Source organism: Salmo salar, chromosome ssa16 (genome assembly GCF_905237065.1).
Source record: "Salmo salar chromosome ssa16, Ssal_v3.1, whole genome shotgun sequence".
NCBI lineage: Eukaryota > Metazoa > Chordata > Actinopteri > Salmoniformes > Salmonidae > Salmo > Salmo salar.
In genome coordinates, this window is record NC_059457.1 from 68686876 (window position 1) to 68831054 (window position 144179).

General features: G+C 42.5%; 4 protein-coding genes across 12 annotated transcripts; 2 read left to right on the forward strand and 2 right to left on the reverse strand.

Moving 5' to 3' along the window:
• Positions 1-1951: 1951 nt before the first annotated feature.
• LOC106574423 (gamma-aminobutyric acid receptor subunit alpha-5) lies at positions 1952-36367 on the reverse strand. 4 transcript variants are annotated; one of them, XM_014150304.2, is made up of 11 exons: positions 35389-36367; positions 34652-34736; positions 34343-34467; positions 32812-32879; positions 29806-30026; positions 24864-24946; positions 12991-13191; positions 10727-10870; positions 7435-7587; positions 5185-5396; positions 1952-4795 (listed from the first exon to the last, which is right to left on the reverse strand). In XM_014150304.2, exons 1-11 carry the CDS (start codon positions 35405-35407, stop codon positions 4769-4771), a joined length of 1338 nt encoding a protein of 445 aa, XP_014005779.1. In that variant the 5' UTR covers positions 35408-36367; the 3' UTR covers positions 1952-4768. The 4 variants fall into 4 exon arrangements, with proteins under 4 accessions (XP_014005779.1, XP_014005781.1, XP_014005777.1 ...); XM_014150306.2 differs by having other exon boundaries at positions 1952-4905; positions 34675-34736; positions 35389-36290; XM_014150302.2 differs by having other exon boundaries at positions 1952-4905; positions 35389-36289.
• Positions 8200-62539, forward strand: LOC106574421 (gamma-aminobutyric acid receptor subunit beta-3). Of its 5 annotated transcripts, XM_014150297.2 has the most exons (11): positions 8202-8706; positions 37115-37162; positions 38009-38100; positions 38239-38306; positions 45173-45393; positions 49509-49591; positions 51716-51853; positions 54352-54504; positions 57788-58035; positions 58206-58289; positions 58966-62539. In XM_014150297.2, exons 1-11 carry the CDS (start codon positions 8579-8581, stop codon positions 59320-59322), a joined length of 1620 nt encoding a protein of 539 aa, XP_014005772.1. In that variant the 5' UTR covers positions 8202-8578; the 3' UTR covers positions 59323-62539. The 5 variants fall into 5 exon arrangements, with proteins under 5 accessions (XP_014005775.1, XP_014005772.1, XP_014005773.1 ...); XM_014150300.2 differs by lacking the exon at positions 54352-54504 and having other exon boundaries at positions 8200-8706; XM_014150298.2 differs by lacking the exon at positions 58206-58289.
• A 13134-nt stretch (positions 62540-75673) lies between these two features.
• LOC106574420 (NEDD4 family-interacting protein 2) lies at positions 75674-84184 on the forward strand. Of its 2 annotated transcripts, none has more exons than XM_014150295.2 (8): positions 75674-76125; positions 79618-79798; positions 80151-80287; positions 80707-80794; positions 81218-81342; positions 82342-82408; positions 82631-82735; positions 82979-84184. In XM_014150295.2, the coding sequence occupies exons 1-7, from the start codon at positions 76096-76098 to the stop codon at positions 82732-82734; spliced, it is 732 nt and encodes a 243-aa protein (XP_014005770.1). In that variant the 5' UTR covers positions 75674-76095; the 3' UTR covers position 82735; positions 82979-84184. The 2 variants fall into 2 exon arrangements, with proteins under 2 accessions (XP_014005770.1, XP_014005771.1); XM_014150296.2 differs by having other exon boundaries at positions 75821-76125; positions 80154-80287.
• Positions 84185-117627: 33443 nt separating this feature from the next.
• On the reverse strand, positions 117628-121928 carry LOC106574419 (protein sprouty homolog 2-like). Its single transcript, XM_014150294.2, has 2 exons — positions 120947-121928; positions 117628-119516 (listed from the first exon to the last, which is right to left on the reverse strand). Exon 2 carries the CDS (start codon positions 119463-119465, stop codon positions 118419-118421), a length of 1047 nt encoding a protein of 348 aa, XP_014005769.2. The 5' UTR covers positions 119466-119516; positions 120947-121928; the 3' UTR covers positions 117628-118418.
• Between the last annotated feature and the right edge of the window lie 22251 nt (positions 121929-144179).

Below are 144179 nucleotides of genomic sequence, written 5' to 3' on the forward strand. Positions count from 1 at the left end.
ACAATTGCGACCTGGCCAAGATAATGCAAAGCAGTTCGACAACATACAAAAACACAGAGTTACACATGGAGTAAAACAACATACAATCAATGATGCAGTAGAAGAAAAAAAAATAAGACTATATACAATGTGAGCAAATGATGTGAGATAAGGGAGGTAAAGGCAAAAAAATGCCATGGTGGCAAAGTAAATAAAGTATAGCAAGAAAAACACTGGAATGGTAGATTTGTAGTTTGAAGAAAGTTCAGAGATAAAATATAAATAATATGGTGCAAAGGAGCAAAATAAATAAAATAAATAAATACAGTAGGGGAAGAGGTAGTAGTTTGGGCTAAATTATAGATGGGCTATGTACAGGTGCAGTGATCTGTGAGCTGCTCTGACAGCTGGTGCTTAAAGCTAGTGAGGGAGATAAGTGTTTCCAGTTTCAGAGATTTTTGTAGTTCGTTCCAGTCATTGGCAGCAGAGAACTGGAAGGAGAGACGACCAAAGGAGGAGTTGGCTTTAGGGGTGACCAGAGAGATATACCTGCTGGAGCGCGTGCTACAGGTGGGTGCTGCTATGGTGACCAGTGAGCGGAGATAAGGGGGGACTTTACCTAGCAGGGTCTTGTAGATGACCTGGAGCCAATGTGTTTGGCGACGATTATGAAGCGAAGGCCAGCCAACGAGAGCGTACAGGTCGCAGTGGTGGGTAGTATATGGGGCTTTGGTGACAAAACGGATGGCACTGTGATAGACTGCATCCAGCTTGTTGAGTAGGGTATTGGAAGCTATTTTGTAAATGACATCGCCGAAGTCGAGGATTGGTAGGATGGTCAGTTTTACGAGGGTATGTTTGGCAGCATGAGCGAAGGATGCTTTGTTGCGAAATAGGAAGCCAATAAAGGTTAAAGGGTTAAGATTAGGGTTAGGGCTAGGGGAAGGATTAGCTAAAAGGGTTATGGTAAGGGTAAGGGAAGGGTTAGCTAACATGCTAAGTAGCTGCAAAGTAGATAAAAAGGAGTAAGTAGTTAAAAAGTTGCTAATTACCTAAAATTGTCCGTAATGAGATTCAAACTCACAACCTTTGGGTTGCTAGACATTCTTGTTATACACCTACTCATCCCCCCCGACCAACCACCATACTTTTGGTTTTGCCTTAAGTAACCATCTGTCTTATACCAAACGCAACATATCTTACTAATTTGAGAGTCCCGGATTTACATTTACTATCTTACGTCTAGTCCATGAGACCAGGCTGGTCTGTATGCCAGTGGAATAATACTGTACAGAGGATTTACCTTTTGACGTCTCAGACCCAAGATATAATCTGCCCTAGTAGGAAATAGCAGCTTCCCATGTGTGGAGCAGGAACGCAGCCACAGAAGAAGAGAGAGGCTTATTTTTCCCTGGATGCATATTATAATCCCACACCAATTAGAAACAGGGCAGCAGGTAGCCTAGTGGTTAGAGCTTTGGACTAGTAACCGAAAGGTTGCAAGATTGAATCCCCGAGCTGACAAGGTAAAAATCTGTCGTTCTGCCCCTGAACAAGGAAGTTAACTCACTGTTCATAGGCCGTCATTGAAAATAAGAATTTGTTCTTAACTGACTTGCCTAGTTAAATAAAGGTTAAAAAAAAGCAAGCACCCATTTCTCCCATTATGCCAAGCTAATGCATTTGAAAGATGTTCATGACATATAAATACATCTGAATCAGGATGTATTCATCCAAATCCTCCAACCAGTAGACCAGTACCCCTGCTTTCTCACAGGTTTGATTCAAATAGATGGATTATACTGTGTAATACAAGTTGCCTGATATAGGCTACTGTATCGCCTATCTACATGCAACATGCATACACAGAGGATATAGGCTACTGTGACTGAAAACCATCTATTCTATTCAATAATTTCTCCCCTGAAAACAGAATATAATAATATGGTAAAAGGTGATTTCAGTGTACTAATTTAATCAAATAATGTACATACATTTATTGACACTTTTTAGTCACATAAGCCATTGATGCATCAGACACACAGACATGGGTGGTAGTGTATGCACTATGCTAAGCTACAACCTCATAGCGATGAGCTATCATGAGTTTTTGTCTCAGTGTAGCATTGCAATTTTACATTTCTCCCTGCCTGCTGACACGCACCCCAGCTGTCCACTGCATAGGAGCACCACCATTTGTCATCAGTTAGGGCTTAAATTGGAGGGAAACACACAGGGCTCCTGAATGGAAAAGCAACTTAAGCGGAACTAAATCCTTGACAAACAGATGTATGGCAGATGTGGCTGCCACAGTGACTGATGGGATGGAATCAGTCCTCTCTCTCCCTACACAACAGGACCTCATGGGCCAGTATTTCTATAATCCATCGAGTCATCAGTGCAGTCCCCTCCTCTCCTATCCTTTGCTGGTTGCTATTAGTGACAAGGGATAGCTCATACATGACACCTCCATGGGGTCATGTCCCATTTGTCCCATTAAGATGTACTTTAAGTCTGATTGGTGGATTTCTTTTCAGAGGGATGCTTAATTGTCAAGTGCTTAAAAAAAAAAACATTTGACTACAACCTCAAAGTATGTGCACATTGACACCAGTACAAGGAGAATAGTACACTTAACTAATTAATATACTGTATCTGACATTAAATTAAATAGATTTGATTTGCAATGGAATGACAGCATTTAATGATGTGGCAAGTGGCAATTTACTTTGTGAAAGTCCTTTATCTTGAAAACATGATTGCTGACATGCAAAACAATTTTGGGACTGTATCAAATGTGGACTAATGAAAAAATTACATACAAGTTTTTTTGGTGGATTATTCTTTTAACACAAGATGTCACATAGAGACATACAAATAAAGAGGTATTTTAGTCACTGTCTCTATATACATGAAGAATGTCTTTGATGCCTAGGAGATTTGAATATAAAATAATTAATAATGATACATGTACAGTTATTGCGTTATCTACAACATGATATTTTAATGAGAACTGTAAAGTCAGTGACATTTAAAGTATCCATCCGTCACCAATATTATCCATCATCATATCCATAATTATCCAGTATTTTCTCTCTGTACACATGCTGTGTCAACGAGTTTATATGATTCTCAGGAACAGCTTGTTTCATATCTCCATCTTTTACTGAAGTGGGGATTCTTTTTTCTCTCCAGTATGGTGGCCTTGAAGCACAAACTTATTATTTTGTGTTGAATCCATTATTCTTCTTTCTCTCTTTAAAAAAAGACACCGTATCTCGATCTCTTGAGTCTGTAACAAGAAAGTAGGTGTTACCACAGAGGCACCATGCCCCAGAGCCCTACCCACATGCTCTCCTTTCCGTACCCTGAACAAAGCGCTCTGGGCCTGGGGTGAGGGTGGGTGGTCAGTCCCATGTGGTTGGTTCTCTCTCCAGGGGCCATATCAGATAGTGTTTAACAGGTACAAGCTCATTATCCCAGGCTAATTAGATCCTAGCGGACTTCAGGGACTGGGGCCAATCTGGTCATGACACAATGAGGATAGGACAGCAGTGTAGAAGGGCTGTGTTCAGTAGGGCAAACTGCAGCAAAATGTTTTGAAACGGTAAATGAAATAAGTGTTTCTTATTGAACAAATCCAGGAAGTCCCTCCCTGTTTCAGTCCGTTTTCCCCCATTTGATGCCTAAGGAACACGACCCTGAAAACGGATCCTGTTACAGTACATGAGTTCAACCTTTCACAACAAAGGGCAGCACAAAACTTCTAAGTAGGCATCCACTCCCTCTAGCTTCGGGAAAACGCTTTCATTGCAATTGAAAAAGTCAGACCTTATAAACCAACCATTTTATAACTTGGCAATGATTAGAATTTTCCGACTGTGCACTTTCACCTAGGTTGATTAGACTGTATCATCAATTACATCACAGAGTTGTATCTTGCTAGCTTATTTGGCCTCTGTCTCCACAGTTAGACCCAAGTTTGTCAAAAATGATTCATCTGTACATTATATAGATAGAGGTAAGAAATAGTAACATTTTAAATTGTACAAACAGTACATGTGAGATGGGCAAAAATGACAAAAGTATAACAACATATGTATCCAATAGAGATAAGAGAGATTTGTCTGCAGTATTATACAAACTTTACAAATTGACTGGAAATGACACTGAAAATCATTATTCGCCACTTTCCTTACCATCCTAGCTTCCGATATCTTATTACTAACACAGCATGTGTTTCTCAGTCTCTTATTCTTCAAGATGACAGGGTTATAAACAACAACATCAATACCATGACAGTTTTCAATTCATTTGAGGCCAGGACAAATGTCCACACTGCAGCATTTCAAAATGTCCTTGTCGAGTTTCGCTTTCAAAATGCCATTGATTTTCACTTTCAAAATGTCATTGTTGAATTAAAGCAATATACAGTAGGTATAATGATGGAATATCAAGGCAAACATGGTTAGAGTATCTCTCTAAAAAGCTTCATGCAAATGACAGTATGAGAATTACAGAACCCATGACATCTCCCATCCTTTGTGACACAGTAGCATTTTCTTTAGCAGCTTGTAGGCCAATATGGTTGAAGGTAGGGTCGTGTGTTTGACAAAGACACTATGTTGGAGCCAATATGTTGACTCCTTTGATGACCGGTTCTCTGTTGAGGTAAGTAGCCCAGTACACTAGGTTAAAGGTTCCAAACAGGACAGGGAAAACAATCCGGGACATTTTGTCGATTTTGCTCACGCTGTTGTAGGTTTTCTTGGGGTCCAGGACTTCTGCTTCAGACGATCTTAGTTGTATGGAGGTGCTGTTGGAGATGGTGGAGATAGAGATATCCTTAGTGATGTTGGGGGTGTAGTTCACTCCTGCTGTACAGACATTGTTGGGCTTCTTAGAAAGCACCATAGGGTCCCTTTTCTGTTGAGATAAAACATTTAAAATGTATCATTTTAATATTTAATACGGTACTATTTGTGTTGGATGGATACAAATAGTCCATGTTACATGTAGACCCACACAAACCGGGCCTAAACGGTTTTTATTTTAACTTTACGATTTCTGTCAGTAACTATTATGCATGTACAGCATCAACGTTTCCATTACGTCATCCCAAAAACACAACCATTGCTCTCTATCACTTTTCAATAGTGTTTCATAGACAGTTTTCTAAATGGAGAGAGGGATACCTGGACTCACCTTTGGGTGCTGAGCCTCCATGGCCTTTTTGCCATCCCACGCCCAGCTCCTCTTAGTGAAATAGTTGACGGTGGCAAACTCGATAAGTGCGGAGAAGACGAATGCATAGCACACAGCGATGAACCAATCCATGGCTGTGGCGTAGGCCACCTTAGGCAGCGAGTTGCGAGCGCTGATACTGAGAGTAGTCATAGTCAGCACTGTAGTAACACCTGGTAGAAAAACAGACACGTCATGTTCATTAGGGCACACAGTGGAAAAGGGTTTCAAACGTTTTGCAACAGAAAAAATAAAATAAGAGTTTCTAATTGGACAAGGCCAGGTATTCCCTCCCTGTTTCAGTCCATTTTCTTCCATTCTCTGCCTAATGAACACTACCCCTGTATGATGAGTGAGCAACAGGTTGTAATATATTCTTTAGTATATGGGAATAGAGTGGTTAACATAATCTGTAGTGACGTGTGGAAGCTGTAGAAATTTTGGGATCATCAACTAGATTCAGCCGCAGGCTGATTTGTTATTGAGCGGATGGTCAGGGGGCCGGAACATAATTACAAATCATTTGTAGACTGCAAATTGATCGCAAGAAGACCAAACAATACTTCATTAAAACATAATCATAATCATTTCAAACCTTGCTTAAATTTGTATTCGATAACATACAGTATACACTATATACAACAGTATGTGGACACCCCTTCAAATTAGAGGATTCGGCTATTTCAGCCACACCCATTGCTGACAGGAGTATAAAATCGAGCACATAGCCATGCAATCTCCATAGACAAACATTGACAATAGAATGGCCTTACTAAAGAGCTCAGTGACTTTCAATGTGGCACCGTCATACAACAGCTCAGCCGCGAAGTGGTACAAGCTCAGCCGCGAAGTGGCACAAGCTCACAGAACGGGACCACCGAAGCACGTAGCGCATCCTAGGTTGCAACACTCACTACCGAGTTCCAAACTGCTTCTGGAAACAACGTCAGCACAAGAACTGTTCATCGGGATCTTCATGAAATGGGTTTCCATGGCCAAGCAGCCGCACACAAGCCTCAGATCACCATGAGCGTCAGCTGGAGTGGTGTAAACCTTCACGCCAACTCTGGAGCAGTGGAAACGCGTTCTCTGGAGTGATGAATCACGCTTCACCATCTGGCAATCCGAGAGACGAATCTGGTTTTGGTGGAGGCCAGGAGAACGCTACCTGCCCGAATGCATAGTGCCAACTGTAAAGTTTGGTGGTGGAAGAATATTGGTCTGGGGCTGTTTTCCATGGTTCGGGCTAGGCCCCCTTAGCTACAGTGAAGGGAAATCTTAACGCTACAGCATACAATGACATTCTAGACGTTTCTGTGCTTCCAACTTTGTGGCAACAGTCCTGTTTCAATGCCCCCATGCATAAAGCGAGGTCCATACAGAAATGGTTTGTCGAGATTGGTGTGGAAGAAATTGAGTGGCCTACACAGTGCCCTGACCTCATCCCCATCGAACACCTTTGGGATGAATTGGAATGCCGACTGCGAGCCTGGCCTAATTGGCCAACATCAGTGCCCGGCCTCAATAATGCTCAGGTGGCTGAATGGAATCAAGTCCCTATAGCAATGTTCCCAGAAAAGTGGAGGCTGTTATAGCAGAAAAGAAGGGACCAACTCCATATTAATGCCCATGATTTTGGAATGAGATGTTCAATGAGCAGGTGTCCACATACTTTTTTTGGTCACGTAGTGTATCTCTCTATTATGGGTGGGAATATTTTGGAATAGATTTTCAAAATTAAATTCACTTAGAGCTGATTTGCTGGTGTTTTTATGGTCTTTTATGTCCAACAATAAATAAAATAAGTATAACAATTTATTTATTTTTGCTCAGAACTTGGGGGGCCAAATGAAATCCCCCTGCCAGTTGGGAAACCCTACTGTAGACATTCAGGGGTTTTCTAGGGACAAGAGAAAGGTGGTCATCACCTGTGATGTCTATAATTGCCTGAAAATCTATTTCAAATTGGCATCATCATGAATGATATAGATAATTGCAGTTTAACCAGGTCGTTATTGTGAAAGATAATGTGTTCTCAATGACTTATCCGGCTAACTAAAGGTTTAAATAAAAAAAAATCTTAACAGGATTCATGAAAATTGTGATAATTGTATGTGTTGGGTGACGGGGCAACACATACTGTCCATTTTGAGTTGAAAGTACACTTTTAGTTAGAGTTGATTCAAGTGGTTGTGGTGCGGTCATACTAACCAAAGACGGTCCTGGCTGGTACAGATTCACGGTTGAGCCAGAAGGACACCTGGGACAGGATCACGGTCATGAAGCAGGGCATGTAGGTCTGAATGACAAAGTAACCAATCTTCCTCTTCAGGTAGAAGTGACACATCATGACTGTGTACTGTCCTGTTGGTTTAGAGGACAGTGGGACAAAGATAAATGAATTATTGCAGTGGTAACAATGATAGAGATGTACAGTAGAAAGAGAGAGTGAATCGCAAAGTCATCCTGCATTTTTATCTAATTGTATTATATATTTGATAATTTTATCGAACTTTATAATAATATGCATTTTTGTAATTTTTTTAAAATATAAAATATAAATATATATTTAAAAAACGTTATATAAAAAAACACATGACCAGGATGCAACAATCGCCAACAAATTTAATTATCTAAGAAAACAATTAATCAGATGAATAAAATATGATATAAAATGGCTTCGCTAAAATATGTATGTTACGCTCAATAATGTGACGGTTGCTGTGTGAGGTAAATGTGTTGTGGTAAAAAAGCGGAGAGAAAAAAAAAAACATATCCTGTTAACCAACTGAAGATTGCATTTGAAGCTTTTACAAAATCCTTTCTAGCTTCCCACAGCCGGCGCCTGATAAACTATAGAAAATCCACTGATGACTGCTGCGTTCTCCAGGCAAAATCGGATTTTTGTATCTCACTAATCCCCTGTAACAATCTGCATCCTGCCATCAGGGAAAACGCTAGCTCAGTCCTGCCCACTCACTCAGCTTGGCTCTGCTCTGCTGTGCTCTGGCCTCGCGCACTCGACAAGGACGCGACGCTACCAAATCTCCAGTGACTGACGGACAGATATCTACACACCTTAGCTCCTAGTTAATAACAATTCTCCCATGGGGTGTGATGGAGGGGGGCTGACCTGGTGCCCCATGGGAAGTTTGTGATTCTGTGAGCCAAACGGACGTAGGGCTAACGCAGGGACCATCATGTCTCCAGCCCCAGAAGCCCCAGCTAGCCGGCGTCTTCTCGGCCCACCGGGGAGACACCCATGACTCCCAGCCTCTCTCCGCCCCGAGCGACCGACCGACCGACCGACCGACCGGGGACCCGATCCTCCATCCGGACTGTTTGCTGTTGATGCATGGAGCCCGATGAGACTCATAGAGGGATGAACATGTACCTTTGGTGGATTTTACTGCACGGATTTTGGAGCGTTTATGGGGAACTTCCATTCATTGCAGACAATAACGCAGCCATGTTGGTCAACTGGTGAGTACTAAGGCAACGGTGGTCCCAGAAAGTTCTTGAAATACTTAAGAAAATTTAATTTACATGTAAATATGCAAATATAAAGAAAGAAGATTGGAATAGGCTGGGTTTTGGGATATGTCCAAAGGAGACATTGCATAAAGGCACACTGTTCTAAACCCAACTAAAGGACTCCATTTTGCAGGATAAACTATATTTCCCTCTTTTACCAAACAATGTACTATATCATTTTAGGGGTGTACGGTATTTATTTTCAGTCTGGTTTGCTGTAAATGTACTGTGAGGGGGTATAGGATGTCATGTCCCTAAACCGAGCTGTTGCTAATCTCGTCTTGATTTAGCCATAGAGGGATTGTAGCTAAGATTAGGCACATGCTAATTGAAGAACCACAACAGAACTGACCCACTGGATTCCCATCGGGGACAGTGAACTCTACAGACTTGGCCCTGGGCCAGACAGACGGCCTACAGCCACCACCTGACCTCCGCAGCTTCCATTTGTCACTGCTGGAAAGCAGAGAGGAGCAGGTGGAGGAAAGGAGATCCACAGAAACACACTTTTAGCTAGCGGGCCTACTGAGGTTCGGGGTCAGTCCACAAATGGACTATAGTTTACACTTATCAGTGGAAGCTTATAGGATCCCGCTGCCTACTTAACAGGCAGGGAGGGTTTTAGTTCTTATCCATGATCAAGGGAGATTGCCATGGAGGGACTGTCCTGCCTCTCCTCGCCTTTCATGGCCAAAGAGTTAAACGGCTGTGATGATGACTCTGACTGGGCTGGATGGTTTCTGCCATTCTACGCACAATACCAGGGAAATCCACACTTTTAATAGCCATTCTGCAGACAGCAGCCGAAGTGTATTACAGTTCCGCTTTACATAAGGGAATTAAGCCTTTCAGTCCCACGTGTCTTTGCCCGGGAGCCTGGGATGTCCAATCCCTGCGGGCGCTGTGATGTCGTCCTCTTATGCAAAAGCCTGATGGGACAGCCAACACGGGATTAACCCTTGACTCCCAGGGAGCTCAGGACAGGAATAAGTGAGTCCATGTGTAGCCTAAAGTGACAGCTGGCTACTTCCCTTCCTGCTCTTGCTCCTTCTCCAAAATATTTCCCTTCCCCCCCTCTAGCCTACAGTGAAGTACAGTGGAGTTCGGAGAAGTCAGACTAAAAATGACATTTGAAAGGAATAGGATACTTTCCCCAAAATATTAATTTCCCCAACGTAACCGTTAAGAGTCTACTGACCCACCTGTGCTTCAATCTAAGTAACGTAATAACAAAATCCCCATGAAAATCGGTCAGCTTAAGATAGAGATATTTGCATGGGCTGTGTCTTAATCCATTGCGTCCGCCTATGACGGCCTTCCGCACCTGCGGTGGAAGGTGGCCGAGCTATATCGGTGTTTGTCAGACCATGAGACATCCCGGTCTTCGGTTTGGCCTGCCAACTAAGATGACCACTCTATGAAAAGATGACTCTCTGTTTTGCTCTACTACCGCAACAAGTGTCACAGGACTCGTCTGAAGGTAACCCATACAATGAATGGAAGTATGGAGGTAGTTTTGTGCCGACAAAAATAAGGGGTTAAATATGTGTCCATGAAAACACAAATATTTCCTGAGCTTTCTTATGTCTCCTAGATATAGGACAGACACTTCAAAACCTTTATTTTTGCACTGTCTTCATAGTCATTTATGAATGTGTTATTCAATGCATTTCTATGCATTGAAAGGCCAAAATACAATATTTATATATTTATATATTTTTCATATTTCATATCTTTTCTATGTAGTAAAGGCCAAAATACAATATTTTATCAAACATTGTTTATATATATTCTTTGATACCTAAAGGGGTCCTACAATGCTAAATCAATGTCTCAGGCTACATTCCATTCCAACATCCATATGTGCATACCAATTAGAATGCATGCCGTAATACATTGCTTAATTCTAGGGTATGCTAGTGTGGATATTGGAAGAGAGCTGGGACAGGTTTTTGAGTATATACCTCACCTCGACTGGTGTAGATGTCCTCAGAGCCCGCGGTCTGGCCAATCAGGTGGTACTGGTTGAGACGGGATCCGTCTTCTGCCACCACGACAGACTTGGCAGCACCAGTTTGCCAGAGGTACACCACCTCAGAGACTGGATAGGCATCTGAAAGAGAGAAACAGGACACTGTGAGGATGCTAATGAGATATTATACAGGCCAGGGCACGTATCAGAACTAGCAAGTCTCAGACCAAAGTCATAGTTGAAGCTCAGATGTTGAGTCGAGCGACACTAGGATGAAGCTATTACTAGGACTAAACGTTCTCTTCTGGCAACACAATCGGAGGCCTATGTCGTGTACGCATTAAATGCATTATGGAAAAGGAACAGAACAGTTTGTTACTTATGTCCAGGACACAAGGTTCCTCATATCCTACTCTAAGTGAAACTACATCCTGGTTTTGGTGTCCTAGTTGATTTGTTTATCAAATGCAAAGTCTCAGTGCTTCTGATCCTGCTGTGTTAAGTACAGCTAGGCACCCATTGCGTTTGTGGATTATGTGGTGAATGGTTTTCTCTCTAAGAACAGAGCTTAAGAGACGACACGGCTATACCCAATCTCTTTGCCTTTTACCATAGTAGGACAATCCACCGGAAGCTGTACAGTATAGACCAGAGTAAGGGACTCTGCCAGCTTTGCCCCTCTGGGGGCTTCAGGCTTAGATTGAGCTGTGGTTGAGCACATGTTTGCAACGCAACACAGCTTGTTAATCACATAGCCACCCACAGTGGCTGATTGGAGCTGACAGTGTCGGCTAACACTGACCCCCAAGGTCTGGTCCAAATTACGCCTCTGCCACAGCAGAGAGGGTCATCAGGCATCGTGACATACAGAAAGACAAGGATGCATACGCAGACAGACAGACAAATGGGTAGACGGAGAGGCAGATAGGCAGGCAAGCAGACACACACAAACACCAGCTTCAGATTGGAGCCTACTAGTTTTTCGCTCAAATTGGTGATCTGTAATCAAATTCTTTCCCAATTAATCTAAAAGCGAATGATTTCTCTTGTCAGCTCTCTGTGTCGATTTTCCACCCTTAGGACATCATCCCTCTTACCTAGAGGATTACAGGAGGGTCCAGTGTGGAGCTCACTCTACTGGGGCTAAGCCCTAAAGACTCATGACATCCACAAGGAGTTGCATTGGCTCCTCTCCTGAAACACTGACTCAAGATAGAACACAAAGGCCTGCCAACATTTAGGATCTCTTAATAGGCTGTATCAATAGAACAGTCTGGATCGATCAGTAATACAAAGTTCAGGTCAGCTATAGTTTATTATAGCCAGATAGAGCATGTCAAATATGAACTATGAACCAAAATATGAAGATGAAGATTTTGGCGATCTGTTACAGCCAAAACCCCACTTTTTACACTACTCATGACAGAGAGTTATCATTTGAAGTACAAACATATCTAATTTTCTTTAAAAATGAATTAACAAAAGCATTGTTACTATCAAATTTCCAATCATCAGACATATACTATGTACATTCTACACTGAACAAAAATATAAATGCAACATGTAAAGTGTAGGTCCCATGTTTCATGGGCTGAAATGAAAGATCCCAGAATTTTTCCAAACACACAAAAAGCTTATTTCTCTAATTTTTTTCTCACTAATTTGTTTAATCCCTGTTAGTGAGCATTTCTCCTTTGCCAAGATAATCCATCCACCTGACAGGTGTGGCATTTCAAGAAGCTGATTAAACAGCATGATCATTACACAAGTGCACTTTGTGCTGGGGAAAATAAATGGCCACTCGAAAATTAGCCGTTTTGTCGCACAACACAATGCCACTATAACGACACAGGACAAGACCCAAATGCAGACAAAAGAGGAAGTTGGTTCGAGTTGCTGATATTTATTAATAGACTAGGGGCAGGCAAGAGGCAGGTCGAGGACAGGCAGAAGTTCGTAAACCAGGTCAGAGTCAGGTGGGTACAGGACGGCAGGCATGCTTGAGGTCAGGGCAGGCAGAAAAGGTCAGAACCGGGAGAACTAGAAAACAGGGACTAGAAAAACACACTGGTAGGCTTGACGAGACAAGGCGAACTGGCAACAGACAAACAGAAACCAACAGTATAAATACACAGGGGATAATGGGAACAAATGGGAGACACCTGGGGGGGTGGGGACAAGCACAAGAGAGGTGAAACAGATCAGGGTGTGACAGTAACCCCCTCTAGGGGCGCCACCTGGCGTCCTACCCGGGCGCATACCTGGTTGACCGGGATGCCGGCTGTGAAAGTCAGCGATGAGGGCCGGGTCCAGGATGTCCTTAGTGGGGACCCAGCACCTCTCCTCCAGGCCATAACCCTCCCAGTCAACCAGGTACTGGAAACTCCTGCACCGAGGTCGAACACTCACCAGGCGTCTCACCGTGTATGCCGGATGGCCATCGATGAAATGGGGAGGGGGGCCTGGAAACAGGAGACAAAGGGCTTTGAGACAAATCTTAGAAACATGAACCGTGGGATGTATACGGAGGGAAGCAACAGAACACGAACAGCAGTGGGACTAAAGATTTTAGAGATGGGAAAGGGGCCGATAAAGCGAGGGGAAAGTTTACGGGATTCCACCCTGTGAGGCAGATCCCGAGTGGAGAACCATACCCTCTGCCCGAGACGATAACTGGAGGTGTTCTTAAGCAGAGCGGACCGGGCTCTCTTCCAGGTACAGCGACGGACGAACATCTGGGCTGAGGGTATGCTGACCTCTTCCTCTTGCTCTGGGAAGAGCGGAGGCTGGTAACCCAGGGAACACTCGAAAGGTGAGAGCCCAGGGGCCGAGCAGGGAACGGTGTTCCGGGCGTAATCCACCCACACGAGTTGCTGGCTCCAGGTTGTGGGATGGGTCCTGATTGGCACGCTCCAACTGGCCGTTGGACTGAGGATGAAACCCAGAGGACAGCCTAGCCGACGACCCAATGATGAGGGTGCAGGTAAGTTGAAGGTAACTTGGGAAGGGGAATGAAATGGGCGGCTTTAGAAAACCTATCCACCACTGTAAGGATGGTGGTGTTGCTATCAGACGGAAGGAGACCAGTGGCAGGGATATATGGGACCAGGGTTGATGAGGCACAGGGAGTGGTTGAAGGAGGTCAGCCGGAGCTTGCCGCTGAGTCTTGTTCTGAGCGCACACAGTGTGGAGACGTCAGAAACCATAGTCAGCCATCAAAAACGTTGTCGAATGAAAGCTATGGTCCAGCGGGAGCCGGGATGACAGGTAAGCTTCGAGGAATGTGCCCATTCTAGGACTGGGGAGCGAGCCGAATCAGGGCCCCCCGGTGTCCGGCTGGGAATGCTGCACCTTGCGGACCAGGCTTTTGATTCCCCAGACAAGTGTAGCAGCGAGACAGGAGGTAGGGAGGATGGTCTCTGGATATGATGGTGTAGCCGCAGAACTATACAGGTGAGAGAGAGCATCAGGCTTAACATTCTTGGTGCCAGGGCGGTAGGTGATGGTAAAGTTAAACCAAGTGAATAACAGAGCCCAACAAGCTTGTGTAGAGTTGAGAATTTTGCCGGTGCGGGGATATTCAAGATTCTTAAGGTCGGTCCAAACTAATAATGGGTGTTCTGCCCCTTCAAGCCAGTGCCTCTACTCCTTCAGTGCCAACTTGACCGCAAGAAGCTCCCAATTACCAACGTCATAGTTCCTCTCAGTGGAATTCAGGCAATGAGAAAGGAAAGCGCAGGGGTGCAACATTTGGTCCTGGGCCGAACGTTGGGACAGAACGGCCCCACTCCAACGTCCAAGGCGTCAACCTCCACCACGAACTGACGGGACGCCCTGTCGGCAGCTTGGGACCATGTGAACAGCACCTTAGGAGAAGTGAGTGCAGAGAGAGGAGTAGCCAGGGTGCTGTAGCCCCAAATAAAGCAGCTGTAGAAAGGACTGTATCCCAGAAAACGATGCAGCTGAACTCTAAAGGTGTGTTGGGGCCAATCCTCCACCACTCTCACCTTGTCAGGATCCATCTGAACGTTCCCTTCAAAGATGACGTATACCAGAAAAGAGAGAGTGGAGCGAATGGAATTCACTCTTCTCAGTTTTCACAAACAACTGGTTCTCCAGGAGGCGCTGGAGGACTTGTCGGACATGCTCTTGAGCAGAACAGGAGCAAACAAGGATGTCATTGAGGTAGACAAACACAAACCGATTCAGCATGTCACAGAGCACATCGTTGACCAGGGCCTGGAACACTGCAGGGGCGTTGGTTAGTCCAAACGGCATGACCAGGTATCATAGTGTCTGTTAGCTGGGTTGAAGGCGGTCTTCCACTTGGCTCCTTCCCGTATCCGAACTCGGTGGTAGGCGTTCCGACGGTCCAACTTAGAAAAGATGGTTGCCCCCTGGAGAGGTTTGAAAGTCGAGGAGATGAGTTGTAGAGGGTAACGATTCTTCGAAGTGATATCATTGAGGCCCCGGGAGTTGATACATGGACGCAGGGTCTTGCCCTTCTTTTCCACAAAGAAGAAACCTGTGCCGGCAGGGGAGGCAGAAGGTCAAATGCTCCCAGCAGCCAGAGAGTCCTTAGTGTACTCCTCCATGGCCTTGGTCTCAGGGCCAGAGAGGGAATACAGCCGCCCACGAGGCAGTGTGGTGCCCGGGAGAAAGTCAATGGCGCAATCATAGGGGTGATGCGGAGGAAGGGAGGTGGCGCGAGCCTTACTGAAAACCTCCAGGAGGTCCAGGTACTCCGCGGAAACGGCAGAGAAATCCAATGCTTTTCCAGAGCCCGCAGTAGGACGTCCCGGGGCAGGCTGCGCCACTTTAAGGCAATGTGAGTGGCAAAACAGGCTCCAACCCAGGATAGAACCAGTGGTCCAGTCAATCAGGGGGTTGTGCCTCTGGAGCCATGAAAACCCCAAAACGACAGGAACATGGGGAGATTCAATATGTAGAAGCTGTATGGACTCACTGTGATTGCCCGACACTCGCATGTTAGTGGGAACCGTACTGTGAGTGACCCTGCCAATGGAGCGTCCGTCCAGCGCTCTGACCTCCATGGGAATGGAGAGGATTTGTATGGAGATACCCAGCTCAGATACTAGAGTAGCGTCCATGAAGCTCTCATCAGTCCCAGGTTCAATGATCACCCGGAGAGATTTAGACCAATCACCCCACAGCAGGATAACATAGATAGGGGTACAAGTAATAGGAGTTACAGTGAGGGAAAAAAGTATTTGATCCCCTGCTGATTTTGTACGTTTGCCCACTGACAAAGAAATTATCAGTCTATAATTTTAATGGTAGGTTTATTTGAACAGTGAGAGACAGAATAACAACAACAAAATCCAGAAAAACACATGTCAAAAATGTTAGAAATTGATTTGCATTTTAATGAGGGAAATAAGTATTTGACCCCCTCTCAATCAGAAAGATTTCTGGCTCTCAGGTGTCTTTTATACAGGTAACGAGCTGAGATTAGGAGCACACTCTTAAAGGGAGTGCTCCTAATCTCAGCTTGTTACCTGTATAAAAGACACCTGTCCACAGAAACAATCAATCAATCTGATTCCAAACTCTCCACCATGGCCAAGACCAAAGAGCTCTCCAAGGATGTCAGGGACAAGATTGTAGACCTACACAAGGCTGGAATGGGCTACAAGACCTTCACCAAGCAGCTTGGTGAGAAGGTGACAACAGTTGGTGCGATTATTCGCAAATGGAAGAAACACAAAGGAACTGTCAATCTCCCTCGGTCTGGGGCTCCATGCAAGATCTCACCTCGTGGAGTTGCAATGATCATGAGAACGGTGAGGGATCAGCCCAGAACTACACGGGAGGATCTTGTCAATGATCTCAAGGCAGCTGGGACCATAGTCACCAAGAAAACAATTGGTAACACACTACGCCGTGAAGGACTGAAATCCTGCAGCGCCTGCAAGGTCCGCCTGCTCAAGAAAGCACATATACATGCCCGTCTGAAGTTTGCCAATGAACATCTGAATGATTCAGAGGATAACTGGGTGAAAGTGTTGTGGTCAGATGAGACCAAAATGGAGCTCTTTGGCATCAACTCAACTCGCCGTGTTTGGAGGAGGAGGAACGCTGCCTATGACCCCAAGAACACCATCCCCACCGTCAAACATGGAGGTGGAAACATTATGCTTTGGGGGTGTTTTTCTGCTAAGGGGACAGGACAACTTCACCACATCAAAGGGACGATGGACGGGGCCATGTACCGTCAAATCTTGGGTGAGAACCTCCTTCCCTCAGCCAGGGCATTGAAAATGGGTCGTGGATGGGTATTCCAGCATGACAATGACGCAAAACACACAGCCATGGCAACAAAGGAGTGGCTCAAGAAGAAGCACATTAAGGTCCTGGAGTGGCCTAGCCAGTCTCCAGACCTTAATCCCATAGAAAATCTGTGGAGGACGCTGAAGGTTCGAGTTGCCAAACGTCACCCTCGAAACCTTAACGACTTGGAGAAGATCTGCAAAGAGGAGTGGGATAAAATCCCTCCTGAGATGTGTGCAAACCTGGTGGCCAACTACAAGAAACGTCTGACCTCTGTGATTGCCAACAAGGGTTTTGCCACCAAGTACTAAGTCATGTTTTGCAGAGGGGTCAAATACTTATTTCCCTCATTAAAATGCTAATCATTTTATAACATTTTTGACATGTGTTTTTCTGGATTTTTTTGTTGTTATTCTGTCTCTCACTGTTCAAATAAACCTACCATTAAAATTATAGACTGATAATTTCTTTGTCAGTGGGCAAACGTACAAAATCAGCAGGGGATCAAATACTTAATTCCCTCACTGTAGAAGACTCCCAGTATAGCCCATGGCGCCGGGCTGAACGCCATGCATGGACTGGGCACTGGCGCAGAGGAAGGCTCCGGCCCTGGAGCTGGGTTGGACGCCGTGCCTGGACCGGGCATCGGCGCAGAAGAAGGCTCCGGCCATGGAGCTGGACCGGACGCCTTGCCTGGACTGGGCACCGTCGCAGAGGAAGGCTCCTGCCCTGGAGCTGGACTGGAGGCCGTGCCTGGACTGGGCATCGGCGCAGAAGAAGACTCTGGCCTTGGAGCTGGACTGGACGCCGTGCTTGGACTGGGCATCGGCGCAGGGGAAGTCTCCGGCCATGGAGCTGGAGGTTCCAGACCGTTGACCGTCGCTGGAGGTTCCGGACCGTTGACCGTCGCTGGAGGTTCCAGACCGTAGACCGTCGCAGGAGGTTCCGGACTGTAGACCGTCGCAGGAGGTTCCGGACTGTGGACCGTCACAGGAGGTTCCGGCCTGTGGACCGTCACAGGAGGTTCCGGCCTGTGGACCGTCGCAGGATGTTCCGGACTGTGGACCGTCGCAGGAGGTTCCGGACTGTGGACCGTCGCAGGAGGTTCCGGACTGTGGACCGTCGCAGGAGGTTCCGGACTGTGGACCGTCGCAGGAGGTTCCGGACTGTGGACCGTCGCGGAGGCTCCGGACTGTGGACCGTCGCCGGAGGCTCCGGAATGGGGACCGTCGCCAGAAGCTATGGAATGGGGACCGTCGCCGGAAGCTATGGACTGGGTACCGTCGCCGGAAGCTCTGGACTGGGGACCGTCGCCGGTAGCTCTGGACTGGGGACCGTCGCCGGATGCTCTGGACTGTGAATGCGCACTGGAGGCCGAGTGCGTAGAGCCGGTACAGGTGGCACCGGACTGGTGACACCCACTTCAGGGCGAGTGCGAGGAGCAGGCACAGGATGTACCGGACTGGGGAGGCGCACTGGAGGCCTGATGCGTGGAGCTGGCACAGGTGGTACCGGACTGGTGACACACACTTCAGTGCAAGGAGCAGGCACAGGACGTACCGGACTGGGAAGGCGCACTGGAGGTCTAGTGCGTGGAGCCGGCACAGGTGGTAACAGACTGGTGACACAAACTTCCGGGCGAGTGCAAGGAGCAGGCACAGGATGTACCGAACTGGGGAGGCGCACTGGAGGCCTGATGCGTGGGGCCGGCACAGGTTGCACCAGACTGCTAACCGGATCCTCTGGTCGGATGTTGAGCAGAACACACTTGCACAACATCTCTCTCATCTCTCTCTCTCCCAACTTCCCCATTGCCTCCCTGATGGTCTCTGGCTCTTCAGGGCGAGTGCAAGGAGCAGGCACCTGACGTACCGGGCTGGGGAGGCGCACTGGAGATCTGGTGCGTGGAGCCGGCACAGATGGCACCGGACTGATGACCCGATCTTCAGCCCGCCTGCGTTGCCGCATACTCCTAGCCAACTCCATTCTCCGGTATCCCTCCTCACACTGTTCCATCAAATCCCAGGCGGGCTCTGGTACTCTCCTTGGGTCGACCGACCCCCTCTCTATCTCCTCCCATGTGATATTCTGTCACGGTTGTCGTAAGAACGAGACCAAGGTGCAGCATATGTAGAGTTCCACATCTTTATTCCAAAGTGACAAGACAGGTGAAACAGATCAGTGTGACAGCCACATATGTCTCACGTTTTGAGGGAGCGTGCAATTGGCATGCTGACTGCAGGAATGTCCACCAGAGCTATTGCCAGATAATTGAATGTTCATTTCTCTACCATACGCCGCCTCCAACGTCGTTTTGGGGAATTTGGCATTACGAACAATTGGCCTCGCAACCGCAGACCCTGTGTATGGCGTCATGTGAGCGAGCAATTTGCTGATGTCAATGTTGGGAACAGAGTGCCCCATGGTGGCGATGGGGTTATGGTATGGGCAGGCATAAGCTAAGGACAATGAACACAATTGCATTATATTGATGGCAATTTGAATGCACCGAGATACAGTGAAGAGACCCTTTGGGCAATTGTCATGCATTCATCCGCTGCCATCAGCTCATCTTTCAGCATGGTAATGCACAGATTAGGGCCTAATGAATTTATTGCAATTGACTGATTTCATGATATGAACTGTAACTCAGTAAAATCTTTGAAATTGTTGCATGTTGCGTTTATATTTTATGTAAAGTATAATTGCAACCTTTAGGGTAGTCAGTATCTACTGTCGGGATTTAGGAAAGCACTGGCTAGGACAGTACCTGCAGTCCAACAAAGAGAATTCAATCAAGTGCAGATGAAGGATTTACGTTTTATCAGAGGCGTTAACCTCATTTAAACTGAAACAACTAGCAAGCTGTTCCTCTCCTGAACACTGTCACTGTTGAAACACTGTTGGATATTGACATGAAACCACACCTGTCCTAAAAATAGAGGGCCAACATTCTGAGAGAAACCTCAGAAACAGCACCTTTCCTGTCTGCTATCAATTTGAGGCCTTAGGTCTCTTTAAGCATGCAGGGAGATGCAGAGGAAGGTGGATAGTGAGGAATAATGGGCCAGTCAGAACCATGGGGAATGAGTGGAGGTACAGATATAGGATCTTCATTTACTACAGCAGGAAAATAATCCTTCAGCAACAAGAAATTTGAATTGTTAATTGGATTGTAATTGACTGGCATTTTTCGTAAGTTAAAATCCAGTCTAAAATGAATTTCAAAGTGGAAATTACAAACGTCAGAAGCCTTTTAAATCCTCAAATACACTACATTTACAACCTCCTGCAACAGGTTGATCAAATTAATATCCTACATCTCTATAGATTCCTCAGCTTTTGTAGATGGTCTGTATATAAAATAGAAAAACACAAAGGCCTAGAGAACCAGGTTAAGAAAGGGATGAGCCACAGGAGCCTGGAAGAAAGAAAAGGAAACAGAGAGAGAGAGAACACTGAGAGAGAGAAAGAAAATGTGAGGGTGAGTCATGTTCTTCAAGGCTATACACTGTACCAGTCTACTTCATTTCTACTTCATTTCCATGTTCCATGCACATTTTTTTTCTATCTTTTATTTTTTTTCTAATTATGGATGAAAAGAGTAACTGTAGTTTAATCCCCCGGATGACAAAGTGTCTTTCTGGATTAAAGAAAATAATCAAAATGAGGTCCACTGTGAATGTTTCTAAGGACTAAACGAGCGTTTCTCCCAAGCTGAAGAAGGAAAATTAAAGGCATTTGTCATGTAAGGACTGTGTGTGTGTGTGTGTGTGTGTGTGTGTGTGTGTGTGTGTGTGTGTGTGTGTGTGTGTGTGTGCGCGTGTGTTGGGTGGGAAGAACAAAGAAAAAGAAAGTGATGGATCAATGTAAAGTGCAGTAACTAAGCAACCAAGCTCAATTTCATGTCATAGCAGTTTGCTGTAATACTGGTACTACTGGCCCATGCCTAGTGGATTGCTATTTACAGTCAAACTTCTTGGATGACTTTAGCCGAAAGCCAGGGCCAAAATGTAAAGTTGGGTGGGTTTAGAAGCCTTAAGGATAATGATGCGGGGAATACCATGATTTAGTAGTAGAGCTAAAGGATTTGGCAGACGGGGCCTGTCACATATGCCAACTTTACGGCAACCTCTTCCTGACTTTGAGATTGCACGTTACACACCCATCTATTACATAACATGAACATTAGGAGTTGCGATAGATGAATGAGTAAATTAATGAATTAATGGATGAATGAATGAGTAAACGAATGAATGAATGGATGAATGAATGAGTACACGAATGAATGAACGAATGAACAAACAAATGAACAAATGAAATGATGGACAGATTTGATATAATCTTTGTTTACATACTGTCCACACACCTATACATCTTAATCTGAAAACTTGAGCCATCTACTGTACCTGTGAGGAGAGTGTGCTAGTACATAATAGTAATAGGATGGTTTTACAGCATCTAAAACCCTCCTGTGATTTTACTTGACCATGGGAATAGAAAAGAGCTACACCGGGTATACAGCAATGCACTGATTGAGCCTTGCCTGTAGTATACAACCCATTTAAATCAGCTTCGTTTATCAAAAGAGGCTGTGCCCAGGTCCCAAATAGCACCCTATTCCCTATATGGTGCACTACTTTTGACCTGGGTCAAAAGTAGTGCACAAAATAGGGAATAGGGTGCCATTTGGGACGCATATGGTCCTCTGTACTCTCCATCTCTCCACTTCATACAGATAGCCTTGGGTTAGTAATGCATGGATGACAATAGAGAACCCAGCTCCTAAAAGCACTTCAGTTCACCACAGCTCTGATAGGTTGAAGACTGAGAGAGACTTGAGTGTCGTCATCATTCCACAGACTTCAATGACTGTTTATTACAACACTCTTGTAGATTATTTCTGTATCACAATATAATTTTTACATCAATTTAACCATTTTATGAATTTAGATGTGGAATAGTGTCAAAAGGGCACATTTTTGACCTGTGATGTTTTTTTGCTGGTGATTTCTATATTTTATTGTTCCTTGTAGTACAGTACACTAGTTATGAGTTAATCTTAAAAAGAGTGTCTGCTATCAATACAATGTAAGTCAAAAAGCATAAGAAGCAGATCCCATGTCTCAAATATGACGTTGCATTGACTCCCGAATTTCGTCTTAGCAGCAGCAGCATGATCAGGTCAGACATTTTCCATGCTACTCCACAGACCTATACAAATGTAGGAACTTCATTTGTTCCAGTTTGCTGTAGTAGGAAAATAATCCTGCAGCAACAGGAAATATAAATGATTAAGTGGATTATAATTAATGGACATTTTCATAGAGGTTGATACATTTTTCGTTAGGGCAATAAAGTCTAAAATTTCTAATTGGAAATGACAAACTTCAGAAGCATTTTTAACTCTCAAATAGACTACACATTTTAAATGTCCTGCAACAGTTCTCCTGCAACAGGGTGATCAAATTACAATCCCACATCTGTGCAAACATACACACACTCCCTCCTCCCCACACACTACCACATCCATCCTACTTATCATGAACATTATTTGATAAGACTTAGTTTTTCTGTGCTGCTTGAAAAAAGGTCAACTGTGGGCCAAGATACACTTTCCATCATCCTTCATATCCCCTGTGAGCTGGGCTGCACAGGAAAGCAGTTTTATCTGGTGGTGAAGTGGGATGTGTGGGTGATAGAATGAGAAATAGAGCCTGTGGTCACAGTGCTCAGACAACTGGCTATACTGTAGTAACTGTATCGGTACGCTCTGTATGTAAATTACTCAAATGCAAGTGTTTTCTGAGTGTCTGGACTTTTTCGTTAGGGCAAACCTAGTCTGAAATTTCAAAGTGAAATTCTAAACTTTAGAAGCCTTTTTAAAACTCAAATACACTACAAGTTTCCATTTCCTGCTTAGCAGAAAAATTCTCAGCAACAAAAGAGTGATCAACTTAAGATCCTACATCTGTAGGAGCAGTTCAATCAGCTGGGTAATCTGGCTATATACGTACTATGGTGTGACAAAGCCCAGGGTTTACTATAGTGTGACATGGCGTGAGGGCATTCCTATTAGCTTCCCTGGGACTATCCATCTGTGGTGTCCGCGTCTAAAAGGTCAAAGTACAGCTGAGCTATTTCAGGCCAGCACTTAAACCAGGCAGGCAGGCAGGCAACACCCATACCAACCCCCCCCCCCCTTGCCCCAACCCACATCACTTCAGGAGACTGTTAACATAACAGGATAAGATGCTTAGCCGCAGATGCTGGTGTGACTGCTGGATACCACAGTACAAAGCGGTTTCCAGTTCTGGAAGTCCTCTGGGTTTAGGAACTTAGGGTTTTCAATTTGAGAGGGGGTGGAGGGGTTTCAACTAACTGTTGAGAATTAGAGTAGCAGAATACACGGGGTGAAATTTCGAAACTTGGTTGTGCATAAGCAGTTTTTTTCTTGTTATGCCAGTCACTCAATTAGCCCATGTCAGCATAAAAAAAAGGTAAATAGTTCTAGCCAGCTTTTTAAACTTGTAGTAGTGGCGGCAGGTAGCCTGGTGGTTAAGAGTGTTGGACCAGTAACCGGACAGTTGTGGTTTGAATCCCTGAGCCAACTAGGAGAAAAATCTGTCGATCTGCCCTTGAGCAAGGCACTTAACCATAATTGCGGCTAAAAGCCACTCTGGATAAGAGTGTCTGCTAAATGACTAAAATGTAAATGTAGTAATCCTGGCTGAATTACCGACCAGGCACGAAGGGCCATTGATTTTGTTAGTCACTCTCAATCAAATATTATATTAACATGGCATAAGTCATTGCAAAATGTGTCAAATTTCTGGAAATGATCTTTAAAACTGCAAAGAATTTGCTCCACCCCATGGCAAAATGTGTAGAATTGCAGGAAATGATCTGTAAAACTGCTACTTTTTTTCTCTGCTCCATGGCAAAATGAGAAGAATTGCATAGAATGAGTTATAAAATTGCTAAATGTTCTCTCCGCCCCATGACAAAATGAGTAGAATTGCATAGAAGTAGTTATACAATTGCTAAATGTTCTCTCCGCCCCATAGCAAAATGTGTAGAATTGCAGAAAATGTGCTTAAAAATTGCAAAAGAAATTCTATGCCCCATGGCAATTGCAGGAAATGTACTTTAACTCTAACATTTTCTCTCCGCCGTCAAGAGGGGGGCCACCAAAATGTTTTGCCAGCGAGGTGTGGGGGCCCTCCAATCAAATCTTGCAGAGGGCCCCCAAAAAGTCTAGGGGATGGCCCTGCCTGACCATAGTCTGCTTTTAGGTCTAATTGATAAATGATAATACAACCCTGGGAGCCCTGGCGAGGTGGAACAGTAGGATAGCCCAGGTGCTGAGGCCACAGGCCACGTGCCAAGTTAGCAAAGGTAATTAAAGGCCTGGCTACCAGAGGTAATTAAGGGCCAGGTTACCAAAGGAAATTAAGGACAAGCAATTTGATTAAAGGATAGATAGACCTTTTGGCCCTCCACCTAGTTTAACTGAACCAGGTTTAGCTCCTCCGGTTTCAGGATTCAGGTCATTCCTTATTACAGTGCCGTGGTTGTGGCTGGATTCTGTGTTCTTTCCTTGTTCCATATGTACCATCCTACAGAATACTGTGCAAGCTCAATTGTCTCTTTAGAGGAATTGATTTGGCAGTTTACTGAGTTGGAGGTTTGACCAAGGTATAAATAGTGTTGTCATTGACTCATACTCAGATCATAAGAAGTCTGGGCCTAGTAATGTTTATACGTATGGGATCTGTGCCATTGTATTATTAGCGTGGCAAAGCGTAACACACTAAATATCAACACATGGAATTTTACTCACAGCTTCCAAACTTCAAAGGGCAAGCATGAGCATCCATTGGGAAGTCCTCCAACTGCATGGGACACTCCGCCGATATGGTTAACCTAGAGAAAGACACAAAAGATCAAGACAAAAAAATAACAAATCCCCTACAGATATACTACATATAATAATTCTGTTTATTTCAAATCCAGTGCCGCCATCATCACCAACATCTTCATCTCCAGTGCTAATGTTAGTTGCATAGATAGCACAATGCATGTACATTATAGGTTGTTTTTTCCCCCCTTGTAGTATTTCTGGACAAAATCACCAAGAATTCACCCTTATCCAAGCACATGGCATTACATTTGATTATACTGCCATCTTGTGGTGGTTGTATTATTTGTGAATTCCCAGCTGTGGTTCACTTCAAATCCCCCATGTACTGTACGTCAAGAGTGTATTCACAGAGAACATGTCCACAAAGTAACCACATATAGTGACACATGTAAACACATTGGTATAACAATGAAATGAGGCCACCATATGGACCCAGGTTGTGTTCACTTCACTGCATCCTTATTCAATGTTATTACTTTGCTTATCTTGTGTCAAAGACAGCTGACGTGTTTTAAGATCTTATTGGATCATACGAAGACCAACTCTGATTCTCATTGGTCTGTATTGTGAACAGGGAAGGCTGCCATCATGTGGTTACAAGAGAAACTGCAGGACTGGAAATTGAAGAACCTGATTTTCTGTCTCACAAGGAAAGTATATTGGTATACAGGTTTGATTAGCTATATCCTAATGTAGGTCCATGCATAGAGAGCTGCCTTTTTCCCTTACAAAATTAGGGCTACAAATTCCCCCTCAAATGACATGTAACAGGTGTCATCTATTCTAAATCATCCGCCTTACTCATTTTTTGGCATTCACAATTATTCACTTGCATTTCTTGTGTGATTAACATTAGGACATTTACTTGTTACATGTTGATGTCACCAGTGCACCTCAAAGTAATGAACATGGCAAAAAGACTGCACTAGTTTCTTAATATGCATATTTCCTGCATCAGAGGTACAGTTTGCTCTGGAAATAAGAATACTACATGATGTTCACTTGCTTCAACCTTTTCTGAAGGTTTCCGAAAACTCTGTTGCTCTCGGGCTAATGTTTCGGAATCGGGGGGTGAGAATGCAATCACATTTAGTCATTATCTCTACTGGAGAGAAGGAGCTTTCCCCTGATGTCGGGGATTCTGAAAGGCTGGGCCATGCAATAAATCTAGGTAGCGCGCTAATCTCTTTCCTGGTAATGGAAATACATTAGGAGACAGTAGTAAAACCAGAGCGATTAAAAGCAGAAACGTCCTGATGTTTCATTTCCTGAGTCATTGGGAAATCTATTACCTTTTTTAAATGATGGGCCCGATATCCGCTTCTTCGTTCACTCATCAGACTTTGATTCCTGTGACGGCGATGCCTGATCGTGCCACATAGTGCCAGGTCACATGGCTATAATGGGTTAATATGGTTCATCTATTTCTCTTGCATCTATTTATCTGGCATTAAGATTATTTCAGTGGGTGGTATTGATATGGAATAAATTATACTTCCTAAAATGATACCAGGAAGTCCTGATCTTTTCGTATGATTGCTAATGGTTGTCATCACTTTCTGTTCCTGTCTATTATGAATTCAAGGGTGAATATTTCATCTAACCTGCCACACATTGGTCAGTGTCCCATAACATACAAAATACAGCATCACAAAGAACAAATTAAAAGAAAATTGTCTGAGCCTACGTTACCAAGAGCTGGGCTGAGTAGAATAGCTGTGGCTTTTGTTACCTCCTACACACAGACAACAACAATAACCAAACCAGTAAAGGGCCATTTGTGAATCGTGGCTGGCTGTATTTCAGTGAGCGTAACGTTAGTTTTTCAGACACAAAGCTCAGATATTATCCTCTATAAGACTAAGCCTTTTGGTGAGGTGGGGAGGTTCAGCTAACATATGGAATTGTTTTAAGATGGTCATACCATGGATCATTTAGCTATTTGATTTGGAATTTTAGGACCCCTGTAGGTATTCCCCAAAAATATTTTAATTTGGTCTTTACTACTATAGCCTATAGAAACACATTGAATAACACTAATAAATAACTAATAAATAGCCAAACAGACAGTCCAAAAATAAAAGGTGGAATAAGATTTTGAAGTGTCTTTCCTTGATCTAAGAGATATAAGGAAGCTACAGTAAGGAAATACTTTTGTTTTTTGGACACATATTTAACCCCCTTTTTTGTTGGCACAAAACTAACTCCATACTTCCTTTCATTTTATTTTTTTTACCAGTTACCTTCAGACGAGTGACACTTGCGGATATCGTAAATCCAAAATGGAGAACACCATTGTATTTTTGAGAATATCTCCTTTCCATAGTGGGGTCATATTAGTTTGTAGCCCAAATCATTCAGATGCTACAGAGGTTTTCGTGAGAAGACTGATTTTTCGGGATGTCTCATGATTTGAAAAACGCAAAGAAACATATACCTAGCTTAAACTGACAGATTTGATGGGGATATTTGTATTATTATGTTACCTAGTTTGACGCACGAGTGCTTCAAGACTTCTTTGATCACGTGGACTGGGATATGTTCCGGGTAGCCTCAGACAACAACATTGACCTATACGCTGACTCGGTGAGCAAGTTTACTAGCAAGTGCATCGGTGATGTTGTACCCACTGTGACTATTAAAACCTCCCTAACCAGAAACCGTGGATTGATGGCAGTATTCGGGCAAAACTGAAAGCGCAAACCACCGCTTTTAATCAGGGCAAGGTGACTGGAAACATGACCGAATACAAAGAGTGTAGCTATTCCCTCCGCAAGGCAATCAAACAACCTAAGAGTCAGTATAGAGACAAAGTAGAGTCACAATTCAACGGCTCAAACACGAGACGTATGTGGCAGGGTCTACAGTCAATCACGGATTACAAAAAGCAAACCAGCCCCGTCGCGGACACCGACGTCTTGCTTCCAGACAAACTAAACAACTTCTTTGCTCGCTTTGAGGACAATACAGTGCCACTGACACGGCCCGCTACCAAAGCCTGTGGGCTCTCCTTCACCGTGGCCAATGTGAGTAAAACATTTAAACGTGTTAACCCTCTCAAGGCTGCCGGCCCAGACGGCATCCCTAGCCGCGTCCTCAGAGCATGCACAGAACAGCTGGCTGGTGTGTTTACGGACATATTCAATCAATCCCTATCCCAGTCTGATGTGCCCACATGCTTCAAGCTGGCCACCATTGTTCCTGTTCCCAAGAAAGCTAAGGTAACTGAACTAAATAACTATCACCCCGTAGCACTCACTTCTGTCATCATGAAGTGCTTTGAGAGACTAGTCAAAGATCATATCACCTCCACCCTACCTGAAACCCTAGACCCACTCCACTTTGCTTACCGCTCCAATAGGTCCACAGGCGACGCAATCGCCATCACACTGCACACTGCCCTATCCCATCTGGACAAGAGGAATACCTATGTAAGAATGCTGTTCATTGACCACAGCTCAGCATTTAACACCATAGTACCCTCCAAACTTGTCAATAAGCTTGAGACCCTGGGTCTCGACTCCTCCCTTTGCAACTGGTTTCTGGACTTTCTGACGGGCCGTCCCAATGTGGTGAGGGTTGATCCTCAACACTGGGGCCCCACAAGGGTGCGTTCTCAGCCCTCTCCTGTACTCCCTGTTCACCCATGACTGCATGGCCATGCACGCCTCCAACTCAATCATCAAGTTTGCAGACGTCACTACAGTGGTAAGCTTGATTACCAACAACGACGAGACGGCCTACAGGGAGGAGGTGAGGGCCCTCGGAGTGTGGTGTCAGGAAAATAACCTCACACTCAATGTCAACAAAACAAAGGAGATGATCGTGGACTTCAGGAAACAGCATCTCCACATCGATGGGACAGTAGTGGAGAAGGTGGAAAGTTCCTCGGCGTACACATCCCGGACAAACTGAAATGGTCCACCCACACAGACAGCGTGGTGAAGAAGGCTCAACAGTGCCTATTCAACCTCAGGAGGCTGAAGAAATTTGGTTTGTCACCTAAAACACTCACAAACCTTTACAGATGCACAATCGAGAGCATCCTGTCGGGCTGTATAACTGCGTGGTACAGCAACTGCTCCGCCCTCAACCGCAAGGCTCTCCAGAGGGTGGTGCGGTCTGCACAACGCATCAGGGTAGTGCGGTCTGCACAACGCATCACCGGGGGCAAACTACCTGCCCTCCAGGACACCTACAGCACCCGATGTCACAGGAAGGCCAAAATGATCATCAAGGCCAACAACCACCCGAGCCACTGCCTGTTCACCCTGCTGTCATCCAGAAGGTGAGGTCAGTACAAGTGCATCAAAGTTGGGACAGAGAGGCCATCAGACTGTTAAACAGCCATCACTAACATAGAGTGGCTGCTGCTAACATAGAGACTCAAATCTCTGTCCACTTTAATACATTTAATAAATGGATTTAATAAAGGTATCACTAGTCACTTTAAATAACGCCACTTTAATAATGTCTACATATCCTACATTACTCATCTCATATGTATATACTGCATTCTATACCATCTACTGCATCTTGCCTATGCCGCACAGCCATCGCTCATCCATATATTTATATGTACATATTCTTATTCATCCCTTTACATTTGTGTGTATAAGGTAGTCATTGTGAATTTGTTTGATTACTTGTTAGATATTACTGCACTGTCGGGAACTAGAAGCACAAGCATTTCGTCACACTCGCATCAACATCTGCTAACCATGTGTATGTGACCAATAAAATGTGATTTGATTTGAATAGACCTGACACAATTCCCCACACTATATTACAGGTACTTCCTATCCGTTCTATGTGATACATTTCTATCTGAAATAGTACTGAACAGGCACGTGGTTGGTACCTCATAGTGTAGAGCAGCGTCCCGTCATCCTTCAGTCTCAGTAGCTTGTTGGGCGTGGTCATGTTGTGGGCGATAGACTTTTTCCCGTTGAGGAAGAATGTGTCTGGGGTCCAGATGTTACTGGCCAGGAGGTTGTTCAGGGGCAGCATCTCCATGGGTCCTTTGAAACACAGGCGCTCGTCTTTCCAGCTTTGTCGGAAAAACACATCAATGGTGTATTCCTAAAGTGGAGAGAAGCATGGTGTTGATAGATGGTGATAAAACTCTGAGTCAAAACCCTTGGACACATACAGATCTGCTATTTTAATTTCATCCCTCTGACTCTGAGAATGTTCCTGTGCAGGAGGAAATGCAACGTGTAGTGTACCTGAGGTTTAAAAAGGTTTTAAAGTATTTCATTTTGTATTATTTTATTTTATTCGATTTTGTATTTTCGACTAACCCTACCACCCCTCCCCTAATTGGAGTAAACTAACGAACAACAACACTTAAGCTTCTACTTCCAACTTATACATGCTGTCTTCGGAAAGTATTGACTTTTTCCACATTTTGTTACGTTACAGACTTTTTCTGAAATGGATTTTTTTTTTTATTATCCTTCGCAATCAACACACAATACCCCATAATGACAAAGCAAAAACAGGTTTTTAGACATTTTTGCAAAAACAAATATACATTTTTTTTTTTTAAGTATTTACATAAGTATTCAGACACTTTGCAATGAGACTCAAAATTGGGCTCAGGTGCATCCTGTTTCCATTGATCACCCTTGAGATGTTTCTACAACTTGGAGTCCACCTGTGGTAAATTCAATTGATTGGGCATGATTTGGAAAGGCACACAACTGTCTATATAAAGTCCCACAGTTGACAGTGCATGTCAGAGCAAAAACCAAGCCATGAGGTTGAAGGAATTGTCCGTAGAGATCCGAGACAGGAATGTGTCGAGGCACAGATCTGGGGAAGGGTTCCAAAATAATTCTGCAGCATTGAAGGTCCCCAAGAACAAAGTGGTCTCCATCATTCTTAAATGGAAGAAGTTTGGAACCACCAAGACTCTTTCTAGAGCTGGCCGCCCGGCTGCCCAGCCAAACTGAGCAATACGTTGAGGTCTAGAGTTCCTCTGTGGAGAAAGGAGAACCTTCCAGAAGGAGAACCATCTCTGCAGCACTCCACCAGTCAGGCCTTTGTGGAAGAGTGACCAGACGGAAGCCACTCATCAGTAAAAGGCACATGACAGCCCACTTGGAGTTTGCCAAAAGGCACCTAAAGACTCTCAGACCATGAGAAACGAGATTCTCTGGTCTGATGAAACCAAGATGGAACTCTTTGGCCTGAATGCCAAGCATCACGTCTGGAGGAAACCTGGAACCATCCCTACGGTGAAGCATGGTGGTGGCAGCATCATGCTGTGGGGATGTTTTTCAGCGGCAGGGACTGGGAGATTAGTCAGGATCGAGGCAAAGATGAACGGAGCAAAGTACAGAGAGATCCTTGATGAAAAACTGCTCCTGAGTGCTTAGGACGTCAAACTGGGTTGAAGGTTCATCTTTCAACAGGACAACGACCCTAAGCACACAGCCAAGACAATGCAGGAATGGCTTCGAGACAAGTCTCTGAATGTCCTTGAGTGGCCCAGCCAGAGTCCGGACTTGAACCCGATCTAACATCTCTGGAGAGAACTGAAAATAGCTGTGCAGCAACGTTCCCTATCCAACCTGTCAGAGCTTGAGAGGATCTGCACAGAAGAACGGGAGAAACTCCCCAAATACAGGTGTGCCAAGCTTGTAGCGTCATACCCAAGAAGACTCAAGGCTGTAATCGCTGCCAAAGGTGCTTCAAATAAGTATTGAGTAAAGCGTCTGAATACTTATGTAAAAGTGACATTTCAGTAGTTTTTTATTATTATAAATTAGTAAAAAATTCTAAAAATCTGTTTTTGCTTTGTCATTGTATTGTATTGTAGATTGATGAGGGGGGAAAAAACAATGTAATACATTTTAGAATAAGGCTGCAACCTAACGAAATGTGGAAAAAGTCAAGGGGTCTGAATACTTTCCGAAGGCACTGTACATTTTACAGACACAATATATTTTACAATCTTTTGTTTGTTTTTACTCCTATATTTCCACTACTCTCAACCCCTCCCGTCTATTTCTGAAGACCATCCAGTTTGATTTCTATTTGCCATATATTTTTAACTGTGCTTTTTCACAACATTTTTGAACCTATGTACATTTTACGGACACAGTATATATTTACATTACTTATTTTGTTGTTATTGGTCCCACCCTTCAGCTCCAGTCAGCCCCTCCCATCTATCTCTTAACACCATCCATGTTGGATTTCTTTTCGCCATATATATTTCAACTGTGCTGTGATGTTTCACAAAAGTTCTGAACCTTTCTATCCTCATAGTTTCTACAGAATGGGTGATTTGCAAAGTCATAGTCAATCGATCTATAATATAATAATAATACTTTTTGCAAAAAAATCTTTAATTGACAATCTGTATAAACTATGAGAATAAAAAGGTTTAAAGTTAGCAATTTCCACCTTAAAATGTCGGACTTGATTTTTCCTAACGAAAAGTGTATCAACGCCCCCAAAAATGTCCGTTAATTGTAATCCACGTAATAATTCACATTTCCTGTTGCTGCAGGATTCTTTTCCTGCTGTGAGAAACTGGTCAAATTAAAATATTAAACTGTAAAACTAGTCCAGGACAACAACAACATAAAATACTAAAAGGAGATTGAAATAACGTTTCAGTCCAGGACTGGGTTTAATCTGCATCCTGGAATCTGGCCCATGATGTATTTCTTTATAATATATTGATTTATTACTCAACAAAAAAATATGAATGCATGCCATTATATGCGTCTAGGATAATTGCTGTGTGTTGTAACATTTACAGGAGGGGGTGGTGTTTCTCCTATCGCAAAGAATTACGTTAATGGATGTCATTGAAACGGTGCATAATGAAATGGGCTGTAAATTGACTCACCATTTCAGTATCTGAAACTGGGCCAAAGCTTGTGACAAATATATTGGTTTTGATCTCCGTGACCTTTTCTGTGGATAGAATGGAATGTGGAATATGACCGTGAACATGAAGAGACAAGGGACAGGGACAAATTCAATTTGCGAGTAATCATCATAGAGATTTCCATTTGAAATCCTTACAGCCTTCAATGACAGAAACCATTCTAAGGAAGTGAGTGCAGCTCTGTTCTCCAACCCCATTTGGCAAATCCATGTCGGATGTATCCATGTGTTACATTAGCGACATTATAAAACATAATTTAGAAGGGGGAAAAAAAATTTAAAAAATCACTGTAAGACCAAATCGGAGGTAGAGCATTTTCTTTTCTCTAAGAGATGCAGGATATTTCTATCTATCTTCCAGTGAACACTCTTTGACTCCCTCTCTCGCTCGTCTGAATACAGGTCTGGATCTCAAGGTTACTTTTTGCAGATGGAGGTGGTGGTCATGAGGGGGGCTGTGTGATATATGGCGTGTTGGCAGTGCAGTTCCTTCTCACTTAGGATTGATCTATTACTGTGATTGCTTTGCTCTTGGAACACATTCCAGTCAATGCAATTCTGTATATTAGAACAGTCTCTTTTATTTTTCTCACTGAATCCAAGAAGTCTAGCGAGTGTGATTTTACAGAGGGGGAAAATGCTATGCTGGATCACAAATTATGTATGAGGCTAAGCATTGGCATACTGCAGTTTCGCGAGCCCCCCCTCACTCCCCCCCCACCCAAGGTCCGATCAAGTTTAATAGCTTAGCTCATGCTATTCTAAACATTTTGCCATGAGACTGAGAGAAAATGCTGCAGTTTTAAAGCTAATTTGTTAATCTTTTTGCCATGGCTTATGATGTGTTCATATGCTATCTGGGGAAGAGGGGGGGGGGTTGGCCTCCAGGGTGCCCCCAACCAAAAGAAAACGCCTCAGAAACACCCCCCCTCTCAGTGCAAGTGAGGGGGTGTTTCCAAAACATATAGTTGGTCCCACGTGGGGTCACACAGCGCATCTCGGTATGGAGCGCACTATGCATTTATCGTCTCATCAGCTGGTAACTTTTTTTTCTTGTGACAGGTCAATTTGCTGCAGCATAACCTGCATAGCCTTTAGGCTACAGTAATATAATTGCATTAAATCAGTGCACACGCAGGCACTCTCTTAGTATTTCTCTTTCCCCATCAAATCCCTTCAAGTTGCAAAAGAACCAAAATACATTCAGTATAAATTCAAACAAAGACAAACTGTACATTGAAACAGAAACATCCACATTTCACACTGTATTTTGGTTATATAAATCTCCTGCATCAGCATGCTACAATGGTTCTGCTGCACCTGGCTTGAGTGTACTCTGAGGAAATGTAATGTCAAATAAGAGTATTAGTGAATGACATTTGCCCCAAGAAAATGAATACTGATATAATACTGTATTGTGATGTATTGCTTTGTACTGTAACCTCTAGTGATATGAGTTTGGATCAGAGTGGTCTGTAAGTATATGTTACCTCCAAGTCCTGGTCTGAGTCTGTTGTCGTAGCCGTCCAGCAGTCCGTCCAGTATCCGTGTGAAGATGGTGATGTTGTCATTAGCCTCTGCCTCTTTCAATGCCTCTGCTGTGGTCTGGCCAAGACTGGGAAAGACAGGACACCAATCAGGCTGGTTAGTTCCACATACTGTAACATGGAGACTGCTTGACAGGGCTAGTGTCGGTGTAAATAAAGCACATCATAGTTGGATATGTACAGTATATCTACTGTTCAAATGAGGATGTAATGCAGTCTATAGTCAGATTGGATGGTAAACGTTTCACTTACCCTACTTGACATGTAATACACACCAGCAAGAGAGAGATCCACATGTGTTTCATTGTAGAAAGACTGGGCATTTTGTCCTCTATGTCTGGAATAACAACATATAATCCACGATCAGTACTTTCAGTAGTATGTATCGTCATCATACTTCCACTCCTCCTTCCCCTTCTCCAATATACTCCTACACTATACTCCTACCAGACTATTATTACTACAGTACTACTAATACCATAGTTCACTTATGATAAGTACTTTGGTGTTATACTGTACCCCACCTTCCCCCAATACGCACACCTGACCACACACACACTCCCAACTAGCAGCCCTATAATGGACCTACAAGAGTAATCAGTAGGCTAACCTTGATACAGTAACTGTTTGAAACTGGGAATATACCAATCATGTCTTTCTACATTCCTGGCCCACGTCCCTGCGTGCATTCATTTTGCCCAATGCTAAACACCTTGTTGCAGCAGTATTATAACATCTCCCCATTTTGCTGCAACTGTTCGTGTTCGCAGTTGCATTGTATTGGTGATCCTCACTGCGTATGAATTCGCAGGCAGTGCAATAGGTTTTCAATGTAGGCTAATGATGTACCCTCGCTGTTCCCTTTCCCCAGACCCCCACCCCTCCCCCAACCGCCACCCCACTCATACCCCCCTAACAAAATAGGGAAGGAGGGTGGGGGTGCTTCTGATGCCATCCTCATGCATAAAAGAGGGTTGAAAATCATTTACCTGTAGAGAGAGCCATCATCTTGATTTAAATCCAGGTTAGAAAAGCGATACAAAACCCGCAGCAATGAAAGTCAAGGGTATGCTGCTGCTCCTTCAGAGGGATATGGATATACTCCGTTTATAGTTGCCACCGCAGGCAGTCTCGATCGTGTATTGTTCTCTCCTGATTTGCTTGACTGACTTCCTACTCATATCAAGCGGATGTTTGCGTCTTGTGCCGCCACCTCCTTCGCGCCTTTTGGAGATGAGAGGTTTTAATGCCGAGCCCTCATCTTTGAAGGTGACAACAACGTTTTTCGTGTTACATACCCTTGGTCTCAAGTTATTTGTCCACTCAGAGCGGACTAGCGGCCCGGCGCCCCATCTTAGTCAGAAAACACACTCATCTCCAGTTGCCGCTCACATGCACACACTGCAACGATTTGCTAACCGGTGCGTTATCATAGGTGCGACAGTGAAAACGATCCTCCAGGAACTCCAAGCGTCACTTAACTTTCCCCTGTTATCTTACTTGCCACTGTAGGCTACTCTAGCCTATGCATATTGCTGTGGTTAGTTAAAACGCCATCCTCTCCCGCAAGCTAATTAGCTGTCTAGTCGTAATCAATTGAATGAATGAGGGGCAGTGGGTTGATCCATCCAGAAGAAGAAAAAATATGGCTATATCCCAAGGACCCAATAAAACAGTATACCTATTCACCTACATGTCCAATTTTGGTCCTCTCTGTTTACCTTTTCTCTCATTCAGTGGGAAATGCGTCAGCTTTGTTGAAAAGAGAAGTACCGCTTATTATAGTTCTAATGCACATGGTACCGCTGCCTCCAGAGTACTGCCTTTGATTTCGATCCCGACCTATTATGCCACGATGACTCACCAGTCTAAGGTCCGTCAATGAGAATTATTACGGTAATGATTAGAGGAAATCGAGTATGAACGCACTCAAATATGAAAAGAAGGATCGTAATAAATCAATGTCTATCAAAAGGTGTGATTACACAATCTTACTGAAAAAAAAACGTTTTTTTTAATTATTTTTTTTACAGTTAGCCTACATCAAACAAAGTCGTTATACCAATTGCCATAGGAGGGTACTCTAACTCCATATTTTTGGACAGAACATTATGCTGACTAATCATATTTCACTCTCCTGTAGCACGGTATTCAATTTCTAAACCTTTTTACATTACAATCAATAGTTGACAGTTCAGTTTGACAGATCTATAATACGTGAATTATTTGCACCAAGTAGACACATGTTGCACTGTCTTCTAAATTGCAAGGTATACGTGAGTTATTTAAGTGGCGCTAAGGTGTTTCAGCCCTATGTTTGAACTGTACAGCTCCGTCCCCATAGCGCGTTCTGACCCTTCCGTAATTCCATCGGGTGGTGCTGTCCACGGTGCTGAAACAAACTTGATCCTGGTAAAATACTTATTCCTAAAGTACAATGCTTATCATATAAAGCACTTCCAGTGTTTGGGAAAGAGAGTATGCCAAGTGTGTGCTATTATAAGAACATCACATGGTCCAAAAACAATTTACACAGCAAAGCTGCTATAGCTACGCCTAAAACTAAATTGACCCAATTACAGACTTTACTTTGTTGTATGTTACCAGGTGTGAGTTATCATCGTATATATAAATCAGTCACCATGTGTTACTGTGCAGGTGTAAATGAAAGTGTTATACTGAGTCATATTTCCTCTTGTTTCCCCCCCCCCCCAGGAATGCAGTCGATGGAAACAAGAAGTTGTTTGCAATCTATGATACCAGGTAAGTACGTCAGTCAGTTAGACTGACAGTCCCCACGGGCTCGAGTGGTCGATTTGGATTATTGAATAGGACTTGTAGGCAGTGGCGGTTCTGGGGCCAGTTACATTAGACGTTATTGTTGTCATATCGTTTTCTTCACTGCATTTAGGCATTAGCAGGCAAAAGACCATGCTCATAATCATCATCGTTGCCACTGTCTAATAACGGATGTAAAAAAAAATGATATCAAAAATTAGTTATGTAAAAATTATTTCATACTCCACATTTAGGGGGGCCACAAGGGGGTCCAAAATTGTTGTCACCGGGGCACTACATCTATTTGGCCCATTATGTGAAATCGTATTGGGATTAGAACATATTCAGGTTTATAGTCAATTAGATGAATATCTGGAGTGAGAGGGGTTGGCTCCAATCCAAGCAAGTACCTGTACCGCCTCCACCGGTGGTGTCTTTGCCAGTAGCCTATATACATTTCAGTTAGGAGTATAGTTTCTTCATGTCTCCCGGTTGCATAGAGAGAGAGGAGAGAAATCCAAAATACGAGTGATGTCAAACCGAACAGATCTGAAGGGTCTGAAAAGCCAACGACTTCCTCCACGAGAACTTGCCAATGGAATAATCTGATTTGTAAACATATTGTACCGTTTTTGCGTTGCACGTTTTTCACCAAAACAGTAAGGAATGTGGGCTTTTCTGAGTGGAAAATTATTTAGTGTTCTATCAGCACCAGTGATTGTAGCTGTCGTGTGCTGCGCACAAAGGTGAGTGATTTCTCTAGTAAAAGTGTGACCGAAAAACGAACGTCTAATTTTGTAGTAAACGCTCTCCTTTTTGTTGTTGTTTCAGCGTGAATGAACCAGGGAACATGTCGTTTGTGAAAGAGACGGTGGACAAACTACTAAAGGGATATGATATTCGTCTTCGACCAGACTTTGGAGGTACGTTTTCAAAAGTGGGGCAAACATGTTGCAGCGTGTCCATGTTTACTATGCAGATTCGCTCATCTTGGGCTCATATTGCAGCCATTTTTCGAATTCACTGTCATTGTAAATGATACCATTGCATTTGCATTACAGGGGCCCCTGTTGCAGTTGGCATGAGTATAGATGTGGCGAGCATAGACATGGTGTCCGAAGTCAACATGGTGAGTGAACTCGCCCCCCAAATACTGTAAACATTGGGACTCACACAATTGTGCTTTTTGCTTTGCTCACTTTCATATAGTACTTGAATATGTTTCTCCTGGGATTCCGTAATGCGTAAACTTTCATTCAAAATCATGCAATAATGTCCTACAATTAGAGTTATTGTGTGCCTAACTATGTTTCACAATGTTTTTATTCGGCCAATATCACGTCAGATACCGGCCGCTGTCAATCAGACTAGTGCTGAAAACATATGGTCTACATTTAGGATGGCGGAGAGGTACTCTGTTCTCTTTTGTCAGTTGTCTTGTGTTTGTATGTGTGTTTTTACTCTAACTCAATTAACATTGCTGAGTCATTCTCCCCTTGATCTTGTGCGTCAGTTGTGCTAACTGTTGGTATGTGGCATTGGAAAGTGAAAAGTGCGGTATGTTCAGCAACTCCAGCACTTCAAAGAGGAGTATTAGAAGCTTAGACATGGGCATTCTCTCCCTCTCTCTCTATCTCTCTCTCTGTCTCGCTCTCTCTCTCAATTCAATTCAAGTCAATTTGCTTTATTGACCTGATGTAACAATGTACATATTGCCAAAGCTTACTTTGGAGATATACAATATTAACATAATTACAATAATAATAATCTACTGTCAACAGGACAACAGTAACAATGATAATCAAGGGTCAAAATAACCAATAACAATAACAATGGCATAGAGGACATGAGCAAGGATGGTTGGTCTGACAGACAATGTACCCCATCTTATGTCAGGCAGCAATGTAGTGAGCTGCCAACACATGAACTGTGTCCTCCCCTTACAGGACAGATAGTTTGTACTCATCAGAGAGGTCTTTGAAACCTTGAATATTTTTTTTTTTTCTCTCTCCCCAGCTCTCCCTCACACTCTCTCTCTCTTTCTCTCTCACTCTTTCTCTCGCTATCTCTCTCTCTTTCTCTCGCTATCTCTCTCTTACTCTCACAAGCTCTCTATCTCTCTCTCTCTCTCTCTCTCTCTCTCTCTCTCTCTCTCTCTCAAGCTCTCTCTCTCACGAACGTGCGCGCACACACACACAGGTACCTCGACACCCCCCACCCCCCACCCCCCACCCGGCATACACCTTTACCACCCCATGCATCTGTGGCTTGTCTGTGAATACACATGCCTGGGCTCAACTTCTTACAACTGTACCTGTGCAGTGTGTATACTGGAAAGTGGCGCAGCATGTGCACAGCAGCTGTTCGCGTCTCTATCAGAAATAATGATCTCTGGGCTGCTCCCTTATCTGGGACAGGCACTTCAGGTGAGAAGCCACTTTAGGACAGCGCCAACACATTCCAAGTTTCAACGTTTATTCGCCATGTGCACAGGATACAACAGGTGTGAAACAGTACAGTGAAATTCTTACCTTGAGAATGAGTGTTAATAATAATAATAATAATAATAATATATATGACAAATATAGATGACAAAAAAATATTAAAAAAATAACTATGAAGCGTTGCTGCACAGCTATTTTCAGCTCTCTCCAGACATGTTCGATCGTGTTCGTCCAGGCTCTGGCTGGGCCACTCAAGGACATTCAGAGACTTGTCCCAACGTCACTCCTGCATTGTCTTGGCTGTGTGCTTAGGATTGTCTTTTGGAAAACTCCAAGCTTGCTGTCATGTCCCTTTTACTGAGGAGTGGCTTCCGTCTGGCCACTCTACCACAATTGCCTGATTGGTGGAGTGCTGCAGAGATGGTTGTCCTTCTGGAAGGTTCTCGCATCTCCACAGAGGAACTCTAGAGCTCTGTCAGAGTGACCATCGGGTTTTTGGTCACCTCCCTGACAAAGGCCCTTCTCCCGCGATTGCTCAGTTTGGCTAGGCGGCCAGCTCTAGGAAGACTCTTGGTGGTTCCAAACTTCTTCCATTGAAGAATGATTGAGGCCACTGTGTTCTTGGGGACCTTCAATGCTGCAGAAACCTTGGGGTCCCCTTCCCCAGATCTGCGCCTTAACACAATCCTGTCTCTGAGCTTTACGGACAATTCCTTTGACCTCATGGCTTGGTTTTTGCTCTGACAATGTAATAGTGTAATAGTGAGCGGTAGCAGGATAAATAGATGCATACTAATGGTAATGGCAATAAATAATCAATGGACTGCAATGTAATGGAGTAATACATCTAATCAATTTCAATTTAGCACGGGAGCACAGAGAACAGTCCATGTCTCGGGTGGCTGGAGTCTTTGGCAATTTTTCATACATGTGACATTCTCAAGAACAAGACGCAAAAAGGAAAACACAGAGAGACAAATAGAAGAAAAAGATGAACAAATTAATTCTGATTTGCATAATGAGTGTTCTGGATGATGTTCAATTAAGACAAGTTTTGGATTATGTAATATTCATCCTGGAGGATGTTCAAGTGTCTCAGGACGCTGATGGAGGATCTGTTTTGCCCTTTAGATCATAATAAATGAGGTTATGTTGACACGGGGGACCTAAACCTGGATCAGCACTCCTCCTTTTCAGATACTTGACACGTACGGATCCTGGTCTTGTAGTGATTCCGATCATTCTAGTAAGCACTGTAACCCGACCAAGTAAACCATTCATGTGATCTGATCTTCCTGAAACCCGGGGACAGTTGTTTACGTTGGAACAGGAGGCACTTTTGTGCTGCGACAATGGAAGTAGCCTGTAGGAAATGTGTACGTGAGATGCTCCTCTTTCCCTTTGATAGAAGAATCTCTTTGAAGATAATATGTAGTCCCGTGGGGACTCTATATCTTTCAAATGGCAGAATTAGCTCTAAAACACTGGCTGGGCCTACATGTGTAGGTAAATACTGCTTTTGTGTATAGTCAGTGATCTTTAGTTAATAAGCTGTTCTCTCTCTCTCTCTCTCTGTGAGAACCTCAGTGATGGCGACATTTGCAGTTTGTCTTCCAAAGGGATGTTTTCTCTCTAGTCTTAACACTGCATGGAGGAGGCAGGGGAGAGAATGTCATAGCCGTAGCCATCAGTTACCATGGGAACTAGGGTAATTACTAGCACTAACTGTGTGACTGTGTGTTGACTGCACCCAGGTGATGGTATAACTTGAAAAACAGTATTGACCGAAGAAAATTGATGAACAATCTGAATGGCCTCTGTGCACTTTCTTTGTTATATTTCCGCAGTTAATTGAACAATAGATTTTTACTTAAATGACTGTCCATTTCAGGTTAGTTGAATCTCAGGCAACTGGAGAAGAAAGAGAAGAAATGCTGTAGGGTAGCTTCAGTCAAGTTGTTGTTGTGTGACACGCTTATTGTGTGTTGTGTGGAGGAGATGCGAACCCAGAAGGGACAGCAGAAATAGATAATGATTTGAATTCGCTCTGAGATAGCCCGAGTAACCAGCCGTCAGTACAAGTCCCTCTGCAGAGTGTGTGTGGGTGTGTGGGTGCAGAAAATCTGTCATATGAAGTGGAGATTTTTCCTCTCTCCAACTGTTCCTGTCATTACTGTTTGCTTTTCTCTGTGTCTATCTGAAGAAATCCTGCCCTATCTACCATACTGACCCTGGAATTTACATATAGGTTCATTTTAACGTTCCATCAGGGACTATGTGTAACCAGATGTCGAAGTGCACCATTATAACCCCTGTGAATATTGGCAGGTCTGCTAGGGGTTGTGAGGCAATTGGTCTCCTGAAGTTAAGGCCGTATTTCCCAGAGTGCTGTAGGAGAGTTAAAAGAGGAGTAATGGGGTTATGCTTCAACGCTGACCCCCACTCTATCATTTATGATTGCTATCGGACATGATTCTATCGATCCATGAAGCCAGGTCTCTGCAGTAGCATGATCCCTCTACAAAGTCTATAGAGCGCGCGTGTGTGTGTGTGTGTGTGTGTGTGTGTGTGTGTGTGTGTGTGTGTGTGTGTGTGTGTGTGTGTGTGTGTGTGTGTGTGGGTGTGTTTGGGTGTGTTTGGGTGTGTTTGGGTGTGTGTGTGCGAGTGCTTCCTTTTGGGCATGGCAAAAGCTGAAGATAAGTGCCCACATTTCCGGTGCAATGCTTTGGTCCAGCATCATATCATGTTGCTTGTGTCGGTGTACACAGGCAGCTGTTTATCCCTTCAGTCTTCTGTGTAATTCTTGGTCGCTTCCTGCCCCTTGGGAATCACTTGTAAATCCTGTATCAAGCCTTTTATCACCATTTTAATCCTGATTTATCTATCAAACCCCACTAATGCACATTCAGAGAGATCCATTGTTATCGCAGCCAAAGCTCTGTGTGTTTAGAAGCCATTAGTATCCATTACATCTCCATATACGGCTCTGGGTCTCCCCTCTCATAGTGTATGTAAGATCATTTCTGGGGTAATCAGCTCCTCCCACTAAAGGCCCTTAGACTAGAACAGAGACGATGCATGCTATTTTTAATATGCTGTTGAGGTTCACCACAGAAGTGGGAGAGAGGGTGATTTCCCGCGGTGAAAAATGGGCTTCCAGGAAGAAATCTCTTGGGGAAGCCTGTGGAACTGCTTTGAAAATGACCGACTGCGTCAAATGATTCTTTACTGAGTTTTGATTGATAATTGATGATCATCAATAGTATGCTGTTATTGATGGTTGCTATGGTTATTAAGGTGGCTATTATTTAGCTAAGAGACTTCAGTTGAGCTATGAGTGACATACTGTAGTTAACATGGAGAATGTTTGCGATCAGTCCGTCACAAACCGTTAGCTGACTATTGTCACTGACTTATAAGTATCTCCTTTGATTTATGTCAATCTGTATGATAATATATAGCTAAGGACCGTATAGAGGTTGTGTTTGTGCATACAGTACATGATGGCATGTGGGGACCGCACTCAAATAAGCCTTACATAGCTACTCACAATATCAGTTGGCATTGTATTGGCTAATGACCTTGGGGTCTACGCATAAATTCATCTTCCTACGAATGCATGATGTCACAAGGAGCCCATTTTGTAAATGCACTAAAAGTACACAGATTTCCGCCAAGGGGTGTGACCATAGAATTACGGACGTTGTTGGTGGGATGGGGCCGGTTCATAAAGAGTGGTTTTGTGTGAAAGCATGATCGTGATAAGCTAGCGGTTTGATAGTGAGGAGCATCTGTTGGAGACAGGGAGCAGATGCAATGACAAATGAGAATAGTAGGCTGCTGCGTCGGTCAGTATGCAGGGATCATCACACACTGTAGGCTGACTAGACGACGCCACCGAACAAGAGCAGGTTCAACTCCCACCAGGGATCTGCGTCCCAAATGGCACACTATTCCCTATACACTGCACTACTTTTGACCAGGGCCCACTACGTGAGGAACAGGGTGCCATTTGGGACGCGCCCAATGTCGTCAGTAACATTAGGTCACTAAATGAATTACAGAATGACAAAAAAAGTGCTTTCTTGGAGAACGTAGTAACAGTAAAATTACAGTAATATGGAAAACCATGACTGGTAAGTCCTTTCAGAGTGCGTTATTGAATGTAAATAAATGAAAGCCTATACGCAAGCATGCATGTACACACACACACACACACACACACACACACACACACACACACACACACACACACACACACACACACACACAGTTAAACAGTGCGCAGTAAACATGTAAAGTGTAAAGAGCCTTCCCCTCAGTCCTTCCAGGTTGATACGTTGAACTGGAATTGAAACTGCAGATTCCTCCTTTAAGGAGATTACCACAATTGCCACTGTAGCATGACAGCGTCAGTGTGATCAACTGTCTGATTCAGAGTCAGACTTCACAAGGTGAGCAACTACTCCTTTATTTGAAATGCTCTGTGATTGTCCCCGTGCAAGATTTATAAGACTTCCAAGGCAGCTGCGGCTTTGAATGCAGGGCCCGGCTACAGTGGTTATTTAAATCATTCATGCTCTTTCATGTAAAGACTTATCTAAAACTACATCCCTGACTGGTTTCCAATTCTCACCCCTGGAACACTCCCATCTTGAAATACCTGAAATAATCTCCAGGGACATCATTGAACAGCTGGTTGGAGGTGTAGAGAGTCATACATTTAGTGTACATTTTGTATCTCTTTATCCTAAAAACTGATCAAATGGAGGGAGTATGTGCCCCCTCAGTTTCAATTGGAATGACATCCTGCCTCTGGCTCCCCTCCATAGCGAGCTGCAAGGACTGAGTAGGCTGTGCACTGAAATATTGGACCCAATACCACACAATGTAATTGGCTTTAGTCAGAGACCATGTGGTTGGCTCCACTCATAACAGTGCTGCTGGCGTAGAGAGAGAAACACATTGCTGTCGGGTATTTTAGAGTGTGTGGCAGAGCCACTTGGACAGACTCCTGGTACAGCCTGGCCCTGCCTACAGTATGGCTGTTGTGTAATCACCATTAGGACTGTGGCTGAATCACACGGCCATGCCACACACAGCCATGCCACACCTCCTGCTGCCTGGTGGGAAGCCTTCTACTGCGGCGGCCATTTTGACACAGAGGGTCGGTATTGAGGAGGAGTGGAGTGGGTTGAGTGGGTCTGAGGGGAAATTTGGAAAACCAGTTTGGTTGGCATGGGGATGGGTCAGAGTAGCGTACTGTGTGCCACCACATTGCAACCTTACCCCTCACCATTCCGACAGCTTGTGACTGTAAACTCCTCATCTCTCCTCCCAAAATAGGCCTATCCACAATCATTCTCACAACTATGGGGTGCAGCCTCAAGAAAACACACACACACACACACACACACACACACACACACACACACACACACACACACACACACACACACACGCACACACGCACACACTGTATGTCAATCAAAAATAAGGAAGTGAATATACTACAGTATACTAACATCACCATATGTTAATCTCCTTCCAGGACTACACTTTAACCATGTACTTCCAGCAGTACTGGAGGGACAAGAGGCTGGCGTACTTAGGGATCCCACTGAACCTCACCCTGGATAACCGGGTAGCAGATTCACTCTGGGTCCCTGACACCTACTTCCTGAATGACAAGAAGTCCTTTGTCCACGGTGTGACGGTCAAGAACCGCATGATCCGCCTCCACCCGGATGGAACAGTGCTCTACGGCCTGAGGTGGGTTCCAAAGCAGTGGAACCAATGGGTTCTAGATGAATGCATCGAAGACTGAGTCATTTGAAGGGATATCACAATATTTTATTTGATTATTTTATAGTAATACATGCTGTATGAGCTGCTAGGTTTTTGATGGGTTTTTGAAGAAGTGGGGCATTCCCACTCCTCTCTTTTCTGTCTGTTTATTGGATAGCATAGACAGAGAGGAATAATAGAGGAGAGAGTCCAGAAATAGCAGTGAACCGGATTTTTAACCATGCTGCAGTGATCTTTGTGTTCCGGAGGCAGTGGCTTAGCCCACTGGACCACCTCTAGGCCACCAGCTGCTATGTTTTTGACTAGTAAATATAATCCCTTCCTATAGGCTCAATTTAGCTTTTCCCTCGACATATTGGTGCAGTAGTGTGTACATTGTCATGCTTTGTTGAAATATGTATTTTTCAAATATATGGTAAGAAGAAAACATGAAAAAAAGAAAATGTATAGATGATGACGCAAGCTCAGCTGTTGCTTTGTTATGATTCCCTGTTTCAATATCCATAACCATTGGTCTTTGTTGTTTGACAAGTCCTGACTTGTTCATCAGGATAATGAATATGTATAATGCATGGTTTTCTTCCAAATTGAGCCATCCAGCATGGAAATTCAATGATTTCTGCATTTTAATCACTCGCAGTGGGCTAGTTTTGAATTATACGTAGTTGTTTAATATCAATTGGATTTAATACAATGCGTTGATTCTATTCTTTTAACATATTGTAAATCTGTTTCATGTACCCCCTCTAAAGAACACGTGTGTGTGTGTATGTGGGTGCATGAGCTTGACCCTGTGTACAGCTCATACAGAGTTGTGTTATTAGCTGTGTGTGGGTAGTTGCGTGTGCTTGTGTGTATAAGTGTGTGTGTGTGTGTGTGTGTGTGTGTGTGTGTGTGTGTGTGTGTGTGTGTGTGTGTGTGTGTGTGTGCACGGTTGAACGTGCGCAGGTGGAATCATCCATCTTGTCTAATAGCTTCTGACAAACACACTCGTCTGGACGTAATGCAATTCTGAGATGACAGAATAGCTATTTGATCTAGCATTCTTATCCATAAAGGCATATATGACGTATTGGTTTAGATTGTTTTAGATTGTGGAGCTTAAACTGTCTTACGGTCCAAATTTACATTTACATTTACATTTAAGTCATTTAGCAGACGCTCTTATCCAGAGCGACTTACAAAATGGTGCATTCACCTTATGATATCCAGTGGAACAACCACTTTACAATAGTGCATCTAAATCTTTTAAGGGGGGGGGTTAGAAGGATTACTTTATCCTATCCTAGGTATTCCTTAAAGAGGTGGGGTTTCAGGTGTCTCCGGAAGGTGGTGATTGACTCCGCTGTCCTGGCGTCGTGAGGGAGCTTGTTCCACCATTGGGGTGCCAGAGCAGCGAACAGTTTTGACTGGGCTGAGCGGGAACTGTGCTTCCTCAGAGGTAGGGGGGCCAGCAGGCCAGTGGTGGATGAACGCAGTGCCCTTGTTTGGGTGTAGGGCCTGATCAGAGCCTGAAGGTATGGAGGTGCCGTTCCCTTCACAGCTCCGTAGGCAATCACCATGGTCTTGTAGCGGATGCGAGCTTCAACTGGAAGCCAGTGGAGAGAGCGGAGGAGCGGGGTGACGTGAGAGAACTTGGGAAGGTTGAACACCAGACGGGCTGCGGCGTTCTGGATGAGTTGTAGGGGTTTAATGGCACAGGCAGGGAGCCCAGCCAACAGCGAGTTGCAGTAATCCAGACGGGAGATGACAAGTGCCTGGATTAGGACCTGCGCCGCTTCCTGTGTTATGCAGGGTCGTACTCTGCGAATGTTGTAGAGCATGAACCTACAGGATCGGGTCACCGCCTTGATGTTAGTGGAGAACGACAGGGTGTTGTCCAGGATCACGCCAAGGTTCTTAGCACTCTGGGAGGAGGACACAAGGGAGTTGTCAACCGTGATGGCGAGATCATGGAACGGGCAGTCCTTCCCCGGGAGGAAGAGCAGCTCCGTCTTGCCGAGGTTCAGCTTGAGCTGATGATCCGTCATCCACACTGATATGTCTGACAGACATGCAGAGATGCGATTCGCCGCCTGGTTATCAGAAGGGGGAAAGGAGAAGATTAATTGTGTGTCGTCTGCATAGCAATGATAGGAGAGACCATGTGAGGATATGACAGAGCCAAGTGACTTGGTGTATAGCGAGAATAGGAGAGGGCCTAGAACAGAGCCCTGGGGGACACCAGTGGTGAGAGCGCATGGTGCGGAGACAGATTCTCGCCACGCCACCTGGTAGGAGCGACCTGTCAGGTAGGACGCAATCCAAGCGTGGGCCGCGCCGGAGATACCCAACTCGGAGAGGGTGGAGAGGAGGATCTGATGGTTCACAGTATCAAAGGCAGCAGATAGGTCTAGAAGGATGAGAGCAGAGGAGAGAGAGTTAGCTTTAGCAGTGCGGAGAGCCTCCGTGACACAGAGAAGAGCAGTCTCAGTTGAATGCCCAGTCTTGAAACCTGACTGATTAGGATCAAGAAGGTCATTCTGAGAGAGATAGCAGGAGAGCTGGCCAAGGATGGCACGTTCAAGAGTTTTGGAGAGAAAAGAAAGAAGGGATACTGGTCTGTAGTTGTTGACATCGGAGGGATCGAGTGTAGGTTTTTTTCAGAAGGGGTGCAACTCTCGCTCTCTTGAAGACGGAAGGGACGTAGCCAGCGGTCAAGGATGAGTTGATGAGCGAGGTGAGGAAGGGGAGAAGGTCTCCGGAAATGGTCTGGAGAAGAGAGGAGGGGATAGGGTCAAGTGGGCAGGTTGTTGGGCGGCCGGCCGTCACAAGACGCGAGATTTCATCTGGAGAGAGAGGGGAGAAAGAGGTCAAAGCACAGGGTAGGGCAGTGTGAGCAGGACCAGCGGTGTCGTTTGACTTAGCAAACGAGGATCGGATATCGTCAACCTTCTTTTCAAAATGGTTGACGAAGTCATCCGCAGAGAGGGAGGAGGGGGGAGGGGGAGGAGGATTCAGGAGGGAGGAGAAGGTAGCAAAGAGCTTCCTAGGGTTAGAGGCAGATGCTTGGAATTTAGAGTGGTAGAAAGTGGCTTTAGCAGCAGAGACAGAAGAGGAGAATGTAGAGAGGAGTGAGTGAAAGGATGCCAGGTCCGCAGGGGAGGCGAGTTTTCCTCCATTTCCGCTCGGCTGCCCGGAGCCTTGTTCTGTGAGCTCGTAGTGAGTCGTCGAGCCACGGAGCAGGAGGGGAGGACCGAGCCGGCCTGGAGGATAGGGGACAGAGAAAATCAAAGGATGCAGAAAGGGAGGAGAGGAGGGTTGAGGAGGCAGAATCAGGAGATAGGTTGGAGAAGGTTTGAGCAGAGGGAAGAGATGATAGGATGGAAGAGGAGAGAGTAGCGGGAGAGAGAGAGCGAAGGTTGGGACGGCGCAATACCATCCGAGTAGGGGCATAGTGAGAAGTGTTGGATGAGAGCAAGAGGGAAAAGGATACAAGGTAGTGGTCGGAGATTTGGAGGGGAGTTGCAATGAGATTAGTGGAAGAACAGCATCTAGTAAAGATGAGGTCAAGCGTATTGTAAGAAATGTAAGTGATAATGTATGGAATGGAATGCCGGAGTAGGATCTCCAGACATTACTATGTGGAATGTTCAGATATTACATTACCTGTCTAGTAAAGTAACCAAGGCGTGAGTTCTGGTTCTGAAGGCTTATTTCGTCATATCTTAAGGTAATCCGGTCTACCTGGCTGAACCTAATACCAACTGAAACACTATGAGTAAAAATCAAGGCACAGTTATAGTTCCTCTTCAACAGTTATAGTCTATACTGGAATGTATTCAGTTTCAGCTCTTCTTGCTTACAAGCGGGAACAGAGAGCTATCCTTTCTCTCTGTGGAGTTGACTGTGGTTATTCAGGATATCATAACGTCATGGTGAATAACATTATACTGTAATTATATGGTTTCATGCAGAGATGAGAAGTTAAGGTGGATCCACAGCAGAAACTATGGATGGAGAATGTGTGTGTGGGCTCCGGTAAAGCTTAAGTTAGTGATCCTCTTTCCCCCTTGTGTGTGTGTGTGTGCTGACCTCAGGATCACAACGACGGCAGCCTGTATGATGGACCTGAGGAGGTACCCTCTGGATGAGCAGAACTGCACTCTGGAGATCGAGAGCTGTGAGTGACCTCAATATCATCAACCTCTGAAATGACTATTTCAGTATTAGATTTCAGTATTTCAGTATAAAAAATAAATTCAGTGTAAGATTTCAGTATAACATTTGACTATTTCAGTATAAATACTATTTATAAACTCAGCAAAAAAAGAAACGCCCCTTTTTCAGGACCGTCTTTCAAAGATCATTTGTAAAAATCCAAATAACTTCACAGATCTTCATTGTAAAGGGTTTAAACACTGTTTCCCATGCTTGTTCAATGAACCACAAACAGTTAATGAACATGCACCTGCGGAACGGTCGTTAAGACACTAATAGCTTACAGACAGTAGGAAATTAAGGTCACAGTTATGAAAACTTAGGACACTAAAGAGGCCTTTCTACTTACTCTAAAAAACACCAAAAGAAAGATGCCCAGGGTCCCTGCTCATCTGCGTGAACGTGACTTAGGCATGCTGCATGGAGGCATGAGGACCGCAGATTTTCCAGGGCAATGTCTGTACTGTGAGACACCTAAGACAGCACTACAGGGAGACAGGATGGACAGCTGATCGTCCTCACAGTGGCAGACCACGTGTAACAACACCTGCACTGGATCGGTACATCCGAACATCACACCTGCGGGACAGGAACAGGATGGCAACAACAACTGCCCGAGTTACACCAGGAACACACAATCCCGCCATCAGTGCTCAGACTGTCGGCAATAGGCTGAGAGAGGCTGGACTGAGGGCTTGTAGGCCTGTAGTAAGGCAGGTCCTCACCAGACATCACCGGCAACAACGTCTCCTATGGGCACAAATCCACCGTCGCTGGACCTGACAGGACTGGCAAAAAGTGCTCTTCACTGATGAGTTGCGGTTTTGTCTCACCAGGGGTGATGGCCGGGTTCGCGTTTATCGTCGAATGAATGAGCGTTACACCGAGGCCTGTACTCTGGAGTGGGATCGATTTGGAGGTGGAGGGTCCGTCATGGTCTGGCGCGCTGTGTCACAGCATCATCGGCCTGAGCTTGTTGTCATAGCAGGCAATCTCAACGCTGAGCGTTACAGGGAAGACATCCTCCTCCCTCATGTTGTACCTTTCCTGCAGACTCTTCCTGACATGACCCTCCAGCATGACAATGCCACCAGCCATACTGCTCGTTCTGTGCGTGATTTCCTGCAAGACAGGAGTGTCAATGTTCTGCCATGGCCAGCGAAGTGTCCGGATCTCAATCACATTGAGCACGTCTGGGACCTGTTGGATCGGAGGGTGAGGGCTATGGACATTCCCCTGAGAAATGTCTGGGAACTTGCAGGTGCCTTGGTGGAAGAGTGGGGTAACATCTCACAGCAAGAACTGGCAAATCTGGTGGAGGAGGAGATGCACTGCAGTACTTAATGCAGCTGGGGGCCACACCAGATACTGACTGTGACTTTTGATTTTGACCCCCCCTTTGTTCAGTGACACATTACTCCATTTCTGTTAGTCACATGTCTGTGGAACATGTTCAGTTTATTTCTCAGTTGTTGAATCTTATGTTCATACAGATATTTATACATGTTAAGTTGCTGAAAATAAAGTTGACAGTGAGAGGACGTTTCTTTTTTTGCTGAGTTTAGTATAAGATATCCAATCACAATGGAGGAGATTACTGTGATGTGTTAAAGGTCCTATGCAGCCGTTTTTATCTCAATATCAAATCATTTCTGGGTAACAATTAATCACCTTACTGTGATTATTTTCAATTAAAATTTTAAACAAGAAACAAAAATTGACTCTGGGAGTGGGGAGGGGAAAACGGAAAACTAGCTGTTATTGGCAGAGATGTTTGGAACTCTCTTTCTTATTGGTCTATGATACGAATTTACCACATGGTGATGTCACCAGGCAGGCCAAAACTCCATCCCACCAAAACAGGCTGAAATTTCAGGTGGTCTTTTCAAATAACTCCTACACGAAAAAGGCTATTATCATAATTTTCACAATTTCACAGTATTATTGCAACCTTTGAGTGTGGAAATATACACTGAGTATACAAGCATTAGGAACACCTTCCTAATATTGAGTTGCAATAGTTTCTTCACATGGCATCCAGCTCCAGTAGGTTCATTCTAGCGCTGTCCTTCTTTCTGCGGTTCAGATGGATACACGACAGATGACATTGAGTTCTACTGGAAGGGAGGAGACAATGCGGTGACGGGGGTAACACGCATTGAGCTGCCACAGTTCTCCATAGTGGACTACAAGCTGGTGTCCAGAAACGTTGTCTTTTCCACAGGTAAAGCCCTTTTTTTTTTTTTTTAAATCACGTTCTCAGAAAATACACATCCTTACCATGTTATTTCCCATTTTGCTTTTTACCCAACCAGTGCTCCACTATGAAACTCTTCACTGCTACTTCAGTATTCTTGTGGCTGTATCTTCCAGTTCGGATTAAATGTTATCGGTATCCTTGACATCATTTGGTGCGTGGGTGCGTGCATGTTCGTGTATGCGGGCACATGCATGTCAGGTTGTGAGAGTTTGTATGTATATGCACTTGCTTGTATGTGAGAACTCCTCACCATCCCTACCTTTTATTTGAGTCCCTGATGGCAGCCATTCAAGTTTAGTGTCCAGTCTGGCCCCCTCTATACTCTTTCCCCTCTCCCTGACTCCTCAGTGTGGCCCCCTGTCTCCCCTCTCCCCAGCTCCTTAGTGTGGTAACCTGGCTCCCCTCTCCCTGGCTCCTCTGAGGACCCCTGCATCATACTTCAAAGGCCTGTCTCCCTCCCCGAGCCTGGCTAAAGACCAACTTTCCTCCATGTGCTGCTGTTGCTTGCTTCACTCACACAGACTCACACAGGAGCAGTGCATGATGGTAGGATGGCAATTACCCAGCTGTTTCTTCAGCTCTTTAAAAGAGAGAAGCCATGGAGAAGCAGCCTGGGTAACAGGGCATCAGAAATGCATGTGGAAAATAAGGCCCAGAGCATAAATTATTCCCCTCCAAGTTCACAAGGAAACATTGCCATAATGATTTCAAGTTTCAAGTTTTAATGTCATGTGCACGAGTACAGTGAAATGCCTATCTTGAACCCATCAATGCAGTAATCAATAACAATGTAGTGCTACAAATAACAAAAAAACACACAGGAAATAAAAATAAGAAAAACACAAGAAAGTAAGTAAGCATACTTTATACAGGGTCAGTCAGTTCCAGTACCATATTTACATTGCAGTGATACTGGAATAGTAGAGGTAGATATGTAAGGTGACTAGGCATATATTATAAACAGAGTAGTTTCAGCGTGTATGTGAGTGGGTGTGTGGGTGTGTAGAGTCATTGTAAATGTATGTGCATATTATGTGTCTGTGAGCAAATTATGAATTGAGTGTTTGTGTGTTGGAGTGTCAGGGTGCGTGAGTGTGCATAGAGAAATTGCGAACATTTTAATAAATTAAATACAAAGGTCAACTCAGATTGGTTGTTTCAGATTAGTTGTTTCCACATGCTTTTCCCCCCTCTCACTTTAGTAGTGGATAAAAGGGGGATCTCTGTTGAACTGGTGAACATTGTCAGAACGTTGTTGGACATCGCACCCTTACATTATGAGAATTTTCACGTCGTGGTCGTCATGAGTGTTGTCATGGTTACCATATCACCATCATCACCATCCTCCTATTCCATCCCCTTCTCTCCTCCTCCTCATCCCCCTCTTCCTCCTCCTCATAACATACGGTGTACTCTCCCACTCGCTGACAAACGTCCAGAGACACAGCTAGTGTGAACGCTTAGTTGCACACCTACATCCTCTGTATCACCAATCTTCTTTCAACACCTACTTTCGCCTCCCACTATTTCTCGCATAATGTTACCATTCTTAAAGGGACAGTTCCCTCCCATGACGAATGTGCCTCATCTCACGTATACAGTACATGGACAGCAATCCATGGATCCAGATAGTTTGTGATCCGAGAGTTTTGATTGGTTTGTTTAGGAATTTTCGTGTGCAAATCAATGGGAGTGGTATGATCCGTGTTAGCGTGATTCAAATCCCATGCTTAAATAAATAGCCACGGTAATGTGTGGTCTGGAGGATATTTTTTTAGGTCAACATGTCGTAATAGCAGTGGAAGGACTTCCTCCTATCGCTTAGAGGTGTACAACTGACACCCTTGAGTTCCCCATTCCTTCTGGTACTCGTTTGTCCTTGGCTCTTAATGGATCAATAAATGTCATTGATTGGCTGAGGAGTCCACACACTTGGATACCCAGATGTTAATTCGTCTCTGATTAACAAGGCAAGACATGGACGAAAACCAGCAGACGCTACGACCCTTGAGGACCAGAGTCATGCATCACTGGTTTAATGCTATACAGAGAGGAATGTGCAATAGACATTCAACTCAAATGGTCATTTATGACAACAGAAATATGATGAATCATAAAGTGTGTTTTTCATAAGCCAGGTCAAAGAAGAAATACATACATTACCAAATGCCTAACATATCAAGTTCCAAGACTTTTATACATGCATTTATCGATTGAAAGTGCAACATTTTCTATCATCACAGTTAGTATTGAAATATTTTATTATTTGCCTCGCATTCATAGCCAACGTGTGTCAAATTGTTGTGAAGTATGGTTCAAGGATGCTTGTTTCCATGGTGATAAATCCAACCCATGCTGCCATTGCCATAGAAACAAAAACAAAAACACGAGGTGTTCCAGTATGCTCCTCGAACCAAGAAGTCGTTCATTCTATTCAACCGCTCAACATCCTGTTTTCATAGGTGCCTACCCACGACTGTCTTTGAGCTTCAAGCTAAAGAGGAACATTGGCTACTTTATCCTGCAGACCTACATGCCCTCCATCCTGATCACCATCTTGTCCTGGGTCTCCTTCTGGATCAATTACGATGCCTCGGCTGCAAGAGTGGCATTAGGTTGGTGTACAAGCACCATATGTTACACATTGTACAATATTAACAAGTATCTGAATCCCGTTTCCCTATCATTGTGACTGATCCCAACATCCCAGTAGTTATACAGTCTTAGAAAAAAAGGTGCTATCTAGAACTTAAAAGGGTTATTCGGCTGTCCCCACAGGATAACCCTTTGAATAACCCTTTTTGGTTCCAGGTAGAACCCTTTTGCATTCCATGTAGAACCCTTTCTACAGATGGCTCTACCTGGAACAAAAAGGGTTCTTCTACCTGGAACCAAAAAAAGGGGACAACCGAAGAACGCTTTTGGAACACTTTTGTAGGTTCACACATACAGTCTAGTCCATGAGATAATTATATTCTAATTCGATTTTGATGGTCTACTCTGTATTACTGAATGGACAGATTCCCCTGCACTCTCTCATGAACATAAAGCAGAGAAATGGGAGGTCTTTGCAAAGGCATGCAATATCCGGTGGCTTGCTAATAAGGAGTCCACCAGAGAAAAACATTAACTCCCTCAGTGATGGATCGTTATGGGATTTCCGTTGCCACCCAGAAGGGTGCTTTGTGGAGGCTGCATGCCGGTAAGAGCAGCAATCAAGATATCAATGCAGTGGGAAAACAATTGAATTGTTTGAAGGTAAAATTGATTAGGGAGCAGTGTTACAGTGAATTCCAAATCCAGACGACCCACTTGGCCCTAATCTTGTTCCAGCACATTTTCTTCGCTCTCTCGTGGTGTACCTTTACTCAATAACTCTGAGCAAAAGAAGTAAAACTCCCCATTCAGTATGTACATTTTAGCATACTCTCTTATCCTGAGCGAGTTTAAAGTAGTGAGTGCATACATTTTCATCCTTTTTTTTTCATACTGGTCCCCCGTGGGAATTGAACCCACAACCCTGAGCGTTGCAAGCATCATGCTCTACCAACTGAGCCACACAGGACCTACAGCGCACTTAGTGTAGCTCACCTTCTGCATGTGTTCAGTGGTGTACAGGATACAAGGTGCAAGTAAAGCAGGGTACAATAACCTGGACCAGTACATGCAGTGTTCAGCGATGTAGCACTCCGAATGTTTGTTCAAAGTACCAGTGCTGTTCCATGTACTGGTGCTGTTTAAAGCACTGCATTCCTTTGGTTAATGTCCTCTAGAGTTGCTAAGGCTCTGTGATCAGACTTCCTCACTTTTAGACTAGAGTATCTTCTGACCCTTAGAGACACTTTAAGTGTGGACCAAATCTCATTTCTTGATAACCTCGTAACCCCCAATTTCAGAGAACAGACGATGGGAATAATGTATCGATAATGCCATTAGCAAGCAGAGTGCTACAGGATCTGAAGTCATTTGCACGCGGCTTTAGTGGCTCCTTCATGATGATTATGCAGCAGAAATAGAGTAGGGAGGCTGTCTGAAACATCAAATTAGATAGACATTAAAGAAGCAGTCTGGTGGATCCATTTTTGAACTTTTAAATGAGTGATATATATATATATATATATATATATACCCATTGATTCTTATAAATGAGCTTAGTTTAACTGTCGTACCCCATCAGAAACCAATGTATTGGCTTGTTTTATGCCATAGTTTGTAAACAATGTAATGGTAAACATACACTGTATAGCCTAAAAACATGGCTGCAACTATCATTTTGGTATCATGTATGGTCAGTTCTTAGCACTAAAGTGACTTACGTCACTGTATGCGTGCATACATTTTACATATGGGTGGACCCGGGAATTTAACCCACAACCCTGGCGGTGCAAGCGCTATGCTCTACCAACTGAGCCATACAGGATCACATACTGTAGGCTCTATACCACAGTAATTACCAGTAGACTAACCCATATAGTTCATTGTTCAGTAGCAGACTAGTATGTTAGCAGATGTGGAGTACTTACCACTTTCTCACTTTTGGGAGGTACTATTTAAATGCATAATGCCTGACATTTTTCCTTTGAAAGTGGCTAGAGAGAGAGAGAGCAGAGCGAGAGAGAGAGAGAGAGAGAGAGAGAGAGAAGCTCCATAAAAAATATATTTATCCCCAGAGAGTCCGGTCTCCTGATGAAAAAGAAGGGAGGCCCACGGGCACATGGCCGTGTGATTAAATTGTCAGGTCGGCGGGTGCAGTGAAGGACAGAGAGTAATAGAACCACAGAGGGAACACCGATAAAGAACATGGCCGCCGTTCAGCAAAACCCCAGAGATCGCTGCAATGAATAAAAGCAAAAGGGGAGAATGCTGCTGTTCCTCAGAGAGAGAAAAACACACACGCGCACATATACACGCACACGCGCACGCACACACACACACACACTGACAGCAAACCGTTAATACTTAAAACTGTCTCCTTTAATGTTCCAATAAATCAAGGAAAGGGCCAGATTGATCCTACACTCTAACTACCTCCAATGTTGCTTTATGACAGTACTAGCTACTGATACACATGGTTTATATTTCTTGTAAAAGAAAATACATGTTACTATTTTGCTGGATGTCAGTTTTCCTACATATGTGTTTCTGCATGGACAACAGATAAAGCATGTGCAAAGAACGCATTGTTTCCATTTAGGGGCCTTTCTTTAGGACAGAATGTGTAGTATATTTAATATGAGACATTCAATTCAACTCCTTCCACGGTTAAAATGTCACTCACAGCTGGAGGCTGAATGTACACAATTATTCAAAGAGTTATTTGAGGTTGGTGGTGTCCGAGGGGCAAGTAGAGGACTAACTTTTGAATTTCTATTCGGGGAGGTTATTATCTCCGATTTTGGCTCAGAGCACAACAAGACTACCAAGTCCCATTTGTTATATACTGTAGCCAACTATTCTTCCATTGTCATGCCATGCATGTTTTAGAGGAGGAGTTAATTGGCCAAAGCACAAACAGACTGGAGCACTAGGCTACAACGAGGCAATCCAAGGCTAAAATTCTATCAAATAATATTCCCCTCTGTTCTGAGAAGTGGTTTGGCCGGAACATAATTACAAATAATTAGTAGACTGCAAATTGACCACAAGAATCTCAAACAGACATAATGTTTGACTAAAACATAATTATTTCAAACCTTGCTTACATTTGTATATGATCACGTGTCTCTCCATTAAGCATGGGGATACTTGGGAACAGATTGATTTAATTAAAATCACATGGAGCTGATTTCCTCCCTTTTTTACAGTCTTTATGTCCAACAATGAAAATTTGAAAAATTCTCAGAAAACTTGGGGGGGCCAGTTGGGGAACTCTGCCTTAAACTGTCAGTTGTAATCCAGGAATCACCACTGTGCTCACCATGACCACCATCAACACCCATCTGAGAGAGACGCTCCCCAAGATCCCTTACGTCAAGGCCATCGACATGTACCTGATGGGCTGCTTCGTCATGGTCTTCCTGGCCCTGCTGGAGTATGCCTTCGTCAACTACATCTTCTTCGGCCGTGGACCACAGATGCAGAAGAAGCTGGCAGAGAAAGCCGAGAAGGCCAACAACGAGAGGGCGGCCAAATATGACACCAATCGGGTAAGTCTTCATGAAGATCTCTGTCGAGATGCTCTAACTTCTTCAAAGTTCTTCCAAGTTTCTTGGGTTTCAGGTTAAGAAGTTGTCGGGCGTTATCTTTGCAGTCCGCACAGTCTTACGACGGCAGATCAGAAACTCTATAAATATGGTGTTGTGTTTCTTGTGGTTAGTCTCCTCAGGAAGGAGGTAAAACGTCATCTCTTAAGCTGACTAAGCAGCCTAATAGAGCAAAAACGCTCCGTGTCTCACAGTCGGTGAGTCTTGACCAGCGGACACGTATTTTTTCACTCTGTCTGACTTGTTTGTCACAATTGACTGACATTACATGTTTATTTTTTCATGTCCGCATGAGAATTTAATGCGTCTGTACGTGTCGCTTGTTACCCAAGTTGTCATTGTCCTTTTTCAACTTCTGGTTTGACATTTGCACGTCCAATGCAAGTCTGCAAGCCCTATGTTCCGTAGTGTTGCTACAAAACAGATATTGTGCTGTGTTATCCATTCAAACGTTCATTCAAAGTGCCTTGTTCTCATTCCTACATAGTCTCATATCTTGATTCTCCAATGTATGTCATTGGTCTAAATCAGTGGTTCTCAATCCTGGTCCTGGGGACCCAAAGGGTCTCAATCCTGGTTCTGGGGACCCAAAGGGGTGCACATTTTTGTTTTTGCCCTAGCACTACACAGCTGATTCAAATTATCAACTCATCAAAAGGCTTTGATGATTTGAATCAGGTGTGTAGTGCTAGGGCAAAAACAAAAATGTGCACCCCTTTGGGTCCCCAGGACCAGGATTGAGAACCACATGTCTAAATGGGTCTATAATGAACATAGTTCCGGTTCTCATCTCACCCTTGAACCTGTCCAGAGCAGGACCATCATGTTGTTGTAGCTCCAGATCATACATCAATCCTCTACTTCTATCTCCAGGCGGAGTCCCACGGTAATATCCTGCTGACCACCCTGGAGATCCACAACGAGGTGGCAGGAAATGAGGTCACCACCAGCCTGGCGGACAGCAGGAACTCCTCTGTCATGGGATTTGACAACACCAGCACAGGTACCGGCGTCCAGTGCAGGAAGGCGAGCCGGGCCTCGGGTCCTCGCCACAGCCTCGACAGGCAAGCCCAGTTCAAGAGGCACAAACTGCGGCGGCGCTCGTCGCAGCTCAAAATCAAAATCCCTGACCTGACGGACGTAAACGCCATCGACAGGTGGTCGCGGATTATCTTCCCCTCCGTTTTCTCCCTCTTTAATTTAATCTACTGGATGTATTATGTCAACTGATTGACTGATTTTAGGGTTAGGTGGTGTTGTCATTTTTTTTTTCTCCTTCGTCATCATTTTGTCTTTTTTACGTGATAGTAAATGTTTTGCTATCGAAAAACAAAGGACTGCCTCTATGTAACATGGACAAACTGCTTTGACCCCTTTGTTAAAGTTTTTATATTTGCAGTCGTACTCAAATTGGGGATATCGGTGGATTGCGAATTCTTAAAATTTTGTACAGAACTATGTAGATAAATACCCATACTGTAGGACTGGGACTGTATACTTCCCATTCTTTTTGCCCTCTCTGCCATTTGATAATGGAGATCTTTATACCCAATTCAATATGTGCAATCTGCAAGAAAGAAACCATAATATAATTTTTTTTTTAACGAACCCAAATAAAATACAAATGCTATGTAATGTATTATGCATATACACAATGAATTGTAATGTATACTTTATCATTATTTGCATATTATTTGTGATGAATGCGGATCAATGCAAAAATATATACTCATGTTTTGTGATGCTTGCAATCTTTATCACGTATATATTTTTTGTCTTGGTCAGATAATATAATTTTCAAGTGCACATACAGTATTTGCATATTTTACAGTGAAGTGGTCCTGTTTATGTATGTCTATGTACAGTGTATTATTATTATTAGTAGTAGTAATAGTAATAGTAGTATTGCTATTATTATTATTATTATCATTATTATTACATACTGAACTATAACATTTTAACACAGGTGCAAATTAATGTCTACTGTTGAGGGTTATAATATCTCAGGTTCTGGATTTTGCTAATTGGCAACCATTACGTTTTCAAAATCCCGTCAAACAGTCTTGAAATTGGAATATTGATTGCTAATCTAAACATACCCATAACTGCACTCAATGAATCTGTCATGGTTCATATCTTTTCTACCTGATATTGTGAATGCATGACAGGATTTCACTCAGTAAATTGACAGCATTCCTTTAAATCAGCTCCATCTTTGATAGCTGTCGAATTCTCCTGCCAATGGCCTTGTGCTATATACTGTATAACATGTCTTTGTGAAATATTCTGATATTTTTGTAAGGTGTAACGTTGACTATAACTACAGTATATTAACTCCCTCTCTTGCGCACTAGCATTGTAGAAAATAGATTCCCTGTGTTCACAACATTCCATGGAAGTGGCAGGGTTGAGGGTTTGTTTGGGTTTTAGCATTTGACTGATCTTTACTGCTGAAATGACCTTCAACTGTAAATATAATGTATATAACAGATTTGATGTAAGTGTGCACATTTTTATTTGGAGTTGTCTAATTAGTTGTCTGTTTTATAAGACAATGTGAAATACCGATGACATTTCTGTCCTCTTTAAATGCTTGAAAATCTATTGAATTAACATATGGGGTAGATCATATTTTTTTTATTCCTTTCTTCAGATTTATAAGCAATGAATGCCATGAGAGACTATCTATCAAATGCACAGCCAATATAAATAATACAACAAAACGCATTGTAAATCAAGGGCATTGCGACCACCGATAACAGTATATCATCATCATCCATTTCTATATTTCTATAATCTATTCTGCACAGCTATCAAAGAAGCATATACGATGTATTAGTCTCTCAGTATACAACTGATGCATGAATTCTGTTCTACAGGGCAAGGACAACGAGCCATAGTCATTAGATTGCAACAAAACATCTAACACATCCCATTAGGAAATGTAATCAACGGCATGGAAGTAGCTAACATTTGGTGAAACATTGCCATTGTTCATATCATGCTGCTCTGGGCGAGAGAACATGCCAAGATGGCACTGTCTCTTGTTTCTCTATGCATGTTATATCGCATGAGTAGTGGTGATTTAAAAAAAAAAGAACCTTAACCCTAACGTCTTAGACCTGTATCTCAGGTTACAAGTACAGTTCAAGAGATTGTGATAAACTGCCATTCTCTGGTTGGTTACAGAGCAACCAATCATATCCTGGGGTCAATGGCTGGGATACAAAACGACAGTCTTCAAATATATAACTCATTTATATACGCATATGTATTTTACCATTACCAACTTGCAGCCAATTGCTTATTGTAGTGACATGTTCTCTGGTATGCAAATATACTTTGCTACTTGATCATTAAGCTTGTTGTGTGTTTTGGGTTTGAGTGATATAATGGTAGAGTGTGTGTGGTTACACACGCTGGCCTTTAAACAGTTACAGACCCTGGGGTTTCCCTTCCCTTCTCTACTGTGTAGATGAGGCAGTGTTGGCTGGGTCTTGGTTGTAAGATGACTAATATCCCTTGTTCTTGGCGTAAGATAGGTAATATCTCTTGGTCTTGGTGTAAGATGAGTCATTTCTCTTGGTCTTGGTGCAAGATGAATAAAATATCTTGGTCTTGGTGCAAGATGAATAAAATATCTTGGTATTAGTGTAAGATGAATAAAATATCTTGGTATTGGTGCAAGATGAATAAAATATCTTGGTATTGGTGTAAGATGAACAAAATATCTTGGTATTGGTGTAAGATGAATAAAATATCTTGGTATTGGTGCAAGATGAATGAAATATCTTGGTCTTGGTGTAAGATGAATAAAATATCTTGGTCTTGGTGTAAGATGAATAAAATATCTTGGTCTTGGTGTAAGATGAGTAATCTTTCCCGAGACGCAAAGACTTGAGTTAGCCTTTCAGAGCTAATGCCTAGTCTTTAGCTCAAAAGGCTAACACAGTCTTGTGGCATGCAGGAGACCCGGGTTTGAATCCCGGTCAGTCACATTGGCACATTCAATCTGGCACTGTTTCATGCATTAAGTGCACTCATCGTTGCTGGCTTCTAATGTTGTCTGGCCCATTATGGAATGTCAACATGTTCTGTTCTGCCATAAATGTATTTAGGTATAGATATCTGTGTTTATGTTTTTCTCCCTTATTTCTTTAGGTTATAATGTTGCTCTGTTAATGAAATAATATCAATTGTATGACAGTAATATCTGGTTTTGCATCCATTCAAATGAATGATTTCTGTAACACATCTGTTATACGCTATAGCAACAGGATGAACAATGGGCAGACTTCAGAGACAACATTTCTTGTTCCTAATGCATTTCTGTTGAATGATTGAATCTAGACAAAGCCCAATAGTTTATGATTTATATGTCAGGTGAAGATAAACAAATGATTACCAGTATTCTTGGATTGTGATTAAAACTGTATTTATCAATGAATTTGTGTGTGTTGGATGTTCTCATATGCCTTCGGTGACTTTAAATACACAAAATAGGTGTTCATAGCCATGTACACGGAATAGAATTGCATTTTAACTCTCACAGTGTACATATGTACACACACAAGGAAGTGTTGTTTTTTCAATACTCAAAAGGGTTCATTTAACACTGGATTAGTTGGATTCGTGTGCACACTGAAAGTGTTACATTTAGCACTGTCCCAGTTTAATTTGCTATGTATAATTATGATCTTCCACGGCAGTCATGGACTGTAGGCTCTGTGCCTCCTACAAATTGGGTATTCATACTGTAATACATGTCCAAAAAATGCTTCACACTCTGCCTCTCCACCATCCAGCCATCTAGCTTGATTAAAGCAAAGGCCCTGGGCCGTGACCTATTTGACTCCACCTCTTGAATTTATCATACCATACTGTTACTAGTAAGGCCAACAGGGTTTTGTATGCCAAAGTGCAGGCTACTCATCGGGGTTGCCGCCAACAAAACAGCACATCTAAGGAGACATTGCAATGTAAACCAATAAAAAACACTCATACAATATAGGCAATATAACACGATGGAGTCATAACTGTTATGACTGATTATTACCAGTACCCTTATGGGGCAAGTGGTGTGATTATGTGGGTTGCCATAGAGTAGGCCAATGTTGTGTAGGATGTGCGATTGATAAATTGGTTGTAGTAACGTGCTGAGGGAAAAGGATTCTGTATTGCCTGGAGGGGATCTCAACCCAGCATTAGAGTGTACAGCTGTCAGAAAGGTGACAGAGGCAGCTGTGGAATAAGGGTGATACGCAGGCTTTGACTAACCAATAGGCACCATTGGGAACTAATTCCCACTTTTCCCACTTTTATTACACCAATGATCAACCTCATTTGATCCATTACTATTATGATTCCACAGATATGAATGCACTAATCCCATGACAAAATACAGCCAATCACAAGCACTCTACGTTGTGATTCAACTTTACATAGTATCGGTATATAATACCTCATATGCAGTGGTTTCAAGAGTTAATCATATACAGTATGCAATATTTATCCACCCTAAGGTACCGTGAGGATCTGGCGACTACATATAGACTGTGGAAATGAATTTCTTCGCAGCCTATCAGTTCTCTCAGGTAAAAAACAATAGTGTATATGAATAATTACAGGGGAAACTGCTGCGGTAGGCAGTTCAATCCCCAGGCACCCCCTTTCTTCAATAAGGTTGCTCATGATAGATTTCTATACTTTCTTACTTAAAACTTCATCATGGGATCCACGGATCTCAATCCCAAAGTAACATACTATTATTAGTATCATCTCAGAATAACAGGACTCAGCACTTCGAGCAGACAGAGGTATGGTCATTTGCCCACCCAGTTTGTTTCATTAAATAATTATCAACACATCCAACTCTGGATGATATTCCTGTATTGTTGAAATAAAGCATACTTTCTTTGAGTCACCCACATTTAGTCTAGGATACAGCTACTCTGTTTAATTTCCACATTCTCCCCATACAGTACACTCTCCTCTCCTCCCTTTTCCTCCCTTCTCTTCTGCTCATACAGTACATTCTCTTCTCCTCCCTTCTCCTCCCTTCTCTTCTCCTCATACAGTACATTCTCTTCTCCTCCCTTCTCCTCCCTTCTCTTCTCCTCATACAGTACACTCTCTTCTCCTCCCTCTCCTCCCTTCTCTTCTCCTCATACAGTACACTCTCTTCTCCTCCCTTCTCTTCTCTCCAACCTCCATGCTAAAATAAAATGGTGTTCCACTCATGAGAACACTCATCATTTCTGCCAATCTGAGTTGCCTTCAACATTTTAATTCCAGATATTTTTCTTGGACTTCACCTCTCTTTGACCTTGTGATACCACCTCAATACCTTGCAAATAACCCCACCAACACGAGAAGAGCCAACCCAAATTCCATTACCAGCTGGGTTGCTGTTTCCAAAGCCTGCCAAATGAACTGAACTCAATTACGAACATGTCTTTGGGGCTTGAGGAAATGGTGCAGTTCTCTGTAACAGTATCCCTTGCAAGACGTTGAAACACCTCCTAGAATGGTCCTATGTTTGTGTACAGTCAGCTTACTTTCCCTGACCATTCACAGCCTTTCCTCTTGACCAGAACACTCTGTTCTAATCCATTGATCTGCTAGATTGACAATACCTGCTTTATGCTGCATTCTGTTATCTAATTCACAATCTCTCACAAACGTTTACCTGGCCCTACATCAATCAATGTGACAATATCCAAGTGCATCAAACACAGATCTTTGTGAAAGCAAAAAGCCAGTAGCTTGCAGGGCACCAGATAACCGCAAAGCTGTTTTGAACCACAGGGATCACCATCCAATAAAGCCTGAAAAGCTAAAAACATGTTGTTGGCCTGAGAGAAGTCCTCATCTGGCAAGACAGTACATGGCTTGTCACCAAGGGAGTAAGAACATATTTACGTTGAGAGTATGAGAGGAAGCTGTGTTCGCAGTCCTTGCATTATCACATAAACCCATTCATTGGTGTCAGAAAACATTTTGAACTTGAAATTACATACATTTGCCATGAATTAGAATACATATTAGAATGTCTACACTTCATTTGTGCAGTTATTTGATGCAGGGTTGCCTCTGAACTGAATTGTTCTATCGTGAGGTGTTACAGTTTAGGGTTTCCTATATTCGATGTCGGATGTGATGGCTCGTGTATGTCACTGGTTTCGACCTCCATATGGTCAATATTTGTTGTGGTGTCTGAAATAGCAGTCCTAGTTCTTGTCAGGACATGTCACAACTAATAACAACATTACAGTTTCCTTTAATCTAGGGACCTTCCCAGTTTGTACATTTTTATAGGCACAAGGGGGTCTTTGGAGGGATGACAGACGTATTGTGATAGATGGCTGAAATGTTTGGCCCCGGAAAGTCACAAAAAACCACTCTAGAGGTCAGTAAACCCCATGTTGTGGAAGAAAAATATCTACTTCTATATCTACAGAATCTACCCGAAAGTTTGCCCTTCACCATATTCTCCTTGGAAAAGAGACCAAATTCCAAATCCTACCTATACTCTTATGTTTATAGTAGACAAGACCCCATGGATCAGAAATTAATTGTGTAAGGCATTTAACATTTAAACCATCTGCACGACTCTTGCACTAACACCTGACTGTCAAACAAATAGAATACACCAGAGACACATCTCATGTGTTTTTCTACTTCATCGCTTCAAAGAGATGGCATTGAACATGCTGCACCAATTAAACCAAATTGGTAAGAGTGCATTCATATTGCTGTCGTATGTTTTGGTACGCGTTTGAGTCCCCGAAGAGCCTAATACATCTCATAGGCTTTATTGTGATAGGCTTTTCTTCAAATAATCCTCCTTGTGTCTTCTTTGTTTCTCCCATTTCATTTGATTTGGGGGGTGTTTCTGTTTGTGGGATGCCAATGCAGATATTATACCGTGCAGTTCTGAATTTGTCAGTCCCTGCACTAAGCCACTCTTTCAGTGTTATGGTACTGACTGAATCACCATTGTTACGTAATGACGGAATCATTGTCACAATTGGGAGAAGGATGCAATCTAAAATGGTCAGGGTAACTTTGGTCCACATTTCCTGATTACTGACCCCACAAGTCCTGCTCATAGTCCCAAAATCCACAGGAAAACATTCATGCTGATGTATAATTCCAGCCACTGAAATTGAGATTTAGTTCTACAGAGAACCCCTCTGAATAAATTCTATCTGATGTTTTTCTCTTTATCTTTTTTTTTCAGGCCTCCTGACACACTTTCTGCTCATTCATTAACAGCATAGTGAGTGAGAGGGAGGAGGGACGGTTCTGCATCAAAAGACTGTCTCGGTGACTGGGGGAATACATCCCTCTCTTCAGTGTGTGTTTGATGATGCCTTTCTGTTTTAAGAACTCAATGACAGACTTCAGCTGGGTATTAGCCTACTTACTCATCTCTCCTGTGTTGTCTTCTATTCAGACCTGGGTTCAAATACTATTTGAGTTTTTTTCAAATACTTGCAGTGCTCGTTTTAGTCTGCCTGGAGTGCCAGATGGGCGACGTCAGCACTTTTGCAACTATTCTATTGGTTCCATTACAGCAGGTAAACTCAATCAAGACCATATCAGAAATAATTTCCAAAAGTATTTGAACCCAGGTCTGGTTCTCTTTGACATATAGACAAGTTGCTGGATTATTCCTCTTACTGTATAATGTACATTATCTAGTATGTCAGAAGTTATGTCCTAGTTCATGTATTGTATCAGTTGCATACTTGAATATAACTGGAACAACTTTTAAGGTTGACTTTAAACTTCAAAAGATGCTACCTTAACGGTGCGCCTTCTTTTGCAAAATAACATCCTCTTATATAAGATCATCTTGAAGAGGGACCGTAACGAAGCCTGAAGCTACCCAATGGAGTATAGCTTACTGATCTAACTTAAAAGGGTAGTCCCATGAGATACCAAAGCAACGGAAACCAGTGAACATTGTTAGTAGAAGTGATACACTATTTAAGTTTTAACCAACATTATAGGCTTGTCTTTGTCATAGGGGGGAGGCTCTGTGGATTTGGAGAGGAGAGTGTTGCCCAATGTTTTCAAGTGATACCCACTCAATAAATTATTATTGTGGCAGTGAGAGGAGAAGACAAGATTGTGGAGGTTGTGTGTTTGGATACTGGGTGACGTGGGAGGCTTGGCCACAACTGCCCCTGACTGATTAAAGGTAGAGGAACGTGTCCCTGGGTCTGAATGTACTGTATAATCAAAATAATGACTTACTCTTTAGCAATCCAATGCTAGCTTATTCAAGAATCCATTCCACACTAAAAAAACAACCAAAGAGTAGACCTTTACTGAATTACACAGTATGGTTTGGCTGTCTTAATTTCAATGGGAAGAGGATGCTTCAGTGTTTTATTAGTTAACGCTGCGCTATGCAGAAATTGCTCCACCATTTCCTGGTTGCAAAAATTCTAATAGTTCCTCTAATTTCCATTTGATAAGTAAGTATATGTTTTATTTTTTTTATTTTCCATAACCAAAAATATTGTATTTTCAGCTGTTTGAAGCTGGTGTACAAAACTGAAAGTAAAAGACACAAAAACTAAACTTAAGAACAGGGAGCATAGAAATAGCGCACATATAGCGCTTCTTAGACTTGCTTCAATGAGAATGACAGATCAAATCAAATCAAATGTATTTATATAGCCATTACGTCAGCTGATATCTCAAAGTGCTGTACAGAAACCCAGCCTAAAACCCCAAACAGCAAGCAATGCAGGTGTAGAAGCACAGTGGCTAGGAAAAACTAGCCACAAATGTCAGTTGGCTTTTCATAGCCGATCATTGAGAGTATCTCTACCGCTCCTGCCGTCTCTAGAGAGATCAGATCTATGACAGATTCACATTTCTATGTGAATTTGGTCAGTTCGCCAAAAAGTTACACATTGCAACTTTAAATTACTGTGGTTTCTGCTTTACCTCCTGTTTCTGCATTTGTCTCAACCAAGCTTGCCATGTAACCGTCACTATCTTTGATATACTGCCTTCTCTCAACTCATGTAGATGATGAATCCATTGTGCTGTCCAGTAAGTATATAGGATTAAAGACATGCTCCTGAACTTTGGCGACTACTAAGTATTTTTGAAATCTTCCGCTTTTGGCTGGATGTGTCAATGTGTTGTTCATACATGCATAATCTATGAGCAGAATTATTGTCTTACCACCAAATCCCTAGTTTGAAAGCCACTGTATTTCTGAAAGCTGTGCTGCCCTACATTTCCCCCCACGTGGGTCAGCCCCCTAGTAATTAGTTCAACAATTGAGCTTAAGCCCCTCGCCATGTTAGTGACAGCTAGCAAGAGGCATATCATGCACACACAGCAGAGAGAGAGAGAGAGAGTGTGAGAGAGAGAGAGAGAGAGAGTGAGTGAGTGAGTGAGTGAGTGAGTGAGTGAGTGAGTGAGTGAGAGAGAGAGAGAGAGAGAGAGAGAGAGAGAGAGCAATGATGTGGTGCACATGTCTGCAAATATGTGATGTAGTACGCAATTTTCTGGGACCACTTTTGTCTCATGAGTGCTACTTTCAGAACTACTGGCTAAAAATGTAACTAAAGTACCGGAAAAATATCTTTAAATCCTTTTTCACTCAGTGTAAGGCATTACTTCCAAGAGGTAATATTTAGGGTAGGGCCTACTGTATGATACTTGTAAAAGTCACATCATAATCTAAGCTTTGGACATTTCTGTTGAAGTCTTTGGTGGCTTTTTTAATGGATACATGCTAAAAGAGACATCTGGCTTGTTTCCGGACAGAATTCGAAGGAGAGGTTTGTAATTTAGTTGCTGCCAATCAAGAGTGAGCAGAGGAGCTTGACACAATGGAAAACTGATAATTCTTTAAAGTTGTAGACAAGAAAACAATGATCCATGCCAGTTTACCCTGTCATTTCTTAGGCAAGTGATACATGCCTTTTCAGTATCCAGTACAGTTTGTAGTACAGATTTCTCAGAGATTCCGCTCAACATTAACCTTGACTCACCAGGCCTTTCTCCAATGAAAGCATACATATTTCTCCACCAGCTCCATCCAAAATCGTTCATTCTGTACATTCATCCCGTTTCTCAATTCTCCTGTGAGTCTTTAAACAGCATTACGGCAGATTGATTGGTGACTTCGCCTGGATCAGCATGTTTGAACCGAGCAGCACTCAGAGTGAACACTGTAGCGGGCTTCCATTTGTTTTCCCCGTGACAGAAGCAATATCTATCCTGTAGACTCATTAGAAGACAGGGAACAGAGTGAGTAGCAGCTGGGCTCAGGGGAGAAGAGGGGTGGAGGAGAGGGATTGGGGGGGGAGACATTTCTTGCAGCACATGCCTTGAGATGATTTAATGTTAGCTCTTTGCTGATAGCACCTTGGCCTCATCTATCAGCCATTGTGGGTTTATTTATGGGTGTCTCTGAGGCTGTAGTCGCTGTGACAGACAGTGTGGGGGAGTGAGAATAGCTCTATCTTGGTATCACCGGGTCTTTGAGTTGATCTCTGTACCCACCAGGAGAGAGCTTTGTTTCAGCTCAAGTGAATAGGCCCAATGAGACTCTGACACTGTCCTAATATGGACACCATGTGTATTGACTACCAAATGTATGTAATGGTAACCAAGACACACAGCCAAAAGCTGGAACACAATGTACTGGCAGTCAACTAAACCAATTCATGTTGAAAGGTATTCTAGCTTTCCAAGGCCGGACAAATAAAGAGGAGTTATTTTGATGCTCTTGCAAGACATACTGTATATCCAACCTGGTCTCATAGCGTTTCATATTATTCTGTACGTAAATCCGCGACGCTACATTTAGTATGATATGATACGTTTCATATGGTATGTATTAATTTGTGGATGTCCATGACCCATTTAGTATGATATGTTACGTATTACAATTTGTATTATATGTTTTGAATTTTCAAAATGTACAGTGTGTTACATATTTTGCAAAACGTATGACATGTTACGAATTCTAGCTAGGTGGCTAATATTAGCTAGCTGGCTAACATTAGCTAGGCTAGGGGTTAGGAGTTAGGGTTAAGGTTAGGGTTATGTTTAGAAATTAGGTTAAAGGGTTAGGGTTAGGGGAAGGGTTAGCTAACATGCTAAGTAGTTGCAAAGTAGCTAAAAAGTACTAAGTAGCTGAAAAGTTGCCAATTAGCTAAAGCTGTCCGTGATGAGATTTGAACTCGCAACCTTTGGTTTGCTATAAGTCCAAGTTATACGCCCAGCCATCCACCCTGACCAACCACCCTGCTTTCTTTTCTGCCTTATGTAACCACCTCTCTTATGTAACCATATGAAATGTAACATATCATTTATATGAGAGTCCCGGATTTACTTTTACTATGTTATGTCTGGCCTATGAGACCAGGCTGGTACATCCTGTCCACTGTTTATGCAATTCTCTGAAACAGTAAACAAACTGGAGTCTCACTCCCTCTGCTGTACACTCAAGGTAAATATGTACTGTGTGCCTGCCTGCCTACCACCTTTCTAACTGTCCACCATATTCATACCATCAGGGTCTTAATTAAAAGAGAACCATACCCAGTAATTATGAAACGTTCTCTAACTATATCTAGCTAATTACAGTATTACAAATGATCTTCTAATGAATACCAACTCATTGAATTAATTAGGCAACATTATGTGTATGTTTGGACATTTCAGTAGATTCAGCTATGTGATAATTACATATTTAATTCATTGCAATAACAGATGGATGAAACCTGCAGTTGAAATACATGATATGATGACCTAGGAAGCTTTTAAAAGAGTTTCATTGGTTTGTACTCTGCCTCTAGACAACTGCTGACATGTTTGTGTGTACAGTAATGCAGCCAGAGTTCCCAGCATTCATTTTCTAAGCAATCTCCTCTCACTGTAATTATATTTATTTGGAGGCTGCTATTATTCAGAGTAAAACGATTTTAACCTTGCAAGAATCAAGAGAGGGTGTCTTTGTCATGGAGTACATCTCAAATTGCACTTAATTCCCTGTCTAGTGCACTACCTTTGACCAGGGCCGATAGGTGCGCTATGTAGGGCAATAGGGTGCCAATTGGGATGCAGTGAAGGTACAAGCCGCTGGACAGAAAAAATAAATCAACTCATCTTTTGTTGGGTTTTCTAAAGTCTAGTTACCTTGTCATGTTGCCAGGTAACTGCAGCCATGTGTGAGGGGTTTGTCTCACATACATGGTTAATGGCATTACTGGGCACTGAAACAGAGTTCTTAACAGACGCCCTGTGAAATGACTTAAAGCCATCCTCTCTTGATACCTGCACAGGGTGCAACACACACACACACGTGTACACACACACCAAACACACACACACACGACTGCACGCATGCACTTGGCGCACAAACACACACAGAAAAAATACTAGAGCCCTACAAAACCCAGAAACATATCACTACACCTTCATCCCTAATACCCCTAATGTCTTCTCCTCTTCAAAGGGCAAAGCTCATCCCCCTCCCTTTAAACCTGCTGATATTGGATAATAGGAACTGAAGGAAGGCTCTTAGCAAAGATGTCTGAGCTACTTAGCTAATACAAGTTCCAGGATGTAATCCTTTATTATAAAGCAATGGGATTAATGTAAGGCTTATTTCAATATCCCCTATGTAGTCATGATTCACTGTATTTGATGTTTGCCAAAAAAAAGAAATCAATTGTGAGTAAAAGGAAGACTTGACATAAGTCAATAACAAAGCTAATCCCCTTTATCCTCTTTGCAACAGTACACCAGATACAGTTATAACATGCTTAGGGCAATAACATGCAATCTCCAAATCAACTTTTGTCAGAATTCTCACTTCTGTACTGAACTATCAATATGTTTTGTGTCTTTAAGGGAATCCAGGAATGTGCTTTAATGCGATCTGACAGTCATTGGATTATACACACTTTACAGAAAAGGATAGATTTCCTGGGTGGACATTCAGGCTTCCATTTGGTTCACTAAGAGGTTGGTCCAGTTTTGAACAGCTGTGAGTAGAGATATCCATCCCAGCTCTGTGAACCTTCAACAGGGCATGAGTCTGCCTGACAGCTACCTGGGAGAGTCCAGAACCTAAAATCTCCATATTTAAGTTAACTTCTGTCCATTCCTTTCCCTGTTGAGGTTGGTGATATTCCAATCACAGACACCCACCTGCCAAAAGCCAATGTTTCTTGACCCTTCACAGGATACCATTGGGGTCTCTTTACTCAAATTTCCAACAGTGTTAAAGCTGATATCCTTAATTGAAACAATTATGAAGTGGCCACCCCGCCTTTGTTTTTGGTAGAAAGCTGAGGGACGGAGCCCAAGAGATCAAACCAGTCTCAATTTCAAAGAGAGAGCTATGGACGCAAGGACTGACCATCCATGATATCACAATGATAGTTTCAACCACGTTTTGAAGCTATATGGTGTTTGGTTACAATTACAGTGGAGTACATTTTGTGTTCTGTTGGGGTACGACAGTTAAACTTAGCTCATGAGGATTCTAGCTTTAAAAAAAACACCTAGTTGAAAAAGATACAGCTAGTTGTTAGTATTCAGTGCAACATGTAAAGTGCCATACAGACACATTTCATTTCACTGCTTTCTCTTTATATACAGCCTCCCTCTTCACGCCCTTACAGGAGAGCTGCTTAGCGAGGGCTTGCCATCTCTTTTGCCTGAAGCATTACCGACCGAACTCGGATGGAAAACCATTTTGGGGTAGGCTTTGTAAGTACCTGAGAGCGTTGGGTGCCTCTGGAGTACTCCGACGGTTTGGATCCGACTCTGCGTTTAGCTCTGTGGGTGTAATGCGCCTCTAGTTTGAAGCACAAATGTAGAACGCGGGCTCTCAATGTGAAGGGTATCTGAAGAAGTTATTGCCATGGGCTGTGTAATGTTCATCTTATGAAGAGAACTGCAGGTAAAGCATGAGTCAATACAGCCTAGTTTAGTGTATCTATCTGCATGGGTTATCATGATTCATTGGGAGGGTAGCATCACTGACTGTCCCACCTACTCAGCTAAAAAAAGAACCCTGATTGAAGAACCCAGTTTGTAATGGATACACATGAAAACAATAATAGCCTGGAGAAAACAAACAGTATTCAGATCACTGGCTCAGCTGAACACATTAAAACAAGTGAAAAATGTGAATGCCATGGAATACCCAGTAAAATGTTCACACCATAGGTACAATAGCATTTTGTATATTTGTGAAATAATTTTGTTCAAGTAGGACTCCCACTGAGATGAAGAAGAATACCCGGTATTCCAGTGTGTCTTGTCTATGCCTACAAGGATAAATGAAACAAATCTTCTTGAAAGTTGCATGCATCATTTCACATAGTATCATGACACTACACTTTTAGTTCCAGTACACCAAATACATGAAGCATATCAAGATTTTGCTCAGCAGTATGACGTCAGTGCAGTGTTCAAAGCAGACCTGGGTTCAAATACTATTTTGAATCTTTCAAATCCTTGTTTAGTCTGTCTGGATTGCTAGATGGGCGGGGTTTGCTATTTTGCTTCTATTCTATTGGTTCCATTACACGGAGGAAACTCAATCAAGCCCAGATAAAATATTTGAAATGATTTCAAATAGTATTTGAACCCTGGTCTGGTTTCAGTAAGCTCGCCTGAATTGTTTCAAGTGGGGAAAGCTGTTTAACAACACCATTTGTACTGATCAGCATGATGTAAGCAGCTGAATCAGCTTGTTAGTCAAGGCTAAATGGCTGCCATGAGCACTGAACTTGGTCAGACATCACTGGTCTCAGTTGTAAGGCAGTCAGCATTCAGAAGCCTCAGGGGTGAGAGTGGTATATCTATAAAACGGTAAAAGCAACGCATGTGGGTGGAACTTGGAGCCGTCTAGACAAGCGGACTCAGCTCTGCTGACGACCTGCCTGTGACCCACAGGTCATAGGGCCTCTGGGCAGAGCACTCTGTTGTAATGACGGGTTATGAAACGTCTCACTATGTTCATGTATCTGGATAATTGTGCACTCATCTCATCCATATTCTACTTCTTACATAAAAGGGCAGCTATGAATGCATCCTAGAGATGTTGATCAGTGAAGGTATTCAGCTGTTGCATGTTTGCATCTGTGCACCAGCATGTTTGCGTGAGTGCCCTCCTCAGATGGTCCCAAACTCCCAGCGGAGTGAGTTAGTCCCAGGCGCCTATAAAATCCCATGGGTTCTGACCCCCAATCCCCTATTTCTCTCTAGATGATTTATATGCACACAGTTCTTTTATAATCAGGTGAGACAAAACTGGCCTGGAATAAAAACCTGCTCACACTATAGTTGTATGGGACAGGGTTGGTCACCTCTGTTGCATGTAGTCAATGTTTTACATACATTTTCAGACAAGGACACCTTTACTAATTGGTATGATTATGGTGACTCCCTGTGGTCATGCATGAATACTGCAAGTAAAAGTAAGACTCAATTCCTCTCAAACTTACACACTTGTTGCAGTCATGAAGGAATTGATTTACTTTTGATATGTGACAGCTATCCAACAGTTCCAAATTTAACCGAAACTGGAAATGTTGCTCTTATATTTGGTGTGTTGTTTGTAAATGTTCTCTTCTCTATTTGGTCTGATTGAATAGCTATAATCTCCTGCTCAGTTTCTCCCATTGTGTTTGTAGTACCCATGAGCCTAGATAGACCATGTCTTGCACAGCCTGCATTGCATATAATTTACAACTGTCTTAGTCGAATTAAAGACAGAAACAGCCGTGCAATTGAAAGCTCTCCCTCCTTCTCTCTCTCCCTTTCTCATTTAATGGCCAAACACATATTTCACTAACAAGCACTTGCAGGGAAAGAAAATAGAAGGAAATTAGAAGTTGATTGGGTCCTCTGGGTTTGTTTTGGAACTCTCAATCCATGGTGGTAGGAGCCTAAGGGGCCTAATGTATTCTCTATGAAATCAGGGCCTCATACATTCCTAATCTCCCCCAATGTTCTTCCCAATGTTTTCTAACAAGGTCTCTCCTTACCAGTGCTTACAGCAGGGATCATCAACTAGATTCAGCCTCGGGTCGATTTTTTCTTAACTAGATGGTCGGGGGGGCCACGTAGGAATACATTGGAACAATCAATTGAAGATGATTTCCTGGTGCTCTTAGTCTTTTATGTCTAGCAATGAAAATTGTAAATACAAAAATAATTTTAAAAGTGTGGCTCAGAAACTTGGGGTGCCAAATAAAACCAGCCGCAGTCCAAATTTGGTCCGCGGGCCGCCATTTGGGGAACCCTGGTTTACAGTTACAGCAGCCCATCCAATGAGACCTGATATACTATAAACCAAGAGTTCTGCCTACCTGTCCAAATGCAAAGTCCCACAACCCAAAATGGGGAATGAACTATCTTTCCGACATCTACGGTGGGATTATAGCGAACAGTGTGTGTACTGTAGGCTTCTGACCGACCTACTCTGCCTGTCTCTGAATAACTATTGAGTTTTTGCACCACCTAGCGGTCACATATGTTATAGTCCCCGGTAGAGTAGAAATCCCAATTCCAATTCGACCAGTAGCACCTACTTCCTAGCCTATACACTGTCTTGTCTAACGTCAAATCTTATGAGATTTGATAGGTATTAAGAATAAGACGATATCTTATATTTCACTTTATTGTTTACATTCATCCAATATCTTTCAGATCTACAGGGATGAGGGAAGTGTAGTGGATAGGAGTAGATTTGGAATTCGGAGGCATTGCGTCACAAGTCAAAGAGCCCTCTGTGTTTCCACTCACTCGACGTTTCCTATCAAAGGGAGTTTTGCTTCAGTTGAAGCGTAAATTTACGTTTTTTTGTACGTGTATATTTAATATACTTCACCTGAATGCGGTCCATTAAAAAGTTAAATTAAGTGACGAAATAGCTAAATACAAGATTGTCGACTTTTCGCTTGCTGGCCAGCTCCGCCAGCGGAGTCTAACGTGAAGATGGACCAGGCAGCGAGCCGATACCAAGTGGTGAGCGAAAACAATCGACATTGTCATCCGTTTGGGAACTCCAACTAATATAAACGATACAAACTATTTACAACATTACTTGGTGTCAAACTAGACTAGAAATGTTTAAGTTGGCGGCTTGTAATCAAACTGATGTTCCTCGTGCCTGTCACTTCCGCATTATTCAGCAGCAGATCAACAGTACAATAGCTAGCTAACTTAAACGTTAGCTAAACTAGCAAGTTCCAATCTGAGTTCAGTGTTAGCCATCAAAATGACAGAACTTTAGCTCTTAGTTAACTCCGCTTATATTGGTTTTCTGAACGGATAACTACCTTGGCTAGCTAAGTTATTTATTTAGCTGTATGCCAGCCAGAGCCAGGTAAGCTAACACAGGCTAGAGTTAAATTATATACAGCCATTTGTGGTAACTACCAAATAATCTACTTTGCTCAAGTATGTTTAGCCCCTCAAAAAGCCACACCGTAGGCCTGTAACACGTGCCTAATACATTATCCCCTCAACCAGAGTATGTGGCCCATGGGCCCACAAACAAAATGTTCCATGACATCTCTGTAGTGCTCAAGAGGCCCTCTTCTTGCGCCATAATGTTGGTTTTTTAAATATAATTTCTAGCAATTCTACACAATTTACCATGGGGTGGATAGAATATTTTATAGTTTTAAAGCTAATTTCCTGCATTTCTAGACATTTTACCATGGGGCTGATAGAAAATGTGCAGTTTAAAAGGTAATTTTCTACACATTTTGCAATGGCTTATGCTGTGTTCATGTGCTGTCTGCGTGTCTCAAACATTATAACGTGCCATGACGTTTGTTTTATTTATATTTCCCCATCTAGTTTTTATTTAAGTGATTGTTAGTTCTCAAAGATTATCTTATTAAAAAATATATAGCTCCATTATGTTATCTACATACATTATTTCTAGTCTTAGTCATTTAAGTTGACACTGAAAACATTTTAACACCCCCCCCCATTTTTTTTATTTTGTTTTACTAAAAATAAATATAAAGGATATAGAAATTACAAAAAAAGTACTAAAATATAAACACATGTAAAGTGTTGGTCCCATATTTCATGAGCTGAAATAAAAGATCCCAGAAATGTTCCATATGCACAAATTTGTTAACATCCCTGTTAGTGAGCATTTCTCCTTTGCCAAGACTATCCATCCACCTGACAGGTGTGGGATATCAAGAAGCTGATTAAACAGCATGGACATTGCTCATGTGCAACCTTGTGCTGGGGACAATAAAAGGCCACTCTAAAATATGCAGTTTTGTGTCACAACACAATGCCACAATGTCTGAAGTTCTGTTCAATTGGCATGCTGACTGCAGGAATGTCCACCAGAGAATTTAATGTTCATTTCTCTACCAAAAGCCGCCACCAATGTCGTTTTAGAGAATTTGTCAGTGCGTCCAACCGGCCTCACAACCGCAGATCACGTGTATGGCTTTGTGTGGGTGAGCGGTTTGCTAATGTCAACGTTGTGAACAGAGAGCCCCATGGTAGCGGTGGGGTCATGGTATGGGCAGGCAGAAGCTACAGACAATGAATACAATTACATTTTATCGGTGGGAATTTTAAAAGCACAAAAATACCAGGAGCGGATCCTGAGGCACATTGTGAGGTCAATTTTTATTAAAGGTATCTGTGACAGGATAGCATATCTGTATTCCCAGTCATGTGAAATACATAGATTAGGGCCTATTGAATATATTTCAAATGACTGATTTCCTCATATGAACTGTAACTCAGTAAAATCAATGAAATTGTTGCATGTTGCGTTTTCATCTTTTTGTTCAGTATATATTCTAAATAAAAAAACATTGGAGTGGAGGTTGTCATTTAGAAGTGTCGGCACACCGCTTCTAAATTAATATAGAGGAAACGCTGGTGTTCTAGCGTTGGATGGGTAATGGATAGCGGAACATTGTTCAACCTACCATTTTATTTGGCGATACTTCCTTAATTCTCAATTTGGTAGGCACCTGTGTCTTATAAACGCCTTTTTCCGGTTTCAGATGGAACTCCGATAACAAGGAAATATTCAGAAATCCACTTTTTGTGCCGAGTGAAAAATGACTCTTACATGTGTGTAAATACTTGTTTGGGTCGCGGCTCTGCGATGCCCTGTCATGTTCTACACTTGGCCTCTAGCACCAGCTTTAGCTATGCTGCTGGAGGTTGGCTATTGCTTGGCTGTCTAGTTGTCAATGTGAATGCTGTGTATCCAAGGCTAGGGTCACTTCTGGTTTAGTCATGTATCGGCCCCTCTCTCTAAAGCAGAAAACTTTAACTTTCATAGTCGTTATCATGCCGTGTGTATTTAGGTTAGCAATAATTACTTCCATAGACTGACTGATTTGATATGGGATAAGCTAATTAGGCAGTTGTTGTAAGCCTTTGAATAATGTCGCCTACTGGCCTTAAACGTCCACATGCCCACTGCTGCACTATGCTGGAATGCTTGCTGACATCAGACATACCATGGTATGCCTTTCCTTTTTTGCTTCTTGATGTGCAGAACTTTTTCAGCCTCAGCCATGCTATTTTGATCCTGCCTCTGCACTTTCCTCAGTCGCTAGGCAACTGTGGTTTTGCCTCAATGTGTCATCTCTCTGTCAGGTTTTCAGTTTTGAGGGCAACCTGTATTTAGATGCATCATACAGGCTGTTTTTATAATGTAAACTCCCCAACCAACATTGCTATTTGTGTACACTCATTCTGAACAGGTCTTTATTAAACATGTAGGCCTAACCTGTCTATTTGGACTTGTTTTTTGTTGTTGGGAGTATTATACTGAGATGAGTTCTTGTTTACGCCTTGGTGTGCTGATGGTGAAATAACTAAATCACCCCTGGTCAATTATGCAGTTGTTTAGCTCTTACATAACTGGTGTCCTTGACACCGGATAGCATCGCACTCACTTATTTTCTTGGCTTTGCACATTGACCCGCAGTGCATAGAGTGCTGCTGGACATGATGCCAAACTTTATCTACAGCTAAGCCACAAGTTAAACCCTGGTCTGTTGACCTACGCAAAAGCCACAGCCTCAAGTGAGCTGCAAGACTAAAGCGACATTTGGCACTGCTGCCACACTGATCAAGCATCCGCTTAGGCTACATCATTTGTCATTGGCCAGATATAAGGCTTGTAGGCCTTATAGAATCTGTCACCCTTCTGTTTCCCATGACCATGTAGTCTTCTTCCAACTGGATGCTATGCTGGAAATTAGCCTAGATCACATGTTGTTTTGGATGTCTTCAGCACTCTTAGGACTGGAATCAAATGTTGCCTACTTAGTTTATTTCAAAACACCAGATGATCTTTCAGTGTTGGGCCATGACCATATCTCTCCAAGCGTCTCAGTTTACAGGGCTTCCCTCTCCTTCCTCACCTTTGACAGTCTGTGTTGTGAACTTGTGACGTGGGTTTTATTGAAGTCACACTTAACTCCTTCTCTACGCCCCCCCCTTCTCTCTCAGTTTGAGAATGATGACGACGACTCCTGTGAGCCCTCCACCAGCGCCCAGCAGCCGTGCACCTCGGCCCAGGCCAGCTCGTCCTCTCTGGCCTACCCAGTCCCAGTAGCCCTGGAGGGGGACGCAGAGGCCCCACCTCCCCCGTATGCCAGCATCGCCCTGGGAGACACCGCTGCCATGCCTGGTACAGAACCAAAGACTCCATATACTGTCTGTTTGGATTTTTTTTAATCCCCATTCTACTCTTCAGTTTAGCTTATGTCTTTGCTTCTGCCTTTTTCTGTGTCTCACTCTCTGTCTTTCTGCCCCTTTCTCCATCTCATTCTCTCGCAGCGTCTGTAGCTCTTTCAAACATGCTGGAACCAGCCAGTTGCCCTACGTATAGGCCGATAGTTCACACGCCTCCTGGAATTAAGCCGATGTGATTTCCTTATTTGATTGAATTGATTTCCGAACTTCGTCTTCACCTTGTGAACTGTGTTAATTTGCCCTGTTGTAGTTTTAATTGGCCATGTCTCTTCCCTGTGGTCCCCCAGTAGAGAGCAGTTGTTACCCAAGTGATTTCCCCGTGCCGCCGCCCTACAGCGTGGCCACCTCTCTTCCCACCTACGATGAGGCAGAGAAAGCCAAAGCTGCAGGCATGGTACTCTCTGCTGTGGAGGTGATACCAGGGGTAGGCACACACACACACACACACACACACAGACACACACGTACGTGTTTAAGTATGGGATGTTTACCCATGAAAACAGGATTATTCTGCTGGAATGCTGTAAGGAACTTCAATGCTGCTATTGTTAACTACACAGCGTAACAACATATTTCAGGACCAAAACAACTTTGATAGCTATATTGTCCAAGTCATAGCTACAACAGTATTTACGGTATGTTAGCTCTATTTTATGTAGGTTTAGTACAAATACCCATTGAACTGTGTTTCTGCTTTCTCAACAACGCCAAAAGAGAAGGAAATGTCGACACGCAACAGTACTATACTTCCCATCTCCTTATTCATTGGGATGACTGAGCTATTGTGATATTTCTGCAGAAGAGATGGATGAGTTGTTTTCCTGTCCTCTTTCCCTTAAACAGGAGGATGACTTACCTCCAAGGGATGACTTCAGCGACGTCGACCAGCTGAGGGTGGGAAACGACGGCATTTTCATGCTGGCCTTTTTCAGTGAGTGGATCTGTTTGTGCACGTAACCCCCCCCAAATAGCCTCTTTCACTGAGCGAACTGGCCCATTTCAGTCTGAGTAGAGGAACATAACAAAAGTTTGCTTGGATGAAAATGTCAGTAAGCAGTTGAAGGTGTTTTCTATGGATTCACCACAAAGTGGCAACAGTCAGACTCATTGAAGACAACATGATCTCTTCCTCCAATGGGAATGGAGGTGGGAAAGGTCAAAGTAAGTCAGCTTAGCTATTCTCTGGCTACATTCATATGGCCTCAGAATGTGTCTTTTAAGTATGTGTAGGAGGACATCCAATTTGTAATATACTGAACAGGGACTCCCTCAACATATATCAGTCAACCTTGAGAGTGGTGTCTGTCTGTCGGTCTGTGCTTGTAACTGCGTGCTTTCTTTTGTCTCCGAACAGTGGCCTTCCTGTTCAATTGGATTGGGTTCTGCCTGTCATTCTGCCTGACCAACACCATCGCCGGCCGATACGGGGCCATCTGCGGCTTTGGCCTCTCACTCATCAAGTGGATTCTCATCGTCAGGGTAAGTGCAGTATTGGCTCAAAGGGGCCTAATCAATGCATCTAAAATAACGTACGAAGTTGATTTTCAATAAGGGACAGGACATGCAGTCCATAACTTTAAAAGCAGCCCATACAAAGAGTGTCTACTTCAAACATCAATGTTACAAATGCTTTACTGTAAGTTAACTGGTTAGCATTATCCTGCTTAATAGGTAGCCTAGTAGCAGTTAAGAGCATTTTGCCAGTAACCAAAAGGTTGCTGGTTTGAATCTCTGAGCCGACTAGGAGAAAAATCTGCCAATGTGCCTTTGAGCAAGGCACTTAAACCTAATTGCTCTTGTAAGTCACTCTGGATAAGAGCATCTGCTAAATTACTAAAATGTTTATATATAAAAATGTTTTAAAAAATGCTTCACTTGGCTAACATGTTAAAATGAGTTGAATGTTACAAAATGAATTTCAATTATGTCCAGTACATCACTGCATATCCCAGGCATGGCTTGTGCAGCAGGAAGCAGATGCTTGCTAAGGCTTGTTAGCCCTAGAAGTGAGGAGGACACCTTTAAGAGCAGGAGCCCAGTGTGCTCTCTGTGCTCTGGGCATCAATCAAAGCCCTGTAGAATTTCCACATGAAGAAGCAACACACTGGTGGATGTAGTTATTAACCCCGGGCTTTCATCATTGATCTGGTGCACACAGCTCCTCCCACTGGATGTTGTGCAATACTAGGCTATACAGTAGTTTAGGCCTTTATCTGAGCAGTACCAAATCAAAGGCCTGGTGTCCGGGAATAGGGTTAATTTTCGTTGTCCTGGAAACATGCCCATGGTCTCAATTAGGACACCCAACATTTGAGGAATTAAGGCTTGAGGAAGCCTAATCCTAGCTCAAGGAAATATTTCTCCCATCGTGATTCTGATCATCTGCATGTGTTTACAGTAACTGTCATTCAAAAGTATTGTCCTGTGGTAGGAAATGTTATTGAATGTCCGTTTCCTGTACATTCCACTTTCCCACAGTTCTCTGACTATTTTACTGGATACTTCAATGGGCAGTACTGGCTCTGGTGGATTTTCCTGGTCCTCGGTAAGTTTACAGATCTGTATAGCAAATGTTGCATTCTTCAACTAGCCAATTGCTGAGGAATTAAGCTGTACTAATGTATCCACTTAGAATGTTATACACCAATGCCATCTGGTGGCTGAAATTATGTACTACTAATCTGCCCACAATAAAGTGCATTCCTTGACCTTGGATGAATTGTGGTGAAGTTTTTTTATTACTAATGATTTCGAATCCCTTCCTCAGGTCTCCTGCTTTTCTTCAGAGGGTTCGTGAACTACCTGAAAGTGCGCAACATGTCTGAAAGCATGGCTGCCTCACACAGAACACGCTTCTTCTTCCTGTACTGAGGTAAATGAAGACCTTAGTACACAGTCACCGCATACTAACATGTATAGTAGATAGTATCCTAGAGACCTTGACATTCATGTAAAGGCATGCATATAAATTAAGTTATTGTTTATGGAATAATACTATATATTGTTTCCAATTTTGTCTTCATCTAAATGGCGATGTTGTAACATCCGTTACCCGTAGTCTGCGAATTCTACAACGGTAACTTTTCATATTCCCCCCCCACTTCCTATGCTCCAGGTTGTTGCACCAAACGTTCCTCCTTAATGTGAAATTCCCTGAGGATTTTGCGACCCTCTTCTCGAACGACCAGGACAAAAAATACCCACGTGAAACGACGCGAGGAAGAAGAGAACCAGTGCGTCATTACCGCTGCGAAAGTCTGCCGTCTTTCATTAAAAGCAAAAACGGCTGACTCCTCTCTCTTTCAGAAAGTCCGTACAGTACAGATTAACCCAGCTAAATATACCCGGTGTGTTTTTGATATTTCCACCGGCTTTGTTTGGCTCTCTAGATTTCAATTGCCTTCCTGATCTAACCCCTGTTATGGTCCCATCCTGCTTAATATCCCAAGTCTTGTACATTGAATACACCTTAACATGGGGTAGAATAGTGCAGTGTAGTAGCTGGGTCTACATGTTGTGGACGTTTATTGAAAAGTACACACAAGAACATGAACAAACTGTATACAGCCAAGAGGTCTTATGCAATTGTGTCCTTTCCTGAACTGGATGTCTGTTCCTAATGATGATGAAACGGTTAGTCTTATTAGAATTTTTTTTAACTTGTAGAGCTCCATTGGGGTGTCAATTTGTATTTTACCCCATGATATTAATCCCCATATTTATTTGTCTTTGGTATCAAAATGTTATTTGATGAAACTCATGACTTTTATCGTGAAAGGATTGAACTGTATCACAGCTTATGCCAATTTATTATATTTGCACTTTTCAAGAACCTCTTCGGTTGTGAATTGCTTACTTGTCGTAGTGCGTAGACTGATCTTTGTCAATCCGTTTTGAACTGGAATTTGTATTTATCCCAAAAAAAGGATATCTGCCATTTTGCACTTTTTTATTTTAAAGAATTACATTTTCATTGAGTTGATTATTGCAATTAGCCTGGATTGTGACATTTTAAACTATTGTCGCGTTTCTTTTAATGCTTGAATGATGCCTTTCTCATTTTGTTTCTGTTACACAGAAGCCTCATCAGCAATATCAAAAAACTTAACTTAAATGCATGATTAGTCTGGCCGAGTTGGTTATAGTAGTATTCAGCTAAAGCAACGTTATTAATATTCTATTTGTATGTTTGTAAAACAGCCAAACTAGTTTTGTCAGAAATGATTCTTGGAACATCTCTGGTACTCAGAGATGATGCGTGCTTGTTAACCCTTTAACCTGAAGTCTTGCAAAATGCCAATAAAGTTCCAAATGCACCCTTTGACTGCCTCATGTTAGAATTCATTTGATGTCGAAGAGGCCTATCATGTGCTATTGTGAGCACTGGAGGATTTTGAATAGCCTCTCTCTTATTTAGGGCTGTGTCTGAAAACGCTACTAGCTGTTAAATACTTGCTTCCTCCGTTCCGGTTTCCTCAATTGCTCTCAAAGCGCATTGGAGGACAGGATACAAGGTCTCTTCCTCCAGTGGTCTTTGAGAGGAATTGAGACACAGCCCATGACACTGATTCTCTCTAAATCCTCAGAGTTTATAGTTTGGTTGTTGGTTTCGTTAGATGGCGCACATTTACCTCATTCTTTGGCATGTGTGCAACCAAATATGTTTTATTGAAATGACAAAGTATAAACTTCTTCCTGAAAAGCTCATTGTTTGCCGTACAGAGGCCTGCTTCTACTGAATGCATGTGGGTTTTATTTGTTCTTTCTTTTGGCTGTCCCCAATCCAGCCTCTTTATAAACTGTTAATGAGTGACCCATTTACAGAACTCCCTTCCGGTTGGCAAATGTTCTTTTTTTTATGGGGCACTTTTTTCTCTCCCTTTTATCAGGCCGGGATAGCTTAGGCCCTACTTCTCACAACCTCAATACTCGCCCACCTCCTCCATCCACCCTTTAACTAGAGCGATTTGGAATAGAGGCCAGGGCACAAAGTAAACTCAGTCACACGCACCGGCCCAGAGGGAACAGTGCTGACAATCGCTGTCGACAGCATATCTGAGGTCTCGTTAGCCTCTAGCTACTTACGGCCAAACTAAGCATGTGCCTGCCCTGCTTCCCGGCCCGTTGTGGACGCTACCGGGACTTTTAAGTCAACAGACTCTCTGAAGGGGTGATCAAGCTGAGCTCTTAGAATCAGTTGACTCAAAGATGACACCTCCCTCCAGGGCACAGGAGAGATCGAGAGGGGACGGAGTTGAAACTAAATAGTAGACGGTAATAGGGTTGCTGTGTGTGCTTCCTGATGACTTTGGAAGTCGGTGTGTGTCTAGGTGTAAATTATCGGTGTGCGTGGATGCATAATGTGTACTAGTGAGTTAGAATGTATGCGATGTTGCTGATTTCTATGGTTGTTCCTGCATACATGAGGATTTGTGTGTGTATGTCTCTGTGATAGTGTACACGTACTAGCATACACAACGAGCATGTTAACAAGAAAAGGCGGGATATGTAATCTCAGAAGCACAAGGCTGCTACAGCTTTCAAGTGGGCATGGAACATGCCAGTGTGGAGGGAAGAGTGGCTTGGCTCACCTGTTGGTTTGGCAGGTCCACTCTTGTCTTTTTACATCAGAGTAAAGTAACCACAAATAGAAGAGCCTTGAGCTCTTTCCGCTGTGTGTGGAGGGTTTGGAAGGATTTCCTAAATGCATGCATGCCTGTTTTCAGTCAAAGCGGGCTGTAGTTCTTGTCATACAGGCATGCTAGAATTCTCATGCATACTGATTACTTAAAATTGGGTTGTTGCATTTCACTGTGTACACATTTAGCTAATTAGCACGAGATCAGGAAATATTCCTTCTCACTGAATTAACTGAAGTCAAGTGATGCTCATAAAGAAATTGCACTTTTTGTGGCCATTATCAAGCACATTTCCAACTGCAATCAAATCCAAAGGACATACTTATGTCTGTGTACGTGTGTGCACTGTATGTATAGCAATCCAGCCAGGTCTAAACCTACATAGGAACTCTTGAGGTCATTTCACACATCTGTGGGCTTTGGAAAAACCCACCACAGCCTGACCATCTGGTCATCTCTATACCTAAAGAGGAATTCTACACCTGGCTGCAGAAACCAGTTCAAAGCTAGCCTTTCCGACACTGCATGCCAAACTATCAATAGCCTTAAGGTGTCATGGTACAATTTTAGGTGCAGGGTTAGACAGGACGGAACTAAATATTCAACAACTTCTATTTAGATGAGAATTTCAGGTGAGAGGAGAAGTAGGATGCTGAATTAAAGGATAAGCACATTATGGCTGAGGTTCGGATAAGAGTTAGAGCTGATTCAAAACGCTATGCCCATAACAGCTAATCTAGGGTTGTTTTATTTGCTAACCTCATGATGTTTACGGGTTTCACTGAGGTATTGGAGGGCTGATCCTAGACCAGTCAATGGCAGATTATAACCATAGCCAATATAAAGACTCATAGAGGAGAAGCCAGGCCTCAGATCTGTTATGGGGAGTGGCGGTGTGGTGTTGGAGCTGGCAGGGAGTTGCTCGCGCTCACTTCCCAAGCGCTCTCCACTTTGACAAGGTTAATCTGCTCTGACGATAAGCAGTTGTGCTTGGCTCGGCTCCTCCTAGATTCCTTCCCATAACCGTAACATGAACTCCTCCAACGCGATAGGGAACCTGGAGTAGAAAGTAGTTGTGTGTTTTACGTTACTTCCTTGTGATATGATCAAGGGATGCATCCTGTTTTGGTGGTGTGTGTTGGTTTGCATCAAGGTAAAGGAATATGGAACACATAAATACATTCAATGTGAGGTCAGACATGGACTTAGTCCTAACAGATTTGTCTTGAAAAGGGAATCATTTTATTCTGCATCAAATCATTTTTTTCTAAATATTTGTCAATGGAGTCAAATCAATCACTTTTAGAGGAACATAGCCTAAAGTATGATCTGCAAATATCCACCTATTCCTGTATTATGAACTGAAACCTCTAATAATAAAAAGTACAATAGGTTTCTTGCATAATAAAACATACAATGCATGTTAAACAGATACAAATACACAGATATTATGTGTCACTTCTAGCCCCACATAGAAGAGTTGTTCTGGCAGAGCTCCATCAGGAACAGGTTCGACATGAAGTGAATCAAACCAGCTGTTGCTGAGCTGTCGCCGTGGCAACTGCCACACAATATTTGTATTAAGATGTGCGAGAGACATACGATACAGACAGTTCTGCTCGTGCCGGCCCTAGTGTACACAGCGTTACGCACAAGAAAAACAGTGCCAGTTTTCTGTGCTTTCGATGACGAGCTTGTTTCAGTCAGTCGCATTGGGTCATCTTGAGGACGAGTTCACGAAACAACCAAAGAGATGTTTCCAATTCCGGAACCCCAATATAACTGTTCCTTTTCTCTTGTTTGTCTTCCACATCATTTACCTCCTGTCTGTTGAGCCATCCATCCAGCAGCAGAGCGAGATATCAGCTCAACATCTGCAAATATTGACATTCTTTGGAGGGTGCCACCTGGCCAACCTGTTGAGTAGTATTGCCCCACTTACAGACCAGACCCTTTTAGCCACACCCCAAATGGCAAGGCTTCCTACTGTAGAGTTTGATGTATTGTAGGCACATAGAGAGAATATCATTCCATTCAAACACATTTATACAAACAGATGTTGATCTAACGTGCATTCGATACCTCATTAAAGAGTGCCTTGATTGGATAAGTACGCCCCTATAACATGTTCTATTTTAGATTGCTGAACCATCACCCCCTTTGTTTTCTCTAAGTCCTATAGACTACCCGTTCAAAGAGCACATTGCATAGTTATAGAGCTATGCAAGTTTTACCCATTTGAGAGCTCTGGCACATTGTCTGCGTTTGATAATATTTTCTATTTGGCAATATAGTGATGTTTCGTCTTTGCCTGCCTATCTTGGCATATTTCACTTGAAGCACACCATGCAAGACAATTTGTCCTCTGCATAATAAATGCTATTTTGCACTTAGCTAATACAGTGGAGGACTTCCACTATTTTATGGGCTCCCATATTTCACAGATACACAGGAAAGCCATTTATGGTACTGCTTGTGTTGACTCACACCTCAACACAACTTATGACTGAGTGCTAAACCTGCCTTTTAAAAGGAATCTTGTAAAAACAAGTCTATAAATTGATGGTAGGTGGGTTACAGGCTGAGGGATATAATGTTCCTTTCACTGAGGTTGAAATGGAACACAGTTTTTGCAGTTACCGTAGTTGTTTTTGTTGTTGTAACTGAGAATCAGTTCTTCCTAACTCCTGCAACCTAATCTTAACCAACAACTCTTAATGAAAACAAAGTTGGCCTTGCACCAGGGCATTGCTATTGTAATCCTCCATTGGGATTAAACAGTACCGTGCTCAAATTCAACAAAATATAATGTACTGAAACTAAAGTGGTCAAGTCCAGCTGGTGTCAGGTGATGTTTGGAGTATGCTGCCTGTTGTAAATGGCACTGGCCAATCATCTACCATGGTGCGGCCACTTTGGCCTCAATGTTCCGTCTGGGCCACACAGTGGACTGCAGTGTTAGCCTGGCATGAAAGGCCTCAATCACCGCCTTTCACCCACAGCCTGGGGCCAGAGAGAGGGAGTGGGGAAGAGTGAGACGGAGGGAGGGAGGAGAGAAGCAGAGAGAGAGAAATTGGGAGAGGGGAGTGAGAGTGAAACCTGCTTTAACTCTTTCGTGTTTAGCGAGCAACCCCTCCATGTTTTCTCAGCAAACACATTCTCCCCCATGTTCTCTCCGTGTCCGAACAACAGCAGGCTTTGAGTTGCATCACTTAAGGGCCCTATTAATAATTTGACAAGTTCTCTCAGAGATTAATTGCAGTAATGATTGGGGCCAGCGATTATGTGCGGCCAAAGCTCCATAAACCAACTTAAGGTTCATTTCCACCCCTCATTTTCCACTTATCAAACTGTTGAAGCACGGCACGTCAGTATGATGCATAGGTGCCGTCTGTTTTTAGGCTAAATCCCAATACCTCCCCTTATCCCTCCCCCTTGTTTTCGAGCGTCCCTGGGTGGGGGAGTGTCCCTCAAATGGAGCAACTAGTGGTAGGGAGAGATGCATAAACCTAGAGAATGGGGCATTACTACATCACTCGCGCACAGCAGAAGCCACCAAAGGATAGCTTACCACGCAATTCTGCCGCCAGCACAATGTCTGTACTGGCTCCAGAAAAAGCTTTCCTTATATTTCTCATGCAACAAATGAAAGGACAGCAAAACAACAATGTTCTGTAATGCACCCATCATCTGGCTGTGGTTCAATGTGGGATAGTATTGAAGCAGGACTTTCATTCCATAATAGCAGTTTGACAGGGAACAGTGTTTTTCTGCAATTTCCTAGGGATTAATGATTAACCAGTGGAAGCCATGAAAGGCACTGTGCTGAGCTAATATTTATACCAAATATTTTAGCGCCCGTACACAGATATGCTACATAGCTACAGTGCCTTGCAAAAGTGTTCATCCCTCTTGGCGTTTTTCCTGTTTTGTTGCGTTACAACCTGTAATTTAAATGGATTTTTATTTGGATTTCATGTAATGGACATACACATAATAGTCCAAATTTGATCTAAATAAGATCTGGTGCGACCAATTACCTTCAGAAGTCACATAATTAGTTAAATAAAGTTCACCTGCGTGCAGTATAAGTGTCACATGAGCTCTCGCGTGATCTCTGTATATATCCACCTGTTCTGAAAGGCCCCAGAGTCGACAACACCACTAAGCAAGCAGCACCATGAAGACCAAGGAGCTCTCCAAACAGGTCAGGGACAAAGTTGTGGAGAAGTACAGATCAGGATTGGGTTCTAAAAAAATATCCAAAACTTTAAACATCCCACGGAGCACCATTAAATCCATTATTAAAAAATGGAGAGAATATGGCACCACAACAAACCTGCCAAGAGAAGGCCGCCCACCATAACTCATGGACCAGGCAATGAGGGCATTAATCAGAGAGGCAACAAAGAGACCAAAGATAACCCTGAAGGAGCTGCAAAGCTTCACAGCGGAGATTGAAGTATCTGTCCATAGGACCACTTTAAGCTGTACACTCCACAGAGCTGGGCTTTACGGAAGAGTGGCCTGAAAAAATACATTGCTTAAAGAAAAAACACGTTTGGTGTTCGCCAAAAGGCATGTGGGAGACTCCCCAAACATATGGAAGAAGGTACTCTGGTCAGATGAGACTAAAATTTATTTTTTTGGCCATCAAGGAAAACGGTATGTTTGGAGCAAACCCAACACCTCGCATCACCCCAAGAACACCATCCCCACATGGTGGTGGCAGCATCATGCTGTGGGGATGTTTTTCATTGCCAGGGACTGGGAAACTGGTCAGAATTGAAGGAATGATGGATGGAGCTAAATACAGAGAATTTCTTGAGCGAAACCTGCTTCAATCTTCCAGAGATTTGAGACTGGGACGGAGGTTCACCTTCCAGCAGGACAATGACCCTAAGCATACTCCTAATGCAACACTCAAGTGGTTTAAGGGGAAATATTTAAATGTCTTGGAATGGCCTAGTCAAAGCCCAGACCTTAATCCAATTGAGAATCTGTGGTATGACTTAAACATTGATGTACACCAGCGGAACCCATCCAACTTGAAGGAGCTGGAGCAGATTTGCCTTGAAGAATGGGCAAAAATCCCAGTGACTAGATGTGCCAAGCTTATAGAGACATACCCCAAGATACTTGCAGCTGTAATTGCTGCAAAAGGTGCCTCTACAAAGTATTGACTTTGGGGGGTGAATAGTTATGCACACTCAAGTTTTCTGTTTGTTTGTCTTATTTCTTGTTTGTTTCACCAGAAAAAATATTTAGCATCTTCAAAGTGGTAGGCATGTTGTGTAAATCAAATGATACAACCCCCCCCCAAAAAATCTATTTTAATTCCAGGTTGTAAGGCAACAAAATAGGAAAAATGCCAAGGGAGGTGAATACTTTTGCAAGCCACTGTATAGGCATACAGCTCTTTTTATGCTCCACTGCACGATAAGCAAGAAAAAAGTTAGCTAAGTTGCTTCTGCTGCATTGCATGACAAATATCTTCAATCTCTAACGTTAACGCTACTACAAAAAAGAACAATGACAAGTGATTGACTTAGATTTTTTTAATGAACAGCACGGCAAGCTTAATACATTTTTATTAAATTTGCAGTAAATGCTTTAGCTAGATTCTTTACATCCACTGTGTTTCACAAGATGACAGCCTGGTTTCCTCAGGAGTCCCTCAAATATTAAACAACACAAATTACAATTCATACAAATGTCAAACGCCCATATAGCAGGCAAAATATATAGTTAGCTGGCTAATGTTAGCTAGTCAGATAGCTTGTTAAATAGCGATTTTATTGTCTCTACATAAACAACAATATTCTTCTTCAATGATTTTTTGCGGGAATGACTAATTATGAAGTTATAATTACTTAGATTTGCTTCCATCCTAGTATTTTGTCAGCCTTCTGTTCTGAAGCAAAGCTCTAGCCTTGAGTCGCAGAGCTTCATGGGAGTTTTGGGAACCACTCGATAGGAAGTCTACATTTCGATTAACTTCGTTTGAAGGGCCAACTTAGAGGTCTGTAAAGGCACTACGCCTCACTCAAAGTTAAATTGGTGGAGGGGAGGGGTAGGCCTAAGTGGTAGGGCTAAGGGAGGGTATTGGGACTGAGCCTTAGATAAACCGAACGGCAGTCGTCTGAAATCGTAATGTAACCATTCAGGAATGTCAGGATGTTTGCAGTAACCCTATATATTGATGACCTGAACTCCTGAACTCCTGGCTATGAGGCCCCAGCCTCATAGCAGACAGACATCATGCATTACTATGCCATATACACCCCCGTGGATGAGTATGTCTCCTGTCCTCCCAGCAGATGTTGGTTAATTGGCAAGCCAGCAGGAGCACAATGCAGTGAGTGTCCCCACGGTACAGGGTCTTGGAGATAAGAACCACCTGCTTATCTCGCTCCAGTCTCTCCACTAAGGTTCAGCCGCACTAGGATGGTGTCCAGCCCCCAGGCAGCTTTAGGAAAGACACGTTTTTTGTTTGTTTCAAAGTATTTCAATCGCATCAAATGTTAAGTAACAGGATTTTGAAGCCATAGCTTTTTAATCACAGACACATTTTACAGTAAAAACGGTACATAAAACTTGCCCTTTCACCCAACCCCCTAGGATGAAAATTATATGCAGAAAGATTAATTCAACTCCACCTTTCATTGAATCAGATGGCTCATTTGTCACAAAACCTTTTGATGTTGCCAATTACTTTAATGACTATTTCATTGGCAAAGTAGGAAAACTTAGGCATGAAATGCCAACAACAAACTGTAAGCCATCATATTCCTGCATAAAATACCTAATAATGAAGAGAAAACATTGTAATTTAGAATTTTGTTAAGTGGGTGAGGTGGAAAAAATATTGTTGTCCATCAGTAATGAGAAAACACCTGGTATTAACAGATGGAAAGCTACTGAGGATGGTAGCGGACTGTATTCCCACTCCTATTTGTCATATCTTTGTAAAAAATTGTCCTCAGACAATGGGAGAGAAACCAAAGTCCTTCCACTACCCAAGCACCTTTTACTGGTTCTAACAGCCGACCAATCCACATGCTGCAGACTGTAAGTAAACTTTTGTAAAATATGTGTTTGACCAGATACAGTGCTATTTCTCTGTAAACAAATTAACAACAGACTTTCAGGATGCTTATAGAGAGGGGCACTCAACATGTTATATTACAACACAGAGGGTTTTCTTTAAATGAAGCTTCTCTAATGTTAAGTGTGGTGTACCGCAGGGCAGCTCTCTTGGCCTTCTCTTTTCTATTTTTGCCAATGACTTGCCACTGGCATTAAACAATGCCTGTGTGTTTATGTACGCTGATGATTCAATCTTATATGCGTCAGCAACCACAGCTAGTGAAATCACTACAACACTAAACAGAGAGTTGCAGTCAGTTTTAGAATGGGTTGCTAGTAATAAACCAGTCCTAAACATCTCTAAATCTAAGAGCATTGTATTTGGTACAAATCATTCCCGAAGTTTAGACCTCAGCTGAATCTGATAATGAATAATGTGGCTGTTGAGCAAGTTGAAGGAGACTCAATTACTTGATGTTATCTTGAATTGTAAACTGTAATGGTCAAAATATATTGATTCAGTGGTTGTGAAGATGGGGAGAGGTCTGTTGACTGTGATAAAAAGATGCTCTGCTTTCTCGACATCACACTCTATAAAGTCCTGTGGGGTTCTAGTTTTATCTTATCTTGATTATTGTCCAGTCATAGGGTCAGGTGCTGCAAAGAAGGACCTAGAAAAACTGAAGCTGGCCCAGAACAGAACGGCACGTCTTGCTCTTCACTGTAATCAGAGGGCTAATATACTATGCAAGGTAATCTTTCTTGGCTTAAAGTAGAGGAGAGACTGACTGCATCACTTTTTGTTTTTATAAGAAACAATGTGTTGAAAATTTCAAAATATTTGCAAAGTCAACTTACACACAGCACTGACACACACACTTATTCCACCAGGGGTCTTTTCACAGTCACCAAAATTCAAGAAAACATACAGTGTTATATAGACCCAAGATTGCATGGAACTCCCATCAAAGATTTCTCAAGTGAACAGCAAACTTGGTTTAAATAAACAGATAAAGCAACACCTCACCGCACATCACCTCTCCCATATTTGACCTAGATATTGTGTATGCACCGTGTATGCACTGATATACAGTACCAGTCAAAGGTTTTGACACACCTACTCATTCCAGGGTTTTTCTTTATTTTTACTAATTTCTATATTGTAGAATAATAGTGAAGAGATCAAAACTATGAATAACACATATGGAATCATGTAGTAACCAAAGAAGTGTTAAACAAATCAAAATATATTTTATATTTCAGATTCTTCAAAGTAGCCACCATTTGCCTTGATAACAGCTTTGCACACACTTGGCATTCTCTTAACCAGCTTCACCTGGAATGCTTTTCCAACAGTTTTGAAGGAGTTCCCGCATATGCTGAGCACTTCTTGGATGCTGTTCCTTCACTCTGTGATCCAACCCATTCCAAACTATCTCAATTGGGTTGAGGTTGGGTAACTGTGGAGGCCAGGTCATCTGATGCAGCACTCCATCACTCTTCTTCTTGGTCAAATAACCCTTACTCAGTCTGGAGGTGTGTTGGGTCATTATCCTGTTGAAAAACAAATAATAGTCCCACTAAATGCAAACCAGATGGGACGCTGTGGTAGCCATGTTAGTTAAGTGTGACTTGAATTTTAAATAAATGACTGACAGTGTCACCAGCAATGCACCCCCACACCATCACACCTCCTCCTCCATGCTTCACAGTGGGAACCGCACATGTAGAGATCATCCATTCACCTACTCTCAAAGACACAGCGGTTGGAACCAATAATCTCACATTTGGACTCATCACACCAAAAGACAGATTTCCGCGTTCTAACGTCCATTGCTCATGTTTCTTGGCCCAAGCAAGTCTATTTTTCTTATTGGTGTCCTTTAATAGTGGTTTCTTGGCAGAAATTCGACCATGAAGGCATGATTCATGCAGTCTCCTCTGAACAGTTGATGTTGAGATGTGTCTGTTACTTGAACTCTGTGACACATTTATTTGGGCTGCAATTTCTGAGGATGGTAACTCTAATGAACTTATCTTCTGCAGCAGGTGTAACTCTGGGTCTTCCTTTCCTGTGGCGGTCCTCATGATAGCCAGTTTTATCATAGCGCTTGATGGATTTTGCGACTGCACTTTCCGGATTGACTGACCTGCATGTCTTAAATTAGTGATTGTCATTTCTCTTTGCTTATTTGAGCTGTTCTTGCCATAATATGGACTTGGTCTTTTACCAAATAGGCATATCTTCTGTATTCCACCCCTACCTGGTCACAACACAACTGATTGGCTCAAATGCATGAAGAAGGAAAGAAATTCCAAAAATGTACTTTTCACAATGCATGTTTATTGAAATGCATTCCAGGTGACTACCTCATGAAGCTGGTTGATAGAATGCCAATAGTGTGCAAAACTGTCATCAAGGCAAAGGATGGCTACTTTGAATAATCTCAAATATAAAATATATTTTGATTTGTTTAACACTTTTTTGGTTACTACATGATTCCTTATGGGCTCCGGATTGGCACACAGCGGTCTAAGGCACAGCATCTCAGTGCAAGAGGCGTCACTACAGTCCATGGTTCAAAGCTGTATCACACCCGGTCGTGATTGTGAGTTCCATAGGGTGGCGGACAATTGGCCGGGGTAGGCCGTCATAGTAAATAATAATTTGTTTTTAACTGACTTGCCTACTTAACTAAAGGTTACATGTAAAAAAATACGTGTTATTTCATAGTTTTGATGTCTTCACTATTATTTTACAATCTAGAAAATAGTAAAAATAAAGAAAAACCCTTGAATGAGTAGGTGTGTCCAAACATTTGACTGATACTGTATATAAATGTATGTCATTTTGTCCTTGAGCTGTTCTTGTGTGTTAATGTTCTGTATTAGTTCATGTTTTATTTGGAACCCTGCTATGGAAACAGCTACTGGGGACCCTAATTAAGTACCAAATACCCCCAAAGTTATACACTTGACAGAAATCAGCTGAATCAGTATCAGTTCAATCCGTCATGAATTCTGAAAAGTATTCTCACCAGGCTCCAAAAGGCCTTCTCGCTTCATGCACCACTGGCACTCCATTATTCAATACTGACCCCTCTTTACCCCATCCTCCCTTATCCTCCATGGGTCCATCCCTGCCCAATCCCTCCATTTCTCCTCATCTACTGTGTCTCATTATGAGGGCCTGTGAACAGCAGGGTAGCTGTCAGAGCTTTGCTGACACTTAAACAGCCCAGTCGGAGATCTGGCTGCATCTGGAAGCAGGGTTGCATCAGGAAATCACACTCGCACACACGGATGCAAGCGCATGCAAGCGCTCATCAAGACACAAACACACATGCATGCATGTACGCACATACGTACATACACACACACACACACACACACACACACACACACACACACACACACACACACACACACACACACACACACACACACACACACACACACACACACACACACACACAAGAGATACAGTGACTTCAGAAAATATTCACACCCCTTGACTTTTTGCACATTTTGTTATGTTACAGCCTGAATTTGAAATGGATTAAATTCAGATATACCACTGGCCTGTAATTTGTTTTTCAAATTGTTTATAAATTATTAAAAAGGAAAAGCTGAAATGTCTTCAGTCAATAAATATTCAACCCCTTTGTTATGGCAAGCCTAAGTAAGTTGCTTAATAAGTGTGTTAAAAATGTGCTTAACAAGTCACATAATACAGTAAGTTGCATGGACTCACTTTGTGTGCAATAATAGTGTTTAGCATGATTGTTGAATGACTATCTCATCTCTGTAACCCACACATACAATTATCTGTAAGGTCCCTCGGTCGAGCAGTGAATTTCAAACACAGATTCAACCACAAAGACCAGGGAGGTTTTCCAATACCTCATAAAGAAGTGCACCTATTGGTAGATGGGTAAAAAAAAAAAACAGACATTGAATATTCCTTTGATCATGGTGAAGTTATTAATTACACTTCGGATGGTGTATCGACACACTCAGTCACTACAAAGATACAGGTGTCCTTCCTAACTCATTTGCCGGCAGAGAGGAAGAAAACTGCTCAGGGATTTCACCATGAGGCCAATGGTGACTTTAAAACAGTTACAGAGTTGAATGGTTGGTAGGAAAAAACTGAGGATGGATCAACATTGTAGTTACCCCACAATACTAACCTAAATGACAGAGTGAAAAGAAGGAAGCCTGTACAGAATTAAAATATTCCAAACAAGCATCCTTTTTGCAACAAGGCACTAAAGTAATACAGACACTTTTTGACCTGAATACAAAGTCTTATGTTTGGGGCAACTGCCAACTGATAATTACTTGTAAGCCAATTATGAGCAAGATAAAAATACAATAGACCTTTTTCTTAGGGCTAAGAGTATAATGTATGTACGTACCTAGCTTAGCTATTATGGTAAAGACTACACCAGGGGTAGGCAACTAGATTCAGCCACGGGACGATATTTGTCAGAGAGGATGGTAACAATGCAAATTGACCACAACTAATCCCAAAAAGAGATTGTATTTAAAACATAACAATCATTTCATACCTTCATTACATTGAGACACGATCACGTCTCTTTTTTTTATTCGTGGGATACAACATATTCCAATACAACACATTACTGAGTACCACTCTCCATATTTTCAAGCATAGTGGTGGCTGCATCATGTTATGGGTATGCTTGTAATCGTTAAGGACTGGGGAGTTTTTCAGGATAAAAAAAAATGGAATGGAGCTAAGCACAGGCAAAATCCTACAAGAAAAAGTGGTTCAGTTTACCTTCCTCCAGACACTGGGAGATTAATTCACCTTTCAGCAGGACATTAACCTAAAACACATCTACACTGCTGGAGTTGCTTACCAAGAAGACTGTAAATGTTCCTGAGTGGTCCACTTACAGTTTTGACTTAAATCTACTTGAAAATCTATGGCTAGACCTGAAAATGGTTGTCTAGCAATGATCAACAACCAATTTGACAGAGCTTGAATAATTTTGAAAAGAAATGTGCAAATATTGTACAATCCAGCTTTGGAAAGCTCCTAGAGATTTATCCAGAAAGAATCTAACTCATGGGTGTGAATATGTATGTACATTAGATATTTATGTATTTCATTTTCAATGCATTTGCAAAAATGTTTTCACTTTGTCATTATGGGGTATTGTGTGTATAAGGGTGAGAAAAAAGTAGATATTTTTATCCATTTTGAATTCTGGCTGTAACACAACAAAATGTGGAATAAGTCAAGGGAATGAATACTTTCTGAATGCAACATTTATCCAACCCAATGTGAAAGAGACCCATTTAATCTTTTACGTTTTTATGAAAATGAAAACAGAACAACAATGGTGTGGGGCCATGTTGTCAGGCTCACAATAGACCAAGGGGGCAAGGACATTAAACAGGAAGTGGAGACAGACAGGATCTCCTGGTTGGCCCTTCACTGAAACTTTGACCTCTTGTGACCTCTTGTGTACCTGGCTACATGATAAGAGCAGGTAAAAGAATAGCACAATCTATTTTACCATAACTACAGAAGCATTCATTTTATTGTACTTTCCGAATACTATTAAGAAAAGTGTTCAACATCAGGTTCCTATCTGTCATTTCAACACCAAAACACATTACAACACACAACAATCTGAAGTTTGGCAACTATTTCTGATAATAAATCAATTTCATACAGCCCAAGGGATATGCAAACAAGGAGAAATACTCCTGAGGGAATTGAGTATGAATTATTGGCCTGTAATCTGGGTTTACAAGTCAAATCTACACTGAGAATCCCAGCCAAATGGCAAAAAGGCCGAACGTGCCAGGAAACAAAAGGGCAAATATTGAAAGGGGTTGACACTTCAAAACATCTTCACGCAACATAGGGATGAAAAGTGGTGGAAAATAGAACTTGGCACCTCCGACAATAGTTATGCCAGTTATGATTACTTTTTGGCCAATAGTGTTGCCAACAAAACGAAGTGCCATGTTTGATAAGAAACAGAGGACGTAATGCACAAGTTTGTGTACTCTCTGAGAAAAAATAAGTACAATATTCGCTTCATTCTCAACATTCCTTTCATCAAACAATCTGCTTTTGACCCATATACATACTGTATATAGTATACAATCACAATGTCACACACAAGAAATGCAGCAAGGGAGCCCTACGTTTCTCTCAAGATTGCCTCAACAAGGAAACTTAGCCTACATTTTCCTCCAAATAATAACATTTCACACTTGTTTCAGTCCAGTTGTTGCTGTTATTTTGATAGTTCTCTCTCCAAACCAAACAGCATCTCCAATGTGTATTGGCAGATCGACCAGAGAGTATCTGGTTTGATTTACACTATCGGGAATACAGTTTCACAATGTTGACACATGGAGTGAGTTTAGCTAGATCAGGGGCGTATTGCTCTCCGAGCCATGGCAGGGAATAGGCTCCATTCCAGAGCTGTGCTCAAATACTATTTGAAATAACTTAATATACTTTATCTGAGCTTGATTGAGCTTGCCTGGCTTAATGGACCAATATAATAGTCTCATAGCTGGATACCTAAGCCCATCTTTCCCTCCAGGCAGGCAAGAGCAAACTATCAAAAGATTTGAAATAGTATTTGAACCCAGGTCTGCTCCATTGTAATTAGTACCACACTACTGAAACCGAACGAGTCAGCCCAGAGCAGAGCAGGAGATAAACTTGTTGCGTGCTAGTCTCCTCAGAATCACAGGGGTGATGTCACTGTGCCTGGAGAAGGGTCAGAGGTTACTCTCATAACTTTGTAACATGTTTGTGGTTGGACTTGGACAGGCATGCTACAGCCATACATTTCAGAATGTCATACCATTGATCAGAAGTGAGCTACGTTGGCTACCTGGACTCATTAACACAATGGCTAGTTCAGGGTTATAATAACTGACTATACATTTGCCTTAGGCATTGACAGACATTATTTCAGATGAAATCTGCTATGACAAGGGAATCATTGGGGACAGAGTGAAAATCACTGGAAAATTGAATTTGCATTATGCAAACACCAGGCATACAAATATATTATTGGGTTAGTGGTGATGATGACATTCATGCAAAACGTTAGAACAAGGTAAGTATTGAGACATTAGCTGTTATTATTTATGATGCTACTTTCCTTTTAGACCTAAAACCCCAAATCTAATATGCAAACACGCATGCCTGCTCACACATTCACACTCATACACACACACACACACACACACACACACACACACACACACACACACACACACACACACACACACACACACACACACACACACACACACACACACACACACACACACACACACACACACACACACACACACACACACACACACACACACACACACACACAGATAGAGAGAGGGAGGGAGAGAGATGCCAGCATGGGACACAAAGCCTGGATTGTTCTGACTGTCTGTCAGTGTTAACAATGTGCCATTCTGTACCTCAGCAGAACTTAATGTATTCCAACTCCATGCCCTGACCTGCAATCCCCCTTCCCCTCCTCTCCTTCTTCGCCCCATCCTCTTCTCTGCCACATCCAACTCTTCTATATCTTTATCTCTCATCCTCCTCTAATATCCTTCCTTCATCCCCTTTTCCCCGTCCAACTTAACTCTTTCCACTTTTCCCCTTCTTTTTTCTGCCTTCCATCCTCTCCTCCCTCCCTGTGCCTCTTCCGACTCATCCATGCTTAATTCCCCCCTGTCCTCCATATCCCAAACAGTGCCCCTGGCCCCGGGCCCCAGTTAGGATCCCCTCTGCTCGGACAGAGCTTGGCTGGGTTCCCTCTTCCTGCTCCTTGCATCCGAAAGAGAGAGAGAGAGAGGAGAAGGAGAGGGTGGGTAGAGAGTGTGAGTGAGAGAGAGAGAGACAGAGAGAGAGAGAGAGAGGGAAAGAGTAAAAAGAGAGCAAGAAAGGTGGGGGGACCATGAAATGGGAAAGGGGTCATGGTTGGGGGTTTGGGGGGAGAGAAGGGATGGGGGTTGCAAAAGAAGAACAGAGGCTGCTTTGTCGATAGCAACGGCAAACTTTCTGGAAGCACTTTCAATCATTTGCTCTCTCCTCCATACCCCAAACCCTAGTGCATTAATGTGATCAGCATCAAGCCTATTCGCCGGTAGTTTTTATCTTGCCCATACCCACCCCTTAAGTGAATAGAAAACTAACTAATATTCCAGGCATGTACGAGTATCGCCCCTCTACTTTGCACCCTTTCCAAGAAACACGGCTAGGACTTTTTGAATCGGAGAAGTGGCACCAAAAAGCTTAGCTTGGCACCAGTGGAGTTGATTCTTAATAAGTGACTTCCTATTCTGGGAGCAGAGGCTTCGAATAGCCAAAGTAAAGGTAAATCTGATAGTCCTGTATTTCACAGTGTAACATTATCTGATTAACTATAGAATAAGCTTTGCTAACATCCTCCGTAAATGGTTACAGAGGTTGCTTGAGGGTATTGCATGTAGCTTCAGGTACTGTAGTTTGTTGAGAGCATAGACCAGGGGTCGTCAACAGGCCGCAGTACAAAATCGGCTCGGTAAGTGTTTTTTTTGTTTTGTAAAGAATACAATAAAACAATAATTGTGTAAAATCACAAGAAATACAGCAAAAAAATTTAACTTTCAGGAAATCTGATCTCAAGTATTCCCACGAATAAAGAAAAGAGATGTGATCGTGTCTCAATGTAATGAAGGTATGAAATGATTGTTATTTTTTAAATACAATCTCTTTTTGGGATTAGTTGTGGTCAATTTGCATTGTTACCATCCTCTCTGACAAATATCGCCCCGTGGCTGAATCTAGTTGCCAACCCCTGGTGTAGCCTTTACCATAATAGCTAAGCTAGGTATGTACATACATTATGCTCTTAGCCCTAAGAAAAAGATTCATTGTATTTTTCTCTTGCTCATAATTGGCTTAGAAGTAATTATCAGTTGGCAGTTGTCATGGGCCAAAAGATGCCATGGAACATCTTCAATGCCCACTTGAGCCAACTTAAGTGAAGATCTAACTGGGATTGTATTGAGCACATGGTGGGCCAATGCACTGGCCTCTAATGTCAGTCTCTGTATTGTAACTGTCATCCCAACCCCCACCGTGACTAGCGCCGCCCAACACCAGCCCATCGGACCAACACTTGGCAGGCATACAGCTTGGCAGCACCCAGGCTTCTCTCTCTCTCTCTCTCTCTCTCTCTCTCTCTCTCTCTCTCTCTCTCTCTCTCTCTCTCTCTCTCTCTCTCTCTCTCTCTCTCTCTCTCTCTCTCTCTCTCCATAGCACATTAACAATCCATGTCATTGTTAGTATAGTCTCACTGTCTAGATTGTTCTAGAATCTGGTGTGTCCCTATTTTGAGTCTGCCATTTTAGAACATGAGAGAATGCATGGTGGGACAGTAAGAAAAACACAAGGTCTTCGTTTTGGACCTACTGTACACTATGTTTTTGTTTCTCCGGCTTGGAACTATATGGCCAATGGTTACTAAACAGTCTGTTGGTTCTTGTCTAGGTTACACAGTGGGGTTCAGGACTTTACGTACCACATTCACTGCAATTCTATGGGGACTACAACTCCACCAGCTAATGTATTTGGATAAATATAGTTGTGCAACCAGCTAGTAGTCTATATCAACTTGTACATGGACGTGTGACATGGGAAATAAAACATGGCTTCCTGGGGCCCCTTTCTGTATTACAATGAGACGTTCACCTGAAGTTTCTTACAGAGCAGACACCTATAATGACTTTCTGTGAAAACATCACTGGCCTCAACAGGAAACGGAAGTGTTAAAACCGCAGGGAGTGGGCCCTAGGTTTCCACACGAGTGTGAATGGTGTCGGTACATAATTGGTTACAGTTTTCATATGACTGCAAGGTTCCCTTTAAATGCCTGTACACTAAACAGCAGCCTAAAACTGGAACAGACGAGAATTGATGAGACCTGGTAGTAAGACGGTACCATTTGTGATTGAACATAAGTTGATTTCGCTAATGTGTATTTTTAGATTAATGTTTTGTTTCAAATGCCATCAAGGTAAGCTTAGGTGTTGTTTGTGTTCTACCATGTCAATCTGTTGTAAACTACAATTTGGAATGGTAGACAGAAGTGTTCACTGGAAACTATTTCCCCAAAACATGAGACTACCCAATATGGCCTAAAACACACCTGAAATGCCATAATCACTTTCCCCTAGAACAGGTTCTCATTCTTTGTCTCTCCACCAAAGTAGCTGAAGAAATATTTATCCTATATGAAGTAATTAAGCACAAGAGTACCTGTGAGATTTTTTCTCCTCCCTCATTCCCTCCCTCTCTTTCCTCCCTCCTCTCTCAGTAATTTTCTCTTAAGCCCCTATTCATCATGGCGCTGCCTGGATATCACAGCCAAGGCCCGGGCTACTGATTCACTCAGAGGGCGCGAGACGTTATTTATGAGGCCCTTTTTCCCTTTTCCTCCCCGTCTACCGAATCACATGTCGGCGGGCGCGCTTGCGGGCGGACAGAGAGGATCAGGGCTTCTGGTGAGGGGTGGTGGGGAGGTGTCTAAGGAACCCTTTCTTCTGGGTCACAGAGCCCAGGTGACCACAGGAAGTTGTTGAGAGGTTTTCCAGCCTAGGCGCACGGGGCCGTCTCACCACAGGAACTTCCTCCTTGGGCTTACGGGGCCATTTCAACAGCAGCAGTAGCTCCAGGCCTCCTGTATGTTATGTATAACTTCTAGTGAGAGAATAATACGTGTCAGCATGGATTAGGTGGAGAGAAAATCAAGGTCAACAATACGTTCTGTAAGTGGATATGTAAGTCAGTGAAGCTATGAGAAGCTATTGAATTTCACGGATGACGTATGATTTCAATGCATGTTCTGAAGTATTAGATACGTCTATGATTAAATATTCTATTATTCTGCGGTTTTGAAATTTCCCTTTCACATACAAACCATTATTGTAACATTAGTCCAACTTTATAAATGTTTTAAGTATACAGAATCTATACAAGATGTCTCCCCAGTATGTTAGTCCAACCTATAGCTGCACCACTCTATAGGAATCTATAGGCAATCTATGCTCATTGAATGGTATCTTGAATGGTATCTTAATTTGGTTGTAAATGGGAATACTTACACATAATCAACCCTAGTGCTGGACTGTGTGTTCTGTATTAATCAAGCAGACATTCCAAGCTGAAGGAATTCTGTTTGGCTTGGTTCCACTCCAGTAGTTTTATTCCTTGGCCCTCTCATTGGAATTACATTTTAAGTGTGCGGCTTATTTGACAAAGATCGGTACAGTGCACACCCCATTAATACAATGATGATACATTTCAAGTTGGGGGTTTCTCCGCACGGCTATCTCTTTTTGTGGAAAAATAAACAGCAAAAATCCACCTCTCCGATAGCCTTTCCTCACAATAAGCCCTTTGTTCAAGTGAAATATTGCACCTGTGTTTGTTCCACAGACGCTACCTTTGGCAGAAAGAGGGCTTCCTTTCTCCCTGCTCTCTTGTCACTGCTTATTTTGAGTTGGGAGGAATCCCAGGCACGCTGAAAATCTCTCCTTGCCATTGACAAATGTCTTTCTTCGGGGCCGTGTGTGAGCAAACCTCACCTTGGCTGCTGTCAGCGGGTTGTCGGAGTGTTGCACCTGCGCCACAGAAACCTGACACCATGCCTTGCAGCACCTCATAGTTGGGTGACAGGCTCAAGAGATCAATTTCCGCCCGTCAGGAGAGACTCATGGGACGGGTGGCTGTTCTAACATGGCTGAAACGCAAGGGGCTATCAAGAAGGCATCAAGGAAACAGTGAAAGAGGACATTTATGGTTATTTACCACCATGATCATTTATGGATTCATGACTTAATGCTTCAGATACTCACATTGATTCACCATATGCAAGGAAATAAAGTTAATTGGAGTTTTCTAACAATTCTTCAATAAAGTGTCAATATTAAATGTAACAACAGCCAATTCTTATCAACATCAATATTGCTTGATCAAATTGTATTTCCTTTTTTCCTTTTCAGCCAGAACATCTTTGCTGACAAACATCATGAATAAGCCAGAGCCTGTTATCTAAGAGCAAGCTGTTTCTAATGAGATAGAATTGCACATGGTTTCATCACATCTGTTCACACATCAGGTTTCTCCCTTGGTTAGCTCCATGCGTCCATCTGAGGAGAATGTGCTGCACAGCTGTTTCAGTTTTATGTCTCACCAAGCACATCACACCAACAAGAAACACCATATTACTGAGAGGGTATGAGGGGAAAGAATACAATTTATTCAAGGAAATGAATCCCTGCAACAACAACAAACTCTACATGAACTTCCCCAAGCCACATTCTGTGCTAACACTGAATATAGGTACTATTAAAACTCATCTGCCCATCGACTATAGTAGGCCGCATTGATGTCCTAAAATGGACGCCGTACACATGGCCAGTTTGTCAAGCTAAAACATATCACAATCTGCCACAGAGAATAACACACATAGCAACATAAGCGGAACTTCTTTTCTGTCCTGGCTAACCAGCAGCACTAAAAATAAATCAAAAGATGAATGTTTTCATGTGCTCCAGAGATATTGGGACCAGCTTGAATTCAACCCCATTACGGGCCAGCTTGAGGGCAGACCTCCATAGTGACTGGGGGAATCACAAAAGTCAGCCACAAATCCTTTCGGGAAATTGCTGGTTTGATAAAATAAACATAACAGGAAACCACTCAAGATGTAACCGTCTTTTGGTGTGCTCGTGTGGGTTCTTGTCCATTTGCATCATGGGCCTGGCTGGTAAACGGACACAGCATGGGACTGTATCTTGGACATCGTGTGGTTTTGGTTGTACATTTTAAAGCATAACGTACTGGAGGTAGTTCAGTGAAGAGTTGCATTAGCTACCTGAGCCAAGGTCTACAGGGTCAGACACACATAGGATGTGCTCCTCTGGCATGTAGAAGACCCAAGTTTGAATCCCATCAGTCGCAAGTACATTATGGATTTTTAGAAGACTTTGCAGAAGGGGTTAGTCAGTGTTTCGAACAGCAGTGCGAGAATCAATGAGACATCTGTATGAATGATCAGCAGCTGCACCTTTCTGTTTCCTCCTGTGTAACTTCACCTCTTTCTTAGGCTTACTGATTTTTAACATTTATTTAACCTTTATTTAACCAGGAAGGGCTCATTGAGATTTGAAATCTCTTTTTCAAGAGTGTCCTGGCCAAGATAGGCAGCACCAAGTCATTACAAAATTACAGACAAACAACATGAAAAACTACAAGTAATCTACTAAAAACCACAGAATTCACAAGAGTATAACAAAATCATAAAACAGCAAATTATAAACATTGACAGGTCAGGAAATCAGTCTCAAGATCATTCATCAGTGATTTAAAAATACCAATTCGGGACAAGTTCTACCAGTTTAAAAGTATTTTGTAAGGCGTTCCAAGACGATGGCGCAGAGTACATAAAAGCCCTTTTACTAAATTCAGTTCGGACATTTGGAACAGTTAGCAGGATAAAGTCCAGCGAACGAAGAGAGTACCCACCACATTTCTGAACAATAAAAATGCCCAAGTAAAAAGGTAGTAACCCCAAAATGGCTTTGTAAATAGAAGTATACCAGTGACCCATCTTATTAGTTAAGACTCAAATACTATTTCATTCAGAGCTATAGAAAAAAGCTATAGAAAAATTCATGTCTCTCCACTATCTCCACTAAATATCTGTTGCCACTTTTCTGGGTGGTTGCTGCTTAGGCTACATCATGGAAAGGGATTGTGCCAGTTACATCACTGGGTGTTTGGCTTGCAAATTCCCTCACGTATCTCACTGCTGGATTTTGATATGTAAGCCGGGTCTGAACGGATCCATTGAAGCGTGAGGTTTATGACACCATTGAGGTGAATGATCCCCCTTTTCTTTCGACGAGAAAACACAAGCCCAAATCATTAGCATGATCACAAACACCCAAAATTAGTTTTCAGAACTGTAACACTATTTGCATAGATTTTAATTAGCTGTCGTACCTCTGTCTATTTGTTCCCCTTGGAAACAAGAACAAAAACACATTGATTAAAAAAAGTTCCGTAACACATTTTGCGGCCAGGTCCCACAACTTTAGTTCCTGGGACAAGATACGCCGATAGAGAGCTAATACAATGATAGTCCTGCACCTTTCTGAATTCCAATTGCTTTCATGTTTTGACCCCATGCAAATGTCGCTGTGCACAAAAATCTGCATCAAGACCATTAGCAAATGTCACATTTATACAGTGCATTTGGAAAGTATTCAGACCCCTTGACTTTTTCAGCATTTTGTTACGTTACAGCCTTAGTCTAAAATTGAATAAATAAAAGGTTTTCCTCATCATTCTACACACAATACCCCATAATGACAAAGTGAAAACAGGTTTGTCAAGATTTTGGCACATTACAAATAAAAAACAGAAATAACTCATTTACATAAGTATTCAGACAAGTATTCAGACCCTTTGCTATGAGACTCGAAATTGAGCTCAGAGGTGTGTCCTGTTTCCATTGATCATCCTTGAGATATTTCTACAACTTGATTGGAGTCCACCTGTGGTACATTCAATTGATTGGACATCATTTGGAAAGGCACACACCTGTCTATATAAAGGTCCCACAGTTGACAGTGCATGTCAGAGCAAAAACCAAGCCATTAGGTCGAATTAACTGTCCGTAGAGCCCCGAGAAAGTATTGTGTCGAGGCACAGATCTGGCGTAGGGTATCAAAAAATGTCTGCAGTTTTGAAGGTCCCCAAGAACACAGTGGCCTCCATCATTCTTGAATGGAAGAAGATTGGAACCACCATGATGGGAGAACCTTCCAGAAGTACAACCATCTCTGCAGCACCACCAATCAGGCCTTTATGGTAGAGTGGCCAGATGGAAGCCACTCCTCAGTAAAATGCCCAAAAGGCACTTAAAGGACTCTCAGACCATGAAAAACAAGATTCTCTGTTCTGATGAAACCAAGATTGAACTCTTTGGCCTGAATGCCAAGCGTCATGTCTGGAGGAAACCTGGGACCATCCCTATAGTGAAGCATGGTAGTGGTAGCATCATGCTGTGGGGATGTTTTCAGCGGCACGGACCAGGAGACTAGTCAGGATCGAGGGATGAACTGCTCAGATGAACTGAGCAAAGTACAGAGAGATCCTTGATGAAAACCTGCTTCAGAGCGCTCAGGACCTCAGACTGGGGCGAAGGTTCACTTTCCAACAGGACAACGACCCTAAGCATACAGCCAAGACAACACAGGAATGGCTTCGGGACAAGTCTTTGAGTGGCCCAGCCAGAGCCCGGACTTAAACCCGATCGAACATCTCTGGAGAGACCTGAAAATAGCTATGCAGCGACGCTCCCCATGCAACCTGACAGAGCTTGAGAGGATCTGCAGAGAAGAATTGGAGAAACTCCCTAAATACAGGTCTGCTAAGCTTGTAGCGTCATACCCAAGAAGACTCAAGGCTGTAATCACTGCCGAAGGTGCTTCTACAAAGTAAAGGATCTGAATACTTATGTGAATGTGATATTTAAGTTTTTTATTTGTAATAAATCAGCAAAAACATTATGGGGTATTGTGTGTAGATTTAATTTAATCAATTTTAGGATAAGGCTGTAACGTAACAAAATGTGGAAAATGTCAAGGGGTCGGAATACTTTCTGAATGCACTGTACTTCTTCTATGGAACTTCCAGGTCCAACCATTGTTTGTGAGCACAAGTATTGTAGTAGGGAAGATCTATGCTTTGTAATTAGAGTGGGCTTTTATGTGTGTTTTAAAGGGAAGTAGCAGCAGGGTTCAATGCAATATCCCTCCCTTGAGATGAAGTGGTTTGGTTAACTTTTGAGGACAAACTTGGCGCCTAGCCTCATAGGCTGAAGGCAGTAAAATTCACCAAGTGTTTGATACGCAGCTGTTCATTTTTTTTTAACGGCCTCAAATCAAAATAGTTTGATTGGGCACGGCATTTCACACTTACTAAAAGGCCTTGTCATTGACATCATTTTAATTCATGTTCGTAGAATGTTCCAGCTAGACACGGACAGTGTGTCTTGTCTGGGTACAGAGATCTTATTTAATGAGTACTTGTAGAAGTAGAGACTTCATTACTTCAAAACAACATTCACCTTATCCTCATTTCACCACATGTACACAACACACACCAAACCAAACCAACCCACACCAATCCCAGTCTGGCATTTAAGCCCCTACTGCAGTCGGTCCTTTATGTATTGATTTAGAATTCATATTCTCCCCTAACAAGGCCGAGAGGATCATTGTTGCTTTCACGATAACAATTGCCTCTAAAGCTGTAAAGCACATCCAGCGCCTCGATGTCGCCATCAAATGTGCACTGGCTAATGATTTGCCGGCACAGCGCCTCGCTTCCTGCCGCGTATTTATGTTAAATGACTGTTATTAGTCTTGCCTCTCCAGCCGCCCATTGTCTGTGAACTGGGACAGAGAGGGGTTGAAAGGCTACAGTCAGCCTTTTATTACACAACGTGTCAATCAGGACGGCGGGCCAGCAAGCCCCACACTGCTTTATGTAATCTCTCCCCCTGAGCCTGTGCTTTTGAACACACACACAAACACACACACACACACAAACTCGTGCACGCACACACAAGCACACAACTGTAAATGATTGACTCACCCCTCCCCGTTTTCACCTAGTGCTCTCACAGATTTCGCTGAACATAGACTCAGCCACACGGAACATGAACGAAATACACCACACATTAGCTGTGTTCTTTTTGATTGCGACGCTAAAGTGATTGTGTTGTGGCGGTTGACTGATCGTCCATCTGTTTCATCAGAGTGCGTGCTTCATGTGCTGTGTGTATTTGGAGAGTTGGAAGGATGAAGAAGGAAGGACGAAGGATGAAGTATGAAGGATGAAGGGGATGACTTGTGACTTCTGACATGCTGTTTGTCTTAGTTTGTCACTGTCCTTGAAGGTATATTTAGAGTTTTCCCAAAAATAATTAGTGCACATTTGACAACATTATGACAATCCATTAAAGGGGATATACTGTATACTGAACAAAAATACAAATGCATCATGAGCTGAAATAAAAGATCCCAGAAATGTTCCATATGCACAAAAAGCTTATTCTCTCAAATTTTGTGCACAAATTTGTTTACATCCCTGTTAGTGAGCATTTCTCCTTTACCAAGATAATCCATCCACCTGACAGGTGTGGCATATCAAGAAGTTAATTAAACAGTCAGAGGAAGGCCCAAAAAATTGTCAAAGACTCCAGTCACCCAAGTCATAGACTGTTCTCTCCGCTATCGCACGGCAAGCGGTACTGGAGCGCCAAGTCTTGGTCCAAAAGGCTCCTTAACAGCTTCTACCTCCAAGCCATACTGTAAGACTGCTGAACAATTAATCAAATGGCCACCTGGACTATTTACATTGTTTCTACACTGCTGCTACTTGCTGTTTATTATCTATGCATAGTCACTTTACCACTACCTACTTGTACAAATTACCGCGACTAACCTGTACCCCCGCAAATTGACTTCCCGGTACTCCCTGTATATAACCTCGTTATTGATATGTAATTTTATTGTGTTACTTTTTATTTAATTTTTTTACTTTAGTTTATTTAGTAAATATTTTCTTAACTCTATTTCTTGAAATGCATTGTTGGTTAAGGGAATTGGTGGGCTCCCGAGTGGTGCAGCGGTCTAAGGCACTGCATCTCAGTGCTAGAGGCGTCACTACAGACCCTGGTTTGATCCCGGGCTGTATCACAACCAGCCGTGATTGGGAGTCCCATAGTGCGGCGTACAATTGGCCCAGTGTCGTCCGGGTTAGGGTTTGGCCGGGTTAGGCCATTTAACTGACTTGCCTAGTTAAATAAAGGTTAAATAAAATAATCAAACAATTAAATAAGGGCTTGTAACTAAGCCTTTCACGGTAACTACACCTGTTGTATTCGGCGCATGTGACAAATAACATTTGATTTGATTTGATCAGTACACAGATGCACTTTTATCACACAACACAATGCCACGTCTCAAGTTTTGAGGGAGTGTGCATTTGGCATGCTGACTGCAGGAATGTCCACCGGAGCTGTTGCCAGTGAATTTAATGTTTATCTCTCTACCACAAGCCACTTCCAACGTTGTTTTAAAGAATTTGGCAGTACGTCCAACCGAGCTCACAACCGCAGACCACCGTATAACCACGCCAGACCAGGACCTCCACATCTGGCTTCTTCACCTGCGGAATCATCTGAGACCAGCCACACAGACAGCTGATGAAACTGTGGGTTTTCACAATCAAAGAATTTCAGGGAAGCTCATCTGCAAGCTTGTCGTCCTCACCAGGGTCTTGACCTTACTGCAGTTCGGCGTCGTAACCAACTTCAGGTGGCAAATGCTCACCTTCAAATGCTCACCGGGCAGATAGCGTGTATGGCGTTGTGTGGGCGAGCGGTTTGCTGATGTCAACTGAGTGCCCCATGGTGGCGGTGGGGTTATGGTATGGGCAGGCATAAACTACGGACAATGAACACAATTGCAATTCATCGATGGCAATTTGAATGCACAGACCTTCCGTGACGAGAACCTGAAGCCCATTGCGTGCCATTCATCTGCTGTCATCACCTCATGTTTCAGCATGATAATGCACGGCCCCATGTCGCAAGCTAAAAATGTCCAAGTTCTTCCATGGCCTGCATACTCACCAGACATGTCACCCATTGAGCACGTTTGGGATGCTCTGGATCAACGTTTAAGAAAGCATGTTTGGCTTCCCACCAATATCCAGAAACTTCGCACAGCCATTGAAGAGGAGTAAGACAACATTTCACAGGCGACAATCAATAGCCTGATCAACTCTATGCAGAGGAGATATGTCGCGCTGCATGAGACAAAATGTGGTCATACCAAATACTTACTTTTTGCAAACCGTATTCTGGCTTTTTTTATGGCGGTTTTGGAGCAGTGGCTTCTTCCTTGTTGAGCGGCCTTTCAGGTTATGTCAATATAGGACTCGTTTTACTGTGGATATAGATACTTTTGTACCTGTTTCCTCCAGCATCTTCACAAGGTTCTTTGCTGTTGTTCTGGGATTGATTTGCACTTTTTGCACTAATGTACGTTCATCTCTAGGAGACAGAATGCGTCTCCTTCCTGAGCGGTATGACGGCTGCGTGGTCCCATGGTGTTTATCCTTGCGTACTATTGTTTGTACAGATGAATGTGGTACCTTCAGGCATTTGGAAATTGCTCCCAAGGATGAACCTGACTTGTGGAGGTCTACAATTTATTTTCTACAATTTTTTTTCTGAGGTCTTGGCTGATTTCTTTTGATTTTCCCATGATGTCAAGCAAAAAGGCACTGAGTTTGAAGGTAGGCCTTGAAATACATTCACAGGTACACCTCCAATTGACTCAAATAATGTCAATTAACCTATCAGAAGCTTCTAAAGCCATGACATAATTTTCTGGAATTTTCCAAGCTGTTTAAAGGCACAGTCAACTTAGTGTATGTAAACTTCTGACCCACTGGAATTGTGATACAGGTGAATTATAAGTGGAAAAAATGACTTGTGTCATGCACAAAGTAGATGTCCTAAACGACTTGCCAAAACTATAGTTTGTTAGCAAGAAATTTGTGGAGTTGTTGAAAAATGAGTTTTAATGACTCCAACCTAAGTGTATGTAAACTTCCGACCTCAACTGTACATCCCCCCCACACACTCAAACACAAACACGCACACACACACATCACAGATTCACACAGTCTCCGTCTGTCTGTCTGCTCCTGTTCCATACTCATTAGTACTCGCTCCGGCTAACGAGCACTTCCCTTCAGCTCTCTGCTAATCTATTAACCCAGGCATGCAGGGCTCTGCCCCCCCCCAACCTTTTCTCCCTCTGCCCTTCTTTCTACCAGTATCATTCGCCTCAAGGCAGATTGTTCATTTGGAGGTGTAACCAAGATATAATGCGTGGTGACGCCAGTTACGTACGTTTAAAGAGCCCCCTTCTTTGATTTCACAGCGCGGCTGCCCCTAAATTCCCCTTGAGCTGGTCGCAGTTAATTCTAATGGGGCTAACTGATATCCTATAGCTATATAACTGTGCTATAATTGTATTGGTTACACTCCATCATAACAATTAACAATAGTAGTGTGTAAAATTTGGTTTTTGAAGGGAAATACTTTACATTTCAGACTGATAGTGAATTATATAAATGTGAAAACTTATACAGTGTATATCTTTATTATAAGGCCTGCAGCCTGCAGTGATTAGACATTTAAATACAAACATTGAAAGTTCATTTTAGATGTCCCACAAGCAGACACACATAATAGAAATGGAAACAGAAGTCAGGTAGGTACTAGAAACCGAAACACTGAGCCTCTGTCACCCACAAACATTTGCCTGCACTTCTGGAAACAAGAACTCTGCTTCTGTGAAATCCACAAGTCGTGGTGTTGGCGTTCTGATACTCAGGTTTATACACCAGTTTGAGGTCTGAGGGCTGTATCCTGTCTAGGTCTCTGAGAGATTATGAGCGCTCATTGTCACATACTGACATGCTTTCATCTATTCCAGGAAGGTTATGCGAACCACCGCAAGTCAGAGACACAGAGTAAAAGCACTTTTTGATTCTGATGTTTGGATGATTTGAATAGTAGTTGGCCTGTACTGCTGAACATACTGTAAATGCATTTCCTGCACTGCAACATCTTCTAAAGTAAATCATTTCAAAATCCGGTTATTATCTTGTACTGTAGTTCTTGGAGGAAAATGTATTCATATCAATTACATTAGTGTAATACTACAATCTGTGCCAATTTGCCAACACTATAGAGAGCTTTTGACATGTTCTACTTGCTTGTGTGAGAGGAAGAGAGAGAGTCTGCAATTATGGGATTTTATCCCATTCTCACTCTGAAACCTTGTCTGTAGGGCCTTTGGGTAGAGCTGTAAGATCGTTCAGACAGGAATGGTGCATGGTAATAGCTTGAGATACGATTGAAAAGAGCTTGCTCGTGCCACGGTAAAGACTTACAGATGGGGCTAGTGAAGTGTTTCGCTAAATTTGCCGCATTCAACCACAGCTCCTCCGTGACCACTCTGAAAATGTCTCATTCCCTCTCTCCCACTTAACATGGTTCATATTTAAATTCTGGAATATAATCCTTTTCGCCCAGCTTCAAAATACAGGATGTTTATGTGAAGCGGATAGTTGAAGTAAGGACTGGTAGAAAGTATATATGAATACAGACAGGGCTCAGATACCTACCCCTTCCCTATCTCCCACAGTAGCCTGCCTATTTGGTGAATTCCCTCTCTGTGTGTGTGCGTGAGTGTGTGTCTCCCTACTCTCTGTCTCTCTCCTTACCCTCTCTCTCTCTGTGCTCTTTCCCCACATAGCTGTTTGATTGCTTAAGCCCAGTGGTCAGACAATGGGGGTATAAAGAATGTCTGCTTCCTTCCTTCCTTCCTGTTGAGTGTTCTGCCTTGGTGAACAGATTCAATAGCACTCTGCTTCACAGCAACGCCGGAGCGCGGGGGCCTGGCTACAACCAACAAAGAGCCATTCTGGGGCCCACTCCAATCGCTGCCTCTGCCAAGTCCCTGGCTGCAATGAGGGACACACACACGAACCCTCTCTCTCTATATATCTCTCTCTCTCTCTTTCTTTTTTTGGATGAGTGAGCAACCGATCTGTGTTTTTCGGTGCATATTTAGGAGGAAGTGGTGAGAGTGGAGCGGTAGTGTGGTAAATGTAGGTTTCCTGGGAGAAAAAAAAGTAGTTTGTCAGGTTTTTATCAATAGAACGTGACATCATGGCTATTCGGTTCAGAGCACTGGTGATGACACACCACAAACGGTATATGAAAGTTCCTGAGAGTCTAGGGGGACCCTGAGAAATTGGAGGATATCAGTTCCCATCTTCTAATCATTGTCCATCGCTGACAAAAAGTAGTCTGCTATATTTAATAGAGTCATGTAACAGTGAAAAGGAAACATCCAGGATGTAGGCTCCTGTATTCAGGTTAACCCCACTCTTATTCATCTGACCCACTTCTCATCATCTCCAATATACAAGTTCCATATTCCACGCCATCATGAACTCCTCATGCACCCATAATGGCGCTTTTTCAAAAGGGTGTCAGTTTTCAGCTTCCCTCCCGTTCCTGCTTTTGTTGCTGGTGAACCCATAACATGTTGACGACTGGTGTCCCTTGCCTGCAACCAGGAACGCTTGTGCGCGTTCAGACACACACACACACACACACATACTGAGTGAAACCCCCCAAAATGTTGCTCTGAGAATACCAAGTAGGGGCAGGTAGTTGAGAGGGGCTTAGAGAGCCAAAATAGTAGAGGCCATAGAAAATAGGATGAATACATGAGGCTGAATGCGGGGTAAACTGTTAGCCCTTTGTCATTTAAAGTGATGTCTTTAACCCTTTGCGGGCCTTCCTCCCAACCACCCCCAACCGCCTTTTCCCTCTATTCACCATTAAGACAATAGCGGCAAGGGGAAGCCTTGCAAAACTGTGACATTAAAAACCCCATGTACTCCAATGGGAGTTTTTCTCCCCGCTGTTGATTAAATGGGGGAAAGGGGATAATTATATGAAAGCGGGAGGTGAGACGAACTGTCATTCAAGCTCCGAGACGAATAACAAACAAGTGCGTGCAGGTCAGACTGGGCTTGTCAATCAACGTTCGTCATGCATACCGTGTTCCAAACATGTCTGCGTTGTCTTCAACCGCTGACAGGCCTTATGTTTTAAACAGCTAGCCTAGAGGAACACTCCGAACAAGAGTTACACTCCATACCAGAGGAACACTCCATACCAGAGGAACACTCCATCCCAGGAGAATTCCTGGCAAAACCATTGATAATAAAACAGACCAAATATTATCTTGGTTCCTTTTTTTCTGTATGGGTAAGGCCATCTGCTGCTTGTTCACAAGGTACACGTCAATCACATATTAGTGGTACATTTAAGGTACTCACATTGTAAGACTTATCGTATGCATGAATGAACCCCTTGTTTTCTGATGTCATACTTATCCCGACTAAAAAACAGCCACTGTTAGACACAACATAGCATAAGCCTTATAATAAGACAAAGGCTTGTACCTGGTTATAACAAATAATGAAGTGTTATACCTGTCAGCTTTAGACTGAGGGAGCGATTCTGACACGATGTTACCATTAAGTGTGTGAAGGAGAGGACAACCAAATAATGTTCCCACAGCCACAATCGTTGGTCCTCCCAATGCAGAGCAAGAGTTCACAGCCCCAGCTAAATGATTCAATGAAAGCCAGATGTTTCCCTTGGAGGTGAACTCGTACAGTATGGCTCTTTCCTAATTTCATAGCTCTAATCAGTTTGGGGAAATGGTCCAGTCTAGTCTGGCTGTTCAAAATAGGAAATTGGAATCATGAGCAGTGTAGCAGTTTGTAGTTTGACTAAGAAGTGAAAATGTCTGTGTTTTGTTAGTTATGTTAAGCTAGATCTCTCTTGGTTAAAGCTAATGCAGATACTAAAGTTATAGTGCATTTGGGAAGTATTGACTTTTTCCACATTTTGCTTGTCCCTCATCAATCTACACACAATACCCTACAATGACAATGCAAAACCACTTTTTTTTTTATGTTTGCAAATAAAGTAAAAAACTGAAATATAACATTTACATAAGTATTCTTTATTGAGACAAATGATGGAAACTGTGTTTTTAGAATACATGATAATTTTGAAGGTATGCGGGGCACGTGATGTCATCACGTAACTATAAAGCTCCACCCCACATTTAATTCTAAATGGTTACTGCTTGCTAAATAAATGTTTTCAACTATTAAAAAAAATCATGTTTCTTTGCAGGACAAGGATTGTTCTGACTTTCAAGAATGCATTCATTGCTTTGCCTTGCTTTTCTGGTTGGCTGGATGCAAGTTTCACCATCCAATTATATGGCAAATATTAGTCAATTATTGCATTCCATCAAGGCTTTCGCAGGCTACCTGAGATATGAAACCGAAAGGTGGAAGGGCATAGGATGCAGACTGTTGCCAATTTATTAGGCCTAATGCGCAATTTACCTAAATGGAAAATGTAAACAGTTCAACCACTTTATTTGACACTGTAGGTTTTTGGCGACAGTGTTTTTTAGGTGATATGTCATTAAGCCCAGCTAGTTCAAGATAGTTCAATGGAAACGCACCACAGCATGCAATTGTCACATGTATTTTCTTTGCAAACTTTAAATGTCGACAACAACAACAAAAAAATCACTGGACAAGTTAACGGAAACATAGCTAGGGACGCAACTTGGTAAAGAGGAAGACTAAGTGAGAAATCCTCATTCTTGGTCTCTGGCTTGAAGTTTTGAGTTTGAAGCTGTGGAACATGTGGGGCTAGGGGGATAAGATCATGTGGCTGTATGTTCCTCTCTACCATCTGGCACACAGGAAACACGGATGGGTTAGTGAGTTACTGCTCTGCTCTACCCCCCCCCAGCTATATACCTCAGAAGAGGCATGTGTTATCAGACTTCTCTCAAACATTCTACTGAACTAAACAAGGGCTGCAGTGAGTAGAGGGATGGGAGATCTTGAGTTTAGTCAACATTCTCCTCTCCTACATGAAGATACCTAAAATAAGTTCTGATTCAAATCCATATTGCCTTATTATCCTGCTTTTTAATCCATCTAGATCGGAGAAGTTGAAATGTAAAGTGTCAAGTTTCTCTGACTCTGACCGTGTAGCATTTTGGGTTATTACGTAGATTCCAAGGGATTGGTTCTGGGCAGAGAAGCCATAATGTCAAGCTGGCAAAGTGTGCATTGGAATATCAGTCCCTGCCGAGACAATAAAAGATAGTGTCCCAATCTGATGTCATAAAACATTACCCCGAGGAGAACGTGAAGATATTGGGCATGCACACACAAAAACTGACAGAAACAGCAGGGTTTAATTTCAAACGTTAATATATTTTTCTATTTCATAGCGAACATATGTATCCAATTTGACACCCTAGTCACCCTAACTTGCAACAACATCAGAGTACTTGAACAGGCTGATGTTTTTTTAAGATGCTTCTCAAAATAAATATTTTCTTTATAAAATAATAAAACTTCAAATAAATATTCTTTCCACTAAAACAATGTTGAAATGAGAAAATAAAGATTTTCTTACAGGGTCACTGTACAATTTACAAGTAGAGTTGAAGGGATAAGATGTGTAAATGTCCTTCTCTTGTAAGGCAAACATAAAAATATGATTGATATACATTCCCATGAATGTACAACATTAAACATTGTATTATATAATATATATGGATCTATCATCAAAGTGCCTCTGGTTTGGCAGAATGCTTTTCACAGTTGAAATATTATATATACAAAAATAAAACATCTCTGAGGAGGTCATTTGCTAATTTACATACTTTTGCGATTACTATTCACAAACAAGTTAGTCAGGAGAGTCTGTCCATAGCATATCAGTTGTATTAAATGTCAAAAGGGCTAACATTCTGGACTTCGATTAAAACAATACAAAATCAGGACACTTGGTGATCAAGCAGCCTGTATTAACAACCATAGCTGAAAACAAACGACACAAACCAAGTCAAACAGCTCAGCTTAGCCAATCCCCCAATCAACTTCCGACTACTGTGCCAAAACGTGATGAGGTGATCGTGTCAGTCGCCCAAAGTTGTCAACCCCCATCGATTCTCCACTACACCCAAGGTACTTTCCCTTTACGTTGGCTTACAGTCAACGCTCTTACAGTGGACAACGTTAGTGTTCTTACACCGGCACCCCGGTCGCTTGACGCGGTCGTAGCAGCTCTGGCACGCGGCGAGGCACCCTTTAGCTGGGAGGTAGCACAGGAGACAGGGTAGGAACAGGGAAAGGAGGCCCATGGCCGACCAGCGCACGCAGCAGTGCGACTGGCTGCAGGAGAAGGGCTTGTCGGCGCATGTATCCTCGTCGTCACTGGAGCAGTGATAGAACAGGCCCTTGACGCAGCACACGCAAGTCCCGTAGTCCACCGCGTTCTGCACCGAGCACATGCACCGCCGGCCGCACATCCAGCAGGAGGGCAGGGCGCGCGGGCACATGCACTCCTGGCACTTGCACCGGCCACAGTCCTCACAGCGGTAGACGTGTTTACCCTCCCTAGCGGCAGGGGCACCGCGCACCGTGACCACCACCGCCTCTCCGACCGTACTCGCCAGGGGCTTCAATTCCTCCTGCTTAAGCTCCACCCGTTTGGGCTGGGTCCTGATTATCCGTTCGCTAACCGCCGGGCTACCCAGGAGCCTCTGCACGGAAGACGTGCTGCCTGTACTGGTCCTCGGGCTGTTTCTGGAGCCCTCTGTGCTAGAAGAAAGAGATTGGGCATCCCTAGGGGGGACTGTGGAGTGTGTGGGCTGGGGAAGTTGTTGAAGTTGGGGAAGTAAGTTCCTCTGGTTGGGCCTGGGGTCCTGGGGCTCCAGTTGCTCATTGGTCCCCAGGCCCAGTGGCACCACCAGGTCATTCTTCTGCTGGGTGGGCAAGGAGCCAGGGGGCCTAGGGACCACAATGGGTCCCACCGTTGGTCCCTCTGTGTACTCATTACTGCTCCTGGTGATCCTGATCTGGTCCAACGAGAGCACAGGGGCCTGCTGGCTGGGGTTTACCCCAGGATCGGGCTGCCCTTCCTGGGCATGGTGAGGCCGGTGTAGCCTCCCGCTGTCACGCAGAGCACGCAGCAAGCCGGCCGACCCTCCGCCACCACTGCCATTTTGAGTACTGGTCTCCATCTTGGCTCTGAAGAAGGACCCCTCCGGCTGGCATTGAACACATCTGAAGTCCTGGAGAGAAAGACAGGCAAATATATATGAGACAACCAGGTGACATTTGAGGAGAAACGACCCTATGTAAATCATAACTGGGGTTTGGCAACATGGGTTGGCTAGCTACCAACTGGAGTTGTTACGCTTGACAAATATATCAACAGCTCACATTAAGAATTACTGTTCCAATGTAAAAGTGTAGGCCTATGCCCAATTCCAATCTCATCCCCTAACCTTAGGCACTTTCTGTTTGGTGTTAAAAGGATGTGATAAATAACAACAACATAATATATACCTAACAGTACCTCTTAGGCAGCATTTCACCATTTGTTTACCATTTCATATGATAGGAGAACAAAAACAAAGATTTGACATAATGAAACAGTGGATTGATCATGTTTCTGTATGTTGGGAAATTGACAGTTGGCATGCTGGGCCCTTCTGATTGGAGGACTTAGGTACATACCAACTATTTCCTATTACATGAGATATATACAGGGAATATAAAGAGCATGCAAGGAAGAGAACACGAGGCAATGCTGAGACAGGGCTCGTCTACAACTTCAACAAAAGTTGAGGCACTCATACAGGTCTTCATGTGCATACTGTGTATCAAAACATGCATCCGTATATGTCCCATAACTAGAAGGTAGAGACTTCATTTCCACCATTTCCAAATTAGTGAAAAACAACTGATTGCCAGTTTCGAGGGACTCATAATTGAACATTTCTAAAGATTTGTTATTTCACTCTGGAGGAAATGATTAGCCTAATACATCATGGTGTGCATGACGCTCGTGTTTGAGTGTGCGTGTGTATGGCAGCGGATGAGCCCAAATACCATGACATTTGAGATGGGCTTTACATAGACAAATGGACAAGCGAGACGGAAAAGTATAAACCCCAATTTCCTATTATGAAATAGCCTAACATAAACGCCAATAGCCCCACCAAACATTCAAATATTAAATTTGATCATTCCACCTTTCTTCTATAATGTAAGACAACCCTCTATTTTTGTTCTGAATATAAAACAACAAAAACACGTTTCAACTGCGCTAAATGTGTGTTTATGTGTAGGCTACCGTTCACAGATTTGTATTTACTCAATTCATCTAGTCAAAATGCATGATCTACAGACAGGCAATCAATTGTTTAATAATAGGGTAATGTCTAGACCGTTATTCAGAAGGGGAAAAACTAAAACCCTACTTTTTAGAGCAAGAAACTGTAGGCCTATTCAGATGAGAAAATGCTGGGATTGCACGGGGAAGTTTGGAGAAAGGATGGGGAAAGTCAATGCAGGTCGGCAGTTGGAACTCCCGAGTCCGAGAGCATGCATAAAACTGAATTGATAAGGCTACTCTTATGTTACAACTTGTAAACATTGTAACGACCATATTTAGGCTACCAATTGAAATAGTACAAACTTATTTTTACGAACTCACCGTGTTCGCACCACTTCAGCCCCGTTTGTTGTATTAAATTCCAAATTCTGAAAGTTTATTCCTGCTTAAATTCATATGGAATCCCATGCACACAATCCAATGCAATGATAAAGTAGCTACAAACAATATTTCCAGATTCAAATTTTAAGAGATCAAAAACATAACCATACATTCCACTGCGAGAGAACCCGAGGCGAAATAGTGCCAAAAACGAATCAATCACTAGGGGCTTGCTGGCTCTCCACTTTTTTTGTGAATTAGAAAAGTGAACAAAATGCGCACGTGATACTTTTGAATCCGTTGAGTGTACAAAAATAGCCAACGGCTTTCGAGTTTGTTGCACTCCGACGTAGGCTGGACAGTTCTAAAAAATACTCGCTGTAATTGTTGAATGTTTGGCTGCCTTGCACACTGAGGTGCTTTCGAGTTTTTCTCGTCTTGTTTTTTCCTCTTTCCGGAGAAGAGGTCGGGTTTATGCTGTAAATGGCGTCATATGGAAGTGAGGGGGGACAAAGCAGTTGCTGTTTCAGAGGATATCTCGTATCCGGTCCCAGCTCATTGGCTGTAGCTACAGGGCTTGCATTCACACCCTGTGCTATCAAACTGTTCCCAACTGCAGGGGACGGGCCACAATCCCAGTGACAAAACTTCAGGCATTGCAAAACGTTCTAACATAGCCTAGGCTACGTTAATTGAAGGCATGTCAGGTCTGCAGCTTGATAGGCGGGAATTTGTTCAGAACGTGTGTAGCAGCACTGAATCGAGTTCTAAAAGTAGACTTTCTTGCAAAACAATATCCTATATTTTCCAATGGTTATTGCAATTGAAACTATTGATAATAGAGAAGGTGTAGGGTTGGCTATTATCAATATATTTTAATATGCTTATTACTGTGCCATTGTCAGAGGAGAGGACCATATAGGTTGTAAGAAATACCCCGGTTTTCACTTGGGCCATTTGCAGAAGTTGTCATTGGACAGCAATTTCAGGGTGGGGTGGGGTGGGTGATTATGCATGTAGGGTGGAATTCGATGGTGTGAGTAGGCCATTTCTGAATGAGGCAACATGGAGGGGCATCATGCATTTCAAAAGGCACTCTCTTGAACTCTCAAATGCCTTGTAAATGTTTCAGCTGTATCAAAGCATTGGAGATACAGGAAGCAAATCCACATCAAAGAGGGAAAAGCATGGGAAGTGGCAGTCAGAGTATCTCTGGGAATGGGATGATCATTCCTACTCATGATGCAGTACTTCTTTCCCTACATTCTAGTTTGTTATGTTAATGCTTTACTGGAATTAAGAAAATGGTACTGTACACACCGTTTGTGTTGATTGCATCTCTATGATTGTGTTTAGACCTTGTTTACCTCAATTTTTGGGTGTATTAAATTTACAACGAACATTCACTTTAGGCTGCATTTTATATTATCCACCTCAATTTGTGATTATGTGAAAAGTAGTGCCCTCTTGTGGAATTACAGATGAACTGGACACTACTTGTTTTTGCAGGAACAACCTTCAGATGATAATTTTCTTGTTCAACTACATTGAACATATACAGAGATTGATTCATTGATATGGATCGTCTGTAAATACTACCCTTCCCTCCTTCAATACAGCCCACACACTATCATTCTGTCCTCACTCGTTTCCTTCCCTCCATACTTCATCCAATATTCAATGTCACTTCTCCCATCCCCCTCTCCCCAGCAGGGCCCATGTAAAGCTGGGATGTTCGTACAGGCCTCGGTGTAGAAATGTCCTTAAAACCATTTGATTGACATAAAGTGTACCCTTAGCCACTTACAGAGAATACAAGTTCGGTCCACCACAACTTGGTTTGCTTCACTGTTTGTGGTAGGAGTTGAACTTTAAAGGAATGAAAGCTTAAACATGGCAACAATATAACTGCTTTTTATTGTCATCAAAGAAAGAGAGGGAGATAGAGAGAAAGGGGAAACATGCATATACCTCTCTAGAATGCAGTGAAAGAGAAAGGAGAGTGGTGAGGGGTCAAGGTAGGGTTTCTATAGTGATGAATGCCTCTTGTTGTCTGGGAGAGTTCCCAAAAAGCCGGAGACACTGCGACCTCCAGCTGGGGGGGAGCCATTGTTCGGGGCCTCCCTTTCAGCGGCAGAGGGGAAAAGGTAAGTGACAGCCCTATTGTCTGTCTGGGACTCCCACTGCTCGATAGGCTCTAGATTCGCCTTGTCACATGTTGTCAATGCCAAGCCCCCCGGGAGAGAAGGGGGAGGGGGAGTGGACTGACGAGGAGAGAGGGACATTCAGGAAGTTAACTTTTAAAAAGTCTGTCAATAAACGACAATATCCTACCCCCCCTGTCTCTTACACCGACCCACTCCCCCTACACCCCCCTTCCAGGGGAAGAACAAGGACTGTGCCCCCCCCCAGCTCCCTTTGCTTCAGCTGTGTTTCCTGTCTTCAATGCTGTGTCCCATCCATCCCAAAATAACCCTAAAGCCATACTTCAAATCCTGCTTCCTGAACCATACAAGGAACAGCTGTCTCTCCCCCTCTCTCTCTCTCTCTCTCCGCCCCCCCCTCTCTCTCTCTCTCTAATTCTCTCCCTCTCTCTCTCCCTCTCTCTCTAATTCTCTCTCACTCTCAACCCCCACTCTCTCAACCCCTTTCCCATCTCTGCACAAAAGATGAAAAGGGGATGCAACGGAAACGGTGCACGCAGAGTTTGGGGATTTCAGGCAAAAGATAAACTTGACATGACTGGAGTTTGGCTTTACAAAGTCACCCCCCGCCAACATCTGAGACAATCTCCTCTAATCTTACACTGTATGGGGTTGAAATGAATGGGAGTTCGCTAATGGAACAAAATAGCATGTTTATCAATTAATTCCACAGCTATCTTGTCTATCTTTATTTTCACTGTTACTTTACCTGTTCATTTACCTGGCTTACGACACAGTTTGTTTCATTTTTCTCATGATGTAAAAATAAGAGATAGCGAATACAAAGAGACATGACTTTTATTAATGAGAAAAGCCTATTGAGCCCTGAGTTGAAACAGGAAGTGGTATGTGGTGTGTGATCTGTAATAAAAGCGCATCACATATTGATAACACAAGTGGGTTAGCCTTTTCGCTCTAACCACAGATGTTGACGCCAAAGACTGTTGGTCCAATTAAGATCGGGTTATGAACAGCCATTACACCAGGTTAGACTGAGAGTGCAGGAAGTGTTGCCTCTTATATTAAATCCTGACTGATTTTGAACCAGCTAGGGCATTCTCTCTCCCCACTGTTGTAGTAACAGAGCCAGAAATTGAGTCACTGAAGAATGCCAGGTCTGGATTAATGAGAAAGTCCTGGCACTCAATTGGACTGGCGAGATCAGTTACAAACAATTAGGACACAGTGTAATAAACCCCATATCTCAGGTCATATTGGTTGTTGGACTTCTGACAGCTACATTTAGCTTTTAAGCTGGTTATTCCTTTTTTATAGCTGGTTGTGTTGTAAAATATATGTACCATTTTTTGTATTGTGCAGGAAAGTGTACTAGGCTAGGCTTTATCAGATTAAACTCAATGTCTATTTGTTAGAGCTAGTTATACAGTTGATGTTGGAAGTTTACATACATCTCAGCCAAATACATTTAAACTAAAGTTTTTCACAATTCCTGACATTTAATCCTAGTAAGAATTCCCTGTCTTAGGTCAGTTAGGATCACCACTTTATTTTAAGAATGTGAAATGTCAGAATAATAGTAGAGAGAATGATTTATTTCAGCTTTAATTTATTTCATCACATTCCCAGTGGGTCAGAAGTTTACATACCCTCAATTAGTATTTGGTAGCATTGCCTTTAAATTGTATAACTTGGGTCAAACGTTTCGGGTAGCCTTCCACAAGCTTCCCACAATAAGTTGGGGGAATTTTGGCCATTCCTCCTGACAGAGCTGGTGTAACTGAGTCAGGTTTGTAGGCCTCCTAGCTCGCACATGCTTTTTCAGTTCTGCCCACAAATTGTCTATGGGATTGAGGTCAGGGCTTTGTGATAGCCACTCCAATACCTTGACTTTGTTGTCCTTAAGCCATTTTGCCACAACTTTGGAAGTATGCTTGGGGTCATTGTCCATTTGTAAGACCCATTTGTGACCAAGCTTTAACTTCCTGACTGATGTCTTGAGATGTTGCTTCAATATATCCACATAATTTTCCTCCCTCGTGATGCCATCTATTTTGTGAAGTGCACCAGTCCCTCCTGCAGACAAAAGCACCCCCACAACATGATGCTGCCACCCCCGTGCTTCACGGTTGGGATGGTACTCTTCGGCTTGCAAGCTCCCCCTTTTTCCTCCAAACATAACAACGGTCATTATGGCCAAACAGTTCTATTTTTGTTTCATCAGACCAGAGGACATTTCTCCTAAAAGTATGATCTTTATTGTCACTTCCTGACCAGTATAAGGGGTTATTTGTTATTGTAGTTTGGTCAGGGCGTGGCAGGGGTGTGTTTGGTTTGTGTTGTTGGGATTTTGGGGTTAGTTGTATGGTCCTTATTTTTATATTTCTACGTTCCCTTCTAGGTGTTGTATATCTTTGTTTTGACCCGGTATGGCTCTCAATCAGGGACAGCTGTACATCGTTGCCACTGATTGGGAGTCATACTTAGGTAGCCCTTATTTCCACTGTGTTTGTGGGAAGTTGTTTTTGCACTGCTATGGTTAGCCTGCAAAACTGTCGGTCGTGTTTTCGTTTTGTGTAGTGTTCTAATAAAAGTAAATATGAGCATTCACATACCCGCTGCATTTTGGTCTACTCACTACGACGGCCGTGACATTTATCCCCATGTGCAGTTGCAAACCGTAGTCTGGCTTTTCTATGGCGGTTTTGGAGCAGTGGCTTCTTCCTTGCTGAGCAACCTTTCAGGTTATGTGGATATAGGACTTGTTTTTACTGTGGATATAGATACTTTTGTACCTGTTTCCTCCAGCATCTTCACAAGGTCCTTTGCTGTTGTTCTGGGATTGATTTGCACTTTTTGCACCAACGTACGTTCATCTCTAGGAGACAGAACACGTCTCCTTCCTGAGCGGTATGACGGCTGCGTGGTCCCATGGTGTTTATCCTTGCGTACTATTGTTTGTACAGATGAATGTGGTACCTTCAGGCATTTGGAAATTGCTCCCAAGGATGAATCAGATTTTTGGAGGTCAAGATTTCTTTTTGAGGTTTTGGCTGATTTCTTTTGATTTTCCCATGATGTCAAGTAAAGGGGCACTGAGTTTGAAGGTAGGCCTTGAAATACATCCACAGGTACACCTCCAATTGACTCAAATTATGTCAATTAGACTATCAGAAGCTTCTAAAGCCATGACATTTTCTGGAATTTTCCAAGCTGTTTAAAGGCACAGTCAACTTAGTGTATGTAAACTTCCGACCCACTGGAGTTGTGATACAGTGAATTATAAGTGAAATAATCTGTCTGTAAACAATTGTTGGAAAAATTACTCATGCACAAAGTAGATGTCCTAACCGACTTTCCAAAACTATAGTTTGTTAGCAAGAAATTTGTGGAGTTGTTGAAAAACTAGTTTTAATGACTCCAACCTAAGTGAATGTAAACTTCCGACTTCAACTGTAAATGTATTGTTCATCTATGCCCGTCAGTTTAACTTCCATCTAAGTTAGCTCAAATTAAGGTTCAACCTTTTCCCATTTATCCCTCAAAATTCCATAACAAATTCTCAAAATCCCTTTTTTTCAGGGTCAGATGAGGTAGAGTACTTACAAGTCATCCACAGGTTAGAGTACTTACAATGAATGTCTTCACAGATGTCAGACCCCTATTATACACATTCTTGACCGATAAAACGGACCATTGGTGTACATGAGGAGTACATTTGCTGCTGCTTTTGCACACGACTGAATCTGTCTGGTGCATTGGTTGATACTTAGGTAGGAGGGGGAGACTGGACAAACCACTAACCACTAATTGGGAATCAATGAGGTGACATGAGTGGGGCCAACTAGAAGACACTCAGTGACACAAATTAGGTGCTTAGTGGCTTTTTAAGGAGTGAAATATCTGTTGTTGCATCATTGCTTACAATGGTAGTATAAACTATGTAGCCTCAAGCCTAAATGATAATAAGTATTGGACTTTTGGAGCATTTCAAATTCAGATTAGGGCCTTTACACTTTTTTTTATACTCACTTCTCTGGAAGAATTCTGGCATGAAGTTGATACTTGACAACCTTGTCCACACTCCAGAGTCTAGGAATCCAGACAAACATAAATAACTATTCTAATTTCCTCAGTCTATTTATCTTAATAGAAGTTTTGCACATAAGAACACAACCAGAGCAATGTGACAAAGTTTTAATGACAGTATAATGTACACTAAAGCAGGATAGGTATCACAAATTAATAGTCCAAACTATTACCCTGGAACATTGTGTAACAAATTAAGGTAAAATCCAGAAGGAAATATGTTTACAAGATACAAACAGATTATTCTCACCCTTCTCACACTTTTACACACCTGGGCTATATGAACTTGACCGTGTGCTTTTACTCATTACCTCAAGTTGACAGAAACCACTCATACCATGCAAAAGCAATCATATCCATCATGTTAATAGATTTGGATGAAATTGTCCATGGATCCGTAATAGCACAATGATTCCTGAGTGCGCCCATATCCATAAAAAAATCTATAAATCAAGTGTGTTTATTCATTAAATAAACATGCCTAATCTTCTTTTAAGTACCTCATTTAATGGTGTAAGCATTACTTTGGAGGAAAAGTGGCAGGCCAGTCTTCTACAGACACAGTTTGGACTGTTTGGGTCTCTGGAATGCAAAAAGTATCTCATAAAAATGGATTAAAAGGAAAGAACTTGTTCTGCTGCAGCAACCCTACACTATTAAGGGCCCCTGTGCCCATTCACTCTCTGTGCTCACTGTTAGACCACTGTGTGTGTCTATGTGTTGGCTGATTTATGGATACCTACCTAAAGACCGGAGCCAAAAAATGTCTCCCTGGGCACCCTCTGTTTATCCACTCTTTGTATCTGAAAGGAGAAAAGTGCAGCAGTACACAATTTCTTGGCAGTTGGGCATGGTTACAATGTGACTATGATCACATTGAAATAGTCAGAGCAAAATAGTGCTGAGGGAGAAGTGAAATGTTGACTCCGCTGTTAGAAATAATCCTTCCTCTTCAACTGTGAGGGTGTTTTTTGTTATTGTTGTTTCTTTTAGATGAGTTGCTAATAGCTAAACTTGGACAACACGTTTATGGTAACAATAGGACACCAGAATAGCAGTCAAAATCTCAATTTGTACATTGTGTTATAAAGTGTCCCCAATGACTAAATCTAACAATACATACCACACAGATCCTCTTTTCTGTTATATAGTATATCCAATGACTAAATCTAACAATATATCCCCCCACATATCCTCTTTTCAGGGCTAAAGTTGCGTGTATTAATTATTTAGTTTAGTATTTACCGGAAATAATCTCTTTAGTTCTCAGAGCCTCTTAGGACACCATACAATAATCAAAAACATAATTGGCCAATGTTTGTCTATTTGCTACATACTACCATATACGTTTTCAGTTTTTACCTCACGAAGCCAATTAGTTTGCTATATTCATTTAGGACCACTCTTCTATTTGTTCCAATGGGTGGCATTTTTATGAAATATTTCTTATAATTCAACAAGGGGCCTCAATCCTGCCCCAGGACTGCAGAGATCATACTCTATGCATTTTAATTAACCACATCTCTTTTTTTTGTCAAGTTTCTGGCACACAAGGCTGTCTAGGAAAGTCTCAACAGCACGAAACGTTGTTCATAAATATGCCATCGATGACATGATTGGGGAAAATGGGGAAAGCACTCCCCACAGTGTTTCTGCAGGACCATCTCTAATTAGATATATACACAAATCCATAGAAAACAACATTGCTAGAAGACTGACAGGTTCTTACTTTGGATGAAATCCCCAAGCAGTAGCCCAGAGTCACTCAACTCCATTTTAGTTGAAGTGTATGAATGCATAATATATTCTTTCTGCTTTAGTGGCTAGGCCTAAGTCTTTGCTCTCCCACATATGCCTTCAGAAAGTATTCCCACCCCTTGACTTTTTCTACATTTTGTTGTTATAAAGTGGGATAAAAATGTAATTGTAATTTTTTTGCCAACGATTTACACAAAGTACTCTGATGTCAAGGTGGAAGAAAAATAACATTTGAACAAAAATATATAGGAAAAATAAAACACTATCTTGATTAGATAAGTATTCAACCAGTCAATACATGTTAAAATCACCTTTGGTAGCGATTACAGCTGTGAGCCTTTCTGGGTAAGTCTCTAAAAGCATTCCACACCTGGATTGTGCAACATTTGCCCATTTTTCTTTTCAAAATTCTTCAAGCTCTGCCAAATTAGTTCTTGATCATTTCTAGAACACCATTTTCAGGTCTTGCCATTTATTTTCAAGCAGATTTAAGTAAAAAACGTAACTCGGCCACTCAGGAACATTCACTGTCTTTTTGTAAGCAACCCCAGGGTAGATTTGGCCTTGTGTTTTCGGTTATGTCCTGCTGAAAGGTGAATTAATCTCCCAGTGTCTGGTGGAAAGCATCTATCAATAGGTGCCTTTCTTTGGAAGCCATTGGAAAACCTCCCTGGTCTTTGTGGTTGAATGTGCTTTGAAATTCACTGCTCGACTATCCATGCAACTTATTATGTGACCTTTAAAGCACATTTTTACTCTTGAAATTATTTAGGCTCGCCATAACAAAGGGGTTGAATACTTATTGACTCAAGACATTTCAGCTTTTCATTTTTTATAAACTTGTAAACAATTTTTTTTTTTTTTTTTTTTACTTTGACATTATGGGGTATTGTGTGTAGGCCAGTGACAAAACATCTCAATTTAATCCATTTTAAATTCAGGCTTTAACACAACAAAATGTGGAAAAAGTCAAGGGGTGTGAATACTTTCTGAAGGCAAATCTCTAATAGTGCCAGGATTTGACGCAGGGGAAATTGCCACTCTTCTGCTGGTGCCACCCTGTACGTGTCGAAGGTATAATCACATGTGTAGATTTATAATTAGTGTGGATCTTTTGTTGTCCGTTGTTTCCCGTTTGCACCAGTGATGGGTCATTCGCGAATGAACGGCTCTTTTTGAACAGATTTCTTGGTGAACATCGGTATCCCATTCGCATCTGGGAAAGATGTTAATTTGGCTCCCTGATTTGCATACTGCTACTACTGCTTGTTGAGCTTCAAAACAACGATTATCTGTCGATCAGTTACACAATCATTCTCTGAAGATGGTGAATCCTCACTGCAGGAACAATAGGTAGGGAGGAGAGAGCCTCGCCCATTTTTTACATTGCCAATTAAAAAAAAAAATAATAATCTTCCTTTTGTAAGCAATCTAATTTTGTCATGTAAAATCTATTTGAACTCAGATTAAGATCTGACAATGGCTTTACATTAGAAATGTGATGTTTGTCATTGTTTTTCATCCATTTTAAAGCACTACTGAATGAAGTGCCATTTGGGAGCCAAATGAATGACTGATTTAGGTGAGCGGAGCCAAAAGATCCATCTCACTGAACAGAATCAGAATGCCGATGGGGTTTTTCTAATTTGGGAAAATGGCCTCTCCTCCATCCTTTCTCCTGTGTGACCCGGAAATTGATAAGTTGGTGGTTTCGTGGTCGAGGAGTGTGTCAATTTAGTTAGTAGGTAGTCCTCTCCTCGATAGCCTCCTTTTGGTGAGGAAGCACAAGTGTATCCTACCTTAGAAGAGTTTCGATATCTGCCACAACCCCTTTTAATCAGCTGTTGTATTGTCAGAGAAAACAATGCACACATTTAAAAACAATGCTACTTATCCTTTTATCTATAAAAATGTCTTGCACAAGTAATCTAATTTGTTTTTATTACTTTACACATTTATTTTGGGATCCACCCCTGTAAATGTAATTTGCCTGGTGACGCGTGATTGGAGAGGAAGCTTCTCATTTCATTCAAACGCATTTTCGTCCACATTCACTCTCAATTACCATTGACCTTTAACTTGAGGTGAGAGAGGACGCAGGAGTTGATCAAATCTAATTGTGAAAAGGCTGATAACTAGTATGTACAGGAAGTGGGATGACAGTTCTGTCCTCCATATTTTAATTCTTTAAATTGGGATTTGTCCAGATTTGTTGCTAGTTGACCTTATGAAATCTGTAGTGATTTAACACTTTGGGAACCTTCTGAAAGTAATGGTAAGACATGTGTAGGAGTTGAGCAACAGTTCAGTGCTGTTTTCCTTGATTTAAATGTCACCTTATGTTTGTGTTGTAGACAGGGTTACAGACAGGGTCTTTTGATTAACCCTTCTCTTTTCAGAGGTACATGCACATTTATTTGTGAGGCAAAAGAAGGCAGTTACCCAAAAGTAAGATGCACAGATGTTGGATCTCTTAACCTGAATTTTGTTGTGGATACATTTCCTGATGCATCAGGAAATTCAAATGATCTGTGTGGCTATAAATGAGCAGTTCTCGTTCTCTCCATGCGGGGGCAGTCGAGTCATTGGGATCAGGGCTTGCTATGAAAATAATCTCTCGCTCAAAAGCTAGGCCTATGTCCTATTACTGCAACATTGAAATGTGCAAAAATGTATCTGAAATGCAGCTATACACATCCACAGCCATTGTTTTATATAGCTAATAAAACAATTCCAGCCCACGCCCTTCTGGCACAAATAACTCTATCCCTTGATTGACTGATGTACTGTAGTTACACAGTACAGGTTTATTTTACACCTGATCTTGATAGTAAATGACCATACCAGAAACCTTTGGATAACAAAAAGGAAACTAATAAAATAGTCAGGCTACACCAACATTAGTTTCCATCCATACGAAGTGTCAGGTAAATTGCCATGGTAGATTTGCCATGGCAAATGAGGAAATACTTTATATTGTGTGGAATGCTTGTCAAATGTATGAACGCCCTTAGTTTGTTAAAAGGATGTTGCGATGACAATACCAGAGGGGGAACATATCTTTAAAGACTTTGGTTGCAATCAGGACACATCTTTTAGGGAGTGGTAATGAGTTGACCAATAAGGGTTGCTATTGAGATCAGCTGTGTGGGTGAATTTAGCGCATATTGATGGTTTAACGAGACATCAGCTGACAATAATAAGGACGCTGCCTTTTGAGGCAGAATTTCTAGGTAGGCCACATTTGCACATTCTGTCAAAACTGGCATGTCCCAATCTCATGTTACCATTTGTTACAAATCCCTTTGACCCATAACATAACTCATGCAAATTATAACAGTGAAAACAAATAACCACAGACAACTTAAATTACTGTCAAACACTATTAGTTTATTTTAAAACACACAGTAAAGGGGTGTGGGAAAGGGGCTGAGCTGGACCCAAGGAAAGAAACAATTCCAAAAACACCTAAGCTAGTCTACCTGCTTCAATAACAGTTAACTAACCAAAACAATAGTGGTTGGTCCATCCAGTTCTAACTAGGGTACTTAGACAAAGTATTCATACGGGTAATGTATGCCCATGGGCGACTTGTCTTGGTACCCCCTTTTCCCACCAACAAACACAGTCAACACTTTAACCAAAAACAATACTCACAGGCTGACGGACAAAGTGACATGTAGTTGCAAAAGAAAAGCAATCTATTCAAAGAGATATACAACGAGCGCTTAAGCTACAGAGAGTGAGATTGAACTCAGAGAGATAACTACTGACTGGGTTTTTAAACCAAGGGAAAGGGGCTGTGATAGGGTAAGTGAAAAGGAGCAGGTGTCTTCTGATTAGCGACTGATTGATGACTGATGATTGTCACATGTGAGGGGACAAGGAGAGAAAAGAAACACACACACACACAGGATACACACTACCTGTATCTGTAACACTCCCACCCTTAAAAGAGCAACCTTAGGGGGGATTGCGAACAAAGTATCTACAATGAATACTCACTATATCAATAAACAAAGGCAACCTTACAAAAATCATTATTTTTAAAACACGTCCTGCTGCAGTAGAACAGCACCAGCACCTCTGGCACTAGCATCTACTTCAAGTTTAAACGGTTGTTCAAATTCCAGAGCAGCAAGTACAGGGGTATTACATAAGAGTGCTTTAGCAGTATCAAAAGCTACCTTACAATCCGGGGACCACTCAAACGATCTTGCTGGACTGAGCAAATCGGCCAAGGGAGCAACCACTGCAGAGAAGTTTACAGAAACTACAGTAGTAGCCAACCATCCCTAAAAAACGGCTTAGCTCATCTGGTGGTAGGTGCAGGTAATGCAGTGATAGCTAAGACCTTAGCATCAACAGGGCGCACCTGTCCATGGCCGACCTCTTTGCCGAGATAGGTCACAGTAGCCTTCCCAAACTCGCACTTAGCCAAGTTCAGGGTTAAAGAAGCAGCTGCCAAACATTCACATACTACCCTTAGAGTTAACATGATCTGTCCACTCAGACGAATAAATCACTAGATCATCAAGGTATGCACTACAATTGGGAACGCCAGCTAATACAGCATTAACCAGTCGTTGGAAAGTGGTTGGTGCATTTCCCATCCCAAAAGCCATGACAGTATTGTAGGAAGTTGTCTGGGGTCACAAAAGCAGAAAACCTCACGTGCTTCTGAGGTAACTTCTTTGGGATAGGGGGCAGTATTTTCACGGCCGGATAAAAAAAACATACCCGATTTAATCTGGTTACTACTCCTGCCCAGAAACTAGAATATGCATAATTAGTAGATTTGGATAGAAAACTCTAAAGTTTCTAAAACTGTTTGAATTGTGTCTGAGTATAACAGAACTCATATGGCAGGCCAAAACCTGAGAAGATTCCATGCAGGAAGTGCCCTGTCTGACAATTTGTTGTTCTTCTGTTACATCTCTATCGAAATTACAGCATCTGTGCTGTAACGTGACACTTTAAGGCTTCCATTGGCTCTCTAAAGCCGCCAGAAAGTGGTTTGGGGTGTCTGCTGTCTCTGGGCAAAGTATAGGAGCAGAGTTTGTAAGTGGTCAGCCTGGGGACAGTGAGACTGGAGATGCGCGGTCACGAGAACTTGCCATGTTTTTCTTTCTCTCTTTGCATGAATACAACGTTGCCCGGTTGGAATATTATCGCCATTTTACGAGAAATCGCATAAAAATTGATTTTAAACAGCGTTTCACATTCTTCTAAGTACGGTAATGGAATATTTAGAATTTTTTTGTCACGAAATGCGCTCGCGCGTTACCCTTCGGATAGTGACCTGAACGCACGAACAAAACGGAGGTATTTGGATATAACTATGGATTATTTGGAACCAAAACAACATTTGTTGTTGAAGTAGAAGTCCTGGGAGTGCATTCTGACGAAGAACAGCAAAAGTAATCCAATTTTTCTAATAGTAATTCTGAGTTCAGGTGACCCCGAAGTTGGCGGATGTCAAAATAGCTAGCCGTGATGGCCGAGCTATGTACTCAGAATATTGCAAAATATGCTTTCGCCGAAAAGCTATTTTAAAAATCGGACATAGCGATTGCATAAAGAAGTTCTGTATCTGTAATGCTTAAAATTATGTATTTTGTCAATGTTTATCATGAGTAATTTAGTAACATCACCGGAAGTTTTCGGTGGGTATGCTAGTTCTGAACATCACATGCTAATGTAAAAAGCAGTTTTTTGATATAAATATGAACTCGATTGAACAAAACATGCATGTATTGTATAACAATGTCCTAGGAGTGTCATCGGAAGATCAAAGGTTAGTGCTGCATTTAGCTGTGGTTTTTGTGACATATATGCTTGCTCTGAAAATGGCTGTGTGATTATTTTTGGCAGGGTACTCTCCTGACATAATCTAATGTTTTGCTTTCGCTGTAAAGCCTTTTTGAAATCGGACAGTGTGGTTAGATAAAGGAGAGTCTTGTCTTTAAAATAGTCATATGTTTGAGAAATTGAAGTTATAGCATTTATGAGGCATTTGTATTTCGCGCCACGCGATTCCACTGGCTGTTGACTAGGGCAAGCGTCCCACCTTGCCCAGGGAGGTTAACAGAAACTGGTTACCCGATTTTTGTCTTCGGTAACGGTCCAACACAATCAACCAACACATGTTCGAATGGTTAACCTATGACAGGTATTGGACAAAGAGGAGTGGGAGGAATAACCTGATTTGGTTTTCCTGTTATCTGACATGTGTGGCATGTTCGACAGAACTGAGCCACATCTTATTTGAAACCTGGCCAAAAGAAATGTCGAAGGATCCGATCATAAGTCTTGGTGATTCCTAAATGACCGGACCACTGGTGATTATGCGCAAGGGATAACACATTTTGTCGAAAGGCTGTAGGAATCACTATTTGGTAAACAGCACTCCAACCTCCGCCCGCGTCAACATGGGATGTCCATTTATGCATGAGGAGATTACCATCAAGGAAGTAAGCCACGTTCTTCTTCTTTACCTCTTCCAATGAGACAACACTACAAAAACATTTAGCAAGCTTATTGTCAACCTTTTGGTTAGCAATCAGCTGCTCACGAGTGACTGGTAACTGTATTACATCAGCAATAAGTTCAACATACTTCAATTCTTCTCTGGGCTGTTTGTCAGAGGTGATCAGCTTCTCAGGAGGTAGCACACAACCCATCCTCTTGACCAACCTCTGAACAGAACAGTGTTCGACAAATCCATCACGTCACCCACTTGTTGTGCCTGAGCACGAGTGACAGCACAAGCAGGGAACACATGTGGATAACTCTGTGCCAGCTCATTGGAGAGAGTGGTCACTTATCCAATACGGGTACTACCTTTCCTCCGGCAATATCGTTACCCATTATAAAGGTCACACCTTTTACTGGCAACATAGGATGTACCCTCACTCTGAATATTCCACTGATTAATTCAGAGTGTACATTCACAAAGTGCAATGGCACAAAACCCATTTCAATACCCTGAACTAACACACTGGAACCACAGTAGGTATTTTCGGATAAGGGCAACACAGACAATATAAATGACTGCGCTGCACCAGTATCTCTAAGGATTTTAACCGGACGCTGAGACGCTTTGTCATTCGTTAGGGACACAAACCCCTCGAAAATGAACGGTTCGTAACTGCGGTCAGGGACTGAGACTTTCAAACTACATTTACCCTGAGGCATTTGTTTCGTTTCAGACCTCACAACCGTACGAATTAGCCCAACACCTGTTGGCGGCTTGGCACGAATAGGCATCCCTTGTTTGCGTTTTAGCAGGAAGCAATCATTAATCATGTGTCCCACCTTATGGCAATAGAAACAGGGACGCTCATTTTTCTGGCGTGCTTGATATACTGCTGGCCGACTAGAGCTAAAAGTAGGCAACTCAGTGGCTCTACTCTGTATGAGCCGAAAACACGCTCGTGTGTTAACACAAACTCGTCTGCCAACACAGACGCTTCTGACAAGGAGGATACTTTGTTCGTTTAGGTAAACTACAATGCGTTCGGGTAAGCAATTTTTAAACTCTTCCAACAAGATTAACTCTCGGAGAGAGTTGAAATCAGTTACCTTGCTAGCAGCATGCCATATCAAACAGATTTCCCTTGTCTCTAGCAAATTCCACATAAGTCTTACTAGAAGACTTTCTATGAGACCTAAATCTCTGTCGGTATGCCTCAGGCACAAGCTCATAGGCGCGAGGAACAGTAGCTTTGACCACTTCATAATTCAAACTGTCTTCAAGAGGTAATGCTGACAAAACCTCTTGGGCTTTACCAGTTAATTTACACTGAAGTAGTAGGCGCCATACCGCTTCAGGCCATTTCAATGCTACGGCTATACGTTCAAAAACACAAAAATAGGAGTCAACCTCTGACTCTCTGAACAAAGGTACCAAGGCAATCTGCCTACTAATGTAAAGTGTTGGAAGCTACAGCTGGTGAGGACACCTCACTAACAGGCACGAAGGCTAGCCTCGCTGTCTCTAGTTCCATCTGGCGCATTTTGAATTCCGTCTGCCGCTGTTCTCGTTCTTTTTCAAGTTTACACATTTCTAAATGCCGCTGTTCTCTTTCTGCCTCAATTTTACACATCTCCAACTGCAGATTTTCTTGCCTAATTTGGGCTCGCTCTTCCGCCTCCAGTTGGAACTGTATTGAACGGACATCCCTCCTGGCATCACCGGTTGACAGTGGGGAGAGTGGATCAAAACGGGGCAATGTGGCTGGAGCTTTAGCCTTGCCCTCGTTCTCAGACACCGACGAGCTTACAGGAGCAGCAACATCCCCTACAGGGGTAGTAGGCCCAGGCAGCGGTAATACTAGCACTTGTTTTTCCAACAAAACATTTAACACCAGTTTAACTTCCGCCTTAACTAAACTCTGCGGAATAGATACAGAATAATGGTCAGCCAAGGTCATTAAATCAACTCTACAACATTTGTCAAAAACCTCCCACGAAGGGTTATCCAAAAAGGATTTCAAATCAAAAGTAGCCATCTTGAACTACTACACAAGAGCCAACAAATAGCAAACACTAAGGCTACATCAGCTATGACGCGCGACACTGAACTAGACCACTACAATAAGTTGCACGGGTGTCAGTAAAGACAGATCCCGGATGAGCCCCCACTTATGTTACAAATCCCTTTGGCCCTGCAGTCTAGGGGGGATGGCAACGAGACCCGTAACATAACTCATGCAAATTATAATAGTGATATAGTAACAGTGAGAAGAAATAACCACAGACAACTTAAATTACCATCAAACACTTGGTTTATTTTAAAACACACGGTAAAGGGGTGTGGGAAAAGGGGCTGAGCTGGAGCCAAGGAAAGAAACAATTCCAAAAACACCCCTAAGCTAGTCTACCTGCTTCAATAACAGTTAACTAACCAAAACAATACAGTGGGTGGTCCGCCCAGTTCTAACTAGTGTACTTAGACAAAGTATTCCTACGGGTAATGTATGCCCATGGGCGACTTGTCTTGGTACCCCCTTTTCCCACCAACAAACAGACAGTCAACACTTTAACCAAAAACAATACTCACAGGCTGACGGACAAAGTGACATGTAGTTGCAAAAGAAAAGCGATCTTTATTCAAAGAGCGCGATATAGAGAGAGTGAGATTGAACTCAGAGATAACTACTGACTGGGTTTTTAAACCAAGGGAAAGGGGCTGTGATAGGGTAAGTGAAAAGGAGCAGGTGTCTTCTGATTAGCAACTGATTGATGAACCTTTAACAAAACGATTGCACTTAAAGGTAGTTGTGGCTTCAGCACCTTGAACGTCACTGAAATGTAAGCAGTGAGGTTAATTTCTCCCCCCTTGTCTCTGCTTGTTCCAGGTAAAGGACACCCCACCCTGACACCCTGCAGATGTAAAGAACTTGTTTTGAACCTCCCAACCACCAGGATAATCACCATACCATGACTGTGTTTTTGTATTTTAATGTGTGTATATAGACAACAGGTATATGGACACCCCTTCAAATTTGTGGATTCAGCTATTTCAGCCACACTGTTGCCGACAGGTGTATAAAATTGAGCACACAGCCATGGAATCGCCATAGAGAAACATTGGCAGTAGAATAGCCTTACTGAAGAGGTCTGTGACATTTAACAAGGCACCGTCAAAGGATGCCACCTTCCAACAAGTCAGTTTGTCAAATTTCTGTTATTGTGAAGTGGAAACGTCTAGGAGCAACAATGGCTCAGCCTTGAAGTGGTAGGCCACACATGCTCACAGAATGGGACCGCCGAGTAGCCCATACAAATCATCTGTCCTCGGTTGCAACACTCACTACCGTGTTCCAAACTGCCTCTGGAAGCAACGTCAGCACAATAACTGTCGGGTGCTTCATGAAATGGGTTTCCATGGCCGAGCAGCCGCACACAAGCCTAAGATCACCATGCACAATGCCAAGCGTCAGCTGGAATGGTGTAAAGCTTGCCGCATTTGGACTCTGGAGCAGTGGAAATGCGTTCTCTGGAGTGATGAATCACGCTTCACCATCTGGCAGTCCGACAGACAAATCTGGGTTTGGCGGATGCCAGGAGAGCGCTATCTGCCCCAATGCATAGTGCCAACTGTAAAGTTTGGTGGAAGAGGAATAATGGTCTGGGGTTGTTTTTCATGGTTCGGGCTAGGCCCCTTAGTTCCAGTGAAGGGAAATCTTAACGCTACAGCATACTGTACAATGACATTCTAGATGATTCTGTGCTTCCAACTTTGTAGCAACGGTTTGGGGAAAGCCCTTTTCTGTTTGAGCATGACAAGGCCCCCGTGCACAATGTGAGGTCCATGGCTTGTCGAGATCAATGTGGAAGAACTTGACTGGCCTGCACAGAGCCCTCACCTCAACCCCATCGGACACCATTGGGATGAATTGGAATGCCAACTGGGAGCCAGGCCTAATCGCCAAACATCAGTGCCCGACCTCACTAAAGCTCGTGGCTGAATGAAAGCAAATCCCTGCAGCAATATTCCAACAGCTAGCGCAAAGGCTTCCCAGAAGAGTGGAGACTGTTATAGCAGCAAAGGGGGGACCAACTCCATATTAATGCCCATGATTTTGCAATGAGATGTTCGATGAGCAGGTGTCCTTATACTTTTGGGCATGTAGTGTATATGTTAAAACAAAGGTTAAATAAAACAAATGTAATCCCAGGATATTATTCAGGAGTGTGCAACATCAATGTTAGATACAAATAGACTCAGCCATTTTATTGTCATGGATATTTGTCAGGACATTGTAACTTATAAAGCTCATTCTATAATACAGACGTGATTTCTGACACTGAAGATTGCACTCTGTGTCCGTCTTCAATTTAGACCACATTTAGTTAAATTAGGTGTTAGTGAAGAGCTGGAACAAAAACCTGTAAACCTCTGTCCTGTCTATAAAAAAAAAATCTGTGGAAATCATGACAAAATATGCCCTCGTGGTGATCAAGCTCATGAATGTTGGGGTTAATCTCCTTGATGTACCTCACTTGGGAATTACTTATTTTGTACAATGGACTGTGTTTTAAGGACTCATGCACAGATACAGAAAAAACCAATACATGTTTTACATTTATTAAAAATTACAAGTGTTGATGTCTCGTAATGTTTCTGGTTTTGAGGCTTGGCCATCTGGTGACTACTGTTCATATGTCTAATCCCCTGCAAGGATAGATAAAGGCATCAATAATATTACAATGCTTTATTAATTTAATTGAATATATATATATATATTCCTGTTTGATATGCATTTATATAATTATATTGGTATATACACAGTACCAGAAAAAAGTTTGGACACACCTACTCATTCAAGTTTTGTAAATAATTTTACGTTGTAGAATAATAGTGAAGAAATCAAAACTATGAAATAACACATATGGAACCATGTAGTAACCAAAAAAAGTGTTAATTGAGATTCTACAAAGTAGCCACCCTTTGCCTTGATAACAGCTTTGCACACTCTTGGCATTCTCTCAACCAGCTTCATGAAATGTTGAAATGCATTTAAATTAACAGGTGTGCCTTGTTAAAAGTTAATTTGTGGAATTTCTTTGCTTCTTAATGCATTTGAACCAATCAGTTGTGTTGTGACAAGGCATGGGTGGTATACAGAAGATGGCCCTATTTGGTAAAAGACCAAGTCCATATTATGGCAAGAACAGCTCACATAAGCAAAGAGAAATGTCAGTCCCTCATTACTTTAAGACATGAAGGTCAGTCAATCCGGAAAATGTCAAGACCTTTGAAAGTGCAGTCGCAAAAACCATCAAGCGCTATGATGAAACTGGCTCTCATGAGGACCGCCACAGGAAAGGAAGACCCACAGTTACCTCTGCTGCAGAGGATACGTTCGTTAGAGTTAACTGCACCTCAGATTGCAGCCCAAATAAATGCTTCACAGAGTTCAGGTAATAGACACATCTCAACATCAACTGTTCAACTGTAAATTAGGCCTTCATGGTCGAATTGCTGCAAGGAAACCACTACTAAATGACACCAATAAGAAGAAGAGACTTGCTTGGAGCTAAGAAACACGAGCAAGATCAGTAAAAATCTGTCCTTTGGTCTGATGAGTCCAAATTTGAGATTTTTGGTTCCAACCACCGTGTCTTTGTGAGACGCAGAGTAGGTGAACGGATGATCTCCGCATGTGTGGTTCCCACCGTGAAGCATAGGGAGGAGGTGTGATGATGTCGGGGTGCTTTGCTGGTGACACTGTCAGTGATTTATTTAGAATTCAAGGCACACTTAACCAGCATGGCTACCACAGCATTCTGCAGCGATACGCCATCCCATCTGGTTTGCGCTTAGTGGGACTATCATTTGTTTTTCAACAGGACAATGACCCAAAACACACCTCCAGGCTATTTGACTAACAAGGAGAGTGATGGTGCTGCATCAGATGACCTGGCCTCCACAATCACCTGACCTCAACCCAATTGAGATGGTTTGGGATGAGTTGGACCACAGAGTGAAGGAAAATCAGCCAACAAGTGCTCAGCATATATAAAGCATTCCAGGTGAAGCTGGTTGAGAGAATGCCAAGAGTGTGCAAAGCTGTCATAAAGGCAAAGGGTGGCTACTTTGAAGAATGTAAAATCAAAAATATATTTAGATTTTTTTTAAACTTCTTTGGTTACTAAATGATTCCATAGGTGTTACTTCATAGTTTTGATGTCTTCAATATTATTATATAAAGAATAACCCTTGAATAAGTAGGTGTGTCCAAACTTTTGACTGGTACTGTATATGTTATCCTTTTAGCACATGCCAGTAGAGGTCGACCGATTATGATTTTTCAACGCCGATACCGATTATTGGAGGGACGGAAAAAGCCGATACCAATTAATCGGGCGATTTTTATATATATATTTGTAATAATGACAATTTCAACAATACTGAATGAACACTTATTTTAACTTAATATAATACATCAAGAAAATCAATTTAGTCTCAAATAAATAAACATTTTCAATTTGGTTTAAATAATGCAAAAACAAAGTGTTGGAGAAGAAAGTAAAAGTGCAATATGTGCCATGCAAAAAAGCTAACGTTTAAGTTCCTTGCTCAGAACAAATGAAAGCTGGTGGTTCCTTTTAACATGAGTCTTCAATATTCCCAGGTAAGAAGTTTTAGGTTGAAGATATTATAGGACTATTTCTCTCTATACCATTTGTATTTCATATACCTTTGACTATTGGATGTTCTAATAGGTACTTTAGTATAGTCAGCCTAATCTCGGAAGTTGATAGGCTTGAAGTCATAAACAGCGCAATGCTTGAAGCACAGCGAAGAGCTGCTGGCAAATGCACGAAAGTGCTGTTTGAATGAATGCTTACGAGCCTGCTGCTGCCTACCACTACTCAGTCAGACTGCTCTATCAAATCATATAATAATAATATAATAACACACAGAAATACGAGCCTCAGGTCATTAATATCGTCAAATCCAGAAACTATCATTCCGAAAACAAAACATTTATTCTTTCAGTGAAATACGGAACCATTCCATATTTTATCTAACGGGTGGCATCCCTAAGTCTAAATATTGCTGTTACATTGCACAGCCATCAATGTTACGTCATAATTATGTACAATTCTGTCAAATTAATTACGGTCTTTGTTAGGAAGAAATGGTCTTCACACAGTTCGCAACGAGCCAGGCGGCCCAAACTGCTGCATATACCCTGACTCTGCTTGCACAGAACGCAAGAGAAGTGACACAATTTCCCTAGTTAAAAGAAATTCATGTTAGCAGGCAATATTAACTAAATATGCAGGTTTAAAAATATATACTTGTGTATTGATTTTAAGAAAGGCATTGATGTTTATGGTTAGGTACACATTGGTGCAACGACACTGCTTTTTTTTCGCGAATGCGCTTGTTAAATCACCCGTTTGGCGAAGCAGGCTGTGATTCAATGATAAATTAACAGGCACTGCATCGATTATATGCAATGCAGGACAAGCTAGATGAACTAGTAATATCATCAACCATGTGTAGTTAACTAGTGATTATGTTAAGATTGATTGTTTTTTATAAGATAAGTTTAATGCTAGCTAGCACCTTACCTTGGCTCCTTGCTGCACTCGCATAACATATAGTCAGCCTGCCATGCAGTCTACTCGTGGAGTGCAATGTAATCTGCCATAATCGGTGTCCAAAAATGCCAATTATCGATTGTTATGAAAACATGAAATCGGCCCTAATTAATCGGCCATTCCGATTAATCGGTCGACCTCTACATGCCAAATTTGTGTTGTATCCAATGCTCTAAGGCGTGAGAATACTTGATGGTATGAGGTTGGTTGGTTTGCAGAGCCTTCCCCAAACCATAGCCCTCTAGGTACAGTACTGTACTGCATTGCATAGCCTACAAAACACAGCTCCTAGCTACCCCCTCGCGGCAATTCTAAATTTAATAATTAATTAAAATACTTCTGCTGCAGGATTATTTCCCTCCTGTGACGAAATGGGTCATATTAAGATCCTACATCTGTAGGTAAGATTGGTGCACTTTAAAGGTTTCTTTTCACAGGCGCATCCAGTGCTCTATATGATTTTCAGTTCTGTCATGTGCACCTTCTTGTTACCTAGCTCAAAGCCATTTGAGACAGTTTAAAGGGATCATTCACCTCGAAATTAAAGTTAGCCAGACGATTTCAGACATCAAAAAAGTGGCCTTATGTCGCAAATTGAGATGAGCCCAAGTCCCACGTCATCTGTTGTGCAGTTCAAGGTGTATGCCTGGTGTATGCCTCAATCCCAAATAAATGGGAAAGAAATACACCGTCTAATTGTATCACTTTATCTTTCCCACACATTTTGCTAGGAGGTATTGTTGGGATTTTTATGTTGGTCAGGTGTGGAAATGCTGGATTCAAAGGATAAGGCAAACCACAACTGTACTTTGAAGGTTTATTAACCGTACCCGAGAGTATGTAACCTACCGTAAATGGATTTACTCATCAACTTTATCCATCAACATGCGTTGCTATTGATGATGACTAGCAATGCATGTGACTACAGAGGAGACAAGTGGAGGTGATGACATTCTCTCTCTTGCTTCTCTTTTATCCAGAGTTAAATAGAGCAAATACACCAACATATTTAATTTGAGCCAGTTTGCTACATCAGGAAAATAATCCTGCAGCAACAGGAAATGTGAATTATTATGTGGATTATAATTAATTTACATGAT

What these genes read in the sequence shown, in the direction of transcription:
- LOC106574421 (XM_014150297.2), top strand. Translation starts at nt 8,579, where the DNA reads ATGGAGCCCGATGAGACTCATAGAGGGATGAACATGTACCTTTGGTGG. An exon ending in TTTGCAATCTATGATACCAG is followed by an intron (nt 37,163 to 38,008) that starts GTAAGTACGTCA and finishes TTGTTGTTTCAG; the next exon opens with CGTGAATGAACCAGGGAACA. An exon ending in CCAAATATGACACCAATCGG is followed by an intron (nt 58,036 to 58,205) that starts GTAAGTCTTCAT and finishes TCTTGTGGTTAG; the next exon opens with TCTCCTCAGGAAGGAGGTAA.
- LOC106574423 (XM_014150302.2), bottom strand. An exon ending in CCCTTTGAAGTTTGGAAGCT is followed by an intron (nt 13,192 to 24,863) that starts GTGAGTAAAATT and finishes TCCTGTTTCCAG; the next exon opens with GCCCCCCTCCCCATTTCATC. An exon ending in ACCAGCCAGGACCGTCTTTG is followed by an intron (nt 5,397 to 7,434) that starts GTTAGTATGACC and finishes TTTTTCTACCAG; the next exon opens with GTGTTACTACAGTGCTGACT.
- LOC106574420 (XM_014150295.2), top strand. Translation starts at nt 76,096, where the DNA reads ATGGACCAGGCAGCGAGCCGATACCAAGTG. An exon ending in CAGCGAGCCGATACCAAGTG is followed by an intron (nt 76,126 to 79,617) that starts GTGAGCGAAAAC and finishes CTTCTCTCTCAG; the next exon opens with TTTGAGAATGATGACGACGA. An exon ending in AGTGGATTCTCATCGTCAGG is followed by an intron (nt 81,343 to 82,341) that starts GTAAGTGCAGTA and finishes ACTTTCCCACAG; the next exon opens with TTCTCTGACTATTTTACTGG.
- LOC106574419 (XM_014150294.2), bottom strand. Translation starts at nt 119,465, where the DNA reads ATGGAGACCAGTACTCAAAATGGCAGTGGTGGCGGAGGGTCGGCCGGC.